The following is a 144,179-nucleotide window of genomic DNA, read 5'->3' on the forward strand; positions in this document are numbered from 1 at the left end:
CTAAAAGAGGTTGATTGTCTTCATCTGGATGTTGCCCTTTCAGTGGGAGAAATGTTTCGCCACTCATCCAAGTGACTTCATGTCAAAAACTGCAGTTCCTCATGTGGCCACTTGAGGCTGGTTCCAAAAGTGAGCCAATCCCCATAGACTCCCATGTTAAAATACATCAAACATTAAACATTTTTAAAGCCTGGTGCAAAAATCTTTATTGTCTCTGTACTTAAGTTATTCCTTTTTGACAACAGCAGGGGCAGTTTAAGATTTATATAGCCACCTGTTTTAACTGTGTTAAAAATTTAAAGTTTTCATTACTGTGGAAGTAAATGGTAGCTATCTGCCAGGCTTTACATCGTCTAATATAAGTACCTAAGCTGGACCTCTGAACTATCATTTTTTGAGCAGTGATTTTTTTTTGTAACTTTCCTCGTGATCTGGCAAATAATATTTCCTTCTTCTGTGATTAATTCAACTAACAGCCAAATTGAGAAGGCTGTGCTCCAGTTTGGTGAGTTAATTTCTATTTCAATAGTATGCTGCTTGGCACTAATTAGCAAGTGCAGTATACAATATGCAGTCTATGGATTCAAATTGCTAAGTCTTCTAGTGTAACTCACTTTTGATTCTAAAAGAGCAACGTGGGATAGCAACTAAAATGCTACAATCGTGGCTTCAAAATCAAACTTTACATCAACTACATCTATTCTTTGGTGATTGCCAAGAGTTTTTTCCCCCAGCATTTCCCTATAATATAAGAAAATTATAAAGTTGTAGTTTTATAGAGCTGTAGTTAAGCTGTGTTGCCATTCTTCTCTCTCATGCAGAATGTTTTATGATTACCCCATCTCCACTGAGATTTGTATCTTCACCATGGAAGAACACTTTGATTCCACCTCCAGTGCTCCCGGCCTCGTTTCCCTTCTGCTTGGTGTCTTGCACACTCATTATATATGTCTTCCTTCTCTCCATCATATCATCCAGCTATTTCCTATTACCAGTGTTAATCAATCTCCTCCAAACTCCTTTCATACTCATGCCTCCAAATTTGCCTTCCCCCCCTCCTCTTCCTTTGTCTTTGGCCAACTGTAGCACAGCTTCCACCACTACCACCATCCTGCTTGGTCAACAGCACTCATAGTAGCCATTGTTAAACTTGACTAATGAGGATTGTTGCCCCCACCATGTCTGGGCTGGTTGAAACACAGAAACACCTTGTCAAAAATATAGAAAAAGTCCCTGAATCTCACTCAGTTTTACCGTTAAACCAATGATATCCAGTTGCAGAACACTATTAATGGATGGCTCCTTAGACCTTAGTTCAACACATCACCTCAAAAGTCAAAGTGTGAGAGAGGATAGTTGTGAACATATGATTCACCAGAGACTGGGGTACTTGTTGACAAGTAATATGCTGATGCCTCTGAGTGTGGGTGTCGGATTCATCCTAATGAAATAGACGAGGCGCAACAGGAATCATCGAGGAGAGATGGGTACTACTGACAGAGATTATTTTACACCTAATAATGATACTTAGACCACTGTCTAGCCTTGGTTTGGGTGCAAAACACATCTCATGCTTTCTAGGAAGAAGTTATATATTTGGTGTGTTGCTCCACTGCAGTTATTTTTAACCCATTTGCCACAAACATGTTGTTACTTGTCAGCTTTAAATCTATCATGCGTATAATGTGTTTCATGCACACTCTTACACTCACTGCAGCCTTAACTTTTACAGAGCTTCCTGTTTATCTAACGGGTGATTAAAAGGTATGTGAAATCTTGTATGAATCATAGGTATCAGAAGGAGAAACAAGAAGACCCTGATGCAGTGAAATCTTTTAAAAGCTGCTGTACATTCATTCTCTGTGCAGCCTTGGCCTTTATTGTGTCTTGTTTAGACAGTGCTTTTAGTATGATTTGCATCCTTTATGGATGTTCTTTTCAAGGAGATCAGTCTCCTCACAAAGCCCTTTATTAACCATTCACCCACATCATGAAAAATGTATTAATTAAAATAAGAGCCTTCTGGATGGCATCACGTCACCGCAACAGATCAAAGCAGAATATTTATTGATGCTCCACAAAATAGACCCTTTTTTTTCCCATAGATAAAGTTGATCTGCCATAAACCTGATTGCAGGCAAAACTTTCACTGTACCGCCAAAGTTTGTGAGTTATGATGGAAGGCGAAGTAGAGCCTGTGTCATCAATCAGCAAACAGACGGCACTGCTTTCTGTCACTGGCTGGATAGCTAGCAAAACAGAAATTTGATGAGATGATGACGTATTGGCATCAGTGCAATCAACCTTTAATGGCAAGTGCTGCTCAGACCAGTGTGTGACTGACAGAAATAAAAGGTTAAAAGCTGAGAGGGACATCATGAAATTATTTTGATGTTTAAAAAAAACAACAACTTTATTTTATTCCACATAAGCAACATCTTCCTAATCTGGCACGTTAGAGCTTTGACAAGCCCTCGCCTCATTTACAAAGATTGATTAATATCACAATTAAAATTCCTAGCTGAGATTGTTTTGATTAATATTCCCTTCTTGTCTTGAGGTTCCAAACCACCCATGATGACATGGAAATAAATAAACACACACTCGTGCACTGGCAGAATTCTAAGAGAGTGGAACAACATCTACCCTGGATCTTTGGCGGGAAAAGAGAGAAACGGAAAAGAAGGAGGTGGAGGGGAAGGGAAGAGAGAGAGAAGGCAAGGGAGAGGAAGCTTTTCCCATATTTCTGCTGCTGATTGACAAGGCTGACATATGGAATAGTTCACCTATTCCCCAGTGGCAGGAAGATGGGGGAGAGCGCGAGAGAGGCGGGTAAACTTGCCTGCGAGGCTGAGAGCATTTTTTTTTTCTTAGATTCGGTGGTTCTGATCAGAAGGATTCATATCTCCCTTACTAAATTTAGCACCAGTGGCAATTAGTGGCGGAGTCACACAGCCACTCCAGGAGCAGCTGACAAATAGTACCTTAACAAGTCGAAGATGTACGCCTCAGTTTGATGGATTTGTGTGTGCACAGCTGAGGGGGACTTACTGGAGTGTTTTTCTTACTGTGTGCATGGTATGTGCATGTGATACACATGCTGTTTGTGTGTGTTTGTGTGTTGGCGGAGCTGCAGTGGCATGCTGATCTGCTTCAGCTTGTGGTGGTTCGTTAGTTTAAGACAGGTTGTACATCCTTGGTGGCATGTGAAATACATTTGTAAAGCTGAAGTTTTTTTGATGTTTAATTTAAACGAGAACAGGCTGCAAATTCCCTCAACAGCATCCCTGTTTCTAGAAGGATATCTGGATCTGGATAAGGCTGGATGGGCAGACAAATGAAAGGAGAGATGAATGAAGAAATTAATGAATGAATGGATGGATGTACGGACAAACAGACGGATGGATGGACAGACAGATGGATGAAGGATGGATGATAGATAAATGGACAGATGGATGAAATGATGGACAAATGGATGGATGATAGATGTGTTGCATCAATAAAAGTGTTTTCTTTAAGGTGAACTGTTTGGTGCCTTTTCATTTATACCAGCTGTCATCCAACCATAGTCCAGGACTAGCTGAAAAGTTATTGTTTCAGGTTAATTTTAACCAGTATTAGAAAAAAATGAAAATAGAGACCCAGCCACTTTCACCCATTTGTTTATAGACTACACGTATGAAGCACAGAGTCTGTTAGTCTTTTCAACTCCCTATTAACAACGAGCATGTCCACTCATCGTGATGTTATTTTTTTAAAGAAAACAGTTTTTCCTGTAGACTTCTATTCAAATTACTTTTGCAACCCCCCTAGTGACCATTCAACAGAATGCAGACTTAAGGCACTTTTCACATTGGCTTCCCTTTTCACACCTGGAAGCTACATCCAGCTTTTAAACTCTTTATGGTAACACATAGCTGGTATTAACCAGCATGTTAGTTTGGTGGAAAAGCCAAACATTCCCCCAGTGGATTTATGCTGCTCTGTTAAATCTATGGCACAGAGACATTGTAAAGCTTCTGAAACCTTACGCCGAAAGCTGCTGAAATTTAGAGGTAACTCAAAATTTTGACTTAACTTTGAAAATACATGTTTGCTGTTAGCCATTTACTGTTAGCTTGTCACTTCCGTAGTTGGTCCATTACGTTATCACCTTCTACAATTCTGTTTAGTTTGGTAAATTTTAGTTTATTTATTTATTTGTTTGTGTGTTTTAGCGTTTGCAACATCTTTATTCAGCTTCAGATTTCTTTTTTTAATGTGCTTTATGCTTTTTCTTACGTTGCACTCCATTTGACCTTTTAGGGCCACCACAGAACCAGTAATTGAGATTGTAAATGTAAATGTTAATTCATATATCAAGGGCGAAGTAGGGTCATTTTCTCAGAGGCTTCTATAGAATCAGTCTACAGTGTGTAAACAGAGGAGTCGCCCCCTGCTGGCCATAGTAAAAATACAGCTTTTTAGACGGGAAACTAAATGTTTTAACAATTAGTAAAAACATCTCTAAAAGCATTTAGAGCTTTTGATTATAATTTTAATTTGATTATAATTTTTTATATATATTGTTTGTATGTGTGGAGACAATTAATGCCCATAAATTTATTTTAACAAATTCTGTAACAAAAGTAGTAAAATAACCACAAATAAAACAGAGAACGGTAAGTCCAAAAAAGGAACTTGTTCGGAGACGTATGGAAAGTACACTGATGCATTTCCATTGCAACGATTAAATAAAGAGATGATATTTACTTTATGGTTAAAAAAACAACAAAACAAAAAAGACCTGAGCCAGCATGTGCACACCTGCATCATTGCTATGACAACATCATCATTACAGTAAACGATCCAAACCACACAGATCTGATGTGTGTGTGTGTTTGCAAACTCTGAGGAAAACGAAACAGAAGGAAAGACAGACCGACAAACACACTGAGAGACAGACGGCTGAAACGGAGGCCGCGCCGCTAACAGAAAGCATAGAATGACATCATGGCTCATTTGAGTCACTTCCCAGTTAATGCAGAGACACGGTGATATCAACAAAGCAGCCTTTCCTGTAAATTACCAAAACAACCACAGTGATGAACAGAAACCTCGGCAGGGGAGACTACGCTGCAGGAATTTCTTTTATCATCTCTCCTGCTGTGGTCTCTGGTATTGTTAAAATGCAGTAACTGAAACTATTGTTGTTGTTTTGTTTACCTGTAAGAGCTGCTAAACCTTTTAAAGAACTGCTGCTGCATGAAAAGAAGCCGATGAACTGGCTTTACATCATCCTGCCTTACCCAGGAGAGTCTGTTGCCTGTCGGACGCTCGCACGCGCACGCACACGCTCTTCACTTGGCTAGCCAACCTCCTGAGAGAGGAGGCAGCTAACCGTCTCAGTAGAGGAAATGAGCTATCTGCTCCACTTCTCTCCAAGACTCACAGACTTTTCTCTCTCTGCACACACACAAGCACATCCCTCTGACATTTTTAGACTCTGTGCTCCTCGCAGATCTCTGTTTGTTTGTATCTGTTTTGTGAATACATGCTCATCTGCTTATGTGTGTGTGTGTGTGTGTGTGTGTGTGTGTGTGTGTGTGTGTGTGTGTGTGTGTGTGTGTGTGTGTGTGTGTGTGTGTGTGCGTGCGCGCAAGCATCCCAAGCGGTGAGTGGGTTTGACCTTAAGCTTCTCCTCCCTCTTTACAGTGCAAGCTCTCGTGTATGTTTCCTAGGCCTCCAAGATATGAGAGGGGAAAATATCTGCCGACAGCCCATCACAGTTCACGGCTCTTTGTTTATCCATTAATAATTGAGCATAGCTGAAGACAGTACAAGGTGTGTGCCTGCGAGAGAGCGTGCATGCATGTGTGGGTCTATGTGCCGGTGAAGGTTGGCGGTGGGTTGGAGAAGGGTGTCACTGAGGGAATTTATGCCTTGCATCGCAGTTTGGGCTAAACTGCAGATTTTCTCTCTGAACTGGATTGTTGTTTGCCATGAAATTAAGACAAAGTGGAAGATTTTCTTCCCCCTATCAAAATAACAATAACATTTAATGTGATTTTGAGAGAAGACTGATTACATGAATGTACACAGTTACAGTGGTGAAAAGGGTTTTCGCAGGACTCTATGCAGCCCGTAATAACCTAAAGTAATTATTTTCTGTGACATCATCAGTCTCTCACACAAATGTGGAAGTTTGGTGCACTCAGTTCATTGAGGTTTACGCACAGCTCTGTTAAGGTCCCACCAGAGCATCTCAGTCAGGTTCATGTCTGGACTTTGGTTCATTGCAGGACTTTGAATCTTTTCTTTTTCAGTCATTCTCTTGCAGATTTGCTGCTGAGCTGGGATCACTATCTTGTTGCATGACCTACTTTGGTCCAATCTTTATCTGTCAGACAGATGTCCTTACATTTGACTCTGGATTACTTTGATATACAGAGGAATTTATGATTGATCAGTGACTGTAAGGTGTCCAGGTCCTGTGTCTGTAAAACAGATCAAAATCATGACCCCTCCACCACCGTGCTGACAGCTGGTATAAGGTCTGGTTTGGCTTTGTGCTTTATGACCAACATCTCCACTTTGGTCTCATCACTCCAAAGCACATTGTTCCAAAAGTCTTGCGGTTTGTTCATATGCAGCTCTGCAAAACTAAGCTCTGCTGCCATATTATTTTTAAAGACAAGAGACTTTGTCAATAATTCGTCCATGGTGATGTGAAAAACTAATTTCCAGTTATCAAAAACACTTGATTGCAGTTCTTGCTGCCAAGGACGGCACAACCAGTTATTAGGTTTAGGGGGCAGTTGCTTTTTCACCTAGGGTCATGTGGGTTTGACGAGCTTTCTCCCTTAATAAATGAAATCATAATTTAAAAACAGCATTTTGCATTCACTCATGTTATTGTTGTCTAATATTAACATTTGTTTGATGACAAATATGTAAACAATAAGAAGTCAGGATGTGGGCAAACACTTTTTCAAGAAACACGTGTACAACGTGACCTTAAGGTGAATTTTACTGGACGTCCACCCCTGGGAGGAATGTACCACTGAGTTACATTTACAGGCCTGTAATCGTATTGTGTTAATAAGCAGCAGTTACATAGTTATGACACATATATGCTCTTACCCTCTCTGGTTAAACAGTTATTTCTGTGATGGGAATTTTTAAGAGTTTGACCTTTTAGGTATTTTATCATTCAACATATCATGTTTTCTCTCCATATAATCTTTATCTCTACAAGTTATCGTTTGCATGGAAAATCTTTTTCTTTCCTTTCTTCAAGGCCTCGTCCCCACCTCATCTTAAAGGATCTCAACGCATGCTGGGTGTGTCCACAAATGTGCAGCGTTAGAAAGTGCCTGAGCTGAATTACTATTTCGAGTTCTATCTAAAGCAGAGTTTGTCTTTACATTTCACTCTCTCCTCTAATTACGTGGGTCTTTCAGACATGTTTCCCCACAGAGTGCTTTCTGACAGAACAAAGTAGAAATTCTTTCCCCTCGGAGGCAGCCCTCAAGTGAGAGTCTCCCATCGTCTCTGCGTACAGAGAGGCGAAAAACTGTGGTCCTGTGGGGGCTGTCTGCAAAAATATAAGTTGTACTAGTGAGTGTCTCACGCAGGAAGAGAGTACAGTTAAAAAAGAGAGAGAAAAAGGGTAGTGTAATAGAAAAGGACTAATTTTTCTGCTGATTGCTGACAGTGCCACCACTCCACTCATCTCCAGTCATAATAATCACACTAAAAATGGAGGCAAGTACTCAGAAAGATTAAGTTAAATGAGCTTGATTGAGTTAAATGTGTGCACTTTGTTATAGAAAATGTAAAGCTGGGACACATTATATCACCAGTGCATAAAGGAGGTTTAAATAAGGCGAGGGGAGCATCCATCGTAGGTCACAAGATGATTCTAACATTTATCCTTCATTCGCTGAGAAAATTATCTTGATTTAAATAGTACCATGAGACACCAAAACCTCCAGTTTTAGGCTCACCTCACCAGCCCTCTGCTAAGTCCTCTGCTTTGTAGTCCAGACATCATGAGGCTTGTTTTGGTGTCATGCTGGATAACAAAAGCCAGGGTTGGAGGGGGGACGATATTTAAACAAGCCGAATCTACAATTTTTAACCTTGCTGTTTGAAAAACACGGCTTGTGACGAATCCTAAACAGTTCATCGTTGCTGAAGTTTGGAAGTCCCCCATGAATCTGGATTAGTTGGTTTCACCTAATCATACACCCACCTGTAGTTCACAGGCTGGGAAACGACAGATGTGCTTTCCAAGTAACGCTCGAAGACGACGAGTAAAGCAACTGAGTGGAGCTGAGGTGAGTTTAACATAGAAAACGGTGTAAAGGCAAAAAGGAGGGTGATTAGAGTGAGTGGTGAGCAGATATCCACGTATTTACTGCAGACAAGTGACTGAGCCTGACTGTTTACTTAGCACAGCACACCTGAACATATAGTGTTGCAGTCACCCAGCAATGAATGTATGGGCACCTAACATGGACATAAAGGGTTAAAGTTCACTGCTGCAGCAGTGACGGCTCTTCCACTGTACGTGGTATTACTTCTGCAGGCGTCCGCCTTCATTATGAGTGACACAAAGACACAGCAGAGTAAATCTCCATCAGCAGAGTAAATGTGAATAAAACTACACAAAGTTTAAAGAGTTGTGCTTTCTTTAATGTGCAATTTGTTTTCCGTAGTGTCCAAACACGTTTCTTTGAGGCTTTCCTCCTCCTACATGACTCCATTTAATATAATTTTGCCTGTTGGTCTGGTGTGTTCTTTAAATTCTGCTCTGTTTATTTGTCTGGCTGTGTGTATTTATCATCTAATTCACTGTTTATCTCTCTTTCCCTCTCTTTTTCTTGCTCTGGCAGCTTCTGTAACTCTCTGTCTCGACGTACATCATTTCTATAGAAGTCAACACTCCCGCTCGCCCATCAACATGCCAACAGACAGCTGCACAGTCCGTGGATGCCACTTCCTTTGATATGGTAAAGCAATATTGTACTTCATCTCTCCTTTTTTATTTGTCCATTTGTGAAGGAGATGCCATTAGCAGTGTATTATGCTCCTCTGGCGAGGAAAAAAACATCTCCAAAAGGAAAGTTGGCGGCTGCCCGCATCCTGCAACGCCTCATTAGTGCATTGCCTTCGAACAAACGTATCAAAAATGTTCTGAGCTAATCAGCTTTTATATTCCCGGGCTATATGTAGAAAGAGACAGAGCTGAAGGTCACGGGTGCGTTTGAACGCAGCAAGTGGCTCAGTAAGGGAATGATTTATCTGGAATTATTGCTGTGCTTTGCTCTTGAGGGTGGGCTATTGATGTGTGCGGCTGAAATGGCTTCTTCAAGAGGAGGGATAGGGGGCTTTAGTGGTGACACACACACGCACATATCTTTGCTATCATCGGCCGAACTAAGGCACTTGCCTCTGCACTGTTATCCAGCTTGCCATTTCTTTCATGTCTGTTGCACACAAGGGTGCTCAGATATCGGTAGTTAGGAGGGAAAACTGCCCTGTTACAAAAGCAATAGGGGCTTAGGTGTATTTTTTATTTTTTTTTAATTTATCTGTGGAAGCTGTGCACCAATGTAGTTCATTTAACTGACTGAACGAGCAACTATTAATAAAGTGGACAATTTTATTTTCCTTCTCATAACTTTCCTTCAAATTTTTTTGTACTTAGAATTGGACAATTTTTCTCATATTTTGACAATTTTGTCTAAATTTTGACAGTTTTGCTTCATAAATATGAAATGTTTTGTCATAAATTTGAGAAGTGTCACCGACGTCGGCTTTGGCAAAATGGAAAAATCTGATGCCCCAAGAATGTCTCAGCATAAAAGGGAACTTAAGTGAAAAATACAACATACTTAATTTATCCCATATTTCAGGCTATGAATGAAAATGAATGTGGTGTTTTAACAAATAGTGTAAACTGTATAATATAATAGCACCATAAACAACAGCTCTCAGCATCAAATTTATGCCGTCTCCAGTTACCTCAGAAGTCAGATGTCAGTCGGTGCATTTCAGTATTAAAGATAGAAAAGCGAGAACAAAGATTTGTTTTGCTTCATTAGCAAGGTTGAGAAATTCATGCATTACTTGTAATACATAATAATCTGTCATGGATGGAGCCTGGTTAGTCTTCTCTCCGTATGGCTCCGTAAGTCAAAAATCACTACCGTTTCCATTCACTGCTGCCATCTTGCTAAGTTCTGGTTAGTGGGGCTGCTCTGACTTTCCGAGTCGAGGGGGCACGCCAGTTAAAACTTTTGACTGGGAACTGAGAAATTCCGACTTACTTCAAAATACACAATTAAACAGTGGTACTCAAGAAGGAGAAGCAACTGACCCTGAGGTTCAGGATTTATTTAGCTCATGTGCAACAGATGCGAGCAACTAAAACAGCTAGCAATCCGGTCGTTAAGTGATGACGTGACGAATCCTACTTCCGGGCCTAAAGTAGTCTGCTTTTAATATGGCTTTTGTGTTGTTAACATGTTTAATGTTTTGTATTTTCTTCTATTTAATCTCAAAAAGCTCCTAAAACAGTCAGTGATCACTGTTAACCTCCCTCGGCTTTTATTACCGCTAATCATTTATTTAAGCTCAGTTTTTAAAACCTTAGGATGTAACTACAGCCCAGCCATGCAGCAGTATATGAATGACTAACCTCGTATTGTGGATGGATTATCTCAGTTGTTCTCCTGGCTGAAGTTTGGTCCGTTTACAGCATCCTGCCATGTGATTACATTTGTTCCTGACCACCGAGAACACTCATGTTAACTTTTATCGAGTGGAAAAAAAGTTAGCTTGTTTATATTATGCTAACATAGCTGTATCGCTAGCGGTCACGTAGCACATCATTAAATACCAGCTAGCCCAACTTCAGTAACCCTACAAACGTCACTGCTGTTTAGTTTTCTGTCTTCATTTATGCTGGAAGTGATAACAGAGCTGTACGTTTTAATTTGTTTCCAGAAACCCTGCAGTCAGGACATGTTATATTGTATTTAGATAGAAACTAGCGAGCTAACTTCCTGCTAACTTCTAACTCTGTTAAATTTCATAAATTCCATTTTCATGGATGCCTGGATGGTAAACTCAATTATTACACCTGGTAGAGCAGAACGCTGATCATTTTATTAAAGATGAAAGACTTTAGACAGTTTTTCAACTCTCAGTAATGCCATAGTGATCGTTTGATATATGGACCTGCAGCGGAGTTTAGGCCCAGACACGGCTAGTGACTAGGGTTGCCAACCGTCCCTTAAAAAACGGAATCGTCCCGTATTTCGAAACAAAAGTACACGTCCCGTATTGAGCTAATAAGGGACGCACTTTGTCCCGTAATACAGTGAGAATCAAAAGTAGTCTATAAATGTTAATGGAATTAACGCTTTGTTTGAAAACATAATTCCCAGCCCCTCTCCTGCTTTGTGACCAATGAGCTGACAGCACACTTATGACAATTCGAGTATGACGATTCAGATTACCGCTCATCTCATTGGTCGAGGAAAGGTCGCTTACGGAGAAAATACCGGAAGACAACAGATGACCACAACAAGAAGCATGGCCAACAGGGAAACAAACGCCGACACTGCGGTGCAAGTCTCGGACGACAGTACACCTAAAGCTGGGCAGACACTGTGCGATTTTTTCAGTCGCGTTATTCAGCTCCTGCTCAAACTGCACAATTGACTCGCAGGGGTTAAAAGTTGGTAGGTCACGATGCAGGTCTCACACTATACGGCCCGATGCTCTGATGCGACCTGAGTGCTCACACTGTGCCTCCATAAAATGAAGGTTATAACAGAAAATCTGTCGCGCTCTCCCTCTGTCTTTCACTCACACAGACACACCACCACCATCAACTTTGCTAAATTGCTAATGAAAAACATTGATCAGGCAGCTGTGATTGAGCAGCAATGTAAATCCAACTATTTTCATGGTTGTTGTGGTCGTGATAATTTTGTGAGGCCACATCGAAAAGGCTCGGATGAGCTTTCCAAAGTTCTACAAGTTGTGCCTCCATCGCTTGTGTCCAGATCACACGCTGCACAGCCGTGCTGCTCCGTCTTTTTCGCTGACATTTGTGTTTGCGCGTGCGCAGTGTGACAAACTGCGGTGACACCCTCACGACCAAGCGATTGATGATCGGGAGCTGGTCGTGAGGTGTTAATCGCGTCTCGTTACCCCACGTATACTACACGATGCACGATGAAGGCCAAAATCGGGCCGATCGCCAAATCGGTCGCACGACTCAAAAATCGGTTCAAAATGGGCCAAAAATCACACAGTGTAAGCCCAGCATTACACTCACACAGACACACACACCACCACCATCAACTTTGCTAAATTGCTAATGAAAAACATTGATCGGGCAGCTGTGACTGAGCAGCAATGTAAATCCAACTATTTTCACGGTTGTTGTGGTCGTGATAATTTTGTGATGCCACATCGAAAAGGCTCGGATGAGCTTTGAAAAGTTCTACAAGTTGTGCCTCCATCGCTTGTGTCCAGATCATACGCTGCACAGCCGTGCTGCTCCATCTTTTACACCAACGTTTACGTGTTTGCGCGCGAGCAGTGTGAGCGGCTGTGATGAGACCCTCACGAGCGATTGATGATCGGGAGCTGGTCGTGAGGTGTTAATCGCTTCTCGTTACCCCACGTATACTACACGATGCACGATGAAGATCACTCAAAAATCGGCTCAAAATGGGCCTAAAACCGCACAGTGTAAGCCCAGCATTAGAGCAGCAATGTTTGTTCCCCTCAGAGAAAGGGAAGAATGGGAAAAGGAAAACACCTGGCTGGAAAAAGTTAATATGGGCATGTGCAGTGAATATCAGCGCTATGTGGCCAGAAGTGTGATAATATAATTTATTTTGTGTAATAAACAACTGCAAGGATAGATGATTACAAATAGATGACTAATACATAAAAGTAATACATAGATGAATAATGATGATGAGTTAAGATGCGTAATCATGGGAACAAGCGGGTTTACAAACAGGAGCAGCTGATTAGCATTAGAAAAGCTGAAATAATACCTCAGCTGAAGCCAATTGTACTAAATGCACTAAATGTGCACTGTTACAAGAATATTTTTCTTTCTATTGTTTTCTATTATTTTAAGTTAAGCAGGACAGAGTTCTTTTAAAGAAAGATTTACTTATATTCTCAAAAGTTAAGCATGACAGGCTTCTGTTTAAGAAGGAGACCTGTTTTATTGTGTTAATGTTGTCATTTTGAGCTAAAAATAAATGGCTAAATGATCATTTGTTTCACATGTGTTCATATCACAAAGAATAAACATCTACTTAAATCAAATTCAAGTCAAATGGTTAAAAAAATAATTTCACACACAAAAAAAGAGCTAGAAAATTCACCACACTGGGAATGGTGAAGACAACTGGGTCGCCCGGCCCTGGCCACGAGGTGTCCCTTATTTATTTTTCAGGGAGTTGGCAACCCTACTAGTGACGTCAGACTTAACGACTGGATACGTCAACTTTCTGCAAGGTTCCATAAAACACAGCAGAGAAAAAAGAGGTTTAAACAGGTTTACAAGAAAACACTTAAACCCCCAGAGAGCAGCCATTTGGCGACAAGAAATCGATATCATGGAAACAGGACTTGTCCTTTTGTTGTGACGACCACAAGTTGTTCCCATCAACAGCACCTGTTGTTTGGCTTGTTTTTTATAGGAATTAACTTTTACCAGAAGTTACCACCATTTACCACTGTTGCGATTCAAGAATCCACTTTTTTGTTTGCTATCAAACGCAGATGCTGTCACATTGAGATTTTTTCCACTACAGCTACTGTATTTTTGTACATTTTTGATGGCAAAAACATTCAGTTTTAGGTATCACTTCCTTTTGAATTAAAGCACAACGAAATCTTTCGAAAACCACAATTTTCCGCCGATGTTAAACGTCATTAAGGCATCGACCGTGGAGGAGGCAGAGTTGCCCGTCTCTTTGTTGGCCGTCCATATTTCAGTTCAACCCCAACATATGCTGGAGTTTGACAGAGATACAGCAACTGGAAAAATTGTCTCTGTCTTTTTTTTTAACCATCACTATTGCTCTCCTCGCCCACACACTTAACACTCAGCTGAATGCAACAAGTTTATATGTCCTTTCTGTGGAAGTTGTTGAAAGACATGCTTGGAAAATGTAGAAAATCATTAACTGACATGGCAGTAGATATTTCACCACAATGGGAAAAAAAAAATTGGCACAGAAAATGCTAATCGCTTCACAAAATGAGTCTCGAAATGCATTCAGCACACCCACAGATGAATGTTTAGTTGTGTGAGTCTTGCCACACTTAAGTGTAACTTCCTGTGACGCTTTACCTGCTCGCTCTACGCGAGTCGTCGTGGATACAGGCGTGAGCTAATTGCCAAAAATATAAATGTCTAAAGGCGCGTCGCCCGTGTGGAGCGAGAGGTGCAAACACATAAAAACATACATCCCACTCCTCCCCTCCTGATCATTTGGAATCCACATTAAAATGCAATAACGAGCGAGGTAACAAACTAATTATCCCAATTAGCTCACTGTTCATGCAAGCGGGCTTGACTGTATCATCCTACTTTTCCAAAGGCGTCCTCTGGGGATTTGCAGAGTGCTCGTGCGCACCCCACACAGTCGTGACCGCGTTCCTGCGAAACATCTGGCCATGCACGATGGGACACCGAGATTTAAGTGCTCTTTTTATTCTCTCTGCCTTTATAGTTTTGAGATTTTTGCTTCTCTGCTATCAGCGGATCTGTTTTCCTGAAGTTGTGCCGGCTTTCAGGCGTTTTCCCCTCCTCGTGTTTATTTGAGCGTTTGAACGTGTAGTCCTGGTGGGATTGTGGAAGTTGGAGTACTGTCAGGTCTAATTGCCGTGTGGTGTTTGGTAGGGAGACGGGCCTGATTAGGGAGGAGGTGAGGGAAAACATCATGTCCCCACTCTCTTCTCTCACTGTCTCACCTGTTTTCTGTCTCTCCAGCTCTTTTCCCCCCTTCTCAGTTTTTCTTTCCTTGCTCTCTCTCTCTCTCTGACTCTCTACATGACTACACAGAATGATGGCAGTCCTGCATGGCTCATTAACTGGCAGAGAGAGATGGACAGACACAAAAGGATGGGAAAAAGAGAGAGGTGTAGAGAGGGCAGCCCACAGATTTCTCAAACACAGGTTACCCCGGTGCTCACCTGGTGTCTGTTGACTACATCAAAGACTTTAGATGCCAGGCGAGGGGCAACGTGAGCTGCCAAATGAGTTAGGAATATAGAAGGATCACCAGCTACATAGTGGGAAGAACTACTGGCAATGAATAATGTCTGTGTATAATCTTTTTTTCTCTTTTACCATCGCTGGCTTTACCTCGTATGACTTTAGACCAAATTCTGAAAATCAGTTTGAGTGCCTGCACTCTAATTAGCATCTCCAGAAGTCATCACTACAGTCAGTGTGATATTATAACCAACAAAAAGTGTGACGTGCTTTAGCAGAAGCACCTTTGTAGTGTACAGAAGGTCACGTTGGCTCCATGTGTTATTGACAACTTGTAATTGACAACTCATGTAATCAGCTGATCAGCTGGTTGGTTCTGAGTTGGCTGACTATAACCAGTACTGGCGTCAGATATTTCCAATTCTGTGCTGGTCAAATCACCGCCATGCGGACTGCGACAGCTGCAACTGGTTATTGCACACAGATAATCCATTCAGTAATTTAACTCTAACATGTAACAGGCTGTCATTCTGAATTCCTTTTAATTCCGGTGCTAACACAGTGCTCGTTGACTGCCAGTGAGTACATTTGCCACTTCCTTGCCAATCCGTGCGCACACTCGGTCTGTTCCCTCTCTTTTTGCTATTTCTGTTGTGAAGATGTTCAGCATTTTCAGCTGGATTTTATTTTATTTTTTTAAAAATCAAGTTTTGGCCGTAACCTCGAGCACTTTAATTTCACGATGTCCTCTAACCTTGTGCGGTTCTGGAGAAAATGTAGAAGTTATTGAATCGTGTTTTATGATGAAAAATTGATAAAGATTTAAAATTCAAGTCGGAAAGCCAAAATCAGAATCAACCAAAAGAAGGACGAACACCTCTGACTATTTAAAAAAAAATCACTGCAAAATAATGCTTCTCCAAGTATCCTCATTTACCCTGGTGTGACACCATGAGTGCCATTAGCTTAACACTACGGTCACACTGGGGAAAAACAGTAGTGTGAGTTTGCAGCATGACAAAAAATATTACGACCGTGTGTAATAAACTTGCAGTGTTGCTGCCTTTAAAAAGACAGGGGTCCGTTCTTCGTACCTCGCTAAGTAAGTTAGCTGGATTTGATTGTTGACGATTTCGCGTGATCCTGGATCGTTCGGTTCTCCGAAGCTCATCCGGGACTTGCTGTCATAGCAACAGATCCGTAAGCGTAAACCTGCTCGGGAGCAGGCTTAGTTTATGTAAACAGGATTAGATCGCGGCCACGCAGGTATGTCCGCTTCATTTATACGAAAGCAGCAGCGATATTTTACCACTGTTTTACCATAAATAAATATTATCAATGTAACTAAAGATAATGCAGTATTTGATTCTTTTATTGATTCCATACAGATACATACAGGTCATTTCCTAACAAAAAGGGAAATGTACTATTAATCATTCTATTTCATGTATTTGATTATTTCAGATGTAATTGATATTTTAGAGTAGTAATAGTAAATTACTTCATGTAATCAAGATGAGAGATCACGGCTATAAAAGCGAAGGTGGATTTGGGAAGTCTGTCGCAGCCATGTCCTGTCCGTATACGCGAGCCACCCATTGCAGAAGGTGCAAGATTGATAAGGAGAGTCCTCAGAATTCAGCGTATATTGCGGGATAGACAGGATCCTTTAGCTCAGCGCGACAGTGTGCTCATAGAGAGATATCGATTTTCCCGTGAGGGTATTATTTACTTAACCAACTTGTTGACGAGGGGGTGCAGGACCACCACCTGTCTTTTTGTGCTCTGTCCTTTTCTTGGTTGCTGTTATAAACAAACAAACAGATTATTTCAGGGTCTCTTTCCTAGAGACGAAAAGCAGTATAAGTGATAAATATTACCATTCTGTAGGATATTCTTATATTTCACTTTTACTTGTTTCCATGTTCTAGTGGGTCCTGTTGTGGCTCTAATGTGAAAGGAGATATAATGTAATATAATATAATAAATTTACCCTACCGCCTACTGGTGTTGGCCAGAGGGGCCGATGGCGCGATATGGCAGCCTCGCTTCTGTCAGTCTGCCCCAGGGCAGCTGTGGCTACAACCGTAGCTGCTTCCACCAGTGTGTGAATGTGAGAGTGAATGAATAGTGGCATTGTAAAGCGCTTTGGGTGCCTTGAAAAGCGCTATATAAATCCAATCCATTATTATTATTATTATTATTATTATTAAATTACTTACGAGTTTAATTTGTCAGCAACTTTCTGCCAGCCCTCTCTCCTTGCTTTTGCAGCCTTTGCAGTGTTCCCTTGCGTTTTAATTAAACTCTGAAACTCCTGAAATCCCTCAATCAAGAGTTCTTGCTCTGCTGCCGAAAAATACCGAGCGCGCTCCTTCGACATTTTCGCCGACCAATCAAAGGGTTGCCGATCAATGTTTCTACTATCGATGCGTAGCCCCTGTTAAGCCACCCAGTGATCTCACATTACTTCATCCAGCTATACTAATCGTCAACAACAGGTGTGTTCGGAGAACCGGAATAGCGAGCTCAAAGTTGGCGCGATGATTTGATCTTGGATGTGTCATTTGATCTTGGATGTAGTAAGCGAGGTACGAAGAACGGACCCCAGGTCTGCCACCAAAGGGGAATCAAGACAGTGATAAAACTGCAATAACACAGAGTCATTCTGCTGTCAGTCTATCAGTTTGTGATTTAATGTGTTTAAGCCGCCAGTTACAGACAATCTGTCTGTGATAACACAGTGATTAATGCTAAATTTACACATAATCACAAATAAGTGAAATCTAATCAAATCTACATGCACAAATTCACATTAACTACTGAAATTCAGACTCCAGCCAGAATTTCATAGATTTCAAACAGAAACTCTCAGACAAACAATCACAGACTGTGTTTGGAGACAAGTTGCCCTTAGTGGTTGCCCTGGATGTTGAGGTTATTGCACACTCTGGTTGGTTGCTGCAATTGATCTTTAAAAGCAAAAAAAATGAATCTTAATCAGGTAGCTATTCATCTTCCTTAGCCTCAAAGAAATTGCTGCTCTTTGTTAGACTCTATTGTGATGGAGCTGTGATGCATTATTCTAATGCAATGTCTTGACAGTCTGACCCTGTCCGAGTCTATGCCACAGCCTATACCAGCACATCTTACTTAAATATTTGAAGAAAGAAAAAGTAGGACATGATTCAATCAACAAGACTGAGAGAATCCTACTTAGAAAACTTGTCCCTTAAAGTAGTGGTAGTGCTAGCCTGTGTATAAATCTATAGTCTATGCAGATGATGCTTCACTGTTTCGTTCCATTAGTCCTGAATTCGTGTTCAAAGTTTACTGTTAAGACTTCAATAGGTTTCAAGGTAATGTTCTACAGTATTGAGTCAGCTCTCTGTTCAGTCATTTGTAAAACTCTTCCTAGATGAGAGAAGCCAAGAAAACCCACAAAGATGATATCAGCATGCTTGTGAAATAATCATCACAAGATCTTTTCCTGTTCTGCGTCATGGGGTGAAGGATAACGAGAGACAAACAGAGATGGAGAGGAGAGTGAGGAGGGTTCTGTGCAAGAGAGGAGTGGAAAAAAAGACAGACAGAGCAAGGCTTCAGAGACCAAGGGTGAAAGTCTAAATCTTTCATCCTCTTTCTGGGTTCAGAACGAGAGGAGAATTGTGGGATGGATTATCGGTGCTAAGCCACAGAGAGAGAGCAAAGCTCAGCTGTAGCTCTTCTCCTCTGTCCTGAAGATGAAGGAGTACCTGACTCACTGGCAGACAGAAAAATCTGCAATCATGACTCACTGGCCTGTGAATGGAGTTATTGTGGACCCTTGGGTCATTTAAATTGCCATTTCATTTCCTCCTTGAATAGAAGAATTGGTATCAGTTTCTCCTCCTCATCAGCAGCAGCGGCCCAATAATCATTATCATCATCATCGCTGACTCGCTGAAAACCTGAGCCAGGCAAGCTTTTGTACAAGGAGAAACACACTAATTTGGCGAGATTTTCCATGCCGTTATCTGGATGGTCAGGCCGCCGATTCATTGCGGCAGCCATCTCGCCACGCTGCTTCTTCTTCAGCTCCTTCATGTTGACGGCGGCCTGTTATTCAGATGTAAGATTCGACACAAGTCCAGGAGAAAACACTTGAAACGCTATTAAGCCTGTAGTGGGTCTTGTGTATGCCAGTTGTAAGCCTCCTCTTGTCAATACGACTGTAGGATGCACACAAGTGCGCTGACTGGATGGAGAGGAAGAGAGAGGGAGGCGCGCTGCAAAAAGTGACGGTCCTAGCAAGCCGTTTCGAGACCCGATCTTCTTTAATCGAGTGAGAAATTATGAAAATAGCTTCAGTCATTGCGGCGGATATAATTTTGTGAGGATTTCTGAAGCACTTTTAGAGGTTCTGGGTCCAATAAAAAGGCAGATTGCCACATAGTTATCTTTCTAAGAAGTATAAAGGGTAAATAATTGGCGGGGAAAGTGGCATTTCATCACTTTAAAGGCATGTATATCGACTTGCTTTCATCAAATCTGCTGAAAAACATGACGCTGACACCCTATCCTGGGATTAAATAACCTGCGGTGATGGATATTTCTTGCAGTGCCGGGAGCGATCGAGTTAGAGAAGAGATTGCTTGTCAGGGCCCTGATTTCACCGTTCTCCGCTGATGACGATAATAATAACCATTCGCAGGAGTGGCGGCGAATGGGGAGGGGAGAGAGAGAGAGTGTAGACGTCTTTTTAAAGAGGCGTACACGCAGTTACTTTCTGCAATCAAAACACAAATTTCTGAAGACGACTCGGAGCAGATAGAGCACACACACATACACATACAGGCCCAGCATAGACCACAGTGCACACATCCTGTTGTTTGCCATTGATAGAGGATGTTAGCCTGGTATTTTTGTACGGTAATCAGCAGCCCCTCGACATACTAGTCTTGAGACAGAGACATCTGAGGAAAGATTGTCTGGTAATCAGCCTATGTGGTTTGGGGGGGTGGCTTGGAGAGTAAAACCTGGTAACTCCAATTATTTTCTAATGTTGTGAGGTGAAACATGCCCACTGTAGTTGGAAAACGATTCAAACCAATCACGGCGTCTGTATAGGAAGAACATCCTGTTATTACCAATCAAGGACCAAGACTCCTGACTCATACCTTGACATATCCTACGCATTGTATCCCTGCGTGTTTTTGCAAGCAGTAACTCCCCCTGTACAAACACGCATGCACACTCCACACTGTGTGACTGCATTTCCTGTTGTGCTGTTGCCTTTAGAAACACCCCCTTCCTCTCATGATCCCCCCCTTCTCCCACCGTCTTGTCATATGCATGATCACTCCCTCCCCCTCTCTCCTCCTCACTCTCCATCCCTCTCCTCCCACTATTCCCTCTCGATGCTTTTAATCTTGGGTTGATGATACTTGGTGGAAGCACTTAAGTTTCTGTGCCAGGTGTCTCCCCGTACTTAACATCACGGGCTTAGCTTCTCGTTTCTGCAGTTCCTTCGCCTCCCTCCCCTGGCTCCTGAACACACACACACAGAGGCATTAACATGTATAGCTGCTGATTCCACGCACACACACTCTACATGCACATGGAGGGAAGCGCTCGGATATCTCGCATAGATATTTACTTTAAATCATGCAACTTTTTTGCTGCTGCTCCTTCACACACATTTAAAAGAAAAGAAAACTGGTCTGAATATTTAAACCTCTTCCCAATTCAGTTAGTTTGAAATTAGGATCTTGGGCTGGAGCCTCTCCCAGCTGTTTGTTAGCCCTAACCCTATAAGGATAGCACACAGAAACAGACAACCATAATTCGTCACATTCATACTTACATCCATTTTAGACTCAATTTATCTAATATGCTCATCTTTGGTCTATGGGAGGAAGCCTGCCACACAGCCACATGGAGAACATGCAGACTCTGCACACAGAGGCCCCAGATCCAATCAAAGCCAGGGCCAAACTGCTGTGAATCAACACACCAACCACCAAAATATCTGACAAACATTTTATCTTTGCATTACTTGGCACAAATAACCACCTCTTTATATCAGTGTGACCAGTTCCCTTCACTGCTTTGCAATTGATACTGATATCGGTGTTGGATCGATACTACCGTAATAGTTCAGTGTGTAGCCCACTGAACTGCCTTCAATTAACTTTTCTTTTAATTAAAAAATATAACTCAAACATGCACAATGAAAAATTTCTAAACTATTTTGTGTTGACTGTCACATTTATTATTTATTTTTTATTTATATAAGTGCTTTAAAGAAAGGCACATTTATATTCCAGATCTCCAAACAACCAAGTTTCAATATACGTAAAAAGCTTATCATGTAAAAAATCACAGTCATTGAAATGTTTTCAGAATTTGAAAACTGCTAACCACGCACAAGTATCAGTACTGGCCCAGTATTTACCTGGTATTAGATCGATACCAAAATTTGCAGTATCTTTCATGCATGCTTTATCCAAACTGTTATGCACTTTATATCTGTGTGCTTAAAAATGCATTATTATTCAATCTGGTCACTTAAGTCTCCAAAAACCAAAGAAGTTGATGTTAAACATTCTCAGTCTGAAGCTCATAAACCAATAGGTGATCTCCACCTTTTATGTGAGATGTGATCTTTTAAAAACACGGAAATGTCAAAAGGAATTTGGCTGCATAATGCAAGCATCTGCAGTTACAGCAAACATGCCAAGTCCCACAGCTACTGTAGCACTTGCTGAGTCATATATAGATCTCGATTTGCATCGAGTGTACAAAATGCTGTTTACAGCTAGCATATTGAGATTTAGGCGATGCGAGGAGAATTTGTGTGCTGAAAGAGTTTGCTTAGTGTTGCTTTGTTCTTTAAAGACAGACAGCACAAGAGGGGAGGAAGGAGACAGAGGAATGAAAATGAGAGGGAGATGGAGAAGCAGAAAGATAAAGGGAGCGATAGCTCTCATGTGTTTATGATATGTTTGTTTGTGCTGCCACGGGGACCTCTTTTCCCCCACCCCCTCCCCTTGTCTTCTTTCTCTCTCTCTCGCTTTTTTATTTTTTTTAGTCTGAATATTTTTTGCCTTTCTGTCATGTATCTGCCGCCTGTCCAGGCAGCGCTCTGTTTCACTCTCGTCTGATGTCTCAATTAAAATTAATGGGTTCAGTCTGCTCAGATAAAGAATAAAGAGGAGGAAAAAGCCTTTCCAGGAACAATGGCAGCTTCTTGCATGTTGGTAACCAATCCTTCCATGTCTGGGCCCACGCTAATGCTTCACAATATTGACAGCTCTAATGGCACAGTTCCTCTAAAGGGGGATTTTTTAAAAATCCTGGGGCCAAAACGAGGCGCAGCACATGGATTGGGCTGCATACCAATTTGAGGTGGCTTTTACTTTGGAAGGGTGGTTGATTTTTGTGACGTTTGGCTCAGATCTGAGGAAGCGCAGCCGTTGCCTTCCTCGGTGTGGGGTAGTCGGACAGAAGGAGACTACCCCTACTGCTCGTCCTTGAGACGTCTTCATCCCCGGGCTTGGCGGCTTGGTGGCGGCGCCCCTCTGCCCCTTCATCAGGACAGAATGCTGGTGTCAGCACTGCCGCTCTCTTCCTCCTCCCCCCTTCCTTCCCCGCCCTCCTGCACCTTTGCCTTTATCTGTCGCTTCTTCTAAAGATGCTCTTTCCATCTCCTGTACCCCAGGGGTCAAGCTGGTGGAAGAACAAGCGGGAGGGAGAGATTTTTTTGTGAGGGGGGAGGAAAGGAGGAAAAGTGGGAAGCAAAAGCAGTTGAAGGGAAGAGGGGGAAGAAATGGAAAGGAGGGAGAGGAGCACCTGACTCGGAGGCAGAAAGATAATTTCGGCCAGGCGGCTCTGTTTAAGGTTAAAGCCTGATTTGCATTTCAAAAGCGGCGGCCGGTCATGTTGCCACCTCAGGGACACCATCGGACCAACCAGCGTGTCATTTAATGTCACCAGGCACCGGGGCCTTGATGAAATTAATAGAGCAGCCCATGATTGATAACGGCGCCGCTCGTCAGCGCCGCCGTCATGACCATCCGCCTCTCTGCTCCCGTCTCTCCTTCTCCTTCTTCCTCCAACAATCCCGGACGTCCACCGCAGCAGCTTCAGAGATCCCCATCATCCCCGCGCTTTCCCTCTCATATCACCCTTATCTGAATGTGCCTGATCTGTCAGCGGCATCTCAGCGAGGAGATCATCTTCTGTCTGACAACAAGAAAATAGAGAAAAAAAAGTAAGTACCTGTGTGCTTTTAGGTAACCAGGGCAACCTCAGTGCAGTCATGGGATAAAGCACCTGTGCCTTAAGGCACCAAAAGCCCTGAGAGCTCCTGGTCTGCATCTAAAGCAATGTGTAGTATCTCACTGAGAAAAGGAAGTGACTCTCCAGAACACAGTTACGTTATTCACCGGCACAAATATATAACACATTCAGGCAACACTGTTGTGCACCAGTGACAGCATGCAGGTTCATGGACTACAAGCATCCTGCTATGGTCCAGGCTAAAGGGAACCTATTATGGGGTTTTTTGTGCTTCCAAAAAGTAAGTTGGATCTTTTTAAAATGCTAATAGAATTGTAACCAAGTAAGTTAGAGCAGCTACACTTACTTATCATGAATTCAGAGCTCCTTCCTTCCGCTAATGGGTTTGCAGAAATCACAGAAAAAATCCCACACTACAATAACAATATAATTTAGACACGGGTGCTTTATCGATCTGATCAGCTGCTCACAGCACTTCCTACGTTGGACTATACATATCACGTAGTTTTGATAGGTGCCACTAACTGCAATGACAGGAAGTGACGCCATTTTCACAGGAATTGTAGCTTTTTTTTCCCCATCAACGCCTATCAAAACCCTACTGAAAAGCGATGTTTGACTTTGTGCTTTGTGGACTTATTACGTACATATTATTACATAAAGGTTGTATTGATGTATAGCAAGTTGAAATGCCCCCCCATCCCCCCAAAAAGGAAACCAGCGTGTAAAAATGTAAAGACAAGGTCTGGCTGATTTGTTCTACGGTACTTAAAAGGTTAAAGGAAGACTAGCTGAAGACAAATAAGGATTATTTTGGACTTTGAATCATGGTAAGCTACTGTAGCCCAAGGATCAAGATATGAAGCTAGAAGTTAGTTTAACGGGTCTCTTTAACGCTTTCCCTCATGAAGATTGGTAGTTCGATCCCTGGCTCCTTCAACCTGCATGACTAAATCTATATATAATATTGACTGCAGTGCTGTGAATATTTAAAATAATTTTATGTGAAAAACAGCTTTTTAGCAATATAGCGTTTTATATATATATATATATATATTTTTTTTTTTTTTTTTTTTTTGTCTGGCCAACCCAGGTATTGTTATGCTTTGTGGAAGTTGAGGGGAGTAGAAGAACTGTCTCAACTAGGTGGTATTACCACCTAATGGAAAAACCTAAAAACTGAGTCGAGTTGAGTAGGTGCTGGTGGAAGGGGGCATTATATGATTGATGCTCATACATTCTTGTTGACAGTACTTTACATGTACCTACATATGGCTTGTTCAGATGCACAAATAATGGGCATAGCACAAGCCTAAACACCACATGTCTGGGTATTAAAGTCCACTCTATGTGCATATGCCCCTTTTACTTAAAATATCCCTGTGTGATCAGATTGTTACACTGAAATGACAAGAATCACTTTAACCTCCAACTACAGTGTAACCCCATTACTCTCTGTCTGCTCAGCTGACCGTTTGTCCGCCTTGGTGATTGGCAGCAATTAAAAACACACACCTGAAGCTCAGAGCAAGCCGAGGCCGTTAGGGAACAGGCTGGGGTCCGAGATCGAGAGGCCCAGCGGGAGGTGCAGGGATAAAGCTGTTAGCCCCCGCTAATAGATGTCCTGATCCTTGAGGCCAGTGGTCGTCGAGGTCAGACTCTCCACACATTACGCCTTCGAGACAACCCTCCAAGGCCTCTCAGTGTGGACAGAAGACAGACAAATCTAGAAGAGAGGCCGAGATATAGGGAGAGAGATGGAAAGGGGAGATGAAAAAAGACATAAAGAGCAGAGAGAGAGAAAAGTGCCGGACTGTGTGGGGAGAGTGTTTTCAAAAGAAAGGCCCAGGGAAGCGAGATGAGAGTGAGAGATCTGCTTGTCCTGAAATGACTTGATATGTTCTTGTCAGTCTTAATCTCTGGGCGTTGTGGAGGAGCGAGTGGGAGGGAGGGGTTCGCGGCGCTTAGTAATCTCCTTCACAAGCAACGTACAGAGCTCGCCGTTTCTCAGCCTCGCATTCAATTCCACAGTCATCTCCAATCCACTTCATAAGAGCACGTTATTTTGCACACATCTCCTCATGAAAAAGCTGGAACAAGAGGTAGACGAAAGGTGATTCACATCCTCCTTTCTCCTTCCCTTTCTCTCATTCTCTCATTTACATCAGCCATTATCTGTGTATATTGAAAGCGGTGAGATAAAGAGAAAAGGGAGGGGGGGAAAGAAAACAAGTGCCAAGGAGGAGGAAAAAAGAACAATAAAAGGAGGCAGAGGAGGTGCAGCAACGTTTGAATCAATTACATCCTAAAGAATCTTTCATTTGCATCCGTATCTGTTCAAAACCTGAACAAATGCCAGATGCTTTTGTGTGTCCAGTTATTTATAGTGGATGTTTTTTTTCCTCTGGTAATTGTGCAGGAAATATCAAATTTGCATAGAGTGATTATTGTTGATTGTTTATCTAGCCGTCAGAACGTTTCAATATTCCAAGGCTGACAGGTTGTCAAGTACTTAAAACTCATTTATTTGGGGAAATTTGCATGTAATTTGGCGGTAATGAGGGGGATGTCTGTGGTCATGGATTAGATGCCGGAGATGCTGCAGGGAAAAAGAGGGAATCTGGCAGACTGGCATTCCTCGACTTGAAACGCACGCTTTATCCTCGGCTCGGCTGCCGCGCGCGATGCTAACACTACCTAGTGCTGCTCACCCAAACAACAGAGGATTGTGTACACACGCTTGGCATAGCTGCGGACTTCTTAATAACAGAAGCAGAAGCGGGCCAGCATGCAGCGCTACACAGGACGAATTGTGTTGTGTTGTGTCACCCCGCAGGCCCTCAGACGGAGGCAAACACAATATGCTTGTAAACAGAGGACTTACAGTATTTCTCAACACAGCAGATGCTAACTTGTTTTGCCCAAGAATCTTCATATACTGTAATTCTTCAAATTAGAGGCCGTATGAAAATGAGGGTCTCAATACCAAACAGAGCCAGCCCGTGCAGCGCAGTGAAAAAAAATAAAGGAAATGTACAGTCTGTGGTTACAGTTAAACTATGATGATGCCTTTTGAGGAACAAACTATTAGCCTATTACGACCCACAGCCTATTCGACACAAAGCAGAGGTGGGGGGATCGATCCAAATATCCATAGCATTGATACCAACGCTGGTATTGGTATCGGATCAATATTAGCGCGATAGAATCGATACTTTGATCAGTATGTATCCCAAGAATATATTACAATAATAATTTTGGGGGAAATGAAAAATTATTCCTCAAACACGTATGGAAAATATCATCTATAACACATTTAAACAGCAAAAGTTGACCCAAAGTGATTTAGAGACGGGCACATTCTAAGCCTCCACAAAGAAAGAAGAAAAAAACAAGTTTCAAAATACATGTAAAGATGAAAGCTGAGTTTTTTTGTTAGCTTATTATTGTGTAGTAATCATAGAGATGTGTTCAGAATTTTCAGATTAATGATGATCAATCTCATAAACATTGCTCTCCGCTATGTAAGCTGGTTTTGTAGGTTAAAAGTATCAGTGTTGACAATACTGGTCTTGTATTTACTTTGAATCAGATCAATACCAAAACACAGAATATTGCACAGCCCTCCGTAAACAATGGCACCTGCTCAGATGCGTCAGTCTGAACACGTTAAACTGGATCTAAAGCGTGCATGTGCTGGTGTTGCGGTAGTTCAAATTAGCGGCTGAATAGCTGAAATAATAAACGGGTAGTTACGAATGGTTTAAACAGCTGACTAGTCATGAGAAATGTTTAAGCTGAGAGTAAATGTGACGTAGCACAAGAAAAGCTGAGGAAAGCACAAAAATAAAAAATAAAAAATCCAAGCTGTGCACAAAAACTGCCAAGCAATGATGCAATCAGTATTCCAATATTTGGTTTATCTCTATATCTCCCAGCTGTGTCTGGAAACAAAGTCGTTTATTGAACAGTTTCTGACAATAAAAAAGGGGATGAAGTCAGTTTGTTGCATGTTAATGTGCAACTTCAGCAATTTTAGGAAACATAAAAATAAATACTTTTTTAAAATGTGTGCTGGAAACACAAATGTTCACCAACAATTCAGTTTCAGTAACCAGTTTCAAAAGTTTCTGTTGCAGAAACTGTGCATGTTTAGCGTTAGTTTTACCTCAGATGTTTTAGTTCAAATCAGTATGTTTGAAGGAGTTCAGGAGAGGAGGAGTAAAAGAATGAGTGTTCACAGCCATCTGTAACACAGGGTGGAGGCTCTGTCATGGTTTTAGCTGGACTTTAACCAGTGGTGTTGAAGATGTTGTCAAAATTGATGGATTTTGAACACAGAAAAGTACCATCAGATTTTGATCCAACACACAATACCATCTCATAACAGACAGCTTTAATTTTTCAGCATGACAATGATCCCAAACACACTGCCAGTGCAGTAAAAGCATACCTGGATAGAAAAACACACAGTGGAACCTATCAGTCATGGATCGGCCTCCCCAGAGCCCGGACCTCAACATTATTGAAGCAGTGTGGGATCATGTTGACAGAGAACAGAACAAAAAGCAGAAACATCCAAAGAAGAGCTTTGAATGTCCTTCAAGAAGCCTGGAGAACTATTCCTGAAGACGACTTAAAACTGCTTTTTCATACTATATTTCCACATATGTTTGCAAGTTTCTTTAAATCCCCTGTACCTACTTCCCATTTTCTTAGGAAAAAAAAAAAAAAAAAAAAAAAAAAAATATATATATATATATATATATATACACATACACACACACAGTGAGGACCAGTGTTGCTGTCATGCATTACTCTAATTTGACAGAGTCAGAGCCTAATAATGGGTAAACAAAAATTAAAGAGGAGCAACACTGCCTGTTCTGTAATACTGAATATTTTAAACTCTGCATTATAAACAACGACAGAGTCATGTCATTTGTACAAAGTAAATCCAAGAGATTTTTTCATCTCTGTGGTGGAGAAAATGAAACTTTCTCGGTATTCAGCTCTTTCTGCTTACATTACCAGTCATTAAAGTTGTTAAAATCTAATCAAAACAAAATCCCATTCCCCCCCTCATAATCAGTGTTTTTGCTCTCATTGCAATCATTCCCAACTTGGATGGATAACTCACCTAAACCTTTCCTCGTTTCCCCGCAGCCCACCCACCAAATCCCACTTGAAAGCCTGATTAATTGTGTTCTAATAACACCCATTCCTGTGGCCGTGAGATGCGAGCTCCCAGTAGGGCTTTTGTGTGTGCTGTTTGTTGCTGTTGACTGCATTGTCTTTCATTATCAGTCCCCGGCTTCATCTTTCATCTTGTGAGGTACTGGACGTGGCGAGCTAATGAGTAAACATAGCTGGGGGCGAACGGGAAACGCACACACGCATGTGCGCTGAAATCCGACTTTGATGAGTCGCTTGTTTGCTCATCTCTGCTTGAATTTGAAATTCCAAAAGTCTGTTTCACCTGTCACAGGGAAGTTCAGACCTTGAGAAGACTAGCTCTAGCAGTCGGTAGTCTCTGGCTGGGATGAGATATGAGCCCGGGCTTCACACCCCACGGAAGAGCATGAAACTTTGAGCGCCTGTTAAAACATTCAGTGTGTTTTACCTTGAGCCCAAGGTCATCTTCAAAAAGAAGACCCGGCAAAACAAGCCGTTAGTTCTCAGCTCACAGACTCGCTGCCTGCCTGGCTGCCTGACTCACTGAGAACATGAGAAAATACTGCAGAAAGAGCTCGCCGACAAAGCAACTCCCACACCTCTGTGCCTCACTCAAAGTCACCTCAAATCCAAGGTTAAACGCTTACCGTATTCCCCTCTTAAATATAGATCTGTCCCCGAGTCTGGGCTGTAACCTCTGCAAATATGAGCCACTTGGCGAATGTATCTACTGTATGCGTGTGTGTGCGCGCGCCACTTTCATTCTCTAAATGTGAGTGGAGCATTTCTGTGTGCGTGCATGTGTGTTCATATGACTTTTTTAAAAGGGTGAGTGGGGATAATCAGCCCCCGGCGCACCGGACTAAAAGGCCGGGTCAGAGTTTTAAAGAGAAGCTATGTATTTCCCATCCCTGGATAACGGCAATGAAGTGGGCCCTTGTGACTCAACCTGAGAGCATGAAAAGGGCCTCAGAGGGGAGCCGCCATTGCCGTCCCTCTCTTTATTGTCCTAACGGCTGCCTGTTCTCTCTTCCCCAACTGTGGCGAGCGAGCAGAGAGAAAGGAGTGGAGTGGTGGAGAGCTCTCAGTGCTTTACCTACCCAGCAGCCACTCTCTGCCATGAAAGCACAGGTAATGTCCCCTGTTCAGCGTGATAAAATTTCAAAGAACACCAACCTTGCTGTGTCCGTGTGTGGTTTTTGTGCCTGTGTGTGTGAGTCCTGTTATATCTGCTACTGATATGGTAAAACATAGACTCTGGTTTAAGGCGAGTGGGTAATGAGCTGTGGTCAGTAATCAAGAGAATTCATGTCTAAGGCTTAGTTTTATATATATATATATATATATATATATATATATATATATATACAGTTAGCAAGAAAGTCTCTAGGGTTCGCAGTTTAAACATCAGCTTAATTTTCCACCTCATGGAGAGCACCAGGTACGTGGAAAGAGTTGTATGCTTAGACAACAAACAAGACGCTTGTATTGAGAGGCAGTAATTCTATCATCTAATCCACACATTGTGTGTTGAGGTTCTGAGTCATCCGGGTCATGGTCGTCCTTAGGTTGGAAGCTTGGAAAGAACTAGAGGTCTTTTAGTGCTTTTAAGACTTTTCAGCTCTTATGTGAGAAGCTTCTTTAGATCTAAAATTAATAGGTGAAAACTCCCTCTGGTATTTAAACCCACTGGTGGGGCTTATGACATCAACTGTGAGCCACCTACAATGCACTCTGGAGGTCCTTTACCAGGTGCCTCAACCTCCACCCACAACCTGTGTCAGGTGACCTCTATAGGTCATATAATAAGGTAAGGCAAGGCTTCACAGAGGTTTCACCCAAAGCCTCTGGTAATAATCACTCACGCTTTTGTCACACCTTGGTTCATGTGATGATGCACGTGATTAATAGTGGGTCAAGATCCTCCAAAGGGGACAACCCCCACTGGGGATTAAATACCTGGGACGCTTCATCTTTTGTTTTCTGAAGAAGCGTCTTTGATGAGAGCTGAAGAAATTTAAAGAGGTTTCTTTCCAAGATCCTTGGACTAATCCAGTGGTTCCCAAACTTTTTTTGCTGGGCCCCCCTTTGTTTTACAAGAAAAATGCCCCCCCCCAAACACATCCTCCAACCACACACACCCATATTTTGCTCCGTTGCGGTTTATTTCACACCTCAAACATTTAGTAAACAATTAAGGAAATACAAGTAATCTGCAATAAATTACAGGTAGTAAGAAAATAAACTACTAACTCTTTTACGCTATGTCCGCGCCTACACAGGTATTTTTGAAAACGCAGCTGTTTCGTCCACACGTAAAAGGCGTTTTGAATCGCCGAAAACTGAGATTTTTTAAACTCCTTTTTTGCATTTACGTGTGGATGAGGAATACAGAGTTCGTCACGCAACGTCAAAGGTATGTGCCTTTTTTCACGTCACGCTGTGCGCCACGTTATTGTTTACATGAGATGAATTGCAGAATGGCAGACAAAATACTGTTAATCTGTCTGCAGGTTTTATATGCAGTTACTGTCCCTCCATTTACAAAGGCAGAGGCATCACGGTGTGATTATTTTACGTGTACAGTGGGGCAAAAAAGTATTTAGTCAGCCACCGATTGTGCAAGTTCCCCCACCTAAAATGATGACAGAGGTCAGTAATTTGCACCAGAGGTACACTTCAACTGTGAGAGACAGAATGTGAAAAAAAATCCATGAATTCACATGGTAGGATTTGTAAAGAATTTATTCGTAAATCAGGGTGGAAAATAAGTATTTGGTCACCTCAAACAAGGAAAATCTCTGGCTCTCACAGACCTGTAACGTCTTCTGTAAGAAGTTTTTCTGTCCCCCACTCGTTACCTGTATGAATGGCACCTGTTTGAACTCATCATCTGTATAAAAGACACCTGTCCACAGCCTCAAACAGTCAGACTCCAAACTCCGCCATGGCCAAGACCAAAGAACTTTCGAAGGACACCAGGAAAGTATTGTAGACCTGCACCAGACTGGGAAGAGTGAATCTACAATAGGCAAGCAGCTTGGTGTGAAAAAATCAGCTGTGGGAGCAATCATCAGAAAATGGAAGACATACAAGACCACTGATAATCTCCCTCGATCTGGGGCTCCACGCAAGATCTCATCCCGTGGGGTCAAAATGATCATGAGAACGGTGAGCAAAGATCCCAGAACCACACGGGGGGACCTGGTGAATGACCTGCAGAGAGCTGGGACCAAAGTAACAAAGGTCACCATCAGTAACACACTACAACGGCAGGGAATCAAATCCCGCAGTGCCAGACGTGTTCCGCTGCTGAAGCCAGTGCATGTCCAGGCCCGTCTGAAGTTTGCCAGAGAGCACATGGATGATACAGCAGAGGATTGGGAGAATGTCATGTGGTCAGATGAAACCAAAGTAGAACTTTTTGGTATAAACTCAACTCGTCGTGTTTGGAGGAAGAAGAATACTGAGTTGCATCCCAAGAACACCATACCTACTGTGAAGCATGGGGGTGGAAACATCATGCTATGGGGCTGTTTTTCTGCCAAGGGGACAGGACGACTGATCCGTGTTAAGGACAGAATGAATGGGGCCATGTATCGTGAGATTTTGAGCCAAAACCTCCTTCCATCAGTGAGAACTTTGAAGATGAAACGAGGCTGGGTCTTCCAACATGACAATGATCCAAAACACACCGCCCGGGCAACAAAGGAGTGGCTCCGTAAGAAGCATTTGAAAGTCCTGGAGTGGCCTAGCCAGTCTCCAGACCTCAACCCCATAGAAAATCTGTGGCGGGAGTTGAAAGTCCGTGTTGCTCGGCGACAGCCCCAAAACATCACTGCTCTCGAGAAGATCTGCATGGAGGAATGGGCCAAAATACCAGCTACTGTGTGTGCAAACCTGGTAAAGACCTATAGTAAACGTTTGGCCTCTGTTATTGCCAACAAAGGTTATGTTACAAAGTATTGAGTTGTATTTTTGTTATTGACCAAATACTTATTTTCCACCCTGATTTACGAATAAATTCTTTACAAATCCTACCATGTGGATTCATGGATTTTTTTTTTTCACATTCTGTCTCTCACAGTTGAAGTGTACCTCTGGTGCAAATTACTGACCTCTGTCATCATTTTAGGTGGGGGAACTTGCACAATCGGTGGCTGACTAAATACTTTTTTGCCCCACTGTAGTTGTTTTTTTCCTGTGTAATAAAGTTCAACATTGCTATCAATACATTTTTCAAAAAATGCCTCTCTTATAACAAGTGTTTGTGAACTAAAAATGAAGAATGTGGGATACTATTTGTCCGTGATTTAAACAGCCCAGCGCTGCTCCCGACGAAGGGAAAACCAATTCTGCAGGGGAGACCTACCTCGGCACTTGTGCAGGTGAAACCAAAGGGCAGATATGCTTCACCATATTTTCTAGTCTTTGGCTTAGAATGAAGTTGGTTTGGAAACGTATTCAGCGATGCTTCATCTCCTGCTTTGCGTTTCTGTGGGTGCCCCATGCTAGCAGTGTCCAAGCTTTTTGTTTTTTTCCTTTTCATACCGCGCCCCCCCTGCCATGGCTCTGTGCCCACCCACCCACCCCCAGGGGGCGGGCCCCACACTTTGGGAAGGTCTGTACTAATCGATCTATTAAATGATTTTTAGAACTAGGAGATAATCATTGCATATATCACCCTGAATGCTCCCGATGCTACTCGATAACGGAAGCCCAGGGTGTTTGACTGCTTTAGTGTTTGGACAGAAGGCCTCTTATTAGGTACAACTGAATTTCAGGATGTACACCGGGTCTGTGACTCGATAAACCTGTCCCTGGGCAATACATTTTCCTCCAATGCTTCCACTGATGTGTTTGTAGTCGATAAAATGAGCTTAACCTTGCAACATCCACTATATCACCATCAACGAATCATGTGTTAGGAGCAGAGATGGGCAGTAACGCGTTACTTGTAACGCGTTACTGTAATCTGATTACTTTTTTCGAGTAACGAGTAAAGTAAGGGATTACTATTGCAAAATCGGTAATTAGATTACCGTTACTTTCCCGTAGGAACGCTGCGTTACTGCGTTACTAAAACCCTGATTTTTTGCGAGAATGTCTCACGACAGTGACGTAAGCGAGTGCGCCGTTAGTGACAACAGCTGTGTGCAGATCAACAATGGATCACATATCGAGTGCGGGAGAGAGTATGAGCATGCAGCGTTTAAAGCGTGGAAGTACTGACCTTACTTTGAGTTTGATTCCATAAAAAGTGACAAAAACATTAGCGTCCATCGTGCGTGGGAAGAAAACTTCTTTTTACAGCGAAAAAAACCCCTAAACTTCCAAGGAAGCACCAAGAGCGCAACGACGTAATGGGAAACTCACAGAGACACTGCCGTATCCTTCCACTGACCGCTGCACACCTGCACCAGGGTAAACCTCCGCCTACTGCAGTCCTGCTTTACAGGTGAAAATAGAGCAACAGGACCGCTGAGTCTTTGACTTTATTTATGTTCTGCTGTGTTTTACTTGCATCTATTTGAAAGAGTGAGTGTAAACACAAAAAATTATTTTATTTTATGTGCTGGAATGTGCAGAAAATAGGTTTAAATGTTAAACTCATTTATTCAACTCAGAGAATGTTGCATATAATTAAATTTTTGCTTGATGCATAAAGTTAAAAGATTAAAAATGATAAAACAAGTTAAAAAAAGAGACTTTTCCATTTGATTACATTTTGTATGATGGATTATGTAGAAAAAGTAGAATTGGGCTGAAAGATCTATCGCTTTATCACCTCTTCAGGTTGTAAATCGTGTTTTTAAAAAGTAACTAAGTAACTAAGTAACTAAGTAATTAATTACTTTTGAAAATAAGTAATCAGTAAAGTAACGGGATTACTTTTTTGGGGAAGTAATCAGTAATTAGTTACTGATTACTTTTTTCAAGTAACTTGACCAACACTGGTTAGGAGTGGGATTTGGGTTGTGTTAACCTCCACCTCTTTTTTTCCATTTTTTCACTAGTTGTCAAATAGAGACTTCATTTGAAAGGTAACATCTTCCATTTTCTAGTTGTAGCTCTAAATGTTGCTGTCACCTGTTTAAAAGGTGTGTATGTGTAGACTAAAGCTCTGTGAAACGGTCAGTGTGCCTTGTATTAAAGTGCTATATAAAGAAACAATCTTTTTAAGGGGCATTTCAAGCCATTATCATACATGTTGTTTTTTCTGGCTTCCAGTGCAATTTATTCATCGAGTTTGTTTGAGTATAATTGTCTGCCTCCTTAATTATAATGAAAACAAACATCACTTACCCTGTGGTGTTCTGGGTACCAAGAAACACTTTTGAAAAACTCGGGAGCAACATTTCTTTCCAGAAATGACCTGGATTTTTTAAATACTGACGAAGCTTGTTTTGAGGAGTTTTGTGTAGGAACTATTTTCCATATCACCCTACAGAAGTGCGCACGATGAGACGGTCATGCTTGTGACAGCATTACGGGACATAAACATCACTGGAGTTCGCTTTGGCTGAGGAGTAATGTTGACTTCTGGAAAAAGACATAGCTTTTGAGGTTTATAAATACATACATGTAGTGTTTTGTGCAACACAAGTCATGTGCCATTTGGTTAAACTGTAGAAAAGAAGGGTGATCTCTCCAAAACTGGATAACTCACACCAAAGCAGTCCAGATGAATCAAACCGGATGCAGCACAAGAGAAGCAATGCAAACCAGAGGAAAAACTCAGATATTGTATGATGTGGTATGTTCAGTCTTCCCTGATTAGATTCATTCATACAAAAGGATCCAAATCATTTTGACCATGAATGAACCTTAGGTTGCTATCAACTTGTTTATCTATGCTGGATAGTTTGATAGCTAATGATTCAGTCACACCACAATAAAAGACTTCAGTAACTTCCGTGTCACTAGGTTGGGTGGTTTGTCCACTGAAGATTTTTGTTTGTCAGAGACCAATTGCAAGTAGTTGCGATAAGCACCTTCAATCGTAAGGTGATTCCACAGGTCGCCTGGTGGGAAGCAATCGCTTCCCAGTTCAATTGTTAATAAATTTATAAATGAAGAGAGATGTATCAAGATCACTTTCAAGTCTGCAACTGACTGCGGCCGGTCCCCATCGAACATGGCTACACGTTCACTGCAAATAGTTGGACAATTTTTTTAGTCATTCTGCAGTCCTCAGTGAGTGTTTTTATACCTTTCTTAGGAATAAAAATTGATCACTTGCAGTCATCTTTCAGCCTTCCTGTCCAACACTGGCTATCCGAGTTCTCATGGGACAATCATCCAAGTAAGTAGATGTTGCTAGCAGTCCATCAGCACTTGTCAGCACTACAGCTTTATTAATTTTTATCGTTCAGCGTGTTGACAGCAAAGACAGGGAAATGTGTAAAAGCTGACACGGCTGACACGGCTGACATCGTGACGGGCTGACAGAGATATGAAGTGGAGGTTTGTGTGCATCACAGATGATCTATAAATAAAAGGATATATAAAGAGTGTGCGCCCCATTAGTTTTTCCCTCTTTTTATTCTTTTCTGGGTTCTGCCTTGCTGTTTCTTGTTTCCCTTTTTTTGACTACCCCCCCGCCCCCCCCCCCCCCCCCCCCCCCCCCCCCCCGCGCTTCTCCAGGATCCATCTCTCTCTGGATGGCTGCCTACCTCTGTGCCTGTGTCTGGGAGTTGGCTGGGGCAGAAATAAACCACAGTAATGGCTTTGCTTTGCTGCTAATCTTGTCATAAGAAGGTGCGGCCCTGGGAGGATAGCTCCTCGCGTGTGATATCCTAATTTAAACATCAAAAGATTCCATCATTAGGAAGCGTGCGTCTAGCCCCAGTTTTCAAGGGAAATTATTACATCTTCCTGCTGCAAAAGTGTAATGCAAGAAGACATTTCTGTCAAGCACACACACATAAATCTCACCGGACTTGATGTTTGTGCACTTGAAGAAAAACATCATCATTAGCAGCTTTCGCTTCTGATAGATGGAACGATGACTTTTTGTGTCGCAGCCCGCCATGGGCTCTGATGATAGCCTTCATTTAGAGTCGCTGCTTGGCGTTTGAGATTTAAGAAGGGGATATATGATCTGCTTAGTGGGATCTGGCCTGTCTTCTGACGGCTTCTCTAGTGTGTCTCGCTGGGTTTCAGAGCCATCACGAAGAATTTGATGTATGTCATGCAGCAAGGAAACATCAGGCACTACCACACCTGGTTAATGTTATCATATACTACACAGCAGGTGTACATCAAAGTGTGTTCACAGACAACACAAGAGCAAAGACGCCTGGATATAAGTTTATAGTTTAGTAGCAGAGGGCTTCCTACCATGAAAAATTGAGGTTATAACCTTGGTGTGGCTTATTTTGATGGTGAAGCCTTATTTCACTTAGGAGGAGCCACTGCAATAAGTTAAAATGTTAAATAGTATGTCAATTTGGGTAAATTTGGTGGCATTACAAGTTCTTTCGAGTACAGAAATGACAACACTTGATAAGGTCAAGGTTCAAATTCTTGTTCATTTTGTTGACACATTACAGTCGATTTTACAAATATTTTTTTGCACCTGAAAATTCATACAATAAAAAGTATGTAAAAAAGGAAACTGTCACATATATTTGGTATGAATCCCAAACTTCATGGACAAAAGTCCTGTTTTTGGTCACATCGTTTTTATCCTCATCAAACCATTCAGTGAAGCTCCGAGTCAAATGCACTTTTGTATCGTCAGCCTCAGAGAGATCAGTTCATCCAGCATTTCAAATCAGAAATGTTGAGGCTGATAACTGAAAAGGACCCAAGCCATGCCAACAAAATGCTCCCCACGGGATTATCGTACCACGAGATCAGGGTTGTGGTGTTTCCTGCATATCTATGGTAGTTCAACTGCTGAATGCAAGTTTCTAATCAGCCAATCACATGACAGTAACTCAATGCATTTAGGCATATAGACATGGTCAAGACAACCTGTTGAAGTTCAAAGTCAGCATCAGAATGGGGAAGAAAGATCACTAACTTTGTAAACCTTGGAGAAAAGATCCAGTGAGCGCTTGTTTTTTGGGTAAAAATGCCTTCTTGATGTCAGAGGTCAGAGGGGAATAGCCAGACTGCTTATCTTACTCCCTAGTGTTGTCGCACTTTACTTGCACCTTAACTAAACTAAACTTAATCTAATGTGTAATTAATAAGTGGCTAAATGCAGAATATAAAAAATCAGCCCTCAATTCGCCCTTCAGTCTGAAATAAGCTGTTTTAGTTCTTTGATGTCTCTTAAGTCAGTTTAACCGTACAGCACATTACAATGGATGATGGTAATGTAAACAGGATTAATTCAAAAACAAAAGAATATTAAAACACAACTTCTAAGCCAGCTTTCTTACGATTGGCTGCCCCTCATAAACAGAGGGTGGGGCTTCTGCGCCTGAGATGACCACATTGGAGAAATCCCCTCTCAATCACCTCATGCAGAGCCAAGAGTAGAAAAAATACCTGAAACCGAGTGTTTAGTGCAGTTTGAAGCTTGAGCTTTTGCTTTTGGGATTTAGTTGTACATATAATGACCTGATGCACACTTATAACCAGGGGTGGAAGTAACGAATTACAAATACTCACGTTACTGTAATTAAGTACATTTTTTGGGTACTTGTACTTTTACGAGTAATTTTTCAAGTGTGTAATTTTACTCATACTTGAGTACAACTTACACCATGTAATCTACTTCGCTACTTATAAAATCAAAAGTCACTACTGAGTACGCCCACAATTTGAATTAATATTCAAACCTTTCGTCTGCATTTTTGCAGCCAATAAGGCCGTGCAATCGCAACCGCGCCAATTTAAGACGTAAGCAAAGAATAAACTCCGCTGCAGCAGCAGGCACAGGTGTCTGGAGGTGCTAAATGGTGGAGTATAAACTACTTTATAGACGAAAGATTTGGAGACAAAGAAGCCAAAATGGAGACAGAGGACAACACTGTCAACCATGAAAACGACGTAGAAAAGACGGAGGACGCGTGCCCGTGGCCATACCTGGAGGAATTTTTCGTGTACAGAGGAAGAAAAGGAGACAGCGTCCAGATGCAGTGCAAACTTTGTTTGACCTCTACAGTCATTTCAGCTTACAAGACTTCAGCATCTAATCTAAAAAAACACATTGAGGTAAGAGGTTTTACAACTATACATGTATGATATTGCTTTCTTATTTTTCATGTGTGTTAAGGTTACTAGTTTGGCTAAGATATTGTCACCGCCATTGGTTAGCCTGATATTAAAATAAGACGGAGCTAGCTAATGTGCGTGTGTGCATGCATAATTGAGCTACAATTCGTAGGAATGTTTTAGCTTATTATTTGGATAACCACCGTCATTACAATAAATTAAACTTGTAGTCATTTAAAACTCGCAGGCCTACAATCAGCTGGCCTATTTAAAAAAAACAAACAAACAAAAAAACAAACAAACTTGAACACAGTGCTGAGCTGCATCTCAAATTAATCTTCCAGCTCTCAGCTGACATGTACCAGAGCCCAATTGATGGATCAGTTGATCAGTATCATTGGCCTGATATAGGTCTATCATAGTGACATGGCTCTTAATCAGTAGGGTTATATGTTTCCCAATATGATATCTTTTTTTAAAGAACATAATGTGGATTGGTTTTATTTGTTAGCTGTATGGGCAGCATTTTTGTGTATGTGATCCCTTTTCTTAAATTAGATTTGCTAGATACACATATTTTGCTCTCTTAGTATTTTTAGGACCTGACTAATACTGAAAACTTTAGGGTGATACTGGTAAAAAGGAGTTAAAAATTTAGATACTGATACATTGGTCGATACTCTTTTTACAGATAGTATACAGATTACAGAACTTAGAATGTATACAGAAATTCATGTTTTTTGCAATGATCGTTCAAAATTGGTTTACACTTGTGAATAAATACAGCAATATATCTGCAAAATTTGACCAATTCACCACTCTTTTATACTATGCTCAACAATCAAAGATTAGCTCAAGTCTAGTTGAATAATGTTTTAAAAATGTGTTTTCTTTTAGTGTTAATCACAGTGATGTTATGAAGTAATGTATGAACCTGACGTATGATAATATTTATCTCTACAGAGGAAACATCCATCGAAGACTGAGCAGTACAATATCACTGTGGCATCAACATCTCGACAGCGAAAGACCACAGCCACACCAAACAAGCTCTCAGCAAATACACAAGCCAAGTTACCAGACCTGATGTTGAGAGCTGCAAACAAACATGTTCCACAAGCAACTGTTGACAAGCTTGTCATCAATTTCATATGTGAGGGTCTACAGCCATTTGCAGTGGTAGAACAGCCATCTTTCAAAGAATTGGTTACCACATTACAACCTCAAGCCAAAGTCATCTCCAGACCCACTGTCCGTGCCAGAATCTGTGAAGCTGCTGATCACATGAAGATGACTTTGGTTGCAGAATTGGATAAAGTCAAATTTGTTGCTACCACTACTGATTGTTGGTCAGCTCATCAGAAAAGTTACCTTGGAGTCACATGCCATTGGATAGAGGAAGCGTCCCTGGAAAGAAGATCTGCAGCACTAGCATGCAAAAGATTGAGAGGGTCTCACACATTTGACATGCTTGCTGGTGCGCTTGATGATATCCATTGCCAATACAAGATTAGAGGCAAAGTTGTAAGAACCACAACTGATAGTGGATCCAACTTTGTCAAGGCCTTCCACATGTTTGGGGCACAAAATGATGCAGATGAAGATGAAGATGAAGCAGACCCAGAAACTATTGACCTGACTGACCATAGGGACTACCATGAGGCAAGTGCAATTCTTGATGAAGACTCTGGTTTGGAGTATCAACTTCCGCCTCATCAGCGATGTGCATGTCACCTGCTAAACCTTGTGGCAACAACTGATGCTGCCCTAGCAGAGAGCATGAATGAAACCTACAAGAGGCTCTCCCGTGCAACCTTTGCAAAATGCCAGGCCATTTGGAACAAAACTGGCCGATCTCATTTGGCTAATGAAGTGGTAGAGGACAAGTGTGAGCTACAGATCATTCGTCCCAATGCAACACGATGGAATTCAACCTACCTTGCCATTGAAAGGATAATACGCATCATTGATGAGAAGGGGGAAGATGCCATCAGGAGCATTTGTGAGGAGTTCAAGGTGAAAATGTGAGCAAAATTGGACACCTACCAATATGGTTTCAAATTTTGTGAATTTTCCTTAATGGATGGTTAAAAACGTGAGCAGACTCTTAATATTAAATCAGAAGATCCCTATTATAGTCATGGTGGGTTTTGTTGTTGTGTCTTACAGGTTGAGTCCTGCAGAAGTTGCATTCCTAAGGGAGTACTGTACCACCATGAAGCCACTGGTGAAAGCTTCAAACATCCTTCAGTCTGAGTCCACTTCCTTTATGGGATGGCTCCTGCCAGTAATCCAACAACTACTGTCCAAACTTAGCAGGCTGGAGACATCAAGCAAGACATGCGTGCCACTCATCAGAGCCCTGCAAAATGGCCTTCAAAAGCGTTTTGGAGCGATGATGGAGGATCCAGAGTTGGCTGCAGCTGCAGTCCTCTTACCCAAGTTCAAGACTTCCTGGACTGACAGAGCAGATGTAACAGAGGCTGGTAAGGATTCATGTGATCCCATTTTTGTGTATTTTTACATTTGAACACATGCTTAAGTGAGTATTTCACCTAATACATTGTAAGTTATTGATGGTCTGTCCTGAATACTAAACAATCCTTTTTGAGAATTTGCCGATTTTAAATTTGTGTTCAGGAATAATCACTGAAATTTAAATAACAAAATTGTGTTATCTACTTGCAATTACAGCCTTGACATACATCAGACAACATCTTGAAACGACAGAGCATGAGAGTGAGGATCAGCAAAGAGAGTCATCTGATGAAGATGAATTCTTCTCCAGACCAATCTCCAGAAGGCTGCAAAGTGCAGTTGAGCTTGATGGTTATCTTGCTTGTGCCACAGACACCATGGAGCTGCTGCACTCCTTCTCAGCCATCAAAAACCTCTCTCTTAAACTGAACACAGCTCTGCCTGCTTCTGCTGCGTGTGAACGACTTTTTAGCTGTGCTGGTCTACACTTCACTGCCAAACGAAGTCGGATTGCCTCTGTTAATTTAGAAAACCAGCTCTTGCTGAAACTGAACAAAAGGTTCAAAAAGTAAAGTGTGAAAGAAATGCTAAGACTTTAAGACACTTACCTGCCTGTTGTTCAGTGTATGGGGAAAAGTTTAAATGGTTCTACGCATGTTCAGAAACATTTTTGTCATTGTTTTAACAAACAAAATTCCTCCTTTTATATCTACATTTATTTACAAAACAAGTTACCTTTCTATACCTTGTTCATCTGAAAAATGTGCTTTGAACATAAATATTTATACTGGTGAATCGAGTTGAATGCCTGCTATTGACAACAGAATAAAACATCAGTCTGTTAAAAAGTAATTAATACTCTGAGTAGTTTTTGAGAACAGTACTTTGTACTTTTACTCAAGTATTTTTTTAACACCAGTACTTTTACTTGTAATTGAGTACAATTTAACCAGTGTAACAGTACTTGTACTTGAGTACAAATTTTGAGTACTCTTGCCACCTCTGCTTATAACAGTGTATGTGTTATAGAAAATAGAAAATCATAATAGGTCCCCCTTTAAAAACAGTTGGGTATTACCCCAAATTTAAAAGCCCCAACCTTTCCTTTTAAATTGGAAGTCCCTAATGAGTGCAGCAAAAGGCTTAACACTGCTTTCTTAATCTGTAGAAAAAGCCTCGTGTCATTCCAATACTAAAGGGATTCAGCATTTTTACACACACAGACTTTTATTCGCCAGCTTTTTCTTTTGCCGTTTCTTAACCAAAAATGAGTCTCGAGCGGCCCCACGATATCAAAGTAATCGGTTAATTTGAGACGTTATAGCAATAAAAAAATGGCGCTTTGAATCAAAGTCTGAAGTTGGTTAATAGGCTCTCCGACGGTTTGGTTCGTGTAATTTGAGCGTTCACAGGGGACGGCGCCTGGTTTATGTGATCTATTGCTTCAGAGCAGCACTTAAGTCGAATTATTAGCTCGACTGATGATGGATTTAAGAGTAAATCAAGAAATACCATGTTCCATAAGAGAGTGCCATCAAAAACACCAAAGAGGTGTTTGCTCTTTCTGTTTCACTTTCAACTCTCTCTCGGTCTCTCGCTCTCCTCTCCACTCTCTTTGCGTCTTTGTCGCTCTCCCGCCTTGCCTCCCTCTCTCTCCCTCTTCCTCCCCTTCTCTCTTCAGGAACACGACTACAGTAGGTTTCAGTCGGTGTATGATTTATTCATTGTTGTGTTTTTTCCTTCTCCTTGAATGTTTGGTAGAGAGGACAGGAAACTTTGAACCAGAGTACAAAGCAATGTATATTTGGGTCACACATTTTTCGCATTTCTTCTGAGAGCCTTGTGTGTGTGCGCTCCCTCTCTCTTCTGAGAGGTTGTCTGGTGACTGGGTCGACTCCTCTCCTCTCCGCCACGTTCGTCCTTGAAGTGAGGAATCAGTGGGGTGCCCCGATCCAAGGGGAGGCAGGCGGAAAGGGAAAGGAAGGCGGGAGAAGGCGAACAGGGCAGAGAGGTTGGGAGCTAAATAATGGATGATTTCTTATTGAAATAAAGGCCTGGTGATAACGGAGGCATGTCATTACCTGTGAAACGGAGCGGAATGCTTAATCCTAAGCGCCACACAGCGAAAGCAGGCCACAACAAAGCCCCGCGTCGGCGGGATCGTCTCAGTGATGTAAAATTCACTGTGATACCAAGCCTGTTTTTTAGGTGTCATCACAGCAATGCAACACCTAATGTCATTACGTCAGTGCGCAAGGCTGAGCCAAGCCCGAGCGGCGCAGCAGCTTCCCCCCTTTCATGTTCTCCCCGTGCTGTGACTTTGACCTAACAGCAGCTCGGCTCGCGCTGATTGACTCAGCAGTCATTATCCCTCCTCCGATCCCTCCGCCATACGAAACTTGTCTGGCCTTGAGCCAAACCGGTAAAATATGAGCTGACACTGAACCCATGACACCACTTCTTCCCAGATACATTAGCGCCACTTCCCGAGCCTCACCTTCACCGCAGACGGCCTCGCAGCACAGCGTGACTTTTAAATCCTGTGCACCGAATCAGCGTATTTGCACCTGACGCAGGTTGTATATTTATCTCTGGTGTGAAACCTGATAAATAACTCATTTGGGTGTAGAGGAGCTCAAGCGAAACCCCGGGGGTGGGGGGCATTGGGATCGGACTGTTCTGTCAGTAGCTAACCTCAGATGTGAAAACGATCTCTTTCCCTCCATGCATGCCACACTTTTTGCACAAGTTCCTTCTCACGACTTAATTATTCCCGCCCCACATTTTCTGCTGGTATTTTGAATTATGGATTTAGAAATGAGCAGGAAAGTACAAAACAAAATCAGGCTAACGATGTTAGCTGTAATTAAAATGGAGGAGTTGCAGGCTGCCACACTATTGGCTTGGAGAGAGATGTATTAACCAGGCATATGGTTATGATAATTAATCCCAGGACTACAGAGAAACAAATAAACACACGCTAAACAAACAGGGGGGACCAGATGAGGGCTGCAGGCAGCGGTATTTGTGGTGAAGAACCCAAAAAGGAGGGGGGCGGGGGAGGTCGTAAAAGTAGATCCTTATCGTCAATGCTGCACGCACGCACTGAAAAGTTAAAAAATAATAATAAAGGAGGCGGGCGGTGAGGGAATGTGGAAGAACACAAGATCAGGACTTTTAGAGTTCATCATTTTTCCTCAGGTTTGATTCCAATTTCAGCCCTTACATTCACACATTTGTGCCGAGGGTCACCCACGGTAAACCCTCCAACACCGAGCCTGCTTTGACCCGGGCTAACTAACCATGCTACGTGGTAGTGCAGTACAGAGGGATGTCCGCACTCTTGCAGATGTGAGTTATGTGTGATTAATTCAGGATTGACCACCAAAATTAAACGCATTTCATTGAATATTTTTACATGTGACAACAATCCCACAGCTTACCTTCCTTTTTAGTTAAGGGACCATTCAACAGCAACAACGTGGAAGGGCTGGATCGGTCAGGCCACAAACTCCCCTTTGTAGACCACAATTTAACCCTACAACACTAACTTGTGACTCTGTAGCACTTTCAGTAACACTGGGTGTATTTTACCCAATAAAACATACTTGACATTAAAATATATTAAAGCACAATTACATGTGGCAAACAAAGTATTCTTCTTTTACACAAACAACATCAGTGTCATGGTGGGGGCCTAAAAATGCTTTAAAGCAACACAATGACAATCTCTTGATTACAATCGTGTGGGCGAAAATCCCCCAACGTTTGTGTTCTTGGTTTAATCTCACAGAGAAAATGCTCAGTCAGATTACAGTGTTTTTCCCCTTCACCATCTACATTGACCAGTGTGAGATGCCCAGTTTTGGAGACGCTGCAGAGATGTCTGCCTTCTGTTTAATGCAATGGAGCTCTTGTAGCATAAAGTATGTAAAGTATAAATGTTTATTTACAGAAATTCTGACCTGGTTCAGAACAAATGTGCAAACCATGTTGTTAGCAGCTTCATATACTTCTTCCTACGTAAGTAAACAGATAACAGCCACACTAACCAGTATCTTGAGAACTTGACGCAGAAACTAATCAGTTGGATGTCCAGTACTGTGCAAAAGGCAATTTAACACTGATCTATGTGTCATTCATATCAGAAAGGTGATTCCCAAAGAGCTATTAGCTCTCAGCATGGTGTGTTTGATCCACCATTTAGTACCACCTAGAATACATCTGATTAACAAAAGTTTCTCTTTTAATCATGACAATGATCCAAAAACACTGCCAGTGCAGTAAAAAGTGGAACACTATCAGTCATGGATCGGCCTCCCGAGAGCCCAGCCCTCAACATCATTGAAGCAGTGTGGGATCATGTTGACACAGAACTGAACAAAAGGCAGAAACATCCAAAGAAGAGCTTTGAATGTCCTTCAAGAAGCCTGGAGAACTATTCCTGAAGACGACTTAACAAGAGAGTTCAGACTGTGCTGAAGAATAAAGGTGGTCACACCAAATATTTACTTTTGAATTTGTGCACACTGGTTATGTGTCTACCTATTTAATCTACTGTTAACGTTCCCAGGAACATCCATACCAACATCCAAGGTTAGTGGTTCTTTTAAGGACTTGGACCATGACCTCCGACAACTGTTGCAGCTATGGCTTTCACATGTGTTTTTTCTGATAACTACAGGTAGTCTAGAAGGATAAATAGGGCTTTGAGGGTGCACTGTCCCTTTAAGCTTCGGCACTAAACTCAGCAGTCATATGCTGCTTTACCCCAGCAGTATACTGTATCACTGACTCACTAATATGAAGCTATCAGTGTTGACGGCATTATCCCTTTTTTTGTTTTCCACAATACAAACGAGCACAAAAGAACCTCATCTTCTTACAGGCTTTGAAATTAACAGCCAACCTTTTGTATGGGCTTATAAATAACTGGAGATGCTGCTTTCTTCTTCTTCTTAGTGTGATTCAGGGCTAAGACTGTGAAAGAAGGGAAGGGAGAGTAAAGGATGGATGCGGGGCCGTCCAGGCCCAGTGGCATGTGAATAGACATAGCGAGGGTTTGTGGTGAATCAGAAGAAGAGACGCCAGGATAATGCTCTCTCTTTCCCTCTATCTGCTCCCAGTTGGAGGATGAGGGAGACAGAAGGGAATAGCTGCTAATAAGGCGTTGGGTGAGAGGCTTTGGGGAAGCTCCCCGTGGTGCTGGTCTGTAATGGAGATAAGCGTTGCCGTGTTGTTGTCTCACAAAAATCAACAAAGGGAACATGCGATGGGAGATTTGCGGGCGCGTCCCCAGTGAAAAGCAGGGCTTTCACAGCGATGTAATGTTTAGCAGCATTAGAAATCATTAGGCCCGGCACCGAGGAGGCGAGCGTGCCAGACGCCTCGTGCCCCAGTTAACGCTGTTTTGAAAAGCCACCCGTAACCCATTCCTTAAACTTGTTTTCTTCCATTCACCTTCAGATGTTGGCAGATCTGACAGGAAATGCAGTGGGGAGAAAATGACGACTAAGTGTGTTTGTTTGTTTTAGCCGAAGATTTAGTCAATCTACATCCCTGCGCCCTGTGATCTGCAGAAGCGATAAGGCCGTGGCCTGGCTGTAGTTAGAGTAGCAGCAGGTGCTTCGCCAGGCAGTGGAGGGATACAGAGGATGCTGATAAATGGGGCTGGTTTCCCGCATAAAGCACAGCACCCTATGGAGGGGAGAGAGATAATGCATGCAGAGTTCACAGGCGCTGTGGGTAGCTGCTGCAAGGAGGGCGGACATCTTTGGAGCCAAAATGATAGCTGCATCGAGATGAGGAGACTTTCAGGAGGTTATTTCAGCCGAGTTGGAAATAAGGAATGGACTCCTGTGATCTGGTGGATGAGAGGAGGCGTAACAAGGCAGGAGTGGGTTTTTTTTTTTTTTTAAGTGAGCTACGTAAGCAGCACATATAAAGGTCAAGTTGAGATCCTAAAAGAGGCGACTGGCAGATAATTCATTGCTGCTAAGGAGTGAAATATATTTAGAGCAGCACTCTCTTTATATGGTCAGGTCTCCACATTTCATAGATTTCATTTGTGAAACTTGACCTTCTGGCTCTGTGGACGGCCAGTCTGTCTTGGCTAAGGGTGGGTATCTGTTGCTGTCATTGTGTTGCTCTTAATTGTTTAATTGGTTAATTATGAAAACCAGGACCAAATAAACTCAAAATCAAAATTTTAAAAACTCTATGTGCCCACGCACTTATGATTTCAAGACGTTGGTTTATGATTAGTTTCTGAAAGGGTTTATTTCTCCCTTCTAAAGTGGATTCAGATTTTAAATCTTACCATTGTTTCCTTCCTGGCTGACTAAAAAGTTGGAGAGGGAAATATTACTAACATGACTTATTATTGGATAGCAGGTTGACTAATGTCCTGTAAACTAGTATACTTATCTAGTTCCTTTTTAATGCAGTCATGAGAAAAATGTCTATGCAGTGTGTTGACACCCCATCATCAGTAGCTTGTAGAGCCAATTTTATTAGTACTCATTTTCTTTAGGACTTTTTCAGTCTCTCAAATTGCTGTGGGGAATTTTAGGCCACTTTTCTTTGCAGTGTTGCTTCAGTTCATTGACATTTGCAGGCACTCATTCATGCGCAGCTCTCTTAAGGTCCCAACACAGCATCTCAGTCAGGTTGAGGGAGCTTGACTGGAACATTGCAGCACTTTGCTCTTCTTGGATCATCATCCTGTTGAATGACCCAGTTTGGTCCAAGCTGTATCTGTCAGACAGATGTTCTCAGATTTGACTCTAGAATACTTTAATATTCAGAGGAGTTCATGGTCGGCTCAGTGACTGCCAGGTGCCCAAATCATGACCTCCCATCACCATGCTGACAGCAGGTATGAGGTGTTTGTGCTTCATGGCCAAAGATCTCTACTTTGATCTTGTCTGTCCAAAGGACATTGTTCCAGACGTTTTGTGGTTTACATACATGCACTGTGATGCCCACTATGCAGATAGCATTTCCTTGAACAACGTAAGACTCTGCTGTCTGTTTTCTTCCCAAAAATTCCTTTCGTTTTTCTTTCTTTAAGACACTCCTTCTCCCTATATTCTGCTACACTGCTACTCAATTCAGCAACTGCAGCATTCACATACCTGTAAGTCCAGCTAACAGAAGTCCCCATGTGCCCCTGTTGAGTCATCTTTAACCTCCTACCTGCAGTTAACTAGCAGGAGCTTTTCACACTAGCGGTAGCTGCTAACCAGCTGGTAATGAATGCACTGGGCCTGTAAGGTCAGGCCTGGTTGTCTGGGGACCCATTAGCAAATGCGAGCAAGCCCTCTCAGCCCTGCACTCTCTGCATCCCTCCCTGCATGGACCCTGTGTCCTGCAGGCTCCAGCTAACCCCAGTATAGCACCAGAGGCTGGGCCATGCTCTGTCCAGGGACCCCACCTCAGTGAACTGTCATTTGTCTCGGCCATCCCGCCAGCGCTGCGGGCTACATTAAGCCTTGATCTATGGGGCACTCCAGCCTACTTTTCCCTGGGATTCATATGTTGTATCCACTCTGCTGGGATGGGCTCAGTTTTTAAGTATTTACTTCTTCCTGGTGTTTCATAGTGGACTTGTTTTTTTTCTTAAAAAAGCACATATTTTCACCCCCTAATCACAGCCATTTTTCATAAAAGTGCTACGCTACATTTCACCCTCAGCGCAACACTATCTTTTAAATCAGACAAAGCTGTCGAGTGAAGGCCTTTCTCTGCCGGCTGGTTTACACTATCTCCAGCCCTCTGTGTCCTGAATCTGGTGTCTCTTCGAAGGGTCTGTGTCGCTGTCAGCACTCACACTTTCACTTCTCAGCGCCGGATTCCCTCAGATGGCCCTTTCCATCCACCCTCCCCTCACCCCGAGGTTTCTAAACATGCTTCGACCTCGAGCGGGGCTTGAGTATCTCATCACCGAATGCTTTGTTTCTCTTGTTCCCAGACTCCGTGGTGGTGTATACCTCTCTTCAAGCACAACGTCCCTGGAGCCCGGCCAATCGCCAGGCCTCAACTAGAGCTGTCAAACCTAATTCTGCCAATGTCGGGTGTTGAAAGCTGGCATGGCAGACACTGGAGAAGAAAAAAAAAAGCTGGCGCGTTGCTGTCACATTACTCCTCAGTTGTGTGCGAGTGGGGGGAAGTTGCAAGTAAGATCATTTTGCAGAAACACTATAAAAGCCACATCAAGACGAGGAGCCACAGTTGCTCACTCCCAAGCCTGGTTTCTGGAAATAGACAGTGGGCATTTGCATGTTTCCTGCTTAGGCAGTCTATTCATTAGATTAGTGTTGTGGTAATGTGAGGACTAGCCAGACTTAAATACAGGATGTCATAAATCATAATGTTCATTTTAAGCTCATCCACACACACACACAAGTACTTGCACACACGCACACAAACACATGCAATTACACACTTAAACAAGCGGAGTGGTTGTGTTCGGCGCATGTCGGAGGTGGACATCTTCCCGTCTCTCCGGCTTTTTTTTTGTGGGGCTCCCATGAATCATTGCCTCTTATTCCTTTCTCAGTGCGGGGGAAATCACATTAAGTGGAGCGCCGTGTTTGGCTTGCACCAGTCTTGTCTTAATAGCTGTAATTTGGAGAGGAGAGAAAGGACGGGAAAGAATGGAGAAGAAAGCTCGCTCACAATACTAATTCCAGTCAACAAAAACACCCCTCTCCGATCCCACCACATTAATTTGCATTAAAATATCCAACAGCTAAATATGTAAAGACAAAATAGTGGCATGCTATTTATACCTCTCCTGCCATGCGTGTGCTGTGGCAGCAGCAGTAGCAGCTGCGTGTGTGTGTGCACAACCTCCTGCAATTGTGCCGTGCAGAGCAGACCTCCCACACCAACACTGTAACCATTCCACTTTCGCACAAGTTAGCAAGAGCGAGGAACGCCATGTGGAAAGGGGAGAAATGCAGCATATTACGTCCAACTGTTCTATATAGGCTGGTCGCTCATTCACAAAGACCCAATTTACACTTGGTATTCTAATGGTTTGCAATTGTTTTACATTCCCATACATTCCCATATAAAAGCAAAGTTGCTGAGCGCCTCTCATTTTACAGAGAAATTCCCATTCTGCAGCAACTCAGTCCCTGTTTTTGGAGGAATATCTGCTCATGTATATTGTATATATAGTAACTAACACATTAACCATCCATTATTTATTCCATTATTTATCCCAACGTCTTTGCACTCTGCACCATTGCACATATAAATATAAATGTGCCTCACGTGTTGCTGTTGTTGGTATTGTCCGTTGTCTATTCTGTTACGTCCACTGAGAGCAAAGAAATAACTGGAGTCTAATTCCTTCCGCGTGTACACACGCTTCGTTAATAAAGCTGATCCTGAAATGGATGCAAGTTCTGGCTGGACTCTGAATAAAATTACCCGACATTTTGCCTGTCTGTCTTGATTTCAGGCCCTTTTTGCACCCCGACGTAACACAAGGACTGTAAGTGTTTAAGTTTGTTCTAAACAAGTGGCAAGTTACGCACTCTGCTCACAGTCATGACTGACTGGACCTTTTAAGCCGTTTACTGAGTGACATAAATTATACAAAAGAAGCAGGAACTGGTGGAGTAAGGCCCAGTCAGTTTCAGTCAGTCAGCCTCATAAAATCCTCGTCAGTTTCACATTTACAGGCATTTTTTGATGGCCTTGTAGTAACTTCTGAGTGCCTCGAAGTAAAATTTGACCCATTATGAGGATCAGATATTATATAGACCATAAAGAAACATCCCGAATCCTGTTGTCTTTCTGCCAGCAACTTAGAAAAGTGTTTAGTGCTGCGTTTCAGGACGGGAGAAGCAACAAAAATATTGATGGGGAGGGTGTTCGTCCTAGCGATTTTTTTTCATCTCGGATCATCCTCTGTTAAATACCTGTTTACTCGACGAGACAGGGAAACGTGATGACTCGTAATTCAAAGATTTGCCGTCAAGTTTGATTCTTCGCAGCCCAAGTGCCTTTCTATATCAGGATCTCATCTCTTTGGGTATAATACGACGATTTAATGGCGATTTCTCCGCTGCCGAATCCGTGGAATTATCCATGCTAATGCTTCTGTCTAATGCTACTATCACACTGATAATAGCATTATCTAATCCTGCCGGTGAGCGTTTGTACCTCTAGCTGTTGCAGCCATGATCCGCATAATTCCACTAACTAATGCACCAGTCACTCCCCGTACTTCACAACTCCTCCACAGCACAGATGAGCACCTCTCATGACCTCGAGCCTCCCAGAGCACCAAAATCAATATCCGGGCTCTAGTCATGGTCTGGCTGTAGGGCACCGTCTTTTTTTTCTTTTCTTTTTTAAGTGTATTTGCAAAACACAATTAAATGTATTGCAAAAAACAAAAACACAACAGAACAAGAACCTTTAAAAGATTAAAAAGTCCAGGACTTGTATCAGATCCAGTGGGTACATTCAGTTCCATACCTGGCACAGTGGTTCGTTTATGGCTCGTACGCGCTTACAGTAACTATTTTCTGTCTTTGCTAACCTCCTCTCCCCAGCGATTGCCACCCACTCTAACATTTCCACAGTGGCTGAGTAATCTTTGGCTTCCCTGCTCTGCGGTCGCCTCTGCAAACAGCAAAGTCTTGGACAGAAGCCCCCCTCTCACTGGCTAAGGTGAGGGAAGGTGAGTGGGATGAGCAGAGAGTCTCCAGAAATGTCTGGAGAAGTGTAAACAAAATAAATAAATAAAAAATTTCCTGTTTAGAGTAACTCAGTCAGCTAAATTAACACACAATTGCTTGCCTGTGTTATGCGGTGTTTGGTATAGCACCTCACAGCATCTCGGTGTCAAATTCTTTCGCACTGGGTGGCCCCAGGGAAACCAAAATATTCTGTTACTCTGGCGTTAAATTAAACACCTTTTTTCTTCGTCTAGTGATTTGCATGAGTATATTTGGAGGGAACAACTCTGGCTGATTGCTCGAGTCCTCATTTTTGACTTATTACAATGTCACTGTCACACCTGCTGGAACAAAAAAGGGTGTAAATGTGCATGGGTTGGGGAAAAAGCTGATGCTTTCTTGTTCTGTTCCATAAAGGTGGAGTTTCTAGTGCCATATGGTATCTTATGTGGCTTTCTTTATATTCCCCCTTAAACGCTTAACATCGGAAAACATATTTCTGCCACACAAAAGGTTTAGAAGTTACGAGGGCTGAGATGGAAATGGTGGTTTAAGGTAGTAACAGTTCGTTTTCACCCATCACCAACAGCATAGTCACTCTGGTTTATCCACACATGTGTATGGCTTCTCTAGGCTCCAGATGATCTTCAGATACCTGCAGTGGTGGATCGGGTCTGTCTCTTTTGTGCCCATCGAAAGACGGGGGGCGTAAAAGCACGGTAAGCACAATTTACTGAAATAAAAGCTCAAATTACAGGTTAAAAACTGCCAAATATTGAAGAACTTAAGATCTGGCAAATAAATAATGTTATTAAATGATAGGCAAACTGCAGTTCTTTTTGTGGTCACTAGATGCTGGTTCGAAAATCGAGTTAATCCTCATAGACTTCCGTGTTAAAATGCCCAACTTTATGGCAAGAAAAAATACATTTTCCCTCCGTAGCAACTTTTCAGGAGTGATTTTTTTTAGCTTTCTGCTCAGCTTCACCTGATTCAATTGACTTAACTGAATCTTTTAACCAAGAGAAGACTGGACTCAGCTGGTTATATTCTTATATAAAAACAAGCAGAATGCCTATGTCATTTTATAGTTACACCACCATCCTGCAGCAAATACGACACTATTTGTGGAGGAATTTCTGTTTCAAATCTATGAGTTTCTGGCTACACTCTGAATATAAGCACTTAAAGTGAATTTCTGTGTATGCAGATGGCAAAACATCTGGCAATTCTGGCTGTTGACACAGTTAATCTGTATTATCACATGTAATTGCTATTTTGACCCCATTTGATTGCAAACTAGTAGTCGACCGACTCCGTCTTGTGGCCATTTTATTGCTGCCTAAAGTAAGACGACAATTGGCTGCAAGTTGTTGCTGACCTGGTCCCTGTCTCACAAGTAACCATTTCAAAGTTAATGAGACTGGAAGTTGTCAGCCCATGGTCAAAGTAATTTAATAGCATTGCACTCTCCAACCACAGTTCTCCCACATGTGACATGGTACGTGGCACAAATTAGCACTCAGACAGTCAATGGATGAAACTTTCTAACTGTGCCCACCTGTGTTTGTTAAATCATACTCGTTTAGTTTCACAAACAACGATAAAACTGCAGCTGAAGCTTTAATGTGAGTCTACAAATCAGTGACTGATGTCACAACGCCTACATCTGTATCTTAGAGACAGTGAAGAGTCACTGTGACGCCAACAATGAAGGTCAAGGTGAAATGTTTAACCAACTGAGGCACTCTTGTCCCCCGAGGCCTAGTATGCTGCTGTGAAGTTTGAAGACGATCCATAAAACATTATGAAGTCTTTACTGATTTTGCATATCTGATGTGACCTTTACTGGGTTTTCACCAAAATTAAACCAGCCCGAGCTGTTATTGGTAACCACCATCAAACAAAATTCAACATAATATCTTGAAAACTGTGAATGCGACACCGCTAACAAACTGACAAACAAACTGAAGAGATTACATACTCCCTCCCTTTGAGGGGAGAAGAAAAAGACAGCCCTCTTAAATTACATTAATCAATATTAGCATTGGCATTCTTTGCGGCAGCACTTGAAATATATTGAATGATGGCATAAATCTGCAGTGATGGTCTCTGACTGTGATTGCTGTAAAACCCATATGGGAGACGTCCTTCTAATACAAAAGGACTTCTATAGTCATGTAGGATGTCTGGGGAGTGCATGGAGAAATCCTTACACTCTGCCAAGCCCAGATTCATGGCCCTGCGTGTTTGGCTAGCCATTTCCTGGTGCTGCACTTGCTATTTTATTTGGCCCGCTTTAGCCCCAAGCATAGGGGGACAGTTGTCTTCCCCAGCTCCTGAGCGTGGAGAATTTCCTTGCTTACTTTTCCTCGGCTCTGCGGGAGAAGAGGGAGTATGAGGAGAAAGTTAAAAGAGAAAGCTGGACGTCGGCCGTGTTTGAGTTATTAGTTAAGAGCGGGAGCCAGAGAGGGATGAACGCAGAACCAGAAAAAGATAAAGAGGGGCAGAGATTGAAAGAGAGGGCTGGGGTTGGGGGGCGGTTGCTGGGTCTTTCTTTCTGTTCTGCACATCGAGTTCTCACCTCTCTGTGCTTCTCAGAGTCGAGGAGAAAAAAAAAGGCTGTATTTGGCTGACACCAGCTCTTTGCCCCTAAAAGGAGGCTTTGATTAAACTGCCTCAATCTAAACAGATTCCTATGTGCAATATTTACCCACAATGCTTTCTATGGTGCCACAATTTATGTGGAGAGACACTGACGGAAATTGCAGAGTGAAGGATAAAACTATCTTGGGGGGCCACGCTGGAGCCCCTATGTTTTTTTTTTTCTCAGCTGGAATTATAAGGTAGAAACACGGCGCGCCCGAAACACATTTTCACATTATGCTCAGGTGTTTGTTTGCTTTTGGCCCTCGAAGAGTAAAGTGTGTGTAATTTGTGTGCTCTACAGCCTGTAGGACATTCACAGTGATAGTTTGGCTGCGTTCCCTCCAGGTGCGTGTTACACATTGAGAGACGGCGAGGCAAAGCGGGACAAACAGAAAGGGGAAAAAGACAAAGAGGGAGAGGTGCACCTGGCTCTCCACTACACCTGGGAGGAGAGCTGGATGGTGAGGGCTAATGATGTGGTTTGAAAGCTTGCTAAATAGAGCTAGCGGCACTCGCTGTTCCTAGACGGCCTGTGGTTGGTTAGTCCTCACCACAGAGGTGCACATTCCTCCCTGTTCCCCGGTGTCAATCTCTCCTAACCTGTCCTGTTGTAATCGCACACGTCTGCACATTTCATGGGTGTTAAAGGCAGAGTTTTGACCAAAAACACTCAAAAAGAGGAAAGTGTTAAAACTATTATAATTCTAGCCTGAGTGATTTGACAATGATGAATCAATATTTTAGCTCAGAAGACGCATTTAAATGAGGATGTTTTTGGATTAAATCCCCTTAATAAGAATGAGAATATGCAGTAAATGTCTCTCTGCTGGGAACAAACTCAGTGAACTAGAGTTAGGGTTCTATACCAAATGTTGTGACGTCAATCGCCACTCCAGCTAAAACTCGACGTCCAACATGGCACCCCTCATTTCTTTATGCTTCCAAGCAGCTTTTACTTTTTTCTCAAACCAGTTCTCCAGGCGTAAAGGAGGTCTTATAAAAATTTTCTTTGGCAAGTGGCTGCTTTTTCACTCATTTTCAGTCCAATCCTTGTACCTAAACACAATTAAAAAAATGTTGTCAAGTGTCAGGTATCTGAAAGTTATGTCCTTAAGAAACAGAAAAAAATCCAGCAAAGAATTAAAAGGATCCGAAAGACGCATCTTGACTATCACTTGATCCATCTACTGTTCAATGAAGCCTCATCAGAAATGGTCTCAGTGGTAGGGTGGCTGTCAAGGAGCTGTTCTTAAAGCTGGGAAACTGGGAGAGAAAACTGAGGTATAAAAATTACACAAGAACTGGACTGAAAACCAGTGGAAACAGGTCTGGTGTAGTGATGAATCCACATTTTAACTGTTTAGGTTCAAATCATCGTCAGTAGAGAGGTACAACAACCATCTGTAAAACATGGTGGAGGCTCTGTCATGGTTTTAGCTGGACTTTAACCAGTGGTGTTGAAGATCTTGTCAAAATTGATAAAATATGAACACAGAAAAGTATAGTCAGAATGTGATCCACCCTGAAATACTATCTGGAAATCATCTGATTGACAACACCTTCAAGTTTTCCGCATGACAATGATCCAAAAAACACTGTAGATGAAGTAAAATCATTGAACACACACTGCAACACTATCAGTCATGGATCGGCCTCCCCAGAGCCTGGACCTCAACATCATTGAAGCAGTGTGCGATCATGTTGACAGAGAACAGAACAAAAGACAGAAACATCCAAAGAAGAGCTTTGACTGTTCTTCAAAAACCTGGAGAACTATTCCTGAAGACGACTTAAAGACATGACAAGAAAGCTGCCTAAGAGAGTTCAGACTGTTTCAGGACTGGTAAAACGTTTGGTATGCACTAATGTCTGCAACACTGCGTTTGCATATCTCTCTATGAAGTGTCTGAATCAAAAAAAAATGGTAGTTTACTAATTTAGTGCCAAAAAACTGCAGTTCCTCTAGTGGCTATTTGAGGCTGACTCCAAAAATGAGTCAAGCCCTCTACACTCCCATGTTAACAGCATTAAAAAGCACGTTTACAGCCTATTAAACTACAGCCTGTCTTCTATCTGGTACTAATTAGCAGATACATGTGTGTCTATTGTACCTGTGCAGTTTACTGCTAACCAACTGTCAGTGAGGCTAACATGTAGCTCACTAAATCATTTGCATTGTTGCCAGCGACATCTTCAATAGGTTTCTGTTTTTTCCAGGACAGATGAGCAACGATAAAAGTTATACCACTATAGTTTCACGCAGTACAGCTCAAGCTGTTTGACTGACAGGGAGCACCTGACACCATATATGTCACACAGTGCAGGAATCCTGCCGTTAATCATTTGAAAAAGTCAAATCTTTTGATAGAACCTCTCACCAGAATTCACACACAAATCTCTGCTTTGTATAAGTAGCTACTGTACGCTATAGCTTCTCCTTTACATCCACCTCTCGCCTTCATCCAGCTTTGCTACAGTGTTCTTCATCCCTGTCTAATGTAGCTGATCCCTGCACATATTCCTCCCCCCTTCTCCTTCTCTCTCTCCTTCTATCCTTCTTCTCTGGCTTTTGTGAGAAGAAGAGGTGAGGGGATATGTGTCTTTAACTGAGCTGGAGCTCTGCTGCAGCTTACCTCTTACTGCTAAGACAGGATATGTGCTCTGCTTTGTTACTGCTAACCTGCTTGTTTGGGGTGAGCTCAGTGTGTTTGTGTGTTGCTGCTTGTGTGTACGTGTGCAGAAGTACTGAGAAATCCCATTATGGAGCCAAGTTGCTGCCACGCTTTCCCCATACACACTGTGAACCCGGTGTAATCCACTCACACACTCACCATGCATCCTTGTTTGTGAGCGCACGCTCACACAAATACACAGCCTATACCCTCTAGACTCGGTGGTGAGCTGTGTATCCCCACGCACTGTTGTGTTACCTACCGTGAAACATGACAGCTAATGATATCGAAAGCTTTCTAAAGGTGTGTGTGTGTGTGAGAGAGAGAGAGAGAGAGAGAGAGAGCTGGATTTCTTCCAGACAGACATCGATTAGCGGGGAAAGAGTGCCGGCTCAAAGTGAAAGCTACAAAGTCAAAAGCTATGCTTTCGTGTATGAAATTAATTTAATTTTACACCCTTTTTACCTATAAATCAGGTTACTTTTCAAGCTAAATTAAGCCAATGAATGCTCATATTTGCTAATCTGTCAGATCGATTTCTTGGGCTTATGTACTGCAGGTTGCATTTTTCTCCCAGCGAGTGTGGATTTGGTCATTTGCAGAAAAGCTATCCGGGTTAAAACAGTATGTTTATGCGGCCTGTAACTCTGATTTCAGTGACTTTTATTCACAAACCAAGAACCTGCTTCATACTATAATGTAACAATTTAAACATTTTAATACACAGGACAGTCATTAAATCCTAGAATTCATATTTGATAATGACAAAGGAATCAAAGAGCTGCTTATTTATATTATTATATTATTAGCACAATAGCATGTGCTAATAAAAACAATACCTCAAAAGTAAAAGCTGACAGTTAAACCAGGAAAAAATAAGCATCTATTTGTCCAGATGTTGATGTAGTTTTGAAGATTGTGAAGAGCCGTTAGAGAGCTGAAGCAAGCTCATGAAATATACACTGTATATAGACTCATAGTCGGGCTTTCTTTCTTTCTACAAGCTTCATTCACACACTTACAGCCGTGTTCAGTATCATGACCAAAGACACAAAACCAACATGCAGGTTGGAGCTCTATAAGAAAAGATGCTACTTTGTCACATACAAACTGTTCCGGGTTCCTTTATGGTTGTGACCACCTTCAGTAAATACCCAAGAATACTTAAACATGCATGCTAGACGAGCTGGGGATCAAACTACCAACCTTCTGAATAGTAGATGACCCAATCTACCTTTGTTGTATCCCACAGTTATATAATGGCTTCATGGTGTAGTAGTTTACACATTTGCCTAACAAGCAAAAGAGGGTTTCCTCTCAGGAAGGACATCTGGTGAAAAACAGTCAAATCAAAGATGCAGAGCTTCCTGCTGTGGTAATCCTTTATGAATAAGGGAGATGCTGAAAGTAGGGATGCACTGATATAGTGATTGGACATTGGTACATTGAAACACTGCTGAATGATAGCAGCATATGAACAAATAACACTCTGGTGGTTGATATCAGAGGCCAATGCTGATATTCATTTATATGGCACTTTTCTCCCGTGACCCTGAATTAATTGGATGGATGCATTTAGAATACAAACCACATTTTTTACATTACACAGGATGTTGTTCTCCAAGGCCAATTTAGAATCACTATTTAACCTAACATGTATGCCGTTGGACCGTGGGAGGAAATCCGAGTACCTGCAGGAGAAAGGTACAGCACTGTCGGTGAGAAAGAAGACTTTCCATCCATGTGTTTCCTAACAGCTTATCCAGCTTTTGTGCCGCAGGTGGGCTGGATCTTATTCCAGCTGTCATAGAGTGAGATGCATGTTACACTGTGGACGGGCCGTCAGCCTGTCACAGGACTAATGAAGGTTTTTCTTCAAAATTAAGGACCCAGTACGATAAGCTGAAGTTGAAGTAAACTACAGCATGTACTTAAACAGGTATGGTAAGAGTGGTAAGAGTCAGAGTTCACAGAAAAGACTAGCTTAACTAAAAAGTTGGTATTTGCAATCTGATTAAAATAGAATTGCCTTTTAAAAGAAAATGTTTGCTCTGATAAAAGAAATCCAGATGTAAATAAATGCTGATGAGTATAATCAGAGATCTAAAATACAATATCAACTGAATATGGTTAGAATATGTGATTAAATACTGCCTAAATAATCAATATGCATGTCCAGATGAACTCTAATGCTAATTCTAATTAAAATAATGGATATTCAAGAACAAAAGTTGAATGAAACATCATGGAAATACAAAAAAAAAACAAAAAAAACCCACCAAATAAACCTCAGAAAACACATCGGAAGTGTTTTTTTCGGGACACAGTAACGTGACAGAACAGCTGCAGAAGTGACAGAAACCAAAACGTGAAGGACTGAGACACATTTAAAAGAAGCAGAGGCGTTGTGAGGGAGAAAAAGATGTCAGGTAATGTGTGTTGTAATCACATTATTCATGTAATCCCCTAGATACATATCTGCTATTAGCCGTTAACTGTTAGCTTGTCACTTCCGCAGCTGGTCCGTCACGTTATTGTCTCCCCAAAAACACCTCTGGTGTGTTTTGTGTGCTTTTACTTGTTTTTCTTAAGTTGCACTGTGTTTGCGCTCCTAGGTCCACTGTAGTGTTCAGGATTTAACCTAGAAAATATTTCTCAAGAATTATTTGCTCTTCTGCTGCTCAACTCTTGATAGGTTGACCATAAGCACATCCACTTGGGGGTGGGGAGGTGTTCCACTCTTCTTTCATCACTTCCTGCCGGCTGAGCATAGGTGGCGCTGCATGTGCTGCATTGCACCTGTGAGACGGGCACAGAGGGGAGCCTATTTGTCACCAGGCTGTCTCTCTGCCTTGCTGTTGAGTGCTCACTCACTCTGTATGTGTGTGTGTGTGTGTGTGTGTGTGTGCATGGTTGACAAGGGAACGGGCTTCACACACATTCTCCATCCCGTCCTCCTCGACTCTCTCTCCCTCGCTCTCTCCCCCTCTGACCCCAACGCCATCTTCTCTGTCTCATCCTTTATGCACACTGACAGCGAGCCCCTCCGTTTATGGCACTGCATAACGTTCCCTCATTACCGCCCTGGACTCAGAAACCCAAACGCAGCAGCAGCAAGGAGAGGAGGAGGTAGAGGAGAGGGAGGGAAGGTAGTGTATGTGTGTGTGTGGGGGGGGATGATGTAGAGAGGTGGAGGAAGAGGGGAGAAGTGATGACATTCGCTTTGGCTAATATTAATCTGATTCATTTGGTACGCCAGGAAGCATCACTTTAACTGTTTCCGTGCTGCTCCGGCGTGTGCGCTGATGACAGGAAAGAGGGCGCGTGTGCAATTAAACTATACACTGAGATGGAAAGCAGACAAACAGGAGACGATACACTCATTGAGCAATTTGTCGCTCATGCCCTCTGATGATTTACATTTAGACAAATACGCACAATACCCGCTGTATCTGCACAGTGCACACCCGCATTTATCGACGCATGGACTAATGCAGTTAACGCATGCATACGCATTCTATTTTTAAGGCTAAAAATGGCATCCACACACAAACAATATCAACTCTCACCATAGTCTGCTGTGCACACACACTCACTGATCCCTATAATACACACACATACACACACACAGATATACACATCAGCTGGTGCAGAGCGCGCAGGCAGGTCGCAGCAGCTTGTGTTGGCTGTAAACAGCAGTGCAGGCAGTATGGAGAGCGGCGGCTGTGTGAGCGCCGGGCCGGCCAGCCAATCAACCCCTCGATCTCCTGTCCCTGCCCTTCCATTGATCCCCATTAAAATGCTTAGCAGATGCTTGGCTTGAGAGAGACAAGCGCCTTTCTCTGCTGCTATTTTCATTTGTATGCTCCTTACCGTCGGCCCCTCAGTCTGGAATAGTCATTTTGCCAACTGGGATGCAGGCCCACTTCCCGACAGTACAGTAGCTATCTATTCACATGTAGCAGCTAAAGCTAGCGAATGTTTAAATGTTGAATCAATGTTGTCATGCACCAGCTTTGAAAAACTGTGGTGAATGGTGTGCCAGAATGGCAGAGATACCATCTGTGCTCGCGTAGCTGGATGTACACCTGCGTTGTTTTGTCTCATCGGGACTTCATCATCGCTCGTGAATGGTTTTCTTCATATTCGCCTGGACGCATTACACTAAGGATGTATTGTTTTAGAAAGAAATTTCTTTTTTTTTTTTTTTTCAGAAAAAGAAATTTCAACTTTATTTTTTACTTTGTAGTTTTAGACACCATTTTATCCATAATAAGAACACTATAGACTCCAGACATGGGGATGTTTTGCTTGTCTATCTCGTAGATTTCAGTCATTTGATCGTCCCAGAACCCCAGAAGTCAACAGCACATGCCTGTCTGTCAGCTTTCCATGTGTTTTAAAAACATTAGTATGAATATAACCTCTCAAAGCAAGAAAATTAAAACATGTTATGACACAGTCACGGGTGGTTAGAGACCGCGACATGACCCAAATTATTGCAGCTGTGTGAGATGAACTTGCGATGTTGTCGAAACTGCTGCTTCAAAGGCCGCCGACCACTCACACTTTCGTTCTTTAAAGAGATGATGAGGTGTGGAAGAGATGGAGGACAAGATGGTAAAGCTAACTGGGTAATGTTTGCTAGCTTTCTAGCACTAATCCATCGGTCAATACAGATAGTGTTGCAGGACATTTCAAACTTTTACTGCTTTGTAAAGTTAAACTGTCAAAAACATATTTTCAGTCAATTCAGCTGACCCACCATTGTTGATTTGGTGTGGAGAAGGACAGATTGGTGCGATTTAGCTAATGTGTTTGTATGAATTCTTTGCTTTGCTAGCAGCTGTTAACAAACTGAGTTGGCTGGCTTTAAGCGCCACTGTACCAACTGTCTAAAATAAAGCTGGCAGGCTGTGGAAGAGAGATTTGTTTTGCCCTAAAGGTGGGTGTTCCTATTATGATGTGAAGTTGGATGAACATTATGAATAGTTATGGTCTGAAATTAAGTTTTGCTCTCACAAGGTCTTCATCGGGGCAGTGTGATACTTTTCCTCTTTACAGATCAACTTGTTGGTTGGACTTGGATGTATATAAGTGGATGTAATATGATGAGACACAGTTCAGTGTTGTATTGAAAGCTTATGATCAACATTTCTGGTGCATTCTCCTTACTTTTTTTTTATACCACCTTATTTTCTTTTGGGGTGTGAGTACAACAACACTAAATTAAAGACTAGTTGGAGTAAAAACAAAAGTTTTCAGTTGATCATAAACAATTTTTTGTGGAAATTTGGTAAATACTGACTGCTTCTTGCTATAATTCTGTAAATACTTCCTAACACAACATCTCGTCTGTGACATAATCCTGTAAGCAGCGTGTGTCTGGAGCATGTGGGCCAAAGTATACCAGGATCAGGACTGGCTTCTGTTGTTGTGCCAGCAAGTGAAAGAAAGCAGCTATTGTGTGTGTGTTTGCATGTTTGTGTTTGTGTGTAGGTACCGGCTTGCATGCCTCCACATAGTGTAGAGTATGTGTTTGTTTTGTGCACGTATGCAATCGTGGTGTGGGCGAGCGCGTGGGACGCTTTCTTGTTTGAATGCATACGTGAGCATCATCCGCGCGGCTGCATGGTAACTGAAGCTGCTGTCTTCCTGTTACTGTGTCTGTGTGTGGCGCTTGCCCCTGAGTACATGTGGCGTACACTAGCTGGCTTTGTCTGTTGGGGCAGCTGACGTACGTCCATGGATGAAGGCCTACACTTCAGGCCATGTCTGTGAAAGACCAGCTTTGTTCTTGCGGCCTGCCAATCACTCCCTGGCTTGTCGAAGGGGAGGAGAGGCTGTCCAGGACTTAAAGTTCTTCAAGCATGGAGAAAATGCATATCTGCGTTTTCTTTATTAACTTATCTGGTTTGATGACGAAGCAAAAAAAGTAAAGATCCAGGATCCGGTGGTCAGGGGGTAGAGCAAGTAGAAGGTTAGACCTCTGAAGGTTTGTATCACTGACATGTCCATAACCTCTGCAAACTCATGAACTGTATCCCTAAAAATGGGGAAAAAAAACATAATGTCTAACACACACACTGTATAAATACAATACTGTTGATCACGAGGTAGAGCGGGCCATCTACCAATCAGTACTTGCCTGGCTCCTCTATCTCCTTGAGCAACAAGCTGAATCTCGTGTTGCCCTGGATGCAGACTGTTTTAGTGTGTGAATGTTAGGTTAAAAGCGCTTAGACACAGAAAAAAAGTGCTTGTATGACTGTAAGTGAATGAGGTGAATGAAACTTGTATTAAGAAAGCAGTCTGAGTACTCATTTAGCATAAAAATGCATGATATAAGTCTTAGTGATTGGAGGTTGCCAAGGGGTTGCTGACTGGTCTCTAGGCCTTAAATAGTGCACACTAGTTGAGATTTGCCATTTGAATGAGATCAGACTGAAGCAACAGAAGGTGTAGCATCATATAGATGAATATATATACAATAAAACAAGAAAAAATAACTACAATTCCAGTTTTGTTAGCGACTGCGAGAGAAACGCTCTTTCACTCATAATTTCAATCCACCGAAATCCACCTTTAAAGAACCTATTAAAACATCCGCTCATCAAAACCTCAAACAAAACCAAACACACATCCAAAACCTATCCACACTTTCATCTTCCTTCCTTCTAATAATGTCACAGTGAAGGGACACACTGACAGTGCTCCATTTAGTAGACAGGACAGCTCTGACAACAGCCTGAACAGCGTGCTGGGAGTTGCTGTGACACACAGAAGACATGATACGGCCTTGAGGAATGCTCGCCGAGGAGGAGGGAGGTGTGCGGGGCTGAATTTGCGATGTCATGCGCCCGATTAGGCAGCTAGTCTATCTCGCCAGCGTCAGGGGGCCCCTGATGGCGGCACCGGCGTCCTACCAATACATCGTATCCATCACTCTCCCTCCTTACCAACACGCACACACACACACAGACACTTTCTCTGTTTGCATCAGGAAACATCATTCCCTTCTGTGTCACCTGCTCGGACCAGGAGCATGAAAAATGGTTGTCACGCCAACACCCAAAAATGATTGCTGAAAACGAGAGGAGAGGGAAAATAAAAGTGGAGGGTAAGCGGGTGAGAAGGAGGAGGAGGTATGGAAGGTGAAATTGGAGGAAACTCTCACCAGATTAGGTGCGGGTTAAGAGAATATTGATCTGTGTGCCGAGGACTGTTGATCTCTCTTAGCAGCTCAAGACAAATGGCAGCAAACAGAAAATCGAGCGCTCGCCTTTTCTCCAAGGACAGCTTCAGCTTCTCCATCTGCCTTTCTCCTCCTCTGCCAGTTTTCCTCCCTTGATTCTCCTGATTTTGAAGCACTTCTTATAACAACATCAAACTTCCTATAGCATGATAAAAAATGTTTAGATTGACCACTATTGCAGGCTACTAAGCTAACACTTTTTTGTGCAGGTTTTTTTTCCCCAAGTGTCCTCTCTGCCTAGGGATGGGTATCGAAACCCGGTTCTTGTTGAGAACCGGTTCCCATTGTTTCAATTCCTTCGAATTGTTTGCCATTTTTGCAAACGATTCCCTTATCGATTCCAGTTGCTCCGAATGACGTCATCACGTTGCGGAGTGACATTTACCTGGCAGGAAACAAGGCGCCTAAGTGGCTTAAACGCTCAAAAGTTTGGTTATACTTTACGAGAACGGATGACAACAGGGCAACTTGCAATACTTGCAAAGTAGATATTTCATTTAAGGGAGGAAACACTGCGAATATGCAAAAGCATTTGCTCACAAAACACACGATGACCTTAAATGAATGTCGTGTTTTTAATTCTGCTCCGGACTCGTGAATCTCAACCCAGCAGCAGTGGTAACGTTTGCACGTCCTCTCCCGTTAATGCGGCAGGTAAATAATAAACTAACAGTGCATATTATGTTAGTGCGATCTGCCTTATTACAAAACCTGCCATTACTGTGCATTTAGGTGACCATGATGAGAGAGACAGACAGAGTCTGGCTCAGATGCTGGCAGCTCTCGCTGCAGTCTACTGGTAGCATCTCCTTTCAGGCCAGGATAGACGAATGTCACCGAGCAGTGACTAAGTTTGTGGTAAAAGGTTTGCACCCATGTACCACAGCAGATGCCCTGATTTTCGGTAAGTGAATGTGTTTAATTGTAGGCAGGGACATTACTGGATATTCTTGTGTAATTGCTACAGAATAATTTATGTTATACTTTGTTATTGCTACAGAAGAATATTTATTTTATTATTTTACATTTACAATTTTTTCTCCTGGGGACCCTGTGACACCCCATTGAAGAGCCATAGGCTGGATCTCTTAAGATCTCACTGTTGGGTTTGTAAGGCCATGTTACTCCTAAATTTCTATCTTGTTCAAAGAGAAGATATAAAACAAAGTTCTAAGCTAATCGACCTTAGTGTTCTCCTTTAAAAAAAAAAAGAATCGATAAGAGAATCGATAAAGAATCGAATCGTTAAACAGAATCAAAAATGGAATCGGAATCGTGAAAATCTTATCAATACCCATCCCTATCTCTGCCTGTAATATTTGCCTCCTTTACCAGCAGCACATAACCTTGCAAAATAAACTCTAATACACACCTAACCTAAATGCTAAGAAGCAGGAGTTTGTATGAGTGTTAGACATTTCTGAGCGATGCTGAAGGTTGCCTCGATAATTAGACTTTTTCTCCCATTTGGAGTGTACGAGGGGGTCCGCAGAGGCGCCGTGTTTGATTAGGGCCACAGCCTTGGCCTGGCACCCAGCCGGGGTGTTTGATGATGGGGGAGCCAACTCTGGGTGGGGGCTGAGGCTCATCCGTGCCGGCTCAACATCAAACAGCCAGGAGCAAAGGACTCGAGCCCCGAGGGGACCCCTCCAGCACTACTGCCTGGATAGGTAGATACACTCCCAGTCAGATGGAGAGGGGGAGAAAAGGTGGGGGAAAAAAATCAAAAAAGAAAAAAAGGAAAAAAGGCAAGGGGCAGGTTTGGGGTTAGAGGTAGAGGAAGGAAGAAGAGAGTAAAAAGGAGTGAAATTGCAATGAAAAAATTCTAAAAAGCTTAGAGGAAATGGCTAGAGTTAGGCAACCCCTGAAAAGTTTCATATACACAAAAAAAGAATGAAAAGTGAATTTAGTTGACAAGAAACTCTGTTTTATTTTTGCACATGTGGATTAGTGTTGCACTCACATTATCAATTGTTTGAATCTGGGAGGACTAAAGATCTTTTTGCATCCATCGGTTCTCAACCCTCTCTTTTATTAGGAGTTTATAACATAACAACCTCAAAATATCTTTTGAGTCCATCAGGTAAAAATCGTCAACAGCCTTTTTTGTGACACATACATTGGTTTCTGTTCTTTCCATTAGAATATGAAGGTGCTGGTTAATTTCGCCTGCCTTCTTCCACCCTCTCAGCAGGCTTTCTTTTGATTGGCTGCTTTTCACAAACAAATGGTTTGAACAGAAAGTGGGAGGGGCTTCCGTGATCAGTGCCGGAAATTAACCAACCCTATGTGCCATTAAATGTGTATTAGAATCAAAATAGAATTTGGTGTTGGCCAGAGGGGCCGATGGCGCGATATGGCAGCCTCGCTTCTGTCAGTCTGCCCCAGGGCAGCTGTGGCTACAACTGTAGCTTGCCTCCACCAGTGTATGAATGTGAGAGTGAATGAATAGTGGTATTGTAAAGCGCTTTGGGTGCCTTGAAAAGTGCTATATAAATCCAATCCATTATTATTATTATTATTATTATTATTATTATTATTATTATTATTATTATTATTAAAAATCATTTAACTCTTTTAATCAACTGAAACTCCTCTGGAACCACGAGCTTCTCTCCATGATCTACGGTACCAAGTCCTGCCTCTGCTCTGATTGGCTAGTATTCATTGCTTCATAGAGGTATGTTAAGATAACTGGTTAGGCACATATGACAGGGCCAGAGTCAATCAGAGGCAGAGTCGAGGCAGGTCTTTTGAGGAATACAGCTGTAAAACAAGAGACCAAGAGACCTGACTTGCATGAAATTAAAGATCTGTTGATATTTGGTGCTTGGCAAGTGTTTCCAGGTACAGTACTGGTTTTGGCTGCATTATAGCGGGTCTTAGTCTGCTTGGCTGTGTTCATAGTCCATCATGTGTTTCTGTCAGGCCTAACGTTGGCGAGTTCTTAACACTTTCCCCAGAGGTAACCCTTGTCTGTCTTTTGTGAAACAGTGGTTTCTGTCATATTTCAGGCCTGCTTCTGAAACAAAATGACTGGGTGTGTTAGATGTTAGTCTCAGTGATCTCAGTGGCATAGACCCAAATGATTAAGCGGTCACTTGTGGCCACTGTCATGTAATCTGACCCTATGACTCTTTTGCCATCTAATTTAAGCCTGCTTCCTTCTTTTTCTCGTTCTTCCTTCCAGTGTCTTATCTCCCATCTAATTCTCACTTTAAAGCATCCTTGATCTTTCCTCTGTCTTCACCGTAGGAGGTGCAGCTCATAGACTTCTACGTGTTTTTTTTTCCTTTTGCTGTATTGAATTTTTATTGAATCAATGTATGCAGCTTTGACATGTCTCTCTCTCTCTTCCCCCTCCTCCCCTTTCATCTCTCTCTGTCTCCAGGGTCGGGTACCGGGTGGTGGGGCTTGATGTTCCACCTTTTGCTTGCCTGTTCACCCGTCACCAGTCATGTTTCATTACCAGGCCTCAGTCCTCCACCTGTCGGCCTGTCTGTCTTCCTGAGCGTGGACGTCCTACAAGGTTAACGTGGACGTGCGTGCTCGGATGTAGTGCGGAGCTCAAGGTTTAAAGCGAGCGTCAGTCTGATTCGTTCAGACGGACGCTCTGTTCAAATGGTGTTAATGTGGCTTTTCCAGGTACAAAGAAAGATTAATGTGTATACCCAGTACATGCAGATGCAGCTCACTTTGTCTCTGTTTATAGGACATGACCAAGTATCTGGACACAGAAACCCACTGGCATAATGGACTGGTGATAATGATGCACTCTGAATGCTTTCCCTGCACCACTCTGGCTCTTCTGCTCTCTTGTAAATGGTATGAATTTCAATTTCTACCATTAGCTTTTGTACTTTATGTTGTCTCAGTGAATTCTGTTCATATTTGAACTCCAAGGAGTCTTTACCTGGCCGTTTGTTATTCACAGGGTGATGGCAAAGCGCTGATGAAGGATAATGATGTGCTGCTAGCCCTAAGCAGAGAGTAAAAGTCAAAAACTGTCAAATCTGTTGGTGTCTACATGCACAGAAATACACATAAAACTGAAATTCACATTAAGAGCTCAGCCAGACAGGAACCAGAAATTCTAAAATGCATCCACAAATAGCGACGCAGTTTCTGCAGGACGACACCCTTCACTGGTTGGGGCCTCTCCCTGAGCCTGGTTCTGCCAGAGGTTGCTTCCTATTAAAGGACGTTTTTTCTTCCCACTATCGCCAAGTGGTAATTGTTGGGTTTTTTTTCTGTATTATTGTAGGGTCTTTACCTTACAACACACACCTTACCCAATCACACACACATCCAAGCTCTATACCTAAGCACATTGTCTAACATTTGTGCACACACTCACACTCTGATGGATGCATTGTGGAAAACTCAGGGTTCAGAGTCTTGCCCAATGGACACTTTGACATGCAGACTTAAGTAACTGTAGAATGGATCCACCGGCCTTCCAGATGGTAGATACCTCACTCTATCATCCCAGTATCACATCGAATGCCCCTAGAGACTACGCCATAGTGGGCAGTGTCACCGCTTCTATTTATACTTATGTATCAGCCATGATGAGTGAGCTAATCAATGGAGCTAATAAATCCTGAGCAACAGTTACTTATACTGATATGCAGTACTCGTTATTACATCAACATAATGAGCAAGCTAGATGAATTTACAGCCTGCCACATAGGATCGCTATATTGTGATTGCATGGTTTGTTACTACCCAACAAACCCATCACAACCATTTAACAATTCGTTTCCTTTCTGGGCTAGTACCGGTATAAATCGGGTGTACGAATTCTTATCTAAACCGTGAGAAAACAGCACTAAATGTGAAAATACTTTTATATCTTATATCATAATTTCAACTTGTGTTTGTGCTTCTCAGATATTTTAGTGATCTGAGTGTAATGCACTTCATCAAAGCAAAAGCAAACCAAAAAAAAAAAATAAATCAATACTGGCAAGGATGCACGGCAGCTAATACTGTAGCCCACGTAATAAGATGCACCAGGCAGAATGCTCCTCAATTAGTAGAGCAAAACTCCGGAGAATATTTACAGTAATCAATGTACAATTCTCCAGTCAACATTTTTTAATTAATTCTCTTCAGCAATTAACTCCCTCAATGAAAAACACCCACAAAAAAGACCTTTCTTTGTGACATTAAACTTATTGCCGAAGCAGGCTGTCTCATTACCCTTCTTGGCTGAAACAAACGAGTGTGTGTTTTGGGAGTGTCGAAAAAGACACACACACACACACACATACGCGCATGCTTGTGGCTAAAAAAACAACCAGGCTCTAGGTGTATTCGCTTACTGTGGATGGATTTTTAAGATAAAATGGGTCAACCTCGCTATTTAGTTTTCAACTGCAGGGATCGAGTTGCCTACCTCTCCTCCCACTATCCATATGGGCTCATGCATATGCATGCTTTCTGGACAGGTACGCCAAAATAAATAAATAAATGAAATAAAAAATATGATTTTTTTTTCTTTTACTTCTTCTTCTTATCCTAGATTCATAGTTTTGTGGTGAAATCTAGCTTCTGCGACAACCTGTCTTTTGACTCTTTTTAGAGGGATGGCATCGAGAGAGCAAGACGTGGTGTACTGCAGGAAGTACACACTATTCTGCAGACAGAGGAACAAATGGAATAGTTCATATCAGTCGGAGGAAAACAATAATCCGGGGCTAGATTTGCCGTCGCCCATAAACGATCGTGGCAATTACGCTCATATTCTGAGGCAGGCAAACAGAATTACAGTGAGATTTTGCCTGTGATTGGGGTGTCACCCCCCTCCATTATTGTTGTGAGTCCTGATTGATCCTCTCCCTCTCTCACTCATCACTCTCCTCTCCCTTTCACTGCCTGTCTTGTTTCATCTTTTCCTTTGTCTCAACCTGCTCTCACTCTCTCCTTCTACCTCAGTTTTTCTCCCTGCTTGTTCTCCAGGCTAATGAATCTAAAGCTGGTGGGAATAGTCTGGTCCGATGAGACCCCGCCACCACCGCCACAACAGCCACAACAGCCATCACCTCCTTCCAGCCTGTTCAGGGCCTTAATTTCTGCTCCACAGTGTCTTCACACCCCGGTCAGCCGCGGGAATACAGCTGTCCATCACTCTTCCACTTCATCCCTGCTAACACTTTTACTACCTTTAAATTAGCCACTGTCACCGCCAACCATGCTTAGGCTCTCCAGATGTTTCAGGCTGTTATTTTTTTTTCTTTCCCCAGCACCGCTGCAGTAAATCTTTGCTTTCTAGAGTGGGAAGAAAAGAGAATGGCCTAGAGGGCGACCGCAGTTCACCTCCTCCCATCTGTTGGCTCATGCAGCTTTCGCACGAAGGCTCGTTCTTTGTGCAACTGAGGAGGAGCACATCAGTTAGACGGAGACAGGCTCGGGTGATGCAGAGGATGCATTGTATGTACAAGCTACTCTGCACTGACATGACATGCCATTTGGGGGAGAGGGGTCAAATTTGTAGAGAAGAGTTATTTATTGTTGCATACGAGCATGATAATGCAAACTGGACTGAATATTTTTTTGCAAAAGTGCCAAAATCTGCCCAAAAAAAGTTTTCACAGTTTTTACAGCAGCTTGTTGTTGCTCTTTGACCATATGATGACCTCGTTACTTACAGGCTGGTCTTTTCCAGTTTTAAAGTAGAAGTTTGTCAGTGGGGTCTAATCGAGGGTTTATAAAAAGCACTGGTAACAACATACAGTAAGATTGGCACAGAGACATCAAGTTTCTTAATAAAGAGCATCAAGAGCAACTCTGGACCTCCCTGGTGTGTCTAGAACTTTCCTGGTGGGCTGAATCTCCTTTCTTCCAGAATATTCCCTGAGCAGTGTTTTTCAGTGACGGTGACAGAGAACACATCGTTCCAAAATCTCCCACTGTTCAGCTGTGGTAGCTGAAGTCCACAGTGAATAAATATTAAAGAAGCACCGACTGGAATTTTGGCCAATTCTGATTTTCTTTCTACGAACTGTTGTTGACAGCATATACTAGCAAAACTCAACTTTTCGTCAATGCAAAAAAAAAAAAAAATTCAAACTAAAATTGCTAATGGTTGTGTTTTATGTCATGTCTTTTATTCTGTCTGTGATATTTATTGTAGTTAGCGCCGCCCGGAAGGTTGTGGTTTTGCGTGCATACGTACATACGTGTATGTACAGGTTTACATACGTGTACGTATATAAACCTGTAAATAAACCTAGCACCATTTTGCCCAAATCCTTGCCCAACAAACATCTTTGAGGGGAAAAACCCCGCTTGATGCGGGCGACTGTTTTGCTTTGGCCTTCATGGACTGTGATCAATCAACAGTTGTCTTTAATCATTTACTAATTTCTGCAAGTGGATATTTATCTATTAGCATTGTTCATAAAACAATAAAACATTAAAGAAAGGAAACAGTTTGAGATCTTGAAGATAAAATGCGGTGGTGTCACCAATATGGTGTCACCTCGTGAATAAGGGACCAGTGAAAAATTACTCTCAAACTTAAACGCCACAAACGACATTTGTACCGTTCTAGGAGAAAAAAATAGAATCTGCTGCTGTTAGTGAGTTAGCGACTAGCTCTGACAGAGTGTCGTTGTCCAACAGGCTGAACATATGGGATTTTTTACCATTATAGGTGAACTTTCTGGATACTTGTAGTGCACTTTTCAGTATGAATGCATGTACAGCAGTAATTCACACACGGAAGTCAACACTTTGAGACGCAGCAATCACTCTGCTCCCTCAGAAAGATCTACAGCATATTTAGCAGCGAAACATTAATTCATCTGATTTCTGAGCTAACACTTTTTCAATTTACACTTATCTCTGTATTAGATGTTTTCTTAATCTTCATCCGCAGTGGGTTTTGGTGCCTAAACTTGAATAATAATTGATGTTTAAATAAGTCGGTCTAAAGAGAATTCACCAATCAGGGTTTACCTTGGCTGTTTTTCTGTTGTACTTAACGTGAGGTTAATTATTACCAGCTTAAATAAGTGTAATAAATGATACATGCAGGTTTTTAGACAGAAAGGATGAAACATCTATCTCATGTGTTGGATGGATAAGTCTGGATTTTGACCTTAAATTTCTTTGGAAAAAAAAAAGTCCACCTACTTGTGTTCTTGGTTGGAGGCCGGTTCATAGGTTACTGCACGCCTCTACATTATAAAGTAGTACAAGTTGTATCTTTGCAGTTGTACTTGGAGATTTTTGGCAGTATTATTGCCCTGAACATACTGTACCTCCTCCACAGCTGTGAGGGTCAAAATAAAAACCTCATGTTGCAGCCATGCCGATGGGGCTGGTTTTCCAAATGGATCGTTTGGGCAGTGCCCGCTTTGCCACATTTAATGCCATCAGAGCAACATTTTGACAATTTAAATTTGGCTGTAACTTAATATTTCGACTGTGTTACTTGGAAAAAACAGTTGGCATGTAAAATGTAAAGAAGGCAATGACTTGCAGATTATTTAAGCCTGTGTTTAAACAACAGTATAAGAATATATCAGATGTTTAAACTGAGGATTTTTTTTTTTTGCTTGAAAAATATGTGTTTATTTTGTATCTGATGTGATGTTGTATCCCCTCTTCTTCCAACAACACCCAAGTATTTTGGAACTAAGGAGAAAAAATGCTGTCGTTTTAGAAGCAAAAACTTTTCCAAGTCTGACCAGTTTGGCACCTCGTTGTCATGGTTTTCTTTTAATAATATACCATTCGTTCTGAACTGAAGGTAGGCCAGTGTAGCACCCAGACTCTATGGGACCATGCTGTAGACCAGCGGTCCCGAACCCCCAGGCCTCGGACCGGTACCGGGCCGTGAGTCGTTTGGTACTGGGCCGCGAGAGTTGAGGCTCAGGTGTGAAATGTATGGTTTTCAGGGTTTTTAATCGGTTTTCAGCGTTATTTTGTTATCGTTTTTATCGTTAACTTGGTTTTCCTGGGTCTTTTCACGTGTGTTATGAATAAATCTTCTTTTTTTTCAGTACCGGTACTAGTTTTATTTTGTTGTATTTACCCGTGACACCTTAAAGGCCAGTCCGCAACACCCAACGTATTTATCTCTGAAAGATTCAACCTCTCCCAGATTTTTATACCCAATCAGACTTTTAATTCACCCAGTTAGACTCCCCAGTTGTTATCCTATACCAGGGCCCCCCTTTTCTTTTCTTTTCTTTTTTTATTGGTATTAGACAACTTTTCCCATCTACCAGTGTCCCTTTTGCAGTTTTTATGAAAATTACCTAAAGAAAACCAGCTTGCTTTTGTATAAATTTCAGTCCAGCATAGGGTTTAAATAAGGTACTCTTGAAATACTTGTCCGAGGAGCCTGAAAAGATGAGTAAAATCAGCTCGGTGCTCAAGCTGTTTAGACTTTGAACTGGAAAGAAAAATTCCTCAGTGACAACCCGATTAAAACGGTTTATTTGCAAAAGCAAAACTAAGTTCAGCAAACACGAAACCCCAAATTTAATGAGCTGATAGCATCAAAGCATCTGCATCTCTTTTCCTCCTCTATCTCTTGTATCTCCTCTCCTCTCTCCCCCCCCCCCCCCCCCCCCCCATTCATTCTCACTGTTCTCATTCTCTGGCTCCCTCACATCTGCATTTCCACTCTGTCTCCTCCTCCCCTCCATCCCTCCTCCTCCTGCATCCATTCATCCAATTAACAATAGCCCTTCAGTTTTGTGTAATTTAGAACAGAACACAGCGGTTGTGGATGTTATTAGAAGCGGTATCAATCAGGCCGGGGATGGCGAGGAGACATCCCTCATGCCCCATCTCGAAGCCAAGCTCCCGTATTTTACGAGCAGGGACTCCCCCCGCACGGCTGGCATTGCCCGGCCATCAAATAATAAAATAAATCGAAACATAAGAGTTTTGTCTATTTGCAATTTCCTTTCAGGTCTATCCCGAATATGAAACCAGATGTTTCCGGCATCTCGAAGATGCTTTTCATCTGCTCCTCTCTTCCTTTCTTTTTCCCTTTCTCTGCCCCTGCCTGTGTCTTTCTCGTCCTGTGTTACACCCCCTCTGCCGCTCCCCTCTGCTTTCAAAATTAATGTAAGCCCAGAAAAAGAGAGAGAGAGAGCGAAAGGAAGCTTATAAAAAGTGAAATGTCCTCTTTGCCCAAGGAAGTAGTCTGTTTTGCATTGATAGAGAGGCACAGGCAGCCCCTGGCCATCTGAGGCTGAGCCTGTTTTTCCTCTGCGATATCCTGCCGCCACATCTCTGCCTCTCGAGTACGCCTCCGAGTAAGGCGGGTGGGTCAAAGCAATAGCGTCCCCCCCTCGATTCCAACCCCCAGCCCCCCTCCTTCCCTCCACCCTTCCATCCCCTCTTTCTCCAGTCCTCTAATTGGAGGTGCTCAGGTTAAAGAATGTCCTGGTTATCGCAAAGCCAGCAGAGAAGCACAATTCAGCACTATAATTCTACTGATGAGTGACTTGCATTTTCAAATATTTAACGTCGGGGTGTTTACACAAGCTGCACGTTATTATCTCATTCATGCACATTCAAACACTGACACGAGTTTATACGGGACAATTAATTCCAAGTCAACCCGAATAGGATTTTTTTTTAATAGATTCTGGATATATGTATAGGAATTCATACCCGGCTCTAAAGCGCAGACACTGATACCGTGTTTGTGTAATTCTCTCGGCACAGTAAGTGTGGTCCCAGTCATCTCCCTTGTATGAAGAGGTTGTCTGTTTCATGCCTCTGGCCTCTGTTCATTTTGACAAACCATGCGTGTTTTCTGCCAGTCACTTCCAGGCAACCACAGCTACAATAAACACCACCCCCCCATTTCCAACTCGAGGCCGAGGTTTGATCCCGAGCAGAACCCCGGCCAGCTCACTTCCTCTTGGGGCTTGGAAGCGGGGCCAAGCCCAAACAAACAGGAACTCCAGCGTATGCTGCAGCTCCTGCACCTGCACAGTGTTATGCTGGCCTAAACGGCTCCGGGGCCGGCCAGACGGGGTTTATCTCTGCGAGGATGGTGCTGCCGAAATTTGCAGGAAATGCAGAAGGGGTTGCGCAACCAGAAAATGCTTCATCTAAGATGATTCATAGACTATCAGCACAGAGGTAATCCCGATGTAGAATAGAAAAAGGCAAAAATGTAACACTTAGACAAAACTGTGGAGTCAGTTTCACTGATTTACTCCAGCCCAGTCAAACATTTCAACATAGTGGCTTTTAGTGGCTCTAATGAGGGTCATTAGGCAAAACTACTGAGCCACCCACATTTCTTTAAGAAACAGGTAATAGGTGCAGTCATTTACTGAACTGTGCAAACATACATGTAAATACAGTAAATAAGGCAAAAGCAGAGTTTTCTAATGAACTTGAAAGTCAATATTTGGTGGGACCACCTTTATTCTTCAGCACAGTCTGAACTCTCTTAGGCAGCTTTCTTGTCATGTCTTTAAGTCGTCTTCAGGAATAGTTCTCCAGGCTTCTTGAAGGACATTCAAAGCTCTTCTTTGGATGTTTCTGCATTTTGTTCTGTTCTCTGTCAACATGATCCCACACTGCTTCAATAATGTTGAGGTCCGGGCTCTGGGAGGCCGATCCATGACTGATAGTGCTCCACTTTTTGCTGCATTGGCAGTGTGTTTGGGATCATTGTCATGATTAAAAATGAAACTTTTGTTAAACAGATGATTTCCAGGTGGTATTAAATAGTGGATCAGACAAACCAGGCTGAGTTTTCTGCTAATAGCTCTTTGGGAATCATCTTTCTGATTTGAATGATTCATAGGTCAGTGTTAAATTGCCTTTTGCACAGTACTACACATCCAGCTGTTTAGTTTCTGGGCCCATACTGGTTAGTGTGGCTGTTATCTGTTTACTTACTTCAGCAGGAAGAAAGGGTATATGAAGCTTCTAACAATATGGTTTCCCTGTCCTCTGTGTTCATAAGTCATCCGTTTTGACAAAGATCTCTAACACCACCAGCTGAAATGTATCCCAAACCATGACAGAGCCTCCATCATCTTTTACAGATGGCTGTAGACACTCACTCTTGTACCTCACTCATTACATCACCTGTACAGACTAACGGTGATTTCAATTCATCGCTCCATCAGATCTGTTATCATTGATTTTCAGTCAAGTTCTTCCTTAATTTTGCATACCTCTGCCTTTTCTTCCTATTTCTCTACTAGCTAATATCGATTTGAGAATCAGTAAAACAAGCAGCCATTGTCCACATAAACACTTAGAAAGACCATTAGAAAGTCTGGAGAACTATTGCTCTAGAGCACTTTAAAATTTACAAGAAAGTCTGGCTCCTTAGGAGCAAAATATAAAGTTTTGCACAGTACTGTAATCTGCTTTTACTGTAGGTGTTCAGCACTGGAGCTAGATGACTTTGGTTTCGCACCAATAACCTGGAAGGTTTTTTGATTTCAGTGAGGTAATGTAAGCACATTGTTATTTGAATTCTTATACTGGATCCTACATTTTTCATGTTTTAATTTGGTATTATGCAGAGGGATGGGGGGAGACTTTGAAAGAACAATCCTTAGTACCTTCTTAGTGCTCATAGGTCTTGAAAGGTCTTGACATTTATCCTCAGCAACCACAGACAGCAAAAATATCCGTCATGTTTACAAAATTGAAAGCACATTCCTTCTTCCCAGGGCTCACTAAAATGCAAGTGCTGACAACTAACAGCATTTTACGCCGACTGTTAAATACACGAGTCCAATTATGCTTGTCCTCGTTAACGTGACAAGATGTCAAACAAGCACTTCCTGTTAACTGCCTCTTATCTTAATTGGTCTAGTCTCAGAGGAGGGTCCGGCTCTCAGTGCGACTATGGTCACAGAGTCTGCTTCTCGTCTGGCTCAACCCAACGTGGTCTCATTTTGCTGTCACCGCAGCCCGCTCGACGACGAAACCACTCTGAAATGTTTTGGAGATGTCTAACTTCATCCAAAGTGCCAGCCGTACAAACATCAGGAGGTATCCGTGCAGAATTTCTAACAGGGAGGTGGGAGTCGAATCTTTTACAGAAATATATTCTCACCACCTCGCTCGGTGTTCTCTTTAGGGTTCTCGACTACGACCGAGAGCGGCGCTCTTAATAAAGCCCAAATGCAATCTCCCTCTAACCCCAATGAGATGGCGGGGCTCCTCAGCTCTTCCATAATGCACAATTCATGCTTTTTATTAATCTCTTTTTCCTCCAGCCATTTTTCAAATCACTCCTTTTGTTTACTCATGAATATTTTTCTGCCTTGTTGAGAGGGGATCTGTGTGGTGGGGGGAGGCAAGGTAGGGCAGAACAACAGGGAGGGGGAAAAAAGAAAAAGGCCATCAGCAAGGCGTAGGAATGGCCTGGTGGCGCTTCATCCGTGGGTAATTTGTGGCGGGGAAGCCTTGTATTTCATCACGGGATAATCTAACCTTAGAGGTGTTTTACAGACTGCCTCAGAGCCCAAAATAGGTCACTTAAGCAGGCTTAGCCAGCGAGGCCAGCCTGATACGAGGGCCCCGCACCCCAGGGACACCTATCTACGGTAATTGGTGGTTATGGCCTGGGGTTTTTATAGGCGATGAACAAAGTTGGCCCTAATGTCACATTTAGGACAGCGGCAGTTCCACGCCGGCAATGGCGTGGGCTCATTAACAAGCTCCTAATTGCAGATTGAATGAGTGAGAAGACACCTGTATGGAAGCTGTATTGAGGGAGGAAGGGGGGAGCAGCCATTTTTGATTTCTTATTAGTTCTCTGATGTTTCTGGCCAAGTCACAGCATCCTACTCTGTGTTTTTGATACAAAGGGATAGTGATCATAATAGGCAGTCTATAAAAAGTACCCAGCATTAGGCTAATCTGTCACCCATTTCCATTTTTCTCATTTTTTTAGATCCAGCATGAGATGGAGAGAGTGAGGATGCGCATTGGAGGGGAGGAGGGTGTGGAGGGGGAAGGCATAATGAAAACGGCCTAAATGACAGTGGGTTGACAGTGGGATTGGCTGGTAAATGACTGCGGAGTGGCTCGCCTGCGGAGAGGGGATGGAGGAGGCTCCCAGTAGGCCTGATTAATTCCACTCTCGGCGGCTGCCAGGGGAGAGCCAGGGTTAGCGGCTGCTCGAAGAGGAGCCTATTACCAGTACGCCACTGAAACTGATATAATCAGCTGCACAGCGACCCGGCCTTCCCCGAGACAAACTTTTGCAGGACTCGCTCCCCATTCATTCCACAGGGGGACTTAAATACGGTGGTGAGGGAGAGAAAAGGGGAGAGGGGGCTGAGGTAAGGGAGGGCGCTGGGTTTGGAAGAGGGGTACAAAGGATTTTCTTTTTGAAAGATGGTTAGGGGAGCTTTGTAAGAAATCCTCACTGCTCTTTTGACTCCACTCTCCCTCGCTGTTACTGTACCTCTGTATCTCTTTATCCCTATCTCTCTCCCTTCTTCTTCCCTCTCTGGCTGATTTCCTGCAGCTTTGATAGTGACAGACCCTCCCGTGTGGCAGCAGCTTTAAGTCTGGTCAGATATGAATATGTCACAGCTCTTAATCCCAGACGCTTCTCTCACAGCTTCACAAACCGCAGAAAGTACGGCACTTTTTATCTGATGTGTGCTCTACAATATGAAGCGTCCGCTCCCGTCGTTCTCCTGAACCCCGCTCCTACTGTTTTTCAAAGGGTTGACCCAGAATATGAATTGAATATAGGATAGCATAGCATTATCCAAGTGACACGTGTTCATCTATCTGCAGCTAGAGTCACATCTTTCTGTCCAGTGAGGATTACAGGATTACCATGTTTTTTTTCTTTGGTTTAAAAATAACAGACTTTCCGAGATCCCGTCATGTTACAATGAAAGTATCTAATGAAGCAGAGGCTTGCATACATGTGCCACCATATTGAAGACATTGTTGGCTGTTGATGGCCTTGACGTGAGCGGTTTTCATTGGAACTACTTTCTGCAGGAATGGGCGCTTAATAACTCACTTATGTATTTGCATTGTTTTGTGCTCTGGAATACATGTGCAGCAGAAACTTTTACAAACTTACAGTTTTCGAGATGCGATAACAAAGCTCTGTTACTTCGCCCATCAAAGCATTAATTTAATTTTGGCTGTTATACCTTTCAAGGTTATTTTATTTAGAGCACTCCTTGGAACAGGGGCGTTCCCAGGATTTTTTTTTTTTTTAAGTGGGGTGGCACAGGAACAAAGCAGGGGTGGCCCGTGGGAAATCAGAATATTTAATCAGATATAAAATTAGTGTAGAAAATTGACATGGATACATTATAGGCGTGATCTCTGGGCTCATGTGAAGCCCCGTGTCCTTATTATGACATGAAAAAAGGTGCTGCACAAGAGTTATATATAGTTTAGTGTTAGATATTTGCTTTGCCAACTTAAATAAAAAGTATTTAAAGATTGCTGTACTTAACTGTGTTTATTATATTCTATTACAGTCCTTTGTAGTACTGTTATTTATTATTTTTTACTATTTTTAACTTAAGTAAACATTATCAATCCCACTTACGCACCTTAATAGTATATTATATATATATATCATAGTAAGCCTACTTATTATGTAGAATGGCACTTTTCAGAGTCATACATTGTTTTAGTGGATCATTTTTATTGATTATTTGATGTGAATTTATCTCTCTGTTGTAGCTGTTGATGATAATGATGATGATGTCAATTATTTCCGTATTGCTGGGTAGCTTAAACTGTAACCATACAATGTGTTTGCAAAATAATAAGTAACTAAAGATTTTAAATGAAAGGTGTGGAAGAGAAAGTATAATATTTCTGTTCAGTATATAGTAGAGTACAGGCAGAAAGTAACACAATGTCGAAATACTTAAGTTTAATTTGATGCAAATTAAACTTGTAATTAGATTCCAACTGGTCCAACTTAATGTTCTTATTCATTAGGGGAACAATCCATGGGCCGGTGCCACCCCATGCCCACTTCTGGGCATGCTCCTGCCTAGAGGCGCTGTTCTGAACTTTTGCACTCAGCCTCTGCACCTTCACAATGGACCTCAAACAGAATCAACGTTATGCTAGCAATATGCTAGCAACCTAAGCCATCAAAAGGAGGTTTTTGCCAACGGGGTGGGGAATACTCATTTTTCACTCACAACTATTGGTTGCCAGATGGTTGCAGATCATTCTCTAGGCCTGAGTGACTTGGGTCTTATTTACTTGATACACTGTCACCCTGGTCACATGTCCAAAATGGTCAACAAGTTAACATCACATGGTTAGCGGTCACATGTCTGCAAAACCTCAATAGGCACAGAAATTTCTGGTTGTACTTTTAATTTGCTGTCCTTACTACAATACTACGCCACTTTTTAAATATTTACAATCACACCCTTGTGAAAAAAAAATCCCCTATAGCAACTTCATACAGTTCGCACGACTGCTCAACTTCCAGCTGCTGGACAGCTCCGCGTGAGTTATCCAGCTCATCAGAGCTGCCCTTGAATCCGTCCTCTATGCAAAACTGCTCCACGAAGGTCGGCCTCACTCTTAGTGTTTTTGCAATACCCGCACTTCCATTTAAGCAAAGCGCAGATACTTCCACTATCTAAACAATATATTACTATAGTATAACGCATAAATTAAGTACACATACAGCAAGAAACAGTAGGTAAAAACTGGATCTCAAATCTAGAGGTGTGGCAAAAGTGAGAGAGCAGTTTTCCTTTTTTGTAACTTGGGTGAAGCAGCATTTTAACCACGTGCCTCTTGGCTTGTGGTTATGCTGCGACAGTCAAGGATGCAGCCACTCTCGTACACCCACACATGTACATGCACACAGCCATTTGTGTCCATTACACAGTCCTATTCATGTCCCATATAGAGCAGGCCTCCCCCTGCCTCAGTCTGAAAAATGTCAGCCCTCCACTCCATATATCCCACCCATCCCCGCCTCCGCTCCATGCCGATAAAGGTCATGAATAATACATATTAAGCACTGTACTGAAGGCCGAAACTGAACTGTTAAAATATTGATCTTGGCCAATCATAATAAAGAGAAATTACTGAAAGCGATCCATCACCATAAGCCAAGTGTCTGCTACTACTCCGGGCTTAACTTGCTCAATTTCCCCACTCCGCGTAGCGCCACATTATGGCTCAATAATAATAAAGATGATATCAGCGGCTGCAATTGCCACTTGTGTGCGCAGTGAAAGGTAGTGTGTTGTCATGCAAATTAAGCAACAACAAATCCATAACACGACTAAATATATTTGGAGGATTACGTCCCGTTCATCTGTGGAAAGAAAGAAATACTTTCAGTATTTGCCAGTGCTCGCTCATCTCTGCTCTCCAGATTCCAAATGGTGCATGACATTTGGATTGTGGCGTGTGTGTGTGTGTGTGTGTTAGATGTGCATGAGTAGGAGGAGTGTTTGTGTGTGCATGTACTGCGTGTGTAATTCCACATACAGCATGAGGTTTTTGGATCGTGTGTGTACGTGTGTGTGCTTACATGAGAGTGGGCTAAGAGTAATCTTTCTCGTGTGTACACGTGTGATTCCAGATTGTAAAATATTGGATTTTATAGCTGTGTGTGATGTTTGATCACATTTCAGGCATCTGTGACGATGCCAAACATCGCATTTGGTTTTACGTGTGCAGGGCAAAGCCTGTGTGTGTATGCGCATGTAGGTGCGGAGAGAATGTTTTCTCAGGTGAAATGTGGGAAACTGACGGTCGGAGTCACCTTAAAGCGGCTCTGATTGGATCAGCCGCTCCACCTCCAAACCTGGAGCCCTCGCTGACATTTCACACGGCCGTTAATAGCACCTAAAGGTGATCATACGAGGCTGCCTGCCCAACTGAGTGCAACGTTCCCACACTTAATGAGTTTTTAAATATTAAAAGCAGCACACATCGTCGTCACTATTGTGAGCTCTTAATTTACCAAGCAATTAGGCGCGGGCCCTCATTTATCAGCGTGTGTTCATTTGCTGAAAACCTAGTCACTTTTTATTAATCGATGCCACAGAAACAGCGAGGTGAAATTAATGTGCGCCCAGCGGAGGTCACGCCAAGCCGTGCAAGCTAGCTGCAGCTCAGTGGAACGGGAGATAAATAGGGAGCGTGCTTCGCTAGTTGCACCGGAGATATGTCGAGGCGTCGGCGCGGCGTACGCCAGGGGAGCGGCAGTGGTGGCTGGAGAGATGAGGAGCGGTGGAGAAGCGCTGCTTAGCTTTGCTGCGACCATCTGTTTATTCTTCTGCTCTGTTCCCATGAAGGAGGAAAATTAAGCAAATGCCTTTAAAAGGAAAAACAATTATAGCTTTAACCTTGGTGCTGCTGTGCTTTCTATCACACTGCTGCTTACTATTCATATAGAAAAGTGGGAAAAGAAGCTTCTTTGAGAGGAATCCTAATGTTCTGTACTTGTATGTATTGCTTTTGTCTCATACTGACACTATGATCCATCCTATACAGTGCTGTGGAAGAGTAATCGCCCCCTTGTTAAATCATGAATTAACTGTGATTAACCACATTTTTTGGAACGCTGAGTTCAGTTTCACGAGCCACACTCAGGCCTGATTACTGGCAGACCTGTTGAATGAATAAATCACATAAATAGAACCTGTCTGATAAAGTGAAACAGGCTAAAAGATCTCAAACACCAACACATCAGGCCACGATCTAAAGAAACAGCTGAGAAACAAAGTCAGTGACATCTATCCGTCTGGAAAGAGTTACAAAGTCCTTTCTTAGTCTTTGGGACTCCAGTGAACCACAGTGAGAGACATTATGCACACATGGAGGAAACTTGGAACAGTGCGGAAGCTTCCCAGGAGTGACCGGCCAACCAAAATTACTCCAAGAGCTTCGATGGCTCATCCAGGAGGTCACAAAAGAACCACAACAACATCTAAGGAAGTCAAGTCTAAGGCCTCACTTGTCTCAGTTAAGGTCAGAGTTCATGATTGAACAATAAGACAGAGACTGGACAACAAATGGCATCCATGGAAGAGTTCAAGGAGAAAACCACTGCTGACCAAAAAGATCACAAAGGTTCGTCTCACATTTACCAAAAACATTTTGATGATCCCCAAGAAAATGTTCTGTGGACTGACGAGAAAAAAAGTGAACTTTGTGGAAGGTTTGAGTCCCGTTACATCTGACATCAAACTAACAGCATTTCATAAAAAGAAATGGTAAATGGCCTGTATTTGTATAGTGCTTTACTAGTCCCTAAGGACCCCAAAGCGCTTTACACATCCAGTCATCCCCCCATTCACACACACATTCACACACTGAACATCACAGCAACAGTCAAACATGGTGGTGGTAGTGTGATGGGGCTGCTTTGCTGCTTCAGGACGACTTGCTGTAACTGATGCAACCATGAATTCTGCTCTCTACCAGAAAATCCTGAAGGAGAATGTCCAACCATCAATTCACGGCCTGAACCTCAAGAGCACTTGGGTTATGCATCAGGACAATGAGCAGAAACACACCAGTGAGTCCACCTATGCATGACTCAGAAAAACAAAATTATGGTTTTGGAGTGGCCGAGTCAAAGTCTGGACTTAAATAAGATTGAGACACTTTGGCGGGACCTGGAAAACCGTCCGATGTGTCTGAATTAAAACAATTCTGCAAAAAAGAGTGTACCAAAATTCCCCCACAGTGATATGAAACACTGATTTCCAGTTATCACAAAAACTCTATTGCAGTTCTTGCTGCCAAGGGCGCCACAACCAGTTATTAGATTCAGGGGAAAATTACTTTTTCCACACAGGGCCAGGTAGGTTTGGATAACTCTTTTAAATAAATGATTTAAATAATTTAAAAACTACATTTTATATTTATTCAGATTATCTTTATCTGACAGTAAAACTTCTGATAATTCATCTACATATACAGAATTTGTAATATTAACCCACAACACCTTAGTGAAGGCGACGCCAGCCTCTTTCTTCTCTTTGTCGCCATAATGTGCGCAGCAATATACTGTATATCATCTCACTTACACACGATCAAAATGCGGCTGCTGGTAATGAATGATGAGACACCTGCTCGGCTCATGTTTACAGCAGCATGCTAATGTTACTTTTACCCTGGGATAGCTATCCACTGTGATGTGCACAGGTGTTGTTTGCTGCATTGCCCCCACTGTTGTGCTGTCAGGCTGGCCAGTGCGGGATTCCTTAATCTCGCCAGTGCGGCAGGAATGGGCAAACACTCTGTATGCACAGGAGATAATTCCACTGCTGAGTTTGAATTTCTTTTTTCGCATGTTTCAAAACTATATTTTAAGAAGTAGGAAAGTCTGAGTGGCAGTAAAAAGGATTCACAACTTTTGTGAGCATCTGAGTGCCAAGTCTTTGCTGTAAACTGGAAAAAAAACTGCAATCTGAAGCCATCAAAGTGAATACATGACATTGGTATTTGGATCATTTGCAGGGTATTTTGGATTTTGTAGGTCTGATGATGAAATGCACAGACTGCAACAAGCTAACACTGCAAATTTTCACCTTGTAAAATGGTTCAGGATTAATTTCATCTAGGTTTCTAAATGTACATTAAATAAAATTCAGCTAAAAAATAAGTTGAAATGAACACAATAGCTCGTTGCAAACCTGCTTTTAAAAAGCGATGGGACACAGTGTGAAATTTAATTAAGAACAATACAAAGATTTGCATATTTAATTAAAGGCACTACAAGGACAGCATATCAAATGTTGAAACTGAGAAATTATGTTTTTAAATGAATATGCTTATTATGAATTCAGTGCTGGCAACAAGTTTCAGAAAAGTTGGATTAAGGGAGTATTTACGAGTGTGTTACATCACCTCTAAAGTATTTGGGAACTAACTGCTCAAAATCAGCTTTTTGCCACATTCTTGCTTTATATAGGATTAAAGTGTCTTGTCATTTCAGAGCCTGCTTTATCATTTTTCATTTCATAAACCAGCAAGTTTTAACAGAAATGATACTTACGATAGCTTTTGATATCAAAATTCTGAAAATGCAACATTCTTGGTTTTTTGGGGCGAGCAGTTTGTTTTATTTTGACTACAGGTTAGCAACATAATCTGTCCTGACACAATGAAGCACAGGTAAAGCCAGACGTGGAACATGGGGACTACAGCTAATTGATAACATAGATAGTAACGTTCGGGATATGGAAGTATTTAACATGTATTTCAGGGTAACGGTGCTAAAGTTTTCTTTGAGACAGTTAGCATAATTGTTATAAATTACCATAGGCTAAAGGGTTTGCAGTGGCTAATGCTTAAAGTCTTGATGCATACTCAATCATCCAGGTAAGTGAATCTCCAAAAGTTGATTCTGTTCATCTGGATGTAGCGGAGAAACATTTCGTCACTCATCCAAGTGACTTCTTCAGTCTAAGCTGACTGCAGGTTTCATTTCATTATACATTTGCATAATGACTGACACCAGCCCACTGAAGGAACAATGGGCTGCGAGGGCAGTTCCTTAATCATAATTATGCAAATTCTCATAACCATTGATCGACAACCACTGATCTAAACTAATGCTTAATGCTTAACGCTACTCTGCAGGACACATGACACAGAAAGAAATGCAGATACATTTCTTTCTGTATCCTGTTAACAACTGACGTAAAACTCTTCAAATAAATGGTCTGCCACCACCATTTTCATTTCAGTTTTGTTTATAAAGTACCAAATACTAAACACACTGCCATTGCAGTAAAAAGTGGAGCACTATCAGCCATGGATTGGCCTCCCCAGTGCCCGGACCTCAACATTATTGAACCAGTGTGGGATCACAGAGAACAGAACAAAAGGCAGAAACATCCAAAGAAGAGCTTTGAATGTCCTTCAAGAAGCCTGGATAACTATTCCTGAAGACGACTTAAAGAAATGAAAAGAGAGTTCAGATTGTGCTGAAGAATGAAGGTGGTCACACCAAATATTTACTTTCAAGCTCGTTGGAATTTTGCCTCATTTATGAGATTCATATTTGCATGTTTCAGTAAATCACAACTTTAAACAGCTGTCTACATGATTATAAATGGACTGATTGATTGTGATAGACTGGCAACCTGTCCAGGGTGTACCCGGCATCACACCCTATGACACCTGGGATAGGCTCCAGCACCCCAAAGACCCGGATAAGGATAAGTGGAAGAGAATAGATACATGTAGATGACTGATTATTGAAATGATGGATCAGGTGGTGGAAGCAGCATCTTGTGTAAAGTTTTAGTCTTGCTAAAAAAGAAAAACTTCAGTCTAGATTTATAATCATGAGATGACCCCCGTGTCGTGGTTATATCTGGATGCATTTCCCAACATTCCCACCATCTTCACTTTCCCCGCATAAAATCCACCCCTCCCCCATCCTCACGTGCCCCTGATCCACGACCCTCAGGGGTGTTTGCGGCAGACTGTGATGGGGCTGTGCCAGGTTGTTGTTGCTGCTCCAGCCTCGGCCCCAGCCCGTCCTAGGCCCGGGCCCAGCACTGCGCTAATATGCTCCCATTCCTCATCCAGACAGTCCGTAAAGCACTGGGGCAAAATATTCTGTCTCCCTGAGCAGCTCCTAATAAATTGTCCTTTCATCGACGCGCAAGACAAATTTTGCCTTCTCTCCTTCCTTCTCCTCTCACCCTCCCCTCCCCTCCATATCTCACAGCACTCTTTCTCGCTTTCACCATGCTCTGGATCTCCCTGCTCCTCTGCTCCCTGCGGTTTAGTGAAACTGGCACACTCGCACTACCTCTCAATAAACTACAAGGATGCCAGGGGTACAGCTCAGTTGGCCAGAGTTCTCTGCACAAAAAAAAAAGGCTTGTGGAAAGGAAAAGGCACACAGGAAGCAACTGTAGGATTGGAGGGAGGATAACAAGGTAGAGGGGAAAAAATATTTTAAAAAAGAAAATGAAAGGAGAGAGAGGGATATCATTGTGCACCTTACTCCACTCCTCTCCTCCCTGGCTCTCCCCATGCTGCCACAACACAGTACTGCTTCCGCTTTGTAATTGCGCAATTAGTGCCACAGCCTGGTCTTCATATATCACAAATGGCTAGCCGCTGCTATTAAAGCAGCCCCAGCGCCGGGCTAGCGGGCATGGCTAGCCGAGGTGCATTAAGGGCAGCGTTTTGTAAAATGCGAGCCAATTTATCATGATCTGTTTTTCGCTCCCACCCACTGCTAAAACGCCCCTACTCCCTTGTCTTTGAGCCTGACCTTGCGCTGAGCTTGTGTGTGTGTGTTTGTGTGTCAGTGTGTGGGGGTTCAATTTGCTCATTGTTACTTGCTTGCATAATTTCAGGCGGCTGGCTCGGCACAGAGCCTCACACTGAGCCACACACATGCCCGCAGTTATGCACACAAACATACCTCCGTGTGCGCACACACACACGCACGCACACCTCCGCAAAAACACGCCGGCCACTGATTGCTTGCGCCGCCACTTTGCCTTCCTCTGTCTCTCATTTCACTACTCTCTTTTCCTCTCCAAGCAAAAATCCACTCATTTATATGCCGAGGCTAAACGGCATTCATTTGTAAGATGGCAAGCGGTATAACGCTGGTAATTCCTCCTCACCAATTTCCAGCGCACTTTCCCCTTTAGCTGTCATAAGCAGTGCATTAAGTGAGTGAGGCAAATCCGCTCCCTATTCTACACCACCTCTCCCCTCTCTCTCTTTTTTTCCCTTTCCTTCTTCCTGCCTGCCGTTCTCCATCAACCAGTCGTCACCCTCCCTCCTCCGTGGTTGCATGTTTCTGCTGTGGAGATTTACAACGCACGCCTGTTCACTCAACCGTCCCCTCTCTCTTCCTCCATTTACCATCTCTCTATTTCTCTCTTCCCTTTTATTTTTTTTTCTGCCGTGTGGTGGAAGCTGAAGATGACACCCTGAGCTCATCAGAACCCTGCCGGCTTTTCACCCCGGAGAGTCGCCCTGAGCGTCAGCCGTGGCACGCTGCTCAGCAGATACCTACTCTGCTCCAACGTGCCCGTCCCCCCCACCTGCTGAGCAGCCTTTAGCCCAGAGTAAGGCTGGAGCCTTCAGGCGGGAGATGAAGCTCTGGGTAGGGGCTGGAAGAAGGTGGATGAGGGGGATTTGAAGGTGGGGTTACAGAGCAGAGAGGTGGAAGAGATAATGGAGGGTGACAGGGAAGGGTTTGGTCAGAAATGTAGAAGTTGAGATTTACAGCGCCGCACATGAATGCTTGCTTAATGCCTGATTTATGCTTCAGTGGTAACTGTACTTCGGACCTCGTTACCCTACGCTGTAACCTTCTACATAACCGGATGTGCATCTCCCGAGGAATGTAACTACACATTGGGTCGACGGAGCACTTAATGACTGAATGGCATTAAAAGGTATAGGGTTAAGAGTGGTCTGTGGTATGCGGGTGCCTACTGGGGTCAGCGGGGGAGCTGGCCCCAGGGAGGGGTCACTTGCCCCTCCCTTCCTTCCCTCCCCATCTCCAGCTGCCTCCCTCTTCCCGCTCCACCACAACCACCCACACACGCAGGACCTTGGAGTAGGGGTGTGTCAACAGGGTGCAGAGGAGGCTACCCCCCCCTCCCCCTCTGTCCCCTTCGGGCTGCCTCTGCCTCAATTTTATCCCACAACTTAGACATTCACATTACTCACACTCTCATTACACATACATATAGGATCTTGGGGGTGGGCACGATACACGGAATCCAAAGTACCATCAGGGTGTACACCCCACCCCTGGTGTCGTTACCCACCTCTCAATGTTAAATACACGTAGACATTGAGGGCTAGCAGGAGGGACCATGCGCTTACCTGCTGCTCTCTGGCAGGTAGCTCCATGCCCTCCTGGGTTTTAAATGCACCTTAGAACACACATGCATCAACACTACAATGAGCGGGTGGAGGGAGGTTTGGAGTCTTCTCTCACCCCCATTCTCTCCGACCTGCTGGAGCGGGGGGGGGGGGGGGGGGGGGGGGGGCTAGGAGGAGGAGTTGGCCGTCCGACTGCGGTCTGGAGTGTGGGGCCTCCCTGCTGCTGCGGAGTCGGGGCGGTCTGCCTCCCCCCACCGCAGGGAAAAGGGTAACACCACCTGGGTCTGGGTGCAGTTCCCCCTCCAGGGGCAAGAGTACCTAGACCCGGTTTGTAGAGTAAGCTTGGGGAGTGTGATCGTGTGTACAGCGTCTCTTTATGTCTGTCTCCACGTTGGTTGAGTGTGGAGTAAGTGCATATGAGAGCATGAGGGTGGGAATGGATGTTTGTGTCTGTGTGTGCCTGTATGTCTGTGTCTATATGTCAGGTTGGGTGTCAGGCGCCACCTCTCTGGGGACATCTTAGGCCCTCCAAGGTTTGGAGGCCTATCTCCCCCTACCACCACTTCCCCTGCCAGTGGCGGACTCCCTCAGACATCGGTGCGTTGGTGGTTCTTTGTGTCCGGGGATGGGCGTCTGGGTACACACCGGCTCACTCCTTGGCGGCCGCTTATCGGGGCCTGGAGCCTGGGGCTCGCTCGGGCCACTTCGGAGGTGGGGTGCCCCCGGCCTCTCGGCCTGGGGCTCGGTCACTCAGGCACGGCTGGCTGCCGGCGGAGCTCACGGGCGCGTCACTGCAACTCCCCCTGGCTTCTGCTCCGCGGCTGCTGAGTGAGCCCTCATCTGGGACTCTCCTCAGCTCTTTCTGGGACAGTGGCGCGGCTGCCCCTCTGTTGGTCTTCCTTGGTCTCTTGTGTTCTGGGGGCCTCTGGATGTCTGGAGTTTTGATCTCCTCCATACCTGCTTCATGCCCTGGAGGACGGGGCTGTGGCCCCCCCACACCCTCTAGCAGATCATTACATGAAGAAACCTTTTAAAAAAACAAGCGCGTCCATGCTCACAGGTGTACACACGGGTGATCACACCCACAAACTACACCCTTTTTGGCTCCTACCTCAAAGCACACTGTTCTGTTGATCTTATGTGCTGCACAATAATGTTTAATATTTAGTATTTACTGTCATATTCCCATATATCATTGTGATGTTGTTTATTCTATTACTCTTGTTCTCTTCTGCTTGTTTTCTTTTTTCTTTCTCAGCAGGTGATCCAGGTGATTGATATATGCATTTTTTATTTATTTTTTTCTTTCTGCTCATTCTGTTGGTTTTTGTTTTTTGCCCTTCTCCCCCGTCCCTCTTCTCAGCTGTTTCTCTTTCCCTCTTTCTTTCTCCCCTTCTTTCCCCCAGTCAAGTCTGTCCCGTATTCAGTAAGTGAAAATAAAATAAACAATAAAAGGTGAATCAAATGGACCATTACGGCAAGGCTGGGATGGTCAATTTGGTAAAGTAAATCCGTTGGGCATCTTTCTTTGCCTTTAGACAATAATTCTGATGGCAAAAGAGCCAAACGGGACAGGCAAAAAAAAAAAAAAGAGTGGTCTGTGGTTGTCCTTCGTAAGTTAGGATGACTTCAAAGGAGTATAACGGGAATGACAACCTGGATGTGATGTCTCTAGCTGCCTGTGTCCACAACAGAGTATAATCAAGGTTTTAGGAGTCCTTGGCACCACCTTAAAATGGACTAAGCCCTTAACAGAGTAGATTTGGCCACCACTCAGGGCTGGCTCCATACAGAAGTCAATATAAAATAAAAGTATTTACAGCCTGGCAAGTGCATCTCTCTCTCTCTCTCTCTACACACACACACATACATGTGTGTGTGTGTGTGTGTGTATGTGTGTGTGTGTGTGTGTGTGTGTGTGTGTGTGTGTGTGTGTGTGTGTGTGTCATCCAGTTAAACCATATCAAGGTCTAAAGTTTCCTATTATTAGGGCCATGGCTGTTTTGACTGTCAGCTGCATGCTGGGATTTTTGGGATGCAGGTCATTCCATTCGGAAGGTTGGTATCATCATCAAGTATCTTTGGTCAAGGAGCTGAACCATGAGTTGATCCTGATGTGTTCATTGGAATGTGAATATTAGATAGGAATAGACAAAAGTGTTTGCATGAATGCCTGTGAATGGGTGAAAGTTTGTAGTAAAAAGCACTACTTAAAAAACAGTGAATTTACCATTCAGGATTCAAATCAGCCAATCTGAGTCCAAACATGGTCTCTTCTGGTCCCCAGAAACAAAGATCCTGAAGGCCAGGCTCCAAAGTGAGAGTTCACAAACAAATGGATGGTGCTGCCCATATTTAGTCTCTGTCCTCCTTAAATATCGCTGCAGCCTGTGCTTCAAAGCACACCTTGTACTTGTCTCATGATTATGAAGCAGTTACTGATTTAACCGTATTTAGAAATGACTCTGGTATTCATTCACTCATATCTAATTAAGCCCAGCAGTTAAATTAAGGTGCCTGTGGAGCAATCATGACAGGGTGTCTATTTGGGCCATTTTAGCCCTTTTCTGATAGGACAGTGGAGAAAAGACAGAGTAGATAGCTTCAGGGCAGATTTGAACCTCCGCATTAGTCTTACGCCATAAACTAGCAGCCCATGACGGGATATCTTGAATTTGGGCTTTCTTTTTTTCCCGTCATCTTGGATTTATTCAGAAATAGATCCAGTTCATACTCAGTTAACCTTCCTGAAGCAGCTCCCCAATTTTTTTTTATTTAACAGAGAAATCATCTGCGATAATTTAAGAGAAGAGTGGGAATGAGGGTCGAGCTTGTAGCAACAGCATGCACTGTTTGTGTATTAACTGAAGTTGGTTCTGGACAGAGAAAATAGCTGCAGAGGAAGGAAATTCTCAGATTTAGGCTGCAGGGTACGAGGCCTTGAGCTGGAGCTGCACTTAAAGAGCTGAAGGCGAGAGGTGGAAGAAGAAGCTGAGTTCAGCTCTCGGGCAATTTAATATAAACCTGAGAAACACTGAATGCACCGGCCACTTGCTACTCTACTTTTCCCTCTGTCTGTCACTCATACGTTCACTTTTTTCTTTACCCCTGCCTCTGGCTCTCTCACCCCCTCTAAACACGAAATCCTGCTTATGTTGTAGCGAAACCTTTTCTAACGTCTCCGTTATTGCAGGTCTGCATGAGCACAGTTTGTGGTGCTGCTGACAGCGTAATTATCAGGTAGTTAGTCCTGTAGTTGGCATTATTCGCAGATAACAGATTGTTTCACGGCAATTTCCACAATGTGTTGAAAAGACAGGCCCAAACAATCCAAAAAAATAAAAATAAAACCTATCAGAAACAAACACGTGCTGACCAACACTCAGCTGCTGAGCTACCATTTCTCCCACCTTGGTGTTAATGTGTTTGTTGCTACTTGTCAAACACCCACTTGTTTTGAATTTTCCACAAGAGTCTTGGCACCTCTGCCTTGTAGCACCGGCAATGCGGACAAGAGAGCAATCAATGTTTTGTTGTTTAGAGTGCCGCACGAGTTGCTAACTTTTTGGAGGACTTGGCAAGGGTCCCTATTTTTATTTTTTTACCTCACCCCCCATTTTGATAAGTGGCCAACTACGAGCTCAGAAAGAGGTCAACGCAGGCCAGCGGACTCAACCATTTCCCTCTCACGTGGGGGGTGCAAATTGAGCAAACACTGCGAGGAAATGAGCTCAAACATTGTGTCCATTCATCTATTCATGGATTCAAATTAGCCCTACACGGAGTGAGTTAATTTACACACGAGAGACGTTCGGCGAAGACTTCCTTTTGTTAAAAATTTCTCTGCAGAGCAACAGAAAAAGCTCAGGCTGTGGTGTCTCCTCGTGTGTGCCAGCAGAGAGGATGAGCTGGTGGCAGAGGGGTTATATGAATGGGTGTTTGGCTCAACCAAAAAAATACGGTTTTTCCTGCTAATAGTGATACCATTACTGTATAATTGCTATGTTTTGTTGATTTTTCAGCATCTTAAAATGTGATTCTTCTCATCATGCTGCGAGAACCATTAGAGCCAATTTTATAGCATTATGAACCACTCCAACACAAAATAATGAAATTCTATCATACTAACCAGCATTTTTAAAGGTAGTGCAATCCACCCATACCTAATTAGTGAGCTGTATCAGAGCAACACTACATGACTGGAAATGTGTGGAAAACTGAACTTTACACCTACGCTTGTTGTAGTAAGGACCACTATAGCAAAAAGTATGATCGTTATTTCCATCTGCAGTAATTTATATTTTCCAGTATAGCTCTGCTCTGGAACCTGCCTGCCCTTCCTTGTTCATACATGGCTCAGATCCAGCTCAGAACTACACAACATGACATTGATTAAGTCCAAGACACCATTAAATGCAGGAACATGGGTTGGAGGTGGGTTGCAAAGCAGCTTGCACAGGCAGAAGCAACTGTCAGTAGGCTAAAGCTGCTTAAAAGTTTCTTGATGCATGCTCAATCATCTAGGTAAGTAAATCCTTAATGGTTGGGTAGGAACTGACCTCACAGCCCATTGTTCATTCCGTGGGCTAGGTTCAGTTATTGTGCAAATGTACAGTTTAGAAGGTTGGGGAAACCAGCAGTTTGCTAAGACTGAAGAAGTCAAGATAACTTTTCTCCCACTAAAAACGCTACATCCAGATGAACAGAATCAACCTTTTGGGGCTGCTTAAAAGTTGCATCTTGTATAAGATTTCCCAACAGGATGCATGGAAGGATACTGGAACTGGCTGCAGGGATGGAGGTTGTGCAGCCCAGTTAAGTTCCTCTGTGGTTGTGGCATTGTCATTTTGCAACTTCGAAAAGCATCCACAGCTTGAGTACCTCTAAAAGCTTCCCCTTAAAAAGGAAAAATTATGACCAAAAAGCCCAGGTTAAAAGCCCAAGTACACGTTTTGCATGTGTGGTGGCTGTGACCTTAGAGCGTAAGGTTGGTAGTTCAATCTCCAGCTCCTCTAGTCGGCACGTGGAAGTGTCCTTTGGGTAAATACTGATGATCTTGATACTAAACCCAAGTAAACTGAATCTACAACAGGACGGATACACTGAGGTTACAGCACTCTTAGTGATGGGAGACAACATTGTAAGAAAACTTGAGTCAATTAATAAATCGGTGGCTCATTAAGACCAACTAACTCGCGGTTTTAAGGATCTCTCCGTGTTTGAGGCCTTTGATTTTTATTCCCACCTGTGGTATTAAGACTAGCCTCTTGTTAGGGCGATGCTCTTATCTACCCGTTGCAGCGTGCTCAGTCTCGCCTGGATGGTACTGGTGGCTGTTTCTTTTCTTTTCTTTTTTTTTTTTTTTTGGGGGGGGGGGGGGGGGGGGGGGAGGGAGTGCTACAGAAGCTACTCTATGAATGTCTCCACTTTTACCTTCTGCTGGATTGCTGATTATTTGTCAGAGAGGTGCAGTTTGTATGCAGGGGGGCACCCTGTCTGATGTGGTGGTCAGTAACACTGGGACACCACAGAGGGCAGTCCTCAAGAAGAACATGAACTGACTGTCTAAGTAATTTAATTTTAATGTGTGCAGCAAGATGTTGGAGATCTTCTACCAGTATGTGGTAACGAGAGCCATCAGGATCAACAAACTGATCCACAAGGCTGGAAGCGTCATTGGTCAGAACAGAAGGTCACTGAACAAACTGCTCTCCATCATGGACGACTCATCACCAGTGATGGGCAGTAACGCGTTACTATAATCTGATTGCTTTTTTCAAGTAACTAGTAAAGGGATTACTATTGCAAAAATGCAATTAGATTACTGTTACTTTCCCGTAAGCATTACTGCGTTACTAAACTGTGATTTTGCTTGCGAGAGTGTCTCACGACAATGATGTAAGCGCGTGTGACATTCATGGTAACAGACGTGGATAATATGGGGTGCGGGAGAGAGTACAACCATGAAACGTTTAAAGCGTGGAAGTACTGACCTTACTTTGAGTTTGATTCCGTAAAAAGCGACAAAACATTAGTGTTGTTCACTGCGTGGGAAGAAAACTTTCAGTGTGTGAATGTGTGTGTGAATGGGTGGATGACTGGTTGTGTAAAGCGCTTTGGGGTCCTTAGGGGCTAGTAAAGCGCTATACAAATACAGGCCATTTACCATTTACCATTCTACAGTGAAAAAAAGCCCCTAAACTTCTGAACAAGTACCGCGGGAATGTGAGATTCACAGAGAAACCCCTGGATCCCGGACACTGACAATGTCCATAAAGTTAAAAGATTAAAACAATTTTTAACATGAGACTTTTTCATTTGATTACATTTTATATGATGGATTATGCAGAACAAATAGAACTGGGCTGAAAGGTCTATTGCTTTATTACCTATTCAGGTTTTGTATCATGTTTTTAAAAAGTAACTAAGTAACTAATTACTTTTGAAAATAAGTAATCAGATTATTTTTTTGGACAAGTAATCACACGCGCTCCACTCCACACTTCTGAGGCAGCAGAGCTCCTTCTGCCTGAGACTGATTCAACCATCATTCCTGCCTTTCTCCATAAAACTCTATAATAAGTCTTGAATACAAAAAATGTGTTTGGTATCATTTGCCTGACAGCTGTGTTCACCTGTCAGGCAAATGATACCAAACACATTTTTTGTATTCATGCAGCTGTTTGTCTCAGATTTATGGTGTACATATTATTTATTAATGCAATTTGCACTTCTGTCTTACACAGTGTCAGTCTTAATTTGATTTTGTTACAGTGTTATTTAACTAACTTCATTTCACTTTTCTTTCTTTCTCCCAGTGTAAGTCCCTCACACTGCGCCTGTGGCACTTTTACTTTAACAATGTTGTTTATTTATTATATACTCTACTATTTTTATTCCTTATCCTGCTGCTGTAACACAATTCCCCTTGTGGGATCAATTATCTATCTATCTATCTATCTATCTATCTATCTATCTATCTATCTATCTATCTATCTATCTATCTATCTATCTATCTATCTATCTATCTATCTATCTATCATCTGATGAAGGTTGGTATCCAAACCTTTAATTTTAATTTGTATCATATTTGCTACATCCGATGTAGAGGTCTCAAAAACCCATATAGCAAAGATGAAAGGTACTAGGGATTCAGGGGTTAAATAATTCCTGCTATTTAAAGCAAGGAGATGCTTTATGTCAAACATAAGGCCCGAGAGCCAGAATTGGAGCAGCAAAGACTCTGATCTGGCCCACTGGATGCCTGTGAAAAATATGAAGTAAAGCATAAATGTTTAGACTTTTAACTGTATTTTAATACATTTCACAGCTTTTCATGCACACACCAATTTAATTAAGTAGCAGATAAACAATGAAATAACAGAAATATTCCTGTTTTTTCACTACAGACTATAGAAATGTATATTTTTTCTGTGAATCAACAGAGACTTTTCTGTTTTATAATCATAATTTATAATCATCTGGACATTTATGGCTTACAGTTTAAGCCCAAAGAGCCATGCTGAAAGATTAATACAGCAGCGTTTCTTTAGCGTGAGGAAAAACTGACATGTGACATTTCACTTCTTTTTCTTATATTAAGATGTCTCGGGGATTAAACATGTAGTTCAATTTTTTTTCACTGACAGCAAGTTTCTCTGGTCCAGTCCACGATACAAAATGATGCTGATATCTCTGCTTTTGATGAACTGAAAGACATATTATCGTAGGCTATAGTATAAAACAGTGTGAACTTGTTTCTCTGCTGCTGCACTTCAAAACACTTTAATTAAGCTTCAGATTACATTTTTTTAAAAATACGTTGTTATCTTGTGGAAAATGGTGGGTTTCCTGAAATGCAACGTGTTAACAAGGTTTTACCGTCGTGACCTGACAAATGCAGAATTGTGTGGTAAACGCACACGTTCTGAACACAAACTGATTTACAACCTCAGACCTTTCACATACCTCCAAAGAATTGCAAAAACACACCTGAGGAAGTGACACTGCAGATAATTGAAATTTATTCCCAATTACGCATCACCACAAACAAGCCTCTCCTGGTTTCTTTCTTCTTTTTCCTCCTGTGGTACTTCCACGCTCAGTGAGCGGCCATCGCCGCACTGCTTTCCTATGGGAGGACTTAGGCTTTGGCACTAGGGTGTAATAGCTGAGAGAGTTAATGTAGCTGAAAGAGCCAAACTAATTGTCCCTGTCTCTGTCATATTTGTCTAGCTGAACACTCCTAAATACCACAGCGATTAATTACCACACAGCCAGGTATTTGGGGACAGCATCTCTCTCTCCCTCTCATTCTTAGCTGCTTGTGTGTGTGTGTGTGTGTGTGTGTGTGTGTGTGTGTGTTTATGGGACAGCGTTTAAAATGTCTGTTTACTCTATATAGGCGTGTGTATGCCAAGCCAAGTGTAGTCAGGGGAGTATTTATTCCTCCTTACCACACAAATTAATGCGATGACTTATTTTTGCAGGAACTGTTTGATGTAAGCAAGTGGTGAAGCTTAATTCTCTGATTCTTATCTTTATTAAAGTAATAATGTCACGTCCACAGCAGCCTTTGTTTTCCTAGTTTTAGTGGTGACACATTTAGTACTGATGCCAGTCATCAAGAAGGCGCTGGAGTCTTCCTGCGTGGCGTTTGCTTGTTTTCCCTGTGCTGTGTGGGTTCCTTTCAGTTATTTTGGCTTCCTCCCACAGCCCGAAGACATGCATGTTAGATTAACTGTGAAAACTGTTGCATCCTGCCCAGGATCAACCCCAAGTCTTGACCCAGGACAGCTAGGATATGCTCCAGCCATGACCCAAAGTTCGATAAAAGGTAGAGATGGGCTGATTGATCCAAATATCGTAGTAGATCGTATCGATGCCAACGCTGATATTGCCATCAGATCTATAGTAGTGCAACAGGATCAATATGTTGTTTCTAAGCTCTGAGTTCAATAAGTAGCCCACTGAACTGTTAAAAATATGTACTTCCAACATGCACAGTGAAAAATGTCTGTTTTATTTATAACCTATAGCACATTTAAACAACAGAAGTGATTTAGAGACGGGCAGGTTTACATTCCAGGTCTCCAAAATATATGAAAAGCTGAAAGCTGTGTTTTGTTTTGTTAACTAATTAGTACGGAAAGTAAAAATCTGAGTGATTTAGTGTGTTCAGTGTTCAGAATCTCATAAATCATGACATGATACACTTTCAAAAGTGTATAACAGCAGCTTATGATTCTTTTAAAACAGGGGTGTCAAACTCAATTGCACAGGGGGCCAAAACTCAAAGCACACTTTAGGTCTCAGGCCAAACAAGATAAACATTTATTGAATGCACTAAAACAGTGTTTTTTAAACATAAATATGAATAAAAACAGACAGGTATATTAGTCCAGAATAAATAAACTTAAAAAAAAGAAACTTTAACTTTAAATATTTTGCTCTTCATAAAAATATATCCTGTCAAAATTATGCAAGTTAGAAATATGAACATGCTGCCAAAAACCCCAGAAAAAATAAATGAAAGCATACACAAGGTTGGAGCCGCATGTAGACGGAGCTGGGGCGTTGCTTCAGGAATGGAACTAATAAACTGTGCGGGCCATTCAGTGTATCATTACACTGCAGCTCCATCTGAATCTGCACAGGTGCAGTTCAGCAAAGTCCGCTGACTTGGTTCAAGTGAGGCAAGTTGCACTGGTGCATTTGTGACAGCTTCACTTGAAATGCCTTCACTGCATCATACATGTCATGTCCATGAACTGACAGGTTTCCTTGCTGAGCTCAAAAACTCTATTGAGAACTTTTCCCCAACTCAGCCAACGGACCTCTGTATGATAAGAAATGTCGGCAAACTCTGAATCTATTTCCCACATAAAAGACTGAAATTGACGGTGATTTAAACTTTTAGCTCAGATACAATTTACGGTTTGCGTTACGGTGATCATTACATGCTCCATTTTTAGGACTTTACCACACAGGCTTTCCTGGTGTATGATGCAGTGATATGCTATGCCCATTAAGTCTTCATTTCTCAGCAGCAGGCTATACTTGTTTTGAATTCCAAGAATTGCAGCGAGTTTCAGATCTTGAGCTGACAGATCAGCTTGTCCTCCATCTGCTTCCTTCTTTTTCTTCTGGTCTGTTATTCCTTTCTGTTTTTTTTTATGAGAATTCACCGGAACTTCATTCGGTGCCTTTTTTCTTTTTTTCTGTCAGAACATCTGCACATTTTCTCCATGATACACATCGGACAAATGCATTTCCTTATCTAGATCAAGCTGAGGTGTTGCGGTATACAGATTGCAGACAATAAGCCTGTCAGTGATTCAGCATTTTATTTCTAGCACATTTGGAGAACATTTTACTGGGCATATTTGAAAATGAGGCCCATCATGAGTGCAGTTATAATGAGGATGTATGTTTCATCATCATGAATTCACCAATGCTGACTTTTAAAAGATTTCTCACAAACTTTCTGTTATGCTATCATAAACATCTAAGAAGTAACTATGACCTTATGACTTGTGAAAGGGATCAAAACACTGAAATACTGACGATCAGATCAGATCTCAGGTTTTGGAGGTGATAAATTTTAACATATCTTGATATAAAGCAGAACGTTTCAGCAATAATTTGTTTCAATCAAAAACTTCTTTGACATTAAACCATTATCACATCATTGCAGCGAGGGAAAGAGCGCTGACTATCCTACCGTGGCCTCCGACACCAATAACTCACTGCCTACTGACAAATGTTTCTAGCTACATAATCACAATTGGTTTCATAATTCATTTGTGATTACGTGGAAAAATCACTATGAGATGGGGTTGGTGAGATGAGCAAGAGGCTGACGAGCAGGCAGGAAGTCATTAAAAATCTCTGATTTGACACCAAACCCACACACAATGATTCCAAATACGCACAAAAAACAAAACATGAAAGCAGCTCGTGAGCCACAATAGAAAAAAAACCCAGCATGTGCTTGTCCTGATCAGTCATGTTACAGGTAGTACTGACAGGAGACAAAGTAGGACCATACAACAAATGGCACGTCTTCTGTTTGTTCCCATCCCTTGATCACTGTAAATAAAAAATGATGTAGCAACTATGATGCCACCCACTGGTTTCTGAACCCATTTTGAATCCTTGTTTTAAAAATGTTAGGATTTTAGCAGATGCCATGTTGGATTTTTGGAAACACAAGGGACCATATTTTGACCGGATGATGGAGTGCCATGTCGTTAGCTTATGGTAATGTTTAGTAAGGCCTTGGCCACAGAGGCTTACAGAGTAGGTGCGGAAAATGTGTATTTCCCAAAAAAACGACATTGGTGAGTGGTTGCTGGAGGTTTCTGAGTGAAGCTGGTTGCAACGAGTGTGCAGCACCAAAAACTTTGTCCTGCTAGCTTTTGTTTCTAACAGGTTGCTTTTACTCCCCTAGCTGCATGGTGTACATGGTAATGTTTGTGACTGTTTGCAGACAAGTTGGAGTCTTCCATGCAGATGAGGGGCAACCGTGGCAACCTGCCAATAACCAAAGGTATCAGAGGGAAGTTTGTGATTTGCTTTACACTTTTTACAGTTTCATGATCACTAGAACAGCAGTTGGTAACTGTTTGCAGACAAGTCGGTATCTTACATGCAAAACCTGCAACCACAGCATCCTGCTATTGACCAAAGCAATGGCAAGCAGGTACTAACACCATATGCCTCTTTGTAACCAATTTCAAAAGCAAGAAATCTCCTGCAATCATTTGCCAAACAGTTTCATTTCTCCCTAGCAGTGCTTACCATCACTAAGCAGTCTCTAAGTAAATGTGACTACGGTAGTGACTCAGTAATCGCCTACTGGTTGGGGAATGCACATTTTGTTCCTAGTAACCAGATGTTGCCAGGGAGTCATGGATTGGTCTCTGGGCCTTGAGCCGTAAGCTACACTCATAAACTGTATGGGTCCAGTGGACAGGCACAGATACCTGCTAATTAATGCTGCATAACTGACTAATCATTATTATTACACAGCAAATTCAACAGTGTTAAATGTTTTGGTGTTAGTAGTCTTCTTGCAAAAGTAGAGTTAATTTTACTCTAAGCAGAGTCACATTCTTTTAATGTAACTCTGAGGTGTAAAATGATAGTAGTTAAAATCGAGTGTTAAAAATGAGTGTTTCTCTGTCAAATCTGGAGGTGTTACAATGGAAACATTAACTCCTGACCTCTTAACTCTGAACTCCTACAGGGGCTATGACACCAACAGAGTAAATTCACAGACTCCGCCCCCAGCACGGCTCCAATCGAAGCTGAAGTGAAGCCGTTTCAGAACATTTTGCTCTACATATTTGAGTTGTTTGCCATGCTTGGTAAGTCATGTTTTCAAAGATTGTTTCAATTATTATTATGAGCTTTTACTTCTGTGGCTCTTTGGAGTTGAGACAAAGCTGTGTGAAAGGCATTAGCCATGTTGCTCGCTGATAGCATAATATTCTGTTTTAGCTAGCTGAAAGGTATTGTTTGCGGGCAAATACCACAGCCTTGAAAAAAAGCTTGCATGTGAATTTTCAGTCAAACTTTTGGTCAAATACACCTAAAACAATGTGTAGAATGTGAAATGTTGGTATAATGGTGCTACTTGAAGCCTGAAAACGATCGCCCATAAAACAAAACCGAGCAAACAGCAGTAGCAGACGTCCTGACTGGGTTCTACGTTAGCATTTAGATCCCTCCAGAGTTTTGTGCACACGGTTTAGGTAAAAATGAAAAAGGTTGAGGTTTTACATTTAGTTCAGTATTACCTGTTGCCTGTGTCTTTGTCTTTTGGGAAAATACTTTACACAAGTAATGGCTCAAAGAGGATTCCTTTTTTTTTTTTTTTACTGTGCTGCAATTGTTTACTGGATTATTTGTGCCATTAATTAGTGTCAACTAATTTTTATTCAATCTCCGCACAGGATATGCTTGTGAAGATGGAATATGGGGGAGAGCAGAAGTGCGTTGAAGTTCCACAAAGGGATGAATGAAGGACATGCATATTGTATTGAAGAAATAAGTGATGAGAATGCTGTTATTTACATTTACCATGTCAGACCTTTTGATAAACAAAATTCTAATGAAAGTGAGAACATGTATACTGTTACATCTTTCAGCAAATGTTTTGAAATTGTGGTGCACAGTTCAGAATAAATGTTTTTCAAAAACCATTGGATCTTTTTAGTAAATGTTTATTTCCAAAAGAAATTTCTAGAAGTTCAGAACAGTAAATTTCCCGCTTTTTAGAATGAATCAGAAGATAACTCTTACGTAGTTAAACTAAAATACTCTTTGAGAGTTAATATATAAACTCTTAACACCAAGTGTTAAATTATCAACTCCAGACAGATTTGGTGTTTAACACTGAATCAGAGTTAACGTACCAACTCTCCAAAAAGAGTTAAATTAACACTCTCTGGTGTGGACCCATATAGACACTTTAATAGTGTTGAAATCAAATCCGACAGTGTTAATTTGGACATGCTGGATTTGCTGTGTACTTCAAAAGAAACCAACACAAACATTTAAGAGAGGTCCAATTCATCGATTGGGATTCAAGGTCATAACAATTAAGACTGCAGTCAACTATAGCGGCCTATGTTGGCACATCTTCTCAACAAAAGCAGCCGCACGCGTAATAAAATGCATATGAGCAAGTTAGTCCAAAATACATTTTTGTACCAGGATGTAAGGTTCATTTCAGGGTTCAAGGTGGGCATTTTAAAATGGGAGTATATGGGGGTTTCCTTCCTTTTGGGGCCAGCCTCAAGTGGCCATTAGAGAAACTACAGTTCAGTTTTCAGTCCCCTGAAACTGCCCCTCACCCTTGCTTTGCACACTGTTCCTCAAGAGTCTTGTTAAACGGTGGAAACCAATTCAAGCTTCGCTCCAGTCACCCCTCTTAACTACAAAGTGAACAGTTCTCGAGATGTATGATGATCAAAAGGATATATGTTTTTTTTTATTCTAATTACTGCCGCGCCTTTACTTTGTGTCAGAACTGCTGGAAATGAATGAAATCACATCTGCACAGCTGACTGTGTGGAATTTCATCCAGACTTCGCACTCCAAAACAAGTCGGTTTGCGAGTAGTTGGTCAGCGTGTTTCTGCTCGCACGCGCACGCTGCTCATGCCTACGTGTTGGGGCTCATTTGCCAAGATCAGAGGCAGGCACCCCGGGTGTGTGAAGTATTCCCATCATGCATCTCTCCATGCCTGGGCAGCCCACGCCCACTCATCATCCCCACATTAACACTTATCTCTCTCCCGCTATCTCTCTCTCACACGCACACACGCTCTCTCTCTTCTCTTCTTTCTCATTCTGCCTGTGTTCCTCCCGCTCTCCCTCTCTGTGATCTCTCTGTTTATGTTTGACCTTTTTGCCGTTCTGCACCGGCTAATGATGGTACAGGGATAGCAGGTGTGCTGCATTAGCCGACTTCTGCCGTGGCGGAACAAATTAGAGGTCCACCGACACGGAAGGCCAGCCTTTCACCAGCGATGCTCCCCGTTAGTGGCCACGAAAACAAACACACCCACGGATGCCCACACACTTTTCACCCAGCGCAGGTAGATATGCAAACAGACAGCAAACGACAGCAGCTATTCGCACACACACACATTCACACACATGCTCACACTCTCTCTGGGTTGTCAGGTGTATGCAATTTGAGTAAAATGACACAACCCAGCCACATAATCTTCTCACCTGGAAAAATGGGAAAAAGAGGACAGGGGAAAGCGTGGAGGCCAGATATATAATCATGCATTGTTTGAACAGCTAGCCCAGGTTTACAAATACTATCCTCTGCTGATTTTGCATAACCAGATGACAGCACTGCTTTGATTCCACCCCCCCCCCCCCCTTTTTTTTTGTTCCTCCTGCATAGCTGTGCAGTGCATTTGGATTTGAAGAGTGAAAGACAGAAAGTCAGACACACAGAAAAACGCACACATGCACCCTTCCCTGTGTTAATAATACACAGAACTCCACCTTGTCTCCCACTGCCTTCAAACTAGCTGCTCCAGTCTGACTTCGCAGAGTCAAATCCAACCAGGCCGTCCTCTGAAAATATCAAACGGGGAACATCGGCTTGATTTGGCCCCCTGCTGCTGGTGAAGATTTGTGTTTAAGTGAGTTTGTAGTTTTGAATGAGTACAGACTCACACTCATGTATAATGTTGGCTTTCAGAAGGCTTCAAGAGAAAAGTGGTTGAATTGTCTTTAGTGATCTTAATGTGCATCAGAGTGTATTACAAAAGAGATGCCTTTTATTTTACGTTAATCTGATCAGTGCAAGCATCTCGGCATCGCAAATCCAATTACATAGTGTGGAAAACCCATGAAACATTGAAAGAAATTGGCCTGTCTGTTTTGTCTTGCTTGCCAAAAATGATAACTACGAATTTTGATAAGTTTCACTCCCAGTATCCTAGTGGTGCAGTAAAGTTCGGGCCCAGAAGTACCTACAGTACTATAAAAAAAGTCTTAACACACCTCTCATTTCTTTATTTTTTGCTCACAAGGAGCCAAACTTGTGATTTATTTCAAAAAAAGCAATATTTCACCAGCTTTTCTGGAGGCTTTCTTTGGACACTGGCTGCTTTTTCACTAATTTTCAGTCCAGACAGTGGACCTTCCTGTCAACATAATCGGATGAATGTAAAAAGTACCATCACATTTTCACCCACTATGCAATGCCATCTGGAAAGCAACTGATGAACAACGGCTTCACTTTAGCATGACAATGATCCTGAACACACTGCCAATGGAGTAAAAAGTGGAGCACTATCAGTCATGGATCGGCCTCCCCAGAGCCCGGACCTCAACATTATTGAAGCAGTGTGGGATCATGTTGACAGAGAACAGAACAAAATGCAGAAACATCCAAAGAAGCGCTTTGAATGTTCTTCAAGAAGCCTGGAGAACTATTCCTGAAGACTACTTAAAGACATGACAAGAAAGCTGCCTAAGAGAGTTCAGACTGTGCTGAAGAATAAAGGTGGTCACACCAAATATTGACTTTTGAGCTCATTAGAATTGTGCAAATTTAGCTTTTGCCTTATATACTGTATTTTCATGTACATTTGCTCTTCTTTCAATAAATTGCTTCACCTATTTTCCATTTTTCTAACAAAAGATCAAGAAATGAGGGTGGCTCAGGACTTTTTAACAGTACTGCACTGTATATATTAATGCTAACATCCTTCTTCTTCTTACCCATTTATACATACTTACACTGAAGAAACTAGGGTCCAAGAAAAAAATAAGTACTTGAATGTCCTTGAGTAACATCCAAGGAAAAACTCAAGGATGCACTACGTTTGTCAGCTAATAAGTCTTTGGTCATAATTTTCTTGGCAGAAACATCCAAAGAAGAGCTTTGAATGTCCTTCAAGAAGCCTGGAGAACTATTCCTGAAGACTATTTGAAGAAATAACAAGAACGCTGCCTAAGAGAGTTCAGACTGTGCTGAAGAATAAAGGTGGTCACACCAAATATTGACTTTTGAGCTCATTGGAATTGTGCAAATTTAGCTTTTGCCTTATATATAATATATAGGTATATGTTCTAAACCTGATAATTGGCCATAATGGATGGCATATCAGCACTAATAACTCATAGCAGCTGTCATGTTAGAGGAGTGATGATTTGGGTTTGTTTTGCAACAACAGGACCTGGGCACCTTGTAGTCATTGAGTTGACCATGAACTCTTCTGTATACCAAAGTACTCTAGAGTCAAATGTGGGGACATCTGCCTGACAGATAAAGCTTGACCCAAACTGAGTCATGAAACAGGACAATGATACACGCACAGCAGTGAAACTACAACAGAATGCTTGGAAAACAAAAGACTCAAAGTGCTGCAAAGTCCAGACCTTAACATGACTGAAATGCAGTGGTGGGACCTTAAGTCCTTTATAATCCTCAAGGAACTGAAGCAATGCTGTAAACAAGAATGGGGCAAAATTGCTCCACAAAAATGTGAGAGGCCGATAAAGTCACACAGAAAACAATTGCTGTTAATGCTGATAGAGGTGGTTCTACAAGTACTGAATGATGGGGTGCACTTAGTTTTTTACATGACTGTATCCAAACCTAACTGTAAAGCAAATACTACTACTAAATAATACTAAATATTAGTACTAAAACTGAAAGCTATGTGGCTTAAATAATTTATAAAAAGAACTTTAGCAGTAGGAGTTGGCTGTTTTACCACCAGGAAAATTGTGGACTGATTTCTGAATCTAGACTAACTTTGTTTCTAATACATCTCTTTATCCTTCTGTGAAGCTCCTTTCACGTGTACAGTACAAGCAGGAATCTCCGGGCGTTGTTGGCTGGACAAAAGAGGCTGTGACCCATCACTAAGTTCAAGAACACAAAGACTCGAGCTTGTGTGGATGTTTAAGGATTACTGGTAATGGCCGAGGGGAGGCCTCCACCACAGAAATCGTACAATCAAGTGAGATGTTAACATCAATTGTAGCCTTCAAGCGGCCCTGAGGGACGAGTAAAAAAAATTAAATACACACTTGATGGGAGAGAAATTGCCCTCCACTTGCAGTGCTGCAACCGTTTCACCTTAGCAAATGAGCACCTTTAGCTGAGGGAGAAAAAGACAGACCTCTAAAAAAAAAAACCTGGAAATCTGTTTCCCTATTTCCCTCTCTGTCAGCCTCGGCCAATGTGCTTTTCTGTTGTCTGTCATTGGGCCTGCTCTATTACTGTCATTATGGCAATCGGCCCCGGTGGTTAATGTGTTTGTCTATGTACACGAGTCGCTGACAGCCTGTGGTTGAATGACACCCAATCTACATGTGGCAGGATTGCCTTCAGTTTGGAGGGAAATGGGAACCAGCCTTCGTGCTCTTAATCAGACACCTTTGATTGATCTGCTCCTGCTGCTGCTGCTGCTGCTTCGCACACACTTTTGCTTGCTGACATGCAAAGAAACACCTCTCTGACCTCGCCGTCCTCCCATAATAGCTATAAAGATGTGTTCAGTCGTCATGCTGAGTGCTGAGGACAACTGAAAAGCCTGACAGGCCGACTCTTGGCCTGTAGGTAAACACACATGGCTGGGCTGACACGCTTGCTGCTATTTGGAGCGTCACTCTGAACCGCAGGAACTTGCAGGCTCCGAGATGAAAGGCAAAAAGCAAAGACGGGCTCGCGGTGCATCTTTTTATTCTTCTCTTCTACCTCTCAAGGCTTAGATCTGAGGTACGCTTCTGGAAAGTGTTCTCGTCTGTCCGAGGTTTCCTCCTCCTCCTTGACAAGTTGATTCCAAATGCATGCAACACACTGGGCACACTGTAAGAGGAATGGTGTGTGTTTTCTAAGGGAATCCAGTCCCTTAGGACTCCAGGTTTTTCCAGGCAGGCAAGTGGGCTTTCCACAGATTTGTATGTTTGTGTGTGCGCTCATGCATGGGGGATATTTTTCATCCACGCAGGGCTCAGGAAGCGGTGGTCTGGCTGGGAATCAGCGGGAGACACCTCTATGGGAGCAGTGTTTGGCCACTGGAACAAACCTCACACGCACACTTCGTTTCAGTCGCCACTTGACGTCGGTACACATTTAAACACACATAAACACACTAATGGACATGTGCACACACTCGGATTTGCCTCCCGACCGCCATCCAAACACACACTTACACACATGGAGTCCAACCACAAGCCATTTATCAGATTACAGCACCTCCAATCGAGTCTGGATCCATGAAAAAAATCTGATATGGGGCTCGGAGGTTAGCGCGAGGGTCTCGGTGTTACCAAGCGGAAGCAGACTGGAAGTCCAGCAACCAACAGGTCTAATTTGTGATAAAATAAACATTTAACAAGTCTCTTTCTGAGCAGTGAGGTGGGAATAGAGGATGCAATAAATCCTGCGGCTACTAACTCGATAACAATTTTGGAAAACATCAAATTAATTTCTTTTACACTGGAGAAAAGTTTGTGTTGCTTTTCAGTGTGCACAGCTGCATTTCAGTCCAGCGGGACCAACAGATGCTCCAAATAAATCAGTTCCACCCTCACACTGGCAAGAATTATGAAAAGTGACAAGACTGCCAAGTAAAACACCAAGATATCCAAAAAAAATACTGGAGAAAAATAGATGTGCTGTGTGCCACAAGTCCTTAGTCTCGTGGTAGAAGTCTCGTGACAACCCAACTATCGATGTCATATTGAAACCCTGCTGTCTGTCATAGTTTACTGAATGCTTTTAAAAGGTCCACAGGCCTTAAAACCAACTGCTGACCTGGTGACCAGGGACATTCTTGGGGCAGGATGACCTGCTGAAGCTGCTCAGGGCTGTGGAGGAATCACTGTGGCTCGAGAGTGAAGACTCATTAAAAAAATGTAAAAAACTAATTAATTCTGGAACAACTAATATTCAAGCTTTTTCTGTAAGTCATTATCAAGCCGAATATTCACTAGTTTGCAAAGTTTTTATTGTTTAAACCTAAAAGTTTGAATGTTTGAGAAAGTTGGCTGGAAAGTTAGTTTAAAAACAAGCAGTTTGTTTGTTTGGGTTTTTTTTTTTTTTTTTTGCCATTTTCTGATAGGCTGTTAGTCATTCCAGGTAAAACAGAATGCAGTGGCTTAGAATAAAAGGACACAGTGACAATTTAACATCTTAAAATGATGCCATGTCTGTGCTCTTCAACTCCTCCCTGCATTTGGTTCTTTTGAGAAATTCTTGTATTTCCTGTTCATTTTATTCATGCAGCTAAACACCAGCACTCCACTCCTTGTTTAATTACTTCGGGCTCCAAATAAAAACTGCCTGGTAACAGAAAAATACTAAACCCAACAACTGATGTCACAGTATCTAACATAAAATCTATATAAACCACTCATAACTGTAACTCTTCAAACCCCAGATTTTCCACAACACTACTTTTTATTCATCTCTGGCTCTCTCCCATGATGTGTCTTTCTTCTGTCTTCCTCTCCTCACCCCCTACTGGTCGCGGCCGATCACCTCCCCTACCTGAGCATGGTTCTGCCAGAGGTTTCTTCCTGTTAAAAGGGAGTTTTTCTTTCCCGCTGTCACCAAAGTGCATCCTTATAAGGGGTCATCTGATTATTGGGGTTTTCTCTGCGTTATTGTAGGGTGTTTACCTTACAGTAAATGAGGTAAAGACAACAGCAACTGTTGTGATTTGGAAAAAAATTTAATTGCACTGAATTAAATTTCTGTGCAAACCACAAGTGTTTGCAACATTTTATGAGACTAAAGTAATTAAGGTGAAAATATCTCAAATCAACTAATGGTTACATATTTAGTACTATAAACTGCTGTTTGATTGCTTTTCCTCTGCTTCCACTGCCTCAACAGGCAAACACAATTCCACACTGAGCCCTAACATTGATATCACACAATTGATATTAATAAAAACACATGAACTGCTGCAGCTGCAGCGGCACATTCATCTGCTGCAAATGTACGAGGCATTCTCTGCGAAATGAACCAAAGCCAAGCAAGCGCCTGGAAATTAAATGCTATGATTTGTTTGTGGTGCAATGCATTACACCTGATTGTGTGTTTGCTCATGTGTGCCGAAGACGCGGCTAATGAGGCATTACTGGCGAGGGAAACCCAATCGATGGTGTGCTGTCGCCGGACAATGCTGATCAATTGTACTGTATTGACTGCATTTCCCCCTCATTAGCTCCTCTGGGTTGTTTTGTGTGTGTGTGCGTGCGTGCATGGAGCGGGGGAGGTAGCGTGTGTTTTGGGTAAACACACTCAGGTGGCAGTGGAGGCCTGTGCCATGTCTCTGCTGTGCTATGTAGGCTGGTAGCAGGCATGGGGGCACTGATTACTCTTATTAACACGGAGGGTGTCAGGCACCAGTCCAAATGGCACCACAGCGACTGTTAACTCACGCACACTCACGCACACACACACACACATGCACACGCGCACAGCCTGTTTGAGTCAAGAGCCTGAGCCAAGAGTCCCAGCTGAACCCTGCCGTTAGGCCCTATGTGTTGCCATGAGCTCAGGAGGAGATCTTTGTAGAGAGCTGTCAGAGTTTTAATGACTAATATGTTGCCTGGTCGCTCTCTGAAGCCGTTGTCTGCGATGCCATTCCAACAAAAGCGGAAAAAAAACACCTGCTTTTTTGCCAAATCCTGCACAGAATATTCCACTTGGAAAAACTAGAAAGACAGTGGTTTCTCATTTTAATATTTTGGGTCAGGGATACCTTTCATCCTTCTTTTTCCAGCCTCCTTCAATCACCACCTGCAGCTGACCATTCAGAAACCAACACATAAAGCCTTTTAGAGGCTTTTTGGTCCACAGCCAACTCGCACAAAATGCTTTCAACTCGGTGAATTCAGTGTAGCACTCAGCCTGGCAGATACCAAGCCAGGGTTCATGAATTTGTACTGTTCAGTGTGTTGTTTTATTATTCTTTTATCTGGAGGGTTATAAAGTGGGTGTTTTATCCTTTCTGATCTTTAGTCTCGCTTTTAAAGTGTAATTCAAACAGCTGTATCTGGCAACATAATTTCCTTTGTTTTATCAGGGTTTAGGAGGTGATAGTGTTACACTCTCTCATTTTGTTGTCAGTCTTCCAGTATGGCAACATGGCCCCCATAACCATTTGTACTCCCCCCGTGTTATATAACTCGCTTCACAAAATATGGCCTTTTTTCTTTCTTTCTTCTTTTCTTTAGCTTGCAGCTGATGACAATTAGCATGTTACTGGCAGCGACAGATCTTGGGAGTTTGTCTGTCATCATGGCAAAATGTTGCACGGGAGATTTACTTTAGTTGCTACTACAAAGGCACAAAACTTTACAGATGTGTATTTGACATTAAAATGAAGACTGGGTCTGTAATCCCATTGGTGGCATGAATGGTGTGATACAGTTACACTCTATTTATCTCTTTATTTGACACAGCTAAAATACATGATAACATTCTACAATTTTTGAGACCTACAGAGTAAAATTATATCTTTGTACATCAGACTAAACTTAAGTAGTTACTTAAAAGTAAGTTTGTAACTTATGACCTGTGTTCTTTCTAATGTAGGTCCGTCCCCCCCCCAGCAGGTGACTCTCATGGGGTTTTTCTAATGAGTTTATGGTTCTATAACCAATATTCTCAAGTTTTATTTGATGCATTCTGATTATGATTTTGCAAACTTTGGTCCCTTTTAGAGTGAAATAGATGAAAAACCAGAGCCTGTTTTAGGGGATGTCCAGCCCAGCTGGGCATGTTCTAAAGGTCTATGGTTTTGTGACAAATCGCAAAGTCACAAACTAGATGTCCATGCAGTGTTTTGTCACAGGTACATTCTTTGATCATCATGACCACCTTAATGCTGGAAAACCCCAGTCCGCAGAATACACATTTAGTTCACGGTCATTTTCAGTCAAGTCGGCATCTCTTGCACAAATTAACAGTGACCACAGCAGTTTTTTCAAAGTAAAAGTTGTGCAATCAAAAGATTTCAAAAGGTACAACTTTTACTTTGAAAGGAAACGGTTACGTTTTCCTAGTTGCAGAATGCTTGGGGAACAGTTGCTGAGTGTTTGCAGAAATGTACACTATGGGCAACCGTGGCAATCTGCACTTACTTGTCAACCAGTTAGTGACTAATTTTCTCCCCCCTGGCCTGTGGTTGCCAGGAGGGTGCTGACTGGTCTCTAAATATACAGTGGGGCAAAAAAGTATTTAGTCAGCCACCGATTGTGCAAGTTCCCCTGCTTAAAATGATGACAGAGGTCAGTAATTTGCACCAGAGGTACACTTCAACTGTGAGAGACAGAATGTGAAAAAAAAATCCATGAATTCACATGGTAGGATTTGTAAAGAATTTATTCGTAAATCAGGGTGGAAAATAAGTATTTGGTCACCTCAAACAAGGAAAATCTCTGGCTCTCACAGACCTGTAATGTCTTCTGTAAGAAGCTTTTCTGTCCCCCACTCATTACCTGTATGAATGGCACCTGTTTGAACTCATCATCTGTATAAAAGACACCTGTCCACAGCCTCAAACAGTCAGACTCCAAACTCCGCCATGGCCAAGACCAAAGAGCTTTCGAAGGACACCAGGAAAAGTATTGTAGACCTGCACCAGACTGGGAAGAGTGAATCTACAATAGGCAAGCAGCTTGGTGTGAAAAAATCAACTGTGGGAGCAATCATCAGAAAATGGAAGACATACAAGACCACTGATAATCTCCCTCGATCTGGGGGTCCACGCAAGATCTCATCCCGTGGGGTCAAAATGATCATGAGAACGGTGAGCAAAGATCCCAGAACCACACGGGGGGACCTGGTGAATGACCTGCAGAGAGCTGGGACCAAAGTAACAAAGGTCACCATCAGTAACACACTACAACGGCAGGGAATCAAATCCCGCAGTGCCAGACGTGTTCCGCTGCTGAAGCCAGTGCATGTCCAGGCCCGTCTGAAGTTTGCCAGAGAGCACATGGATGATACAGCAGAGGATTGGGAGAATGTCATGTGGTCAGATGAAACCAAAGTAGAACTTTTTGGTATAAACTCAACTCGTCGTGTTTGGAGGAAGAAGAATACTGAGTTGCATCCCAAGAACACCATACCTACTGTGAAGCATGGGGGTGGAAACATCATGCTATGGGGCTGTTTTTCTGCCAAGGGGACAGGACGACTGATCCGTGTTAAGGACAGAATGAATGGGGCCATGTATCGTGAGATTTTGAGCCAAAACCTCCTTCCATCAGTGAGAACTTTGAAGATGAAACGAGGCTGGGTCTTCCAACATGACAATGATCCAAAACACACCACCCGGGCAACAAAGGAGTAGCTCCGTAAGAAGAATTTGAAAGTCCTGGAGTGGCCTAGCCAGTCTCCAGACCTCAACCTCATAGAAAATCTGTGGCGGGAGTTGAAAGTCCGTGTTGCTCTGCGACAGCCCCAAAACATCACTGCTCTCGAGAAGATCTGCATGGAGGAATGGGCCAAAATACCAGCTATTGTGTGTGCAAACCTGGTAAAGACCTATAGTAAACGTTTGACCTCTGTTATTGCCAACAAAGGTTATGTTACAAAGTATTGAGTTGTATTTTTGTTATTGACCAAATACTTATTTTCCACCCTGATTTCCGAATAAATTCTTTACAAATCCTACCATGTGGATTCATGGATTTTTTTTTCACATTCTGTCTCTCACAGTTGAAGTGTACCTCTGGTGCAAATTACTGACCTCTGTCATCATTTTAGGTGGGGGAACTTGCACAATCGGTGGCTGACTAAATACTTTTTTGCCCCACTGTATATGATTGGGGCCTTTGCTGCAATGACTCACATTCATCCATTTTTGAACACCTAAATATGTTTGCCAGTGAATTTTAATTCCATTTTCAAACTGTCTTCATCTGGACTGTAAGGTGAGATGATTAGAATAACACTCTCTTTACAAGCTTGTTGAAAAAAATAAACCTTGCTGCCACTTTCTGTAATTAATCCAAAGCCAGTCCAAAAGGTTTTAGAAAGACTTTTTAGGTAAAAGTAAGATATCAGCTGTTTAAAACAAAGATAAACACTGGTAAGTCAATAACTACACATTCAATTCAATTCAATTTTATTTATATAGCGCCAAATCACAACAAAAGTTGCCTCAAGGCGCTTCATAACTCCTCCTCTGTGTCACGGTCCGCTGTGACAGACCGTGTGGAGAGTGCGTGGAGGACTCAGGTGCAGACACGAGTGACACGGGAGTAAACTTTAAACAAAAGCGAGCCTTTTATTGTGGCTGGTAACGCAAGAGAAACAAACAAGAATAAGGGCAGCTCAAAAGCAATAACTAAACAGAAACCTAAACTGGGAATGAACTAAGGTAAGACTATGAATACAACAGACCGGGCATGGAAACATGGAGGGTGGGAACACAGACGACGCGACACAGACTGTACGAAACACAGAGACTAAATACACATGAGGGAAGATCAGGGGAAGTGGATGCACATGGGGAACACAGGTGACACTGATAATCATAACAAGACACGGCAGGAGTGAACGTAACACTGATGGGAGATGGGCAAAGTAAAGCAGGAAGTACACAGAGGTTCAAACAGGAGGAGAGAGAGCACGGGGAGAACGCAGACATAACGGGCTGGGGAAAACATAGAATAAAGCACAAAGAGAGACGAGGGCTCATAAATACACAGAGGGGCACACAGGGGGTAAGAGTCACGAAGGGAAAACACATAAGGAACAACGTAACAGAGCAACCCAGGAAGCATGGCCTAAATAAAGAACAAAATACAAAAATACATGAAAACTAAGAATACTGGGCCCACATGGCCCAGGACCATGACACCACCCCCCCCTAAAGGGCTGGCTCCCGACAGCCCAAACCCGAGAAACAAAACACAAGCGAAACAGAAAACACCCCACCCAGGGCGGGAGGCGGGGGACCAGGACGGAGGGAACAAAACGAACCAAAAACAAGGAGCATGAGAACAAAACTGAGTCCACAAATACACAAAAGAGTCCAGAACAGGAAGGCGAATGTCCAAAGAGGCCCGAAGGCCAACCCGAGAGGCGACAACACAAAAGTCCAGTCCAACCGTTCCGGAGGCCGGCCACGGGAAAGGTGGCCACGGTGACAGAACAGATCCGGAGGCCGGCCGCGCGGAAGGCAGCGGCGGAGCAGTTCAGGGGGCCGGCCGCGCGGAAGGCAGCGGCGGAGCAGTTCAGGGGGCCGACCGCGCGGAAGGCAGCGGCGGAGCAGTTCAGGGGGCCGACCGCGCGGAAGGCAGCGGCGGCTCTCCAGTGTCAGGCGTACTGGCCAAGGCCCGGTGGGCACGGGACCAGTCGAGGCGGGACCAGACGAAGCACAGGCTGAGGCCGACGAAGACTCTGAGGCCGACGAAGACTCTGAGGCCGACGAAGACTCTGAGGCCGACGAAGACTCTGAGGCTGAAGCCGGAGCCGGACCAGGCGGAGCAGGAGCAGCTGATGTAGAGGCCGGACCGGGCGAGGATGACTGCTCTGAGGCTGCAGCTGACGAAGCACAGGCCGGAGCTGCAGCTGACGAAGCACAGGCTGGACCAGGCGTAGCAGAAGGTGGCTGGATGGGCTCCTCGGGCCCTCCAGCAGACGAGGCGTGAGGCCGGACGGGCTCCTCGGGCCCTCCAGCTGAGACAGAAGGCTGAACGGGCCCCTCGGACCCTCCAGCTGACGTGGCATGAGGCTGGTGCGGTTCTCCAGAACCCCCAGCTGACGAGGAAGGTTGCTGAACGGGCCCCTCGGACCCTCCAGCGGAGACAGAAGGCTGAACGGGTCCCTCGGACCCTCCAGCGGAGACAGAAGGCTGAACGGGCCCCTCGGACCCCCCAGCTGACGTGGCATGAGGCTGGTGCGGTTCTCCAGAACCCCCAGCTGATGAGGAAGGTTGCTGAACGGGCCCCTCGGACCCTCCAGCGGAGACAGAAGGCTGAACGGGCCCCTCGGACCCCCCAGCTGACGTGGCATGAGGCTGGTGCGGTTCTCCAGAACCCCCAGCTGATGAGGAAGGTTGCTGAACGGGCCCCTCGGACCCTCCAGCTGACGAGGCTTGAGGCTGAACGGGCCCCTCGGACCCTCCAGCGGAGACAGGTGGCTGAACAGGCTCCTCGGGCCCTCCAGCTGACGAGGCTTGAGGCTGAACGGGCCCCTCGGACCCTCCAGCGGAGACAGGTGGCTGAACGGGCCCCTCGGACCCTTCAGCTGACGAGGCTTGAGGCTGAATGGGCCCCTCGGACCCTCCAGCTGAGACAGGTGGCTGAACGGGCCCCTCGGACCCTCCAGCGGGAACAGACGGCTGAGGTAGAAGGCAGTCTGAGGCGGAGAGAAAGCTCACGCCATTCCTAGCCGGCTCAGAAGCAACCTGTACTGCCGACGTGTGGACCCCTTTCGCCGTCTCATGAACCTGGGCTTCATGTGGTGCGACTGTGAGAGCAACGCTAGAAAAGATCCTGGATCCTACAGAGTCAGGAATATGGTTTGTGATCTCATTGTGCGCTTCATAAAAACTGTTACACACAATCCTTTCATTATCACAACCCGACTCTGACTGGCCCTTAGTCTTAACCAGAGGTAGGTCGGCCACAGCATGGATGTTTATGAAATCATGGTTAATGGTGGAGCGGTCTTTGGCACCAGTTTCTTCGTAGCTGGGCCCAAAAAAGGGTAACCCAGTACACTCCACTATGACAGGCTCATGAGATGAGAAAGCACAGTCACTCACCTCCGTCATAGGAGGAGTCTGGGACAGAACTAGGACGGGTGCGGACTGGACAGCTGCTGCCCCCTCCTCTCCAGAGACCTCAGCGCAGTACAGACAGTCCCTAGTCGCTCCCTGAGGAAAGCTAGGCAGTCTCTCTTCAGACCCAGTAACTTGTTCACACAACGTTTCAAACCTGGCATGAGGTGGCGTAGCATTTGTTAAATTGTCAGAGGTAACAGAAGTTACTTCTCGATCACCCACACAACTAGGGCTGCTCGCTGATGGTTTCAACACATTAATTCGAAAGTCACATGACACAGAATACTTCGAGTCTGAACCTTTACTCCCAGCATCCGACATTATTTCAGAGAAATCCACCGACTGCAGGTTCACTGTGTGAGACTTAACGTCCTCATCACTAGTTAACTCAGTAAACCCCTCTGACGTGGTAGGAAGACATAACACAGAAGTACAATGGTTGGTGGCTGTAAACAATGGTGGGTTGGTTATTACAGCGTTGCACTTTACAGACGATCTGTCCTGTACTGCGCTAAAAACCTGTGTAGAGCTAGGTGCTAGGTTAGTGCCGGCGGGCACAGACACATCTTCATTAACGGCAACATTAGAACTGTTGCTCATAGTACCAGGGTTAAACAACTCAAGAACAATACAGTTATTGTTTGCATCAGCACAACATTTAGGTTCAGAAGTCATGACGCTGAGGACACAGTCATCTTTATTGCTGTTAGGATTGTTAACTGGTTCATGGATGCTGTAACCTGCCGAATCAGCCGGGTCACAGTCAGACAAGAAGTCTTTATTCACAGCAGCCCCTGAAACACTCTCCTTTGACTTAAGGTCTTTGGCTATGGGGCTAGATACAATGTCAGAAACTGAGGCAGTGGTACTCACGACTGGATGGCTGATGGAAGTCAAAGCCTCAGATGGCAATAACAGAGGGACCTCCTTGGGCTGAGGCTCAGAGCGCCGGCGGCGAGAGTGCCGCTTCTTTCTATCCGTGGAAGCGGGCGGGGTGAGCGGTGGAAGTCCCTGGCAGCTCCGGGGACCCCCAAGAGCCAGTCGAGTTCCCCGGAAAGAGCGCTCGTCACGATCAGGAGCGAGCCACGGCTCCCTCCCGAACTCTTCCACTAGCTGTGCGTCTGCGGCGTGCTGCTGCCCCACGTGATCGACGTCCAGGACCCCCACAGCGTCCGCGGGATGCTTCGTGGAGGGCGAGACAGGACGTAGCAGTGCGCGACGGCGGCGAGAACGCCGCTTTCCCCTTGAAGCGGCTGTGGACAAAACCTGACTGTCCCTGGCGACCGGCTCCTCGTCCTCCAACCACATCCGTGCTAGAAAGACAGCAGGGGACGAGTAGTCCGATCGGGGCGGCGAGGGCGGGCGGCAGGTGCGAGGCGGGGCAGTTGGCGAGAACTCCTCCTCGGGGATGAGCCAGGGCTTCCAACGGAGCTCCTCCTCCCGATAAGCCCGCAACACCTGCTGACGCTCATCGTCACCAAAATCTACGGCCTCCATCGCCTCCGTGTGCTGGTCAGTGCAGCTTGACTGTGGCGGAAACGAGGAAGCCGATCCACGGTGAGGCGATGGCTGAGTGGAAGTGGACCTCAGCGTCCCACCTCTCACAGCCTCTGGCTCATGAGGCAGCGGCGATGACACCCGTTCACGGGACGGAGGTGTGGGTGCTGAGGCGGCATTCAGGACCCTCTGGGCCAGCGCACGGGCACGAAGCTCCTCCTTAAGGGGGCCCAGGGAGTCAAACGCCTCGACGAGGTGGGGGAGCTGTCGCAACCGTGGCTCCCGCAACAAAACGGCGTCCACGGCCGCCAATCCTGTGGAAACCACACTTGGATCCGCGCATCCGATGATGCGATCCATAATGCGGCAGAGCCGGTTCAGCTCCTCCCCCACCTCCTCTGAAATGTCCGCTGAGTCCGACATGGTCGCGTCGTACTGTCACGGTCCGCTGTGACAGACCGTGTGGAGAGTGCGTGGAGGACTCAGGTGCAGACACGAGTGACACGGGGGTAAACTTTAAACAAAAGCGAGCCTTTTATTGTGGCTGGTAACGCAAGAGAAACAAACAAGAATAAGGGCAGCTCAAAAGCAATAACTAAACAGAAACCTAAACTGGGAATGAACTAAGGTAAGACTATGAATACAACAGACCGGGCATGGAAACATGGAGGGTGGGAACACAGACGACGCGACACAGACTGTACGAAACACAGAGACTAAATACACATGAGGGAAGATCAGGGGAAGTGGATGCACATGGGGAACACAGGTGACACTGATAATCATAACAAGACACGGCAGGAGTGAACGTAACACTGATGGGAGATGGGCAAAGTAAAGCAGGAAGTACACAGAGGTTCAAACAGGAGGAGAGAGAGCACGGGGAGAACGCAGACATAACGGGCTGGGGAAAACATAGAATAAAGCACAAAGAGAGACGAGGGCTCATAAATACACAGAGGGGCACACAGGGGGTAAGAGTCACGAAGGGAAAACACATAAGGAACAACGTAACAGAGCAACCCAGGAAGCATGGCCTAAATAAAGAACAAAATACAAAAATACATGAAAACTAAGAATACTGGGCCCACATGGCCCAGGACCATGACACTCTGAGGGAAATGGCAGAAAATGATGGTTGTGTCTGGCTCCAAGAAAGCATGAGTTCACTGGGAAGGTCCCAGCAGGAAAAGGGTTTAGCTGAGTGTGAAGTAGAGCATTTCTGAAAATCAAGCACACATTACTCAACAAATCTTTCCCGGGGAAGTGGGTAGACAAAGATTTTCCACAATGAGATGTTCCTTCCTGACTCCTCCACGTTGGCTCCACAGCGCTTGTATCAGAAGAGCCCTGCTCCCCGACTGCAAGATGATTGGCTTCCACAGAACTTATTAAACATAATTGCAAACTAATTAGTACAGCGATGGCTTGGCACCTCCGTCTAGTGCCAGACACTCAATGTGGGTTTACAACATGCATTTAAATTTTACACTAATTACCAATCCCTGATTAATTCATGACTGGGGTGTGCTTTATAATAGTTATTAATAGGCCTGTATAGATTAGATTAGGAATTAATTTCAAAATAAAAACCTGGCATTACATGCATGGAGAACACCATGTGTTGCAGAGCGACCTGTGCACGCTGATGTATGTGTCGTGTCACAATGCATTGGCAAAGCACTTTGATTTAACAATCAGGTTTGCTTTTGTGGAACGACAACTTCAGCCTGTGCCCCTAATGAGCGTTTCTGTTGGATCTGCTGTTGAAACGACTGACTGCACCCACGTAACGTTGCTAATAACGCAGTGAGAGGTTTGAATCCCAGGCTGCGCAGACCGACCTGCACCAGACCTCGTAATTGTAATGAGGGCTACTTCAAACAAACAGATTTTGCACAACGCATCGGCCTGTCATCAGCACGCTCCTCCCTAGCTGGGGGGGTCATTAGTTTGAAACCCAAAAGGCCCTGTTGGAAGGTGACCTGCGAGGTTCTCCATCTTTCTCATCAGGGATTAATCCTGGCCCACACTCCTTGTCCTTCTCTCCAACAACTAATGGTCACAGCATGGACCTCACAATGCTTCCCTAATTTCTGCTAATTGAATGGTCGTTAGCAGCCATGGGGCTTGGCACTGAAGCACGCGTGGGTGTGTGCATGTGAGTATACGGATATGCATGTATGCATCTAACTACACGTTGGCTTCCACATGCACATTTATTTGTTCTGCATCAAATGGCCTGGCACCATTCGGGTTTGTAAGGGGTGGGGGGGTGAAGGGCACCGGTGGCACAGGGAGATCATTAATTCGCCCTGCCTCTCTGCACGGCTTATTTTGATGTTTTTGTAATGAGCGCCTGCTAGGGAGGGTAAACAGCGAGACTCGTCGCAGCCCCTTTGATGTCAAATGATGTGAGAGGCGATGAGGGTGGAAAAGACGTGGAGGAGCGAGTCTGAGGAAGGAGTGGATGCTGAGAGGCCCGCGAGGAGCGGCGAAGATGAGGAGAAATCGCTCCTGGGTCGAGTGGCTGCTGGTGATATCCTGTCACACATGCACAGGAAGGTGTGAAGAAATGGAGTTGGGTGTATGTGCCTGATGTGGCTTTGGAGTAAGTGTATCTGTGTTAGCTCTGGCTTCAGACCAAAAATGCCTGAAATCTTATGGATACATAATAAATAGAGATTGAATGCTGTGATATTTGGTCATGATATTGCTGAGTGGAGCTATGAATAAGAGACATACTAGTGTCATGTAGCAGATTAAAGAACCAGTTAATTATTAGGGTTTGTATGGAAAGGACGTGATCTGTTAAAGTATAAGTAAAAATGGATATTCATGCATATTAGTAAAGTTCTCTTGGTTAGCCATTGATGCCTTATTCTACATATTACACTATAATGTTGGGCCATTTTTGGTGCAATAACCAACAAAATGAGACATATTCAATAAGAGTTTCCCTTAAAGAACCTTTTAATTAATGTTTACTGACACTGAACAAGAACTTGTTGAACATAAATTGAGATTCTTTGCTCATAAGATGATACTACCACAAGAACAGTTCCTTTACAGCTACAATGTTGTGCAAAAGTATTGAACCACGCTGCATTTGTTTTAAAAATATATATTTCCTTTGGTGGAGCCAGGCGGTTTTGTGATGTTTTAAAGTGTGCTTAAACAATACATTTCAAAATATTCAAAATCTTTCTTCGGACATTAGTTGTTTTTAGTAAAGGACCAATTTTAAAAAGTATATTTCAGGCACTTTGTTAATAGGAGCCTGTCAGGAAAACATAATTTGTTCTCATTTCTTTAGTTGAATCTATGAAAAATGTAAAAGATGATGCAGCTTGACAGACATACAATAGTATTTTTGCATCAACAAGATGATTCCCAAAGAGCTATTTGCTGAAAACTTGGCATTTCTCAGCTTGGTGTGCAACTCTGAGGACAAGTAGAGGACTTGCAGATGAACAGTATCTGAAAGCCATGTCTTTGAGAAACAGGAAAGACTAGACACAGGACCTGAGAGATGAATATGGACCTTCAGCTGATCCATCTACTGTTCAGTAAAGCCTCATCAGAAATGGTCTCAGTGGCTGTCAAGAAGCCATTGTCAGTGGCAACAGGTCTGATGGAGTGATGAGTCCATATTTGGTAGAGGAGAAGAGAGGTGCAACAGTGAGTGCCTACAGCCATCTGTAAAACACAGTGGAGGCTCTGTCATGGTTTGAGCTGCATTTTAGTCAGTAGTGTTGAAGATCTTCTCATAACTGATGAATTATGAACACAGAAAAGTACCATCAGATCCACCATCTGGAAAGAATTTGATTAACAACAGCTTCATTTTTCGCATGACAATGATCCCAAACACACTGCCAATACAGTAAAATCATACCTGGATAGAAAAACACACAGTGGAGCACTATCAGTCATGGTTCGGCCTCCCTGAGCCTGGCCTCAACATTATTGAAGCAGTGTGGGATCATGTTGACAGAGAACAGAACAAAAGGCAGAAACATCCAAAGAAGAGCTTTGAATGTCCTTCAAGAAGCCTGGAGAACTATTCCTGAAGACGACTTAAAGAAAGCTGCCTAAGAGAGTTCAGACTGTGCTGAAGAATAAAAGTGGTCACACCAAATATTCACTTTCAAGCTTGATAGAATTGTACAAACTTTTTTTTTGCCTTATATATGTCTGTTTGTACATGTTTCAACGAACCTCTGCAGCCATTTCCCAGTTTCCAAGCAAAATGAGAAATGACAGGGAGCTCAAGACTTTTGCATAGTACTATTAAAATTGGCTAAAAGTCTAAAAGTGCCTTGTGTGGGTCATGGATGTTATTTTGACCCATAGCATTTTGCCATTGTTTGATTTTTTTTAATACCGATTTATCCAAAAGTAAGCCATCTGTCATACATCGAGTATATCTGCAGATGCATTGATGTGTCTGCCGGTAAGAAACAATAACTTTTTCTGCCACATCTACCAAATTTGTTAGTAATTCCACACACATGCCTGCACAATAAATTCAAAGTTCCAAGGTAAAATTGCAACATTCACTTCCAAACTCTTCAAGTAAACAGCTCCAAGGTAAGCAATAATGATTATTTAGAGCGGGAGATTGACAATTTTCTGATGCTAAATTTGTTTCACCACTTTCTGCCCCAAACTTGCGTCTCAGCCGAGCTTAATTTGGGGTTGGAATACATCAGTGGGTAAATTGGGCTCTGGATGCTGGGGTGACTCTCAGAGAAGGATCCGCTTTTAATCACTTGTCTACTGCCAAACAACACTTTGCTCCTTTTCTCATCCATTTTGCTTTTGATTTCTCACTCTATCAATCTCAGAGCATTTGTATATTTTCTTTAGCATCTCATTCTCTTCCTTCTCTTCATCCTCACCGAGCTTTCATACACCACTTCTCCTGTTTACCAGTGTGGTGCTGAGGACCCAGCCGAGGATGACATTTTGACAGTTTCCTGTTCTACCACAAACAATAGGACCTTTTTGAATGATGAGCTGTTATTATGTAAATGGCTTCTGACTGATACTGTCTCAGCATGGCAGAGTCCTGCGTCCGGTCAACGGTTGCGGAGGCTGCTGCCGTGATAGTGATCATTTTCATGATTGCGAGGAGCTCACAGAGGGGCGAAGAGGGGAGAGGTGGCCGGGGGTTACGTTGGATGAGTAGGTCTGTTTACTGCACGGTAAATGACCTCCATATGAAAAACATAGCTTGTGTCTTTTCTCTCGTTGTAGTGGAGAGACTTTGGCAAGTATAATTGAGACATGCTGGCGCTCAAGGTTAAGAAGTTGTTGCTTATTTGTTTCATGGGAATCACATGCAAACATAGGCTTTTTAGACCATTTTACTGGTATATTCGTCTCAACGCTTTGAGGCTTTATTAAGCCCCTGTGCATTAGAAAGATTACATTTAAAGATGCAGTGTACTTTTTTGCCAACATTTCAGCTTTTTGAAAAAGTGCATATAACGTCTTCTGTGTCGCTGGAGGAAATAACTCTGATGATGTCATAATGATCTCATCACACTTCATGTGGGCTACGCTTGGAGGCTACATGTTTACAAGAGACAGGATGCATTACAAAATCTGACATTTACTAGACAGAGAGGATGAATTTAAAAGGGCTGAATTGCATTAAAGGGTCTCAGTACTTGTATGGCTTAACTCCAGAATATCATCGCCTTTAAATTTAGTCCATGATTTCTTGCAAATTATTCTGTTATAATCTCCCTTTTTTTAAAAAGTTCTATATGGCTGAAGAAAACGCTGAACCAGCAATAAAGAGAGGCTGCTAAGAGTTGCTAACGTCTTACTTATGTTGTGTTGCACCTGTGACACATGAAGCTGTGCACTGTTTAATTTCATGCATTAGCTTTCAGCTAATAAGTTTTCTTTAAGCTTAAACACCAACCTATGCCAGAACAAAGACGCTCAATGGAGATGTTATTGCTAAACCTTGCTTCAGAACTACTTTAATTCTTTATGGCATAGATTCAAGAATCTGCTGGAAACATATTGACATAGCATTGCACAGTTGCTCCAGATTTGTCAGACCCAACACATCCCAAAGGTGCATTATTAAACTGGTGACTGTGACCATTTGTGTACAGTGAACTTATTGAACTCAAGAAACCAGTTTGAGTGTGATGCTCAATTACTGCTAAGGGATGCAAATTGTGCCAAAAAATATCCTCTAAGATATTTTCACACAGAGAACTGTTGCTCACTGGATATTTTCTCATTTTCAAATTCATCTCTAGAAACCCTGGATATGGTTGTGTGGGAAAATCCTGCCAGAACAGTTTCTGAAATACCAACAACTATGCTACACAGTCACACAAAGGCGCTTAAATCATGTAAAATCTTGTAAAAATCAGCCCTTTTCTACTTTTTGATGCTCAGTTTGAATTTCAACAGGTCATCTTGACCTCATCTACATGGTAGCAGCTATGTGACTGAATGATTAGATATTAGAATTAATGTGCAGCTGAACATGTGTACCTAATGATGATGATAATGATGTCATTTCCCCAACAAAAAAACGTTTACTGTTAGCCTCATTAGCCTTGACTACATTTGCCATGCTAGCTGTCATATTTTATTCACACTGCCAACTTGTCGAGCTTAGGAATACAAATAGTTCTAAACTTTTTCAAAGTAAAGAAAATAATTTAACATGTATAAAAACAACAAGCTATGCCACATCACATGTAACTTCAGTGCCAGGTTAGCTAGGTAGCAATGCTAGTTGCTGCATTAAAATGCATATTTTGAACTTTTGTTTGGCCACACAGGGCAATAAATTCATGAAGATGACAGCATAATTTCCATGATCACCACACTGTGCTAAACACATTTATGCCGGGGCAGGGGAGGGGGGTAGTTTTAGCAAGCTAGCTAACTAGCATGTCATGTCATCAGCTCCTTCTGCTTAACCAAAATGGCCAACAGTGAGGTTGAGAAGCGTGTCTGCCCCATGTTCAGCATTTTGACCTTTAAGAATACACCATGATATACTCATGTAGTTAAACTTGACAGTCTGAATTCCCTTATACACTCAAAAAGAGCAAGAGCAACTGTAGAAGGATCTATATCACTCAAATTCATGTGAGAAAGCAGTCATTTACCAACATTTAAGAGGAAATACATTCTTTTCCCTTTCTTAATCATGTCACTGCCTCTCAAATTTAACTTAAACTCTGGAGGTGTCATGATCCTCAGGCTGGCAACCACGGCTTCAACGTTAGTTTTTAGATTGGAGTAAAACTTCCAGCTCATGCAAAAGTGCAAATTCTTCAAGAAGCACAATGCCAGTATTTTTAGATGAGTCTGGAATGAGACACACCAGGTTGACACAATAGTATCGTTGCTTCATCCCATTGGCTAAGAGCTGTTTTTAATTGATTTTATGTAAATAAAACCTATGACACATGTGCACACATCTAATGCATCTTTATCAGCATTCGTTTGCTTGGGTGAGCTTATTTCGTGTTGTATATGCGCGTGTAGGCCTGTGTGGTTGCAGTGACTCACTCTCCCTACCATTCTGACCTCCACGCTGCCCACACAGACACAAACAGAGAGCTAAGTCCGGCGCTAGCTTTGTGCTTTCTCATCAGCCGACCTCTGACCCCTGCCAGCAGCCTCTCTGACGTGAGCTGAGCCGTATTAACCCGGGCCTCCTCTGTTTCCAAGCACAATCAGCAACGGTGCCTGCCGAATCAGTCGCACCGCCGCTTCCATCCATCGCACGGGGTAGGTGTGTAATAATACATGCGTGCTCACACCACAAATAGGCGCCTCGCCGCTGTGCTGCACACCTTCGCAGAGAGATCAGAGAAGAAGAGAGGGGGCAGGTGATGGATATGAAGGGGAGAGGGGGGTGGGGAGTGAATAGAAAAACCATGAGGGAGCGAGCGTGAGAAAGAGGTGTTGTTGCAGACGAGGTGTGTTCATATTCTTCACTTCATTGGGTCTCATTATTCCCCAGCATGGATGTTTTGAGCATGTCCATGTATGATTCATCCAGGAGCAAACCTCACCCCCACCCAGGCCCCAGCATGGCTCAGGGAAATTACCCTGAGTGCTACACACATACGCGGTGTGCGAAATGTTAATAATATTTGCTCTTTCAAAGAAACAGACTGACCAGGTGAGTCCAGGTGACGGTTTCATATTGAATTTGTCTGTTAAATTCACTTCTCTGTATGCAGCTGAGACTAAAACTCTACACTATATTTCTTGTTAACTAGATACTTTCATGCTATAATGGCACATTTTTCTCATTATTATTACAAAATCCCAGCTTATCTACTCACAACAAAAGACTTTTATTCTTATAATACCAACTTATCATGTTTTTAATGGAGACGAGAAGGTTTGTTTAGACTATTTTTAGAAAAAAGTGACAAAGATTGACTCGGCCGTGCGAGCAATGCAGGACTGAGACAGACTTTAACACACTAAACCAAATAGTTTGGTCTCTTGTTTCTGCATGTTTCACATGTGAGCTAATAAAATGTCTCTGTTTGTGACTTTTGAATAAAATGATGTGCTAAAAATCAGCTTTTACATCACAAAAAATGCATGAAATCACATACTCGGGGGGATTCCATACAATACTGATTATTTCTACCATTTGTTAAAAATGATGGTAATTTCTTTACAATGAAATATAAACAACAGCAATAATATGTGCTATATTGTCATAACATAAAGAAAGATTACTAAGATTGTTTAAAGGTAATTTGAAGAGCCACATTTTTTACTTATATCATTTCATTGTCATGCTGCATTGATCCTCCCATCCCCATCATGTACCATATAATGATGTATGTGAAATGGAAAACTATCAGGGTCATGTTAGGGTGTAGAAGAGCACGGGCAGTGCCTACTATGATGCATGTGATCGGCATTTCTATCAAAGTAACTGGTGGTTATGGTAGCGGAATACCATGATCAGTGTAAAAGCTGCAGTTCATACCAGAGTGGTTTCACACGCAGGGGCAGACCAACCATACAAGCAAGGCTATTTGGAGAATTGTGCTCACACGCAGTTTTGTCCCTGTTTAGTAAATGTAGCTCTTAAGGATTCATTTATAGCTGTACACTGTAAACTTGTAGATGTAGTTGCCTATGAGGAGTGGTAAACATGCTGATTTTCAAGCCTCCAAAGTCCCACCAGCATGATGCTTGACGTAGATGACGCTGTACGTTGGTTAAATGTTGATTGGTTGATGTGGAAGCTGGAACAGGGAAGGGGATGACAGCAGGGAATAGGAAAAAACAACAGAAAAAAAACACAAAATCCCCTTTAAAGTTGACTTGACAGAAGTCATACAGGCACACATTGTCTATGAGGTGAGCTGTTGCTAGGTAAATAGCCATACTGGTCACTAGATTATAAGGAAAAAACAGTTCTCTGCTCTCTAAATGTAGTGTACTACTCTGCCACTGAGTCCAGCTTAACCGCCCACAGGGCTGGGTACTGGATGAAGCACCTCTGTCCAATGTTGTGCATGACCTCTTTTGCATGTGTTGATTTTTGTAACCTGGCGTGTCGTAGCAGCTGGGCTTGAGTGTATGATTGTGTTGGGTTTTCTTTTTCTTTTCTTTTTTTTTTTACCAACATTTAGTGATATGTCAGTGCAGAAGATATGAACATATGTACATCTTCATGTTTCAACAGTTTGAAAACAATGTCTTTGGCTGTGTCCCAATTCAGGATCTGCACGCTTGAAGTACGAGCACTACGCATACTACGTACGGTGCGTACTATAAGTACGAGAAGTGCGGAAGTGAGAGGCTTGTGAAATGGGACGGTATACGCTTCGTTGCGCTGTTCAGGTTGCCTAGCAACCATGATAATAATCGCGAGACACGTTACATACAGCTTTGTTTGACAGAAATGAAGGAGAAACATGTTTTATTAGTCATTCATTTTTGTCATTACATCACTTTGATTAGTTGAGTATCTGAGGCTGAGACCACAGGACTGTAAAACATGATTGTTGGGCTTCATTTCTGTGCTGAACAGTCATTTAAGATTAGTTAGTAAATAACAATTAGTTAATGTTGTTCATGAGACTAAAGTCATCTCACTGTGGTAATGTAAATATAATATAGCCAATATTATAGTATTGTCAGATTATTATGATACATTATTATGATATATATATATATATATATATATATATATATATATATATATATATATATATATATAAAGAATGTATATATATATATATATATATACATTCTATATATATATATATATATATATATATATATATATATATATATACATTCTTTATATATATATATATATATATATATATATATATATATATATATATATATATACACATGTACACATATACACACATATACATATATCACTGACTTTCAGCTTGTTGTGTTTGTGGATATATGACTGACTTTAATTATTAAACATTCGCACATAAATAAGTGACGTCATATTCAGTACTTTTGACAGTTCACTCTTCGGCCGCTCCATCTTATTAGGGAAATTCCATATACATAAATGTAAATTTCAAAACTCAACCCCATCATTTAATTTGTTTCTGATTGAAATTGAATATTACTTAAACTCTCTTAAATTAACTTCCAATAAAAAAGGTTTATCATTGATTGAAATTCATTCAGAAATGTTTAACGAATGAGCTGTCACAACTTTCAAATACAAAGTTGTTATGAAGTCTGTCACATTCCCCCCTTTTTTTTCTTTTTTTCCCCTTTATTTATTCATCCTTCTTATTTCATTGTGCTGTATATTGTTACTCTTATTTGCCTTGTATGTCTACTGTACAAACTGAACTGGAATGACTGGCTGTTCGCTTTATGATTTCAATAAAGTCTGAAAAAAAAAAAACTCTTCGGCCGCTCCCTTCTGCCGTATTTTGCGGCAAAATTCTCCACACCCACCGCCGCGCTATGAATTGTGGGATATATGGGACCACGAAGCGTGCACCGGACCATGCTTGATATTTGGGGAAATCGACGGCGCATTTGGAGTGTGCATTTGAAGCACACTTCGAACTGGGACAGCCGTCGGCGCGTGGCGGTGATGTAACCGCACTTGAAATGCGTACTTCAAGCGTGCAGACCCTGAATTGGGACATAGCCGTTTTGATTTCTTTCCCTCCCATATCAGCGCTAATGTGGTGGTACTGTCTGTGTAGCGACACCTATTGTTCAGGAGAATACTGCAGCAGCTTAAATAGAAGTTACTGTATGATGATCTTGCAATGGCACAATGGCAAAGCAATCAATGCACAGGGTATACTGGAGCCTGGTTTGCACATGTGCAGTCGAAGGATATATGATGGATATGCTGGACAAAGGACGCTGGAGGTGGAACTGCCAGGCAGGAGGAAAAAATAGAGGAAGACCACAGAGAAGATTCATGGCTGTATTTAAGGAGGACATCCAGAGGAGGATGTTAGGGACAGAGTGAGGTGGAGGAATGAAGAAGTCTCCCTGCACAGCTGTCATCAGCGGGAGAGCTGGCCATAAAGACCCAAACCATTTACTGTACCAGACTACAAACATGTCTATATCTATTTCTGCGTATGGGGGCCAACTCGCTTTTAATGACAGCCTCAAGTGGCCATTTGTGGAACTGCACTTATTTCCCTGCAGCTTGTTCTTCGCACACAATACAAACAACAACCAATCAAAAAAAGAAGAATTCATCAAAACAAACAGTTCCCACACATCCACGGCACGCTCGCCCGCTCGTCCTCCTCCACTCGGCAACTGCTGTTACACACCTATCATCTTAAATACTGAAAACACATGGACCTGGACACCTACAGTAACAACACACACACACACATGCTCTCACTCTCCAAGCCAGACCAGTATTTATGAAGCTGCCCGCCTGCCTATCTCTTCCCCAGCCTGGGCGAATGATTTTCTTTGAGTGCTGTAACTATCATGTCACACCATGTTGTCATTATAGTGATTGCCGACGGCCCTGATAACCTCCCCGCGGTGATTTGTACCATTGAGGAGTAGTTTCATTTTTCTCTCTTTCTCTCTTTCTCTCTGTACTCTCGTTCGCTCCTCTCATCTTGATTGCGGCAGCTCCCATCAGCACCCTCGCCTTGTTTGTAGTTGCTGGTGAAAGAGATCTCTCCTCCGCGTGCAACATTTCATCTGCCAGCTGAGGGGAGACGCGCCTCCATCATCCTCCCATGCTCCTTCCACCACCACCACCTCCTCTCACGTCACTCTTTTTTCCTAGTTTTTTTTCCTCTTTTTTTTCTTCCTCACACACTCCAGCTAAGTCATTGCTCCCTCCTCCCAAACCTAAACTCTTTACCCCATACCTCAAATTCCCTCTGTCTGCCTCTGTATCCCCTTTTCATTTCAGAGAAAGCATCAGCCATCTCCTGGCATGATACGGTTTGCCATCAGCACTGTTTACCGTCCGCCTTTGATAGAGGAATAAGCACTCCCCTCCCTTTTCCCTCCCTCTTTTTCTTTGTTTTCGCCCTCCTTTATTTCTGCCCCCCACCCCCCATCCTCACGTAAGTTGTCATTTGTTGCCCATTGTCTCGTTGGTATTTAGTGGCGGGGAGATTAGGCAGCTGTGAATGGACTGCAGCTGTCTGTGCTGGATTAGGGGAGTTTAATCAAAGTATTTTCTAATGCGCCTCGTAATGATGATCCATAGGGACGGAGGCTCTTTAACAGATAATGATAGCTAGGCTGGCTGCTGGAGATGACTCGCTTGGAAGCACCACTGTCACCGTCTTATTGTTGCTTTATATAGGCCCGGATCTGCTAAGACATAAGAATGGTCGGTTAGCCAAAATAGTTTGCTTTCAGCAAAGAATGTGAGTAAGTTTGGACTCAGCGAGCTCCAAATGCTTTGTTTTCAGAATAATTTGCATTTTATGGTTAAATGTCACATTTGATGCTCTGACACAGTTTTCTTTTTTCAATGCGTAAGCGCGATAACACTGAAAACAGGTGTTGATTGGCCCCTTCCAGTTACAACTCTGGTGTTAATGATATGCCTCCTTCACTTGACACAACCACACTATTGTTTGTTCACTTGGCTTTCTTCTGGACTTGGCATTTCCCCCGTGCGGGTGTGCATGAGGCGTTCAAGTCAGCAGAAGATGTCGCAAGTTTTGAACCCTTCTGCGGCCATGTTCAGGTTTGGACCCCTTGACTCAACAGATTAAACCCAACTGTATTTAAAGTAGCTAAAAGCAGCACTACCCCAGTCAACAGTATTTCTGTAATTCTGCTCACATGTGGATGACAGTTTGATAATGTCATCATAGATTAGTCACAACTTACTGGAGAGCCAGTGAGAATAATGTTTTCTCATAATGTTTTTCTACTTCACTGACCAGTTTTCTGAGTTATGGAACATTTTTTCCAGTGTTGCCTTTTTTTCATAGCCTTTGGCTCCTTTGAGATACACAGTAAGTGTGCTTTGGTGTCATTGCTGTGATGGACTTTGTTAAGGCTATGGTAAAAATGGTCTCACTCCTAATTTATCACACATGAACACTTTTTAACCACCCTCTTAGTTCACTTTCAGGTCATGCTTGATTCAGACTTCTCTAAGTGATAACCAGAAACTCCTTTTATCCCTGCGCCACAACCTCCCAAACCATTCAATAGATTGTAGTATGCATCAGCTTGACATGCAGTTACATTTCTTGGGCGGTGTATGTCAGGTTACGGCGTAGGGTTAAAATGAGTTTCCAGTTACGGTATATTTAAACTCAAACCATGATCTTTTTCTACAACTAACCAAATATTTGTGGTACCTGAACCAGCCAACTAGTTTTGGTCTTTGGTAGCTAAATGTAATGAAGATTTGATCCCTGATCCAATGAAGTGTTAGTTGGTTCAGACATCAAAAATAACCCTACCAAATTATTTTAATTCCTAAATCCAACAAAAGTAGTTCTGGCACTTTAACAATAGTCAGAGTTTTGGTTTGGTAAACACCAAAACCAACCCAATCAAGTTTTTTTCCAACCAAGTAGTTTTGCTGCCTGAACCTAACCAGGATTTTGATGATAAACCCTATCCATGTTGCTGTGGTGTCTAAAACAACTAAGTTCTGGTTGTTTCTTTTTTCTAAAGTAAGCAAAGTAATTTTGGTACCTTTGCCTATTATAAGTAGTTTCTAGTTTCTAGTGTCTAAGTCTAACCATGACATTTCGGTGCTTGAAGCCTTTTAAATTAGTTTTGGTGTCTAAACCAATTAAACATTCAAACAAGAGATTTGAAAAAGAAGTGGGTGAGTGAGTTATGTGAGCTTCATATTGTGGACTTTGCTGCCATTTAAACTGACAGCTATTCATTGACGCAGCAGGGCCCGTGGTATTTGACAGAAAGGTGTTATTTGACACCTTGTGATGAGAACAGATCTAAGTTCCTCTTCCACCACTGACATTTCCACTGTTGCAGAGAGCAGTGTGGTACTTTGTATTACTGTTGCAAAAGACCAAATCAAGGAGTCATTTAAAAGCAATAAATTTGCATTCATGTAATCAAATCTCCATTTCAACTTAACCTCAGAGGGTGTAAGTGCAGAGGGCAGAGAGAGCAGAATAATTTAAAAAACAAAACTACATATTTTAATACAGTTGTCAGACTTTTGACACTGAAAAGACTCATTTGGCTCAGATATTCAAAATATGGCAAAGGTGTCAGAGCACCTCTTGAACTAAAGTCCGGCCCAGTTAAACGATTTTAGTGCTAGGGGTGAAAGAAGGAATTATTTTTGCTTTCCTTCTTAAGCTACTCACATGTGATGGGCGGTTTTCATGCTTGTGTTGTATCACTTCATGTTTCAGACAATTTTAGTTTATATTTTTTCGTCTTCTGAGAATTTTTGTTCAAGAGCAGTTTGACAACCTAACTTAATCTACAGCTGGGAAGAGCTGTAGATTAACATATAAATTGCTAGAAACTGTGTGCTGGAGAGCCCAGATTCTGTGGAATTCCCAAAAGGAGGGATATTCAACAAGAACGCAGAATTCTTGGATATTTAATGTCAGCAAGTCAACTGAATTTGTGATAATGATGAATTTGTCTACAGGAAAAAAAAAGAGCTGAAGGATTTTGAACAATGTTTCTTGAATAATTAATGAATATTTATGTGGGTTTGAAAGTGTTCTATCCACCAAAGCGTTGTCTGGTAATCAACATTTACCTGTCACTGGAAAACAAATAATAATAATTTATACGAAGTTACATTTAAAAAAAAAATACACCTAACGGTTATGAACATGCAAGACTAAAATAGGTTTATTTGAAACTTCATGCAACACTTACAACAGAATTTGGTTGATTTGATTATTTTTCCTTACAACCTGTCCAGAGTTCTCCGGCTCTTGCCCCATGGCAGCTGGGATAGGCTCCACCCTTGGGTAAGGGGAAGAGAATGAATGGACGGGTGCTTTAAGTTGAAAGAAGCCATAAAAAGAAACAGAAAAAGCTGATGACATACAGTAAAGGTCTATTGAGGATCAGAGGTGATGGTGTGAGCCCTAAATATCTGGCTATACAAGCACTTCATGTACCTATAAAACTAGTTTCAATTTAAATTTTATTTGTCATATGAAATTTAGAACAGGCTCAACATGAAGAGATTTTTTTTTTTTTTAAAAACAACACATCTGAAAATTTCACAAGATAAAAAACTAAAGATAGAAATAACATAAATAAGATTTTAAAATAAAAATTCTTGAATTTACACGTGTACGTGGGGTGGGTGGGGATTTGTTGTATGCAGCATTATTGCATGTTTGACACCTTATAGCTGTAAGCAGCACTGGCTGTGATTCTTGAAAATGCTGTGGGCCTTACATGGGTACCACTGGAGGCAGATCTCCTGTCATGCAGTCCATCAGCACACTCTCAACTGTGCTTTTGTAGAAGGTTGAGAAGATGTTGGCTCCTGCCAAACTTCCTAATCCTTCTTAGGAAGACCAGGAGAGATCCTCAATGACATTCCCCCCTTAAACTTGAAACTGCTGACCCTTTCAACCCAGTGTTGATAGGCCAACGTCCTTCTTTTTATTATCGTCTCTGGTGTTTTAAGAGAGAGGTTTTTGTCCTGGCACCACTTAATCCAACTAACCCCATGTTTCCTTGAAGATCGTTCCTCTTTCCTTAGATGAAATTTTGCTCGTCATACTCCAATCTCTCCCACAGTTACATTTAACAAATTTTACTAGACACGTCTACCTCTTCAAGGACACAGAGTAGTTCAGGCTAGTAAATACTCTTGAGAGGATGCTTTTGAGAGTCAGAGAGCCTTTTTTGAATGTGTCCATATGAAGGTGTGGTTTTAAGGACAGAACATTAGCATAGCACACTGAAGCAATGTGGCGGGTATCACAGACGAAAGTTTATTTTTTTTATGTTCTCCCCCACTAAAAACTTGAATATGACGACTCCACAGGGGTTTTTTGGTCATCAAATTAGAACAACAGCTTAAAAGCATGAATTTTAATATATTTATTCAGAACAGTTTTGTTAGAAAATAATTGCAGCCCGCGAGGGAGAGAACTTTAAAGGTGCTCCAAAGAAAAGCTCTCTGGATATAATAGTCCTTTTTCATTGCAGACAGTTTGACACGTCTTGGCAGCAAAAAGCACAGGTGTGGTATTATAACATGAATAACTGGCTTACTCGACAAAAGTGGATTGAGCCATCATCGCTGTTAGTGGCTACACCTGTGCTTTGATTAGACAGAAGTTAGATATGTACTTCCACACTTTTTTTTCCATTAATGAATTGTGCTCGATATGCTCTGTCTGTCAGCATTTGGTTGGTTTGAATTGTTTACACCTGACTGGACTATAATGGCCACTTACAAGCTGCAATAGAGCTTATTCACAGCAGATATTTTGACTTTTCAGAGCAGGAAAAGCCACCGTGTCTCACAGACGTTACGTCCTTAGTTTCCCAAATTGCATGAACGAGTAGCACAATCACTGCGTGGCTTTGCAAAGGAGGTGAAAATTCTGACTGTGCTCTGGATGGTTATTCTTTTCTGTGATCATACAGCAATCAAGCATCTGACTGTGCACTTTAGGTCTGAGTGAGGTTTGACTTTGCTAGTTAAAGAAGCAGCTCACACTGAAATCAAATATACATGTCTATAAATTGATTTTTTGGAGAAAGATATGTCTTAGCACTCAGCCTTTTCTCATTCCCAGAGTGTCTAATACTGCCATAATGTTGCACACATACACTGAAGCTGTCCTTTGGTGATTTTCAACCCAGCCAAGGGACAGCCACAAGCCAGTTTACTTCTGGCGCCAGTCCCAAGCTTGGATGAACAGGGAGGGTTGCATCAGGAAGAACATCCAGCATAAAATCAGCAAATCAGCTGCAGCTATTTGATTCAAATTCACTTTTATAAGAGACAGAATAAAGATCGAAGAGCAAGACAAACTAAAAATGTAGCTACTGGTACTTAATTCCAGGTATCAGTTGTTCTTTTAAAATAAGTAGTTTTCCCATTGGACATTAGGAGTGGATATTTGTGAATTACAGTCTCCTAATAAGGATTTTGTAGCTCCTTAAGAGGACCATTATCTCTCAGCATTCAATAATGCCACAGCTGGTGCCAACATCCAAAGTCACTTTATGCATATCTCTGCAAGATTGGCAACTGGCCGCGCTGCAGTATTAAACAATCTGGCATAGGAAGGTGCTTGGCTGACACGGTATTCTGCACAGTCAGGTGTAGTTCAGTAGAAAGTGTATGGCTTTATTAAAGGTACGGCGTGCTAAAATCTACACGCTAGCTCTCAGTAGATTGCAGCCGGTTCGGTGTTCTTACCCCTTGCATTTCAACTGCACACTGCTAGCTATGATGGTCTCTGTAGGGAAATTAACTCTGACCAGCATCCATCTGTATTAAGCATAGGCTGTCAGTCCACTGTTTACCTCAACTGTCAATATGTCTCCACATCTACTTATTCTGGAAGAGGCTGTAAAATTGTGAGAAAGGAGTCCGATCCCAGTGGATGAATCAGTGAAGCTCACAGTGATACTGAGGTGAGTTGTTGAAGACATGCTGAATTTTTATGTCAGTGAGCGCTGCTGGGTTTTTTTTTACAGTTGTTAACTGCTGTTAGCCTCTGGTAGCTGCTGTTAGTGGAACTTTCTTTGAAGTGGATCTAACACTGTTGGACTCTGATACTTCGCCATCAAACGTTCGTAAGATGTGAGAATGTAACCAAACTGTTCATTAGAGGGAAAGTGTGATTTTTTTAAGGGGGTGACATCAGCTTATAACCAGCTGTTGTTGTTTAGCTAGGTCGCTGTCAGCTGTCCATCACATGTTTGATCTGCTAACAATAATATTCACATAATATTGGGAAAAAATAATGATGTTTATGCACATTTTCTTGTGTTAGAGTCCTGACTTTGGTTTAGGAGATGAGGCTTGAGGTGGATGAGCTGGAAATGAAGGAGGTGAGAGAGCAGTGGTCGAAAGAGATGATGAAAATATGCGCGTACAAATGTTAAATGGTCTTACATGGTCCACATGTACATACACAAAGCACAATCTTGTACATCTTTGCCACTGTATTCAAGATGGGGCAACATGGCGGCTTCCACAAACCGGCATCTGCTCGTAAGGTTAATGGATGAATTCTGCGTTACTGAGAACACATCAATTTGTTAAAAGCTGTAATTACACACTAATCAATTTATATTTATGAGTACAACATTATTTTTTTCTATTAACCCTTTAAAACCGGTCGGAGCGGGTAACTATTTTTAAATCTCTGTAGAACTGCAACCACGTAAGCTAGCGCAATCATTTTTTTTGAAACCGGAGGAGTTGTACTTACATCTAATGCCATTAGCTTGTCCTAGGTCACGGTTTCCTTCCACATAAAGCTTTGCAAAAACTGCATAAAAAGCAGTTGCAGCAACAAAAACATAATATTCCAGAAACATGCTTTGCCGATCCGATCAGCTGTTCGTAACACTTCCTACATTGGAATAGGCGTCAGCGCGACTATCGTATGTCTGCCATTACCTGGCCGAAACCGTAATGGTCTTATAAGCCTACACTGGTGTTTTTAAAAGTCATATCTGGCTTTATGCTTTTCTGTATAGTTTCTGGGATGCTTAGAACTCAAATTGCACTGCTGGAAATAATTTATTTTGATGCACATTTTCCTATGAAAATGAGTGTATCTAGTGTATTAGTGTATTGGTTCTATGGTAGGTCTTAAAGGGTTAAATGACCTAAAAAACAACTGATTGTACCTTTAAGTAGCCGGGTTGTGCTTTTTCTTTATAAAAAGAAATTTCTCTGCGGTTTTCACATGTATTTATTTGGCACATTGAGCACCATGAGGTGAGTGCCATTTAGTTCAATTATAGTCAAGAGAAGGCAGACACATCTACATCTCAACTCTCCAAAACACCAGAACAATCTAGTTGGATTTAACTAGCACTGCAGGCAGGCCAGAGGAATTTGATTTTGTTGTGAGCAGCCTGTTTAAAACGTAGAGTCAACGCTCTGCTTTTCTGCATCCTCTAGTTCCTTGGACTGGGTTAACTGGATGAAATAGCACCCCAACAGAGCTAGCATATGGAGCTAATCATCTCACAGCCAGCTGACTTCATATTTCTAATCATTACAGCTAAAGATGGAGATGATATGCATCTCTCATCGTGTCTATTAACCCCGCAAAGGTGTTTGTTTTCCAAATTTTCTCCCCACACACACACATGCGCGACTTAAGCATTATTTGGCAGGATTTTTTTCCCCCTTCTCTTCAATACTCGAGGTATATTTTGCAGTACTGCCATGTGTGTTTCCACTCCCTTTCAAATGAAAACAGAAGAGGTAAGTGGTAGTGAGATTTTCCTAACATTCAGGACAGCTCCTTCGTTTGCCTTATCCGGCGCCGCTATTTTGACAGTGCGCCGCAGTGTGCCTCAAAGAAATTGTGTCTGTGCAGAGGAAGTGGCGGGGAGCTGGCGTGTCTGGTGCTAAACTCACAGCAGAGCACGTCGTGTTGTGATATGACCCGGCGCTGACTCGCAGATGATGGAAGACAAAAAAAAACTCACACTGAGACGGGTGACGGAGAAGGTGGGGAGAGAGAGAGAGAGAGGGTCTTTTTCAGCTCCAGCGTTGCCTCCCAAATAATGAGAAAAAGAGAGAGATGAAGGGAAGCCGGCTCTCCGTCGCTTCCTCCTGCCTCGCTGCCTCTCCCTCCCCTACGCACGGAGGCCCCATGCTGCTCAAGACAGATGCTGGGGGAAACAGTGAGGCATGTTGCTACTGTGGCTTGTTTCTCAATCAGAGGCTTTACTCAGCACCCAACACACACACACACACACACACACACACACTTGGCACAAAGATGAAATTTGTGTGCAGATACACACTCACACACCCTGATAATATCCGTTGAGATGTGAGATTACAAACGCTAGAGCTCCACCTGTTCTTTGCCATAACAGGTGCCTGTGATAATTATTTCACCTCTCTCTGATGAGCCTGTCTCACACTAAACAGTATGCAACTGTAGCAACCAGAAATTTCATTAAACTATCGCTTTGTAATTACTGTATTTGATTTCTATTTGATCCTTTTATCTGTGCAGCATAGCTCATTTTGGGGTTTTTTATTTTTAAATGAAAATTGCAACACTTAATATATATATTTTTCCCCAGGAGACAGCAGATGGTCAAGTGTCAGAGGTCACTGTTTGGCTCTGAGGCAGCAGCCGTCTTTAGGAGGGTCAATCTGTGTGTTCAATAAGCCAGAAACCTGGCAAATGCGCAAAATTGATTCAGTCATCATCGGCACGCTGCTGGGATTTGCACTCCCGCGACTCCCCGCTCGTCTCGGTTATCTGTAACCGTTATCGGCGCTAATCGGATGTCAGTTCCGGGCTGTCTCGGACAACAGGCGATCAAATTCAGCATGCAGAATGGGACATGACAAAAAGGTCATGGGGGTGGTCACATGAGAACAAAAGTATTTATGTTGTAGGAGGGATGGTTTCTAAGTCTTTCGGGCTCCCCTTGGCTTGAATGACAAAGTTACAAATATATCGCAGGGTTGCCCTGATGGACCCACACAACACGACCACAGCAGCGGTGGTTAGGGATCCTTGTTTCATGTTATAGTCCAGCCCGATCCCAAAGTCACTCTTAGAATTAGAACAATTTCCCTGCTGTTGCACACAGACGTGACTGTAAAATTAATGTATGTCATGTGTTTTCTGGCCACTCTGATTGTATTTTCAAATGTCTGTTTCAATATAGAAAATTATGCATCAACATAAACGTTGTAGTTTAACCCAAACTGAGAAAACTCACCCCTCAGATCTTTCTTTCTTCAGCATTTTTGATTTGTGTCCATGTTTTAGGAGGTTTACACTGCAGTATCACCCATTCTACTTCTAATTTGTCATATACTGTATGTTCATGTATATTTTGTACATGTTTTAATAAATTGCAGCACCTATTTTCTATTTTCTGAGCAGAATATAAATAAATAATCGGTGGCTCTTGACTTTTCCACAGTACTGTAGCTGTGTAGTTTTTGGTCACGATGAAAGTAGCAGTGACTTGTTGTCTTAAATCCAGTCTTCCTTCATTTCTGTCCTACTTACATTTCACTGCACTTTCCTTTCTTGAGAGTTTATGTTGCTTCCGTAAAGCCATTTTTGACTCTAGTCTGTGAAAAGCACTGTAAATACTGTAAGTATTGCTTACTTGCTTCCTTATACCACCACTTCCTGTGTACTTTGGTGCTGTGTCAAACTGGAAATACTACAGTTTAGTATTTCATGACCTGCCCTCAGATTCTTTGGCAGCCATTTTCATGTACAAAGATACACTGAATATTTGTGTCCATGAGCAGGAATAATAGACTGAATCTCATGTTCCACAAGCTGGCTTGAGACTCTGTTGCGTACCAACCTTTTTTCCTTCTTGCATTTCCTCTCCATCTCTGGTACAGCTGTCAAATAAAGGCAAATGGTGCCAAAACATAAATGCAACACAGAAAAGAAAACAACATATGATCGGTATTTTTCCCAGTTGATCTTTTGGAACAGAAAGTCCTCTACCTGCCAGATTTTTTCCAGGAAACTCTCCAAGATCTGACACTCCTAACCTATCGTGATATAAGATCCTTTATTTAAGGTGCTGTCAGTTGTCTTTGGTCTTTTGTCACACCTCACCTGATATTTGACCTGCTTTTCTAACTAGCTATCTTTTCTCTTTTTTTTAACAATAGATTTCTGCATTACCAAACCATGCACTGGCAACTGCGAGGTTGTTTTAATCCAACCTTTTTTTGGAGTCGCCCACCGGTAATCATACACTTTACTCAAGCAGCCCAGAAAACATCAAGTTCCAGTTCAGTCAGGATGATTTGAGTTGACAAAGATAGTTTCAATTTACAGAAAACAGAATTTGGTGAGGTATTTCACAGCAAGCTGTGATGTTTCATCAATAAAAGTCTTTGTGTCCTGGAACTGCTTTGGCATGTTTGACATTTAAACTGAAATCAAGTACGTATACATTCGTTGGTCACTTCATTAGGTACACCCATTCAACAGCTTGTTAACATGAATATCTAATCAGTTAATCACTCAGCAGTAACTCAGTGCGTTTAGGCACGTAGACATGGTCAAGGTGACCTGCTGAAGATCCAACTGAGCACTAGAACGAGGAAAAAAGAGATTTAATTGCTAATGTTGTCAAACAGGGCCGTCTGAGTAGTTCATAAACTGCTCATTTATTGTAATCTTCCTACACAACTATCTATATAGTTTACATCGAATTGTCAATTTATTGATGTCAGAGGTGAATGGTCAGACTGCTTCAACCTATCAAGAACGTAACTGAAATAAGCACTTGTTACAGCCATGTTAACCATCCAAGTTAAGTCTTGTGCTGTGGTCTTCTGTGCCACTCCCGTCACCTAAAAAAAGGAAACTGAGGCTACAATTCACACGGACTGATGGGTAGGTAAAAGTAACCAATCGTTACAACCAGAGATGGGCAGTAACAGGGCTCCACCACCTTCTTAATAACTTGACCAACACCGGTTACAACTACGGTATCCAGAAGAGCACCTCTGAATGCACAGCATGCTGAACCTTGAAGCTAATGGGCTACGGCAGCCGAAGACCATACAAGGTGTCTGTAAGAGGTTAATTTTATTGGTACTGGTAAAATGATTAGAGGAGAAATATACATGTTTGATGTTAAGAATATAATTTCTAGTTGATTTCAACATACTGTTTTGTTAAAGGTATAGAATATAGAAGTGTGACATTCTAATGCGCTTTTTAGTATTTTGGGCTTCCGGCACACTGTAATTACGTAGTTGGGGAGTCGGATAAGCTGGAAGCAACACAGTTTTTTGACCAAGTCTTGCCATGTAAATTAAAAGTTTCAATAAACATCTTTTTTTGCAAGAAAAGTACCTGGACTTGCTCACGTTTCAAATGCATGTTGCCGGACTGACTCCTAAAGGTGGTACAGAAGAGTGAAATAGAGACGGAGTGCCGCCACTACAGTGTCACTCCTAAAAGCAGGAATTCATGGGCTCATAAACTTTAGACAATAGAAGGAAAAAGGATCAGAATTTGTTATGAGAAGAATATGAAAGCATGGATCCATCCTGCCTTGTATCAACAGTTCTGGCTGGTGGTGGTGTGAAGGAAAAAGAGGGTCCAACCTGGTACTAGCAATATGTAACAACGTAATAAAGTGGCAAGTGAGTGAATAGGAAACTCCCTATAATAATGTGTCAGGTTTTTAATTTTTGATTATGTTGACTGACTTCTCACGCCTTCAGTCTCCTTTCCACCATCTAACAATTAACTGTCAGCACACACTGAAGACGATGAAGGCATTGTGTCACCGCAAACCATAAAATATGTGTCAAACGAAGAACTTTGCTTTGCTGCTTTTTAACCCTTAATTTGCTTTTCCTTAAATGCAAGCTGAAAGGAGCTTATGGAGGACTTTGCCGGCTGGGTTTATTTTGATGGGCTTCTTGTCTAAAAGCCTCATTAGTTCACTCTTCTTCATACGCGACACTTCGACTTTTTTCCTGCAATAAAGGAGCATATTTCTTCCTGGCGTCTCCTAAATGTAACACCTGTTGTTTCCTGAAGGATGAACAGAAATAACAAGGCCACGGCTGTCTTCACTCTCACTGACCCACTGTCCTGTGTGTGATTCTCCAAATAGAATGAGATAAAGAAAGCCCATCTTTTGTGCCGGTGGAAAGTATAATCTCTCGCAGGGTTCCTGTATCAAAAATAATGGCACGGCCCGATTTTCTCCGTGGGCTGGAGTCTGCACTTACTTCTGACTTTTGGCTTTTGATAGCTGCGTCTGCGTTGATAAATGATATCAGCACTGGTGGTGGGAAGTGCACTCACAGAGGGGAATAGCGGTTTTTTTTATGTATTTTTTTTTCCCACAAGCTGTAGCTTTGATGATATACATTATAGGACTAAGTGTGTGTGGAGTATGATCCCAGCACTGCCTCATTACTGCAGGATTACATGTGCATCCATCGGCGAGGGGGGCTTCAATCACTCTGCGCACACCTCTAATTCACAGAATGATGTAATTATCCCCTTTTTCTCTCTCCATGACACCTCGCACGCATTCTCTCGAAGCACAAAAACATTCACAGGTATTTTCTCCAGCTCTCGGCCCCTCTCTGCCACACACGCACACTTGCAAAGGGAGACCGAAGGCCACTCCGTGACAAAACAGGAGCATTTTGTGCCTTTGACATGATCTCCCCTCCCCACAGTGGACGAGGGCCCACAAAGCCCAGGCAGTGAATAGGGGGTCAGCTGCAGCCTGGCCCCTGGGAGCCTCCCGTCGAGCCTTTTAATGAATGTCATTTTCTTGCATTAACCACCCCGATTGTTGGATAATGGCCTCCCAACAATAACATTTAACCAATTCCCCTGTCTTTTGGGCCGGCTCATTTGGGCCACAGCAGGGGGTGGTAATTGATTGTGTAATTCCAATCAGAGCTGTAAACAGATTGGAGGTTCCTTCAGTCCTTGAGCACCCCCTCCCCGGTGTAAAACCACACATACAGTATGTCCACACACCCCCAGCTCCCTCACAGCAGATGACATCAAAGACTCTTGCAAAATTACCTTTTTTTCCCCACTAAAAGGAAACTTTATTCTTTATCTTTACCAAAATAATACCATGTGGCTCCTAAGTGACCCTGGCTCTGTTGTGTGCTAACACCCCCCCCCCCCCCCCCCAGCTACCCCATCCCTTTCCTTTTCTTTTTTTTCTCCTACTCTTCTTTTTTCTCACATTGATTGTAATTCTCTCTCATGGTCTGCTGCAGAGATCCTGAGTCTTAGAAGCTAGCTGAGGAGGAGAATGAGGAGGTGAGGGGGTTAACTGCACTCGCCAATTTAGATTTACTGTGAGACAAACACTGGTTGGGTAAGAGGGGTGGGGTTGAGAAGCAGGGGGGGAATTGGTGGCAATGGGACATGTTGTCTCCATGGAGATGAAGGGTAACGGCGCACCGTGCGTGTTGTGAGTGTGTGCGCACATTCTCAGCCGCTCATTTCAACACGAGCTCAGCTAATTGTCACCAGAAAGCTATTTATTTACTAACTGGCGTTCACAGAGGATGCACATTCCCCCCCGCGCACGTCATTCTGTTCATTTACCTTAACCAAGGCCTGCAAGTGCAACTTTTGTCAGCTCTTGAAGTCTTTCTTTACTGATATGTGCAAAGCAGGCTTTACATCCCCTTTGCGATTAAAAGTTTAACACGTTTTTTTCTTTTTCTAGTAACTTTCTCTCAACCTGCCTCTTCAGCTAC

The 144,179-nt window shown here is 42.7% G+C and overlaps 1 protein-coding gene and 1 long non-coding RNA gene across 3 annotated transcripts; both read left to right on the forward strand.

Moving 5' to 3' along the window:
• The first annotated feature begins 8,243 nt into the window (after nt 1-8,243).
• LOC309700522 lies at nt 8,244-72,131 on the forward strand. Of its 2 annotated transcripts, XR_014274683.1 has the most exons (9): nt 8,244-8,321; nt 8,880-8,996; nt 51,934-52,061; nt 52,693-52,778; nt 68,027-68,280; nt 68,348-68,460; nt 68,570-70,456; nt 70,600-71,233; nt 71,375-72,131. It is a non-coding gene; the product is annotated as an uncharacterized lncRNA (long non-coding RNA). The 2 variants fall into 2 exon arrangements; XR_014274682.1 differs by having other exon boundaries at nt 68,570-71,233.
• On the forward strand, nt 38,314-42,348 carry LOC309699730 (zinc finger BED domain-containing protein 4-like). The gene is made up of 4 exons (XM_082522877.1): nt 38,314-38,881; nt 39,845-40,905; nt 41,051-41,367; nt 41,576-42,348. The coding sequence occupies exons 1-4, from the start codon at nt 38,678-38,680 to the stop codon at nt 41,929-41,931; spliced, it is 1,938 nt and encodes a 645-aa protein (XP_082379003.1). The 5' UTR covers nt 38,314-38,677; the 3' UTR covers nt 41,932-42,348.
• Nucleotides 72,132-144,179: the final 72,048 nt, after the last annotated feature.

This window comes from Aulonocara stuartgranti (genome assembly GCF_965226115.1).
Source record: "Aulonocara stuartgranti genome assembly, chromosome: 23".
NCBI classification, from domain to species: Eukaryota; Metazoa; Chordata; class Actinopteri; order Cichliformes; family Cichlidae; genus Aulonocara; species Aulonocara stuartgranti.

Excerpts from the sequence above, each read along its gene's own strand:
- LOC309699730 (XM_082522877.1), top strand. The coding sequence starts at position 38,678 with ATGGAGACAGAGGACAACACTGTCAACCATGAAAACGACGTAGAAAAG. Across the intron at positions 40,906-41,050 it reads GAGGAGTTCAAGGTGAAAAT|GTTGAGTCCTGCAGAAGTTG; the intron begins GTGAGCAAAATT and ends TGTGTCTTACAG. Across the intron at positions 41,368-41,575 it reads AGCAGATGTAACAGAGGCTG|CCTTGACATACATCAGACAA; the intron begins GTAAGGATTCAT and ends TTGCAATTACAG.